This window comes from Eptesicus fuscus, chromosome 22 (genome assembly GCF_027574615.1).
Source record: "Eptesicus fuscus isolate TK198812 chromosome 22, DD_ASM_mEF_20220401, whole genome shotgun sequence".
Taxonomy (NCBI): Eukaryota; Metazoa; Chordata; class Mammalia; order Chiroptera; family Vespertilionidae; genus Eptesicus; species Eptesicus fuscus.
This window is the reverse complement of record NC_072494.1, coordinates 36,505,069-36,647,981: the sequence shown is the minus strand read 5'-3', so window position 1 is coordinate 36,647,981 and position 142,913 is coordinate 36,505,069. Positions and strand designations below refer to the sequence as shown.

The 142,913-nt window shown below is 50.7% G+C and overlaps 2 protein-coding genes across 4 annotated transcripts; both read right to left on the bottom strand.

Moving 5' to 3' along the window:
* Positions 1-57,370: 57,370 nt before the first annotated feature.
* PPP1R15B (protein phosphatase 1 regulatory subunit 15B) lies at positions 57,371-66,441 on the bottom strand. 2 transcript variants are annotated; one of them, XM_008154283.3, is made up of 2 exons: positions 64,034-66,441; positions 57,371-60,307 (listed from the first exon to the last, which is right to left on the bottom strand). In XM_008154283.3, the coding sequence occupies exons 1-2, from the start codon at positions 65,861-65,863 to the stop codon at positions 60,095-60,097; spliced, it is 2,043 nt and encodes a 680-aa protein (XP_008152505.2). In that variant the 5' UTR covers positions 65,864-66,441; the 3' UTR covers positions 57,371-60,094. The 2 variants fall into 2 exon arrangements, with proteins under 2 accessions (XP_008152505.2, XP_027985100.2); XM_028129299.2 differs by having other exon boundaries at positions 60,246-60,307; positions 64,618-66,441.
* Positions 66,442-75,899: 9,458 nt separating this feature from the next.
* Positions 75,900-119,943, bottom strand: PIK3C2B (phosphatidylinositol-4-phosphate 3-kinase catalytic subunit type 2 beta). 2 transcript variants are annotated; one of them, XM_054711554.1, is made up of 33 exons: positions 119,008-119,937; positions 115,125-115,225; positions 114,372-114,526; positions 113,981-114,101; positions 110,403-110,514; positions 110,202-110,281; positions 109,756-109,819; positions 108,215-108,361; positions 107,588-107,621; positions 106,499-106,694; positions 105,142-105,264; positions 101,260-101,427; positions 100,642-100,753; positions 99,414-99,556; positions 98,088-98,145; positions 97,957-98,003; positions 96,254-96,347; positions 96,014-96,108; positions 95,204-95,384; positions 94,148-94,255; positions 93,427-93,519; positions 91,361-91,490; positions 89,206-89,342; positions 88,590-88,759; positions 87,938-88,094; positions 87,245-87,354; positions 85,171-85,372; positions 84,612-84,736; positions 83,012-83,129; positions 81,369-81,450; positions 80,924-81,030; positions 77,329-77,457; positions 75,900-76,354 (listed from the first exon to the last, which is right to left on the bottom strand). In XM_054711554.1, the coding sequence occupies exons 1-33, from the start codon at positions 119,935-119,937 to the stop codon at positions 76,166-76,168; spliced, it is 4,818 nt and encodes a 1,605-aa protein (XP_054567529.1). In that variant the 3' UTR covers positions 75,900-76,165. The 2 variants fall into 2 exon arrangements, with proteins under 2 accessions (XP_054567529.1, XP_008152438.2); XM_008154216.3 differs by having other exon boundaries at positions 97,957-98,145; positions 119,008-119,943.
* Positions 119,944-142,913: the final 22,970 nt, after the last annotated feature.

The following is a 142,913-nucleotide window of genomic DNA, read 5'->3' as shown; positions in this document are numbered from 1 at the left end:
GTGGACGAGATGTGCGTTAGCCCTGGAAGCTCCATGAGGCACGCTGCTGCACGGGGGAACAAGACAAATGCCATACAACCCCGACACGTAGGGCCATCAGACAAGGTGACTGGGGAGCAAAGCCACCTTTCCTGCTGAAATCTGACATTTCTGTGCTAAGACCCCGAGCATCCAAACAACTTCTCTGAAACGATCACCATGGGAGGAGGGCTCGGGGCCTGCCGTTCTGGACTTGGTGAGACCGCCCATCTCGGAAAGGGGCAGAGACACTTTCCCACTGGACTTTCCTCCCCCTGGGCCTCCCAAGGGTTAACCTGTAGACAATGCCCCTGACCCCATCCCCAGCCGGCCAGGAAAGCAGGATGGATGGGACACTTGGTGTGGAGGTGTTTAGCTTGGCCTCAGCCCAGCACTACAGACAGCTCCACTCAATGTATAGACACCCAGGCTGGGCCCCTTGGACCAAGTCCCTCCCTCCTTCCCCACCAGAGAAAGGCCGTAGAGAAGGCCCCGCTGGGTGAGGGGGGAGGCTGTTTTCAGGGCTGGAGAACAGTCTGAAGGAGGCTCCCTCTCAAATGCATCTTTGAAAGGGCAGTAGCAGCTACCCCTTCCCCTGCTCTCTGCCAGAGCAGCACCAGGCATGACCTTGGGAGAAAGCTGACGGACAGGGCATTGTGTCATGTTCTCCTCCCCCTTCTCTGTCTGGGCAGTCAAGGCTGAGCCCCCAGGGGGGCGGGGAAGGGCTATTCTTCGCATGTAACGGGGAAGATGGTACATATATGACATGGGCAGATCAGTACGCTCTTTTTAATCCCCCCCAGCCCAGCCACTGTCCTACCACATCCCCTGTCACTTTGCCTCAACTTTGATAGCCAGCCAATAATTGTGCCAGGTTGCCTTTAAGAGGTGCCTCTAGCCTGGCTGGCATGGCTCGGGGGTTGAGTGTCAACCTATGAACCAGGAGGTCCTGGTTTGATTCCTGGTCAGGGCACATGCCTGGACTGTGGGCTCGATCCCCAGGGTGGGGTGTGTAGGAGGCAGTTGATCAGTGATTCTCTCTCATCATTGATGTTTCTCTCTCTCTCTCTCTCTCTCTCCCTTCTTCTCTGAAATCAATATAAATATATATATATATTTTATTTTTTTTTTTTTAAAGAGATGCCTCTAAGCTGTTCTAGGGCAAAAGCTCCTGCATAGGGGAGGGGCCCAATATAAACCTCTCTAGAGTCAGGAGGAGTTGTGTAAGGAGTATTGCACTCCTTAGATCTGACCCTCCTATGCCCTGGCCCTAACCCTCCTGCCTCCAGTCACTCAACTTTATTCTAAGACTTTACCCTAAGACTTGGATTCCCAACCTCAACCCTGAGCCCCTGAAATAGCTCTCAGTGTTGCCAGAAGCCCCCGTTACCAACACATCTTCCCTGTCTGTAGTGTACCCTGTCATCTTTAGGCTATAGGTCACACAGGAGCCAGCAGCCTGCCTGAACTTCACCCCCAGGCCCATTGCCCTGGAGATGAAGGATGCCTCTGAATTTGGTCTCCCTGCTCTCTGCAAATGACAACTGGGTCATGCCCTGCTCACAAGCTTTCAGTGTCTCCACTGCCTACTGCACAGAGGCTATATTTCTTAGGTCAAAATGCAAGCCCTTACATAATCTAGCCCAAGTTTATCTATCCAATATAATCTCCTACCACCCTACAACTAAAAACATAAATGCCCTGAAAATGTCACAAGACACTGGAATTCAGTGAAAGGAGAGGCCATCAGGCCAGACTCTGGTCAGCTTGCATGCTATTAGGCCATCCACCTCCCGAGATCACCCCACCACAAGCTTGCAAACATAAAGGAATATACTAGACTAGAGACCCGATGCACAAAGATTCATGCAAGAATGGGTCTTCTTTCCCCTGGCTGCCAGCACTGCCTTCACTCCATCCAGAGCCGCCTTTCCACCTTCCCATGCTGCCCAGAGGCCTGGAGCGGCTGGGGTGGTACGGAATGCCTGCGTCATGGCCATGGCAAGCATTCCACTCCGCCCCCAGCCGCTTGGCGCCCGTGTATGCAAATTAACCCACCATCTTTGTTGTGTTAATTTGCATACTCACTCCTGATTGGCTAGTGGGCGTTGCGAAGGTACAGTCCATTTGCATCTTACTCTTTTATTAGTGTAGATGTGCTTTAGCCCTGGAAAGCTGGAAAGTATATGCAAATCCAATGGAGACAGGGAACGCTTTTCTGCACTTGAAAATCTGTCAAAACTCAGGCACCCAGGAACGGAAACAGGCTGGAACAGAACCACAAATGCCGGAAGCAGTCTGTGAGGAGCCCCCTGCTAGTGCTAGACCTGGGTGATAAAGAAAACAGGGTCTGGACAGGGTGGTTTGCTGGGATGGCTTTCATCTCACCTCCCCAGGGCCCTGCAGTCTCCCAAACAACCTCACTAAAAGGAAGAAAGCCTGCAGGCAGGGAGAAAAGAACCGTAAGAAACTGTGGTCTGTCTGGATCCCCAGACTTTTCAGCTTGGACCTTTGGAGGGAAGGGTGTGGAAGAGTTAAGGGGAAAAAAGTCCAACCTCCTCCTCTGCCTTGTGTGATTCTGGCAATCCGATGCTATATATCAGTGGCCAGGCAGGGGAGTGGGAGATGGAACTGAGCTTGGAATGAAGGGACAGAGCCCAGACCAGACTAGTGGACGCCTAGACTAGCCAGCTCCTCCCATCCTGGGCAGCGTCTCAAGCCAGAAAATGAAGAGTCCAGAGCCAGAGCAATACGCGGGAAGGACATCAGGGGAGGAGAGACATAAATCACCCCTGTCCTCAGCTCTACCAAGCAGCCCCCTTCACAGCGCTGCAGTCTCCTCTGGTCCATGTCCTAACTCACCGGGCGAAGCATCCCACTGCAGAAGCATCCTGAATGGGGTCCTTGTAGGCGATGAGACAGAGACCAGAAGATGAATTGGAGCTGAGAGGTAGAGGGCATGTGAGCATGAAGATGAGGGGCGGGGGAAAGAGAACTAATGAGCTCTTGTTGGAGTTGATTTTCAAAGAGCAAACAAAAGCAATGGATGTGGGAGGGCTGATTCCGAGTCTCAGCTGCTGGGGAAGCGCCTGAGTGACTGGGGACCTGGCTGTCTACACTGTGATAACAAAGCAGGCGGAGGTCACACTGGAGAAACGGCTATGCAAGGAATTAGGAAGTGCGGTGCCAGAGTAATTATGTGTGTGTCAGTGAAGAGCATACCCCCTCTCCCCAAAGATGGTGTCAGAGCAGTTCCATCAACTACATTAGCAACCACAAAGGCTCAGAGTGCTTGTCATTCCCTTGGGAACAAGAAGCCATGTCATGATGGGCAATAGAAAGTGCATGCCTAGTCACCCAGGTAAAACATACATGGTGTCAAAACAAGCCAAAGGAAAATCATTTGGACAAAAAAATGAAAAAGGATCGCAAATCAAATTCATAGAAAATGTTCCTTTATTAACTTTTGGTCGAGAGTGTGTTTGTATGTTTTCAGAGAACAGCTCCGAGACATGTGGATTCCTGCGATAGAGGGGAATTGACAGGAGTGCTCCAGCCATGAAGTCAGGGGAGAGACAGTCCAGAGATGGAAGACGCTGACGATGCCTTGCCATACTAGCAGTCAGCAGATGTGCGTCACTGCAGATTGCCCAGGACCAAACCGGAGAGGGTCGGACCTGCAATACCGCCGTTTGTCCACCATCCAGAACTGAAGTATCATTGCTGTTATGAACACATTAACAACTGTTGGACATAGAAACCGGGACTCAAAAGAACTGTTGGCCCAGAAAGAAACTCACTACAGACTGATTCATTTGCCTCTCAGCATAACCATTATTGCTTGTCTCATTTTCAGTTCCTATAAGTGTATTCCTAGTATCACATGAGCTCACTCATCTAGGGGAAAAGATGAACAACATAGACTGAAGAACAAGAACAGCATCCATCAGACTGTCAGACCTCAGAGGGAAAGTAGGGGAGGGTGGGGACAAGGGAGATAGATCAACCAAAGGACTTATGTGCTTGCATATGAGCCTAACCAATGATCACGGACCACAGGGGGAGGGGGGCTTGTGTGTGGGGGGGATTGGGAAGGGAACGGGGGGAGGGGGTTGAGGACAAATATGTGATACCTTAATCAATAAAGTAATTAAAAAAAAAAAAAAAAAGAAAGTGCATGCCTATATCAAGTTCTGGAGGTTTCATACGTCTTATTTGCTTTCATCCAAACAACCCTGTGAGATAAGTATTATTCTCCCCATTTTACAGAGGAAGAAACTGAGGTTCTAAGAGGTTAAGCGTACAGGAGAGAGCATTCACCCTAAGTTCCCAAAGACCTATGTGCCAATCATGACTCTACAACTTTCTCTGAGACCCAACGATGTCACTTTGAACATGGTATTTAACATCTCTGAACCTCAGCTTCAACATCTGTAAAACAGAGAGATACAACTGAGCGCAGGTTGTTGAAAAAATTAAGTAAGGTCATTTATGTAAAGCTCCTAGCTAGTACTAGTAAGTGCACACACTAAATGTTCAGTAAATGTCTGTCCTCTTCCCTGCCCCTCCTTCATTAAGATAATTTACTCATTCATTCCACAGACAGTGGAGTGTCCAGTGTATGAAAAGGAGGAAGGGAATGGGGCTTACGGAAGCCCTGTTACATGCCAGGCACTTTACGGGGTCTTTAGGGTAGGGTAGGTAGAGATTAAGAAGGACAGGGCAGAATCCCTGCCTTCCAGCAGGAATTGACAACATAGCAAGCCAAGTCCATTAAATCACTGAGTGCTATGACATATGATAAGAGCTGTGTGAGACAAGGGCAGACAAAGATTCAGAGCCTTGGGAGTTTAGGAAGGTGAGGGAGGAGGAATGCAAGAAAAGAGATGACTCCTGGGGCCATTAGGGAAGGTTCTGGAATGAGAGCACATGACCCCTGAGCTGTGAGAATGGGCAGGATGTGGAGTGGAAATGAAGGGAGAGGGTCTCTCATTTGGCCTCTCCTAAGGATTCATAGGATGCTAATCAACGCAGGCTTTCTGTCTTCAATGGTGGAGGATCAAAGGTGAATGCAAATTCTTTGCAACTCCTGCCATGGAGAAATAGAATCTCTTTTCCATCTCCTTTGCATCTGGGTGGGTCTGTGACTCAGTTTGACCAATGGAATGTAACAAAAGTGATGTTGTATGACTTCTGTGGCTAGGGCAGAAGAAGCCTTAAATTTTCCACTTGGGTCTTTGGAATACTCTCTCTGAGACACCCCCTCCTCTTGGAACCGACGGCCACACTGAGGGAAGGTCAGGTCACATGGAGCTGCCACATGGAGGTACTCAGGTTGACAGCGCCAGCTGAGCTCCCAGGTGACAGCATCCACCTTGGCCATTGGGCCCAGTCCAGACTTCAGGTAACTGCAAGGGCAGGAGACAACCCAGGCCAGCTCCCGCCTGGGCCCAGGTAGCTCAGAGAACCCGGGGACATAACAGCACATTGTTTTTCTAAGTCACTACGTCTCGGGGTGATCTATTATGCAGCAACGGGTGACCGGAACCCCAAGTCTCTGCATCACTAACTTGGGGTGTTACTAGGGGTGTTGGAGCAAGGATCACACTCAAAACGGATCGGAAAAAAAGGTGCGAAGGGAAGAACTTGTGCACTGGGAGAGACAGGGGAGGGAATCAGTTAAACTCTCCCAATAGCCTCTAGTCCCCACTCCTCCCAACTCTTCCCGACATGATACCAGATCAATATAACTCATCATTCAGTGTACCCCTGGGAAATAACTGGAGGGAAATCAGTAACATAGAAAGATGTTTATAGAAGAGCTATTCATAATAGCAACAAATTGGAAACAACCCAAATTCCCAATATTAAGAGAAGAGCTATACAGTAATGGAGTAACATGACAGAATTATTTACAGCTATTAGAGTGACATGTTTACGGACCATTGTCATACCTGAAGTGTTTATATAAAATAACATCAAACCAAAAAAAAAAAATGCATGACACAGGACAGAAGGCTACACACTAATTGCAATGACATAAAACGATGAATGGAGAAGGGCCATGGAATGAGGCCGAGTGTAGTATTTATTACCCTTTTTTTAACCAGGGTTGATTAAGTACTACTTTCTAGTGAAGCGCCAATTCAACCTCACAAACACTAAACGTGAGGTCATAGCTGCCTGGGGATTGGGAGATAATATTCTGGAAGATGGGCACATGCTCTCTGTCCCCAGGGGATGTGGGTGAAACCCTGGAGGGGGCGGGGCTGGGTTGGGCTGGATGACAGTGATGAGTGAACAGAAGGGTCCATGGCATCTCCACAGCAAGGCAGCTGAGTGTTAGAAAACAAATCCTCACTGTTTGCTGACATAGTGCAAGGGAGAAGGACTCACACAAAAGCTACCCATTATCCCATAATTATTGTCACTCTCGTGCCTGCAATTAACGGCTGTCTGAGAGGCGGCTGCCGGGGTAGCTAAATGTTCACACATTAGAGTCAATCAGCTGGCTGACGCGCCAATTAACAAGCCCACTGCAGAGCACCCAGCACCCAGCACCCAGCAGCCAACGGACAGGACAGGGTAACGCAGATCTTGGGACGCTCCTACTCCAGGAGGGATACGCAAAGCAACCTCCTAAGCCCCAGGGCAGACGCCAGTCTTGCCCCCAATGAGCCAAGCAAGGCATGCAGGTGCTGTGACCCGAGCCGGAGGGGGCCGTGTGCATTCACATGTTGGCCGACAAGGTTCCTGGGAGCCGCCACAGCCCCGCGTGGAGCAGCCCTGGGCCAGAGGGAAGTGATGAAGGGGAAGGCAGGGCCTCAGAGGCGCTGTCGCTCCCTGTTACGGAGGAAAGACACAGAGGGCAGAGAGGACCAGGCGGCCAGCCGTCCCTACTGACTTACGCTGAACTGACCTACACTGGCCTCCGGCTAGTTTTCTTACGCAGCACGCTCAGAAACACAGAAAGAAGGCAGTGTCAGAGATTCAAAGATGATTATTCTGTCCCGAGGAAAAGACTAGAGAGCAAGCAGCTGACAGGAGGCGTCCACAAAGGTGCCCTGTGGTCTGCATGGCACACCCTGTGCATGCCACTGCGCTACACCAGTCAGCAGGCCGTCCCTGCAACCACAGACCTCTGCCAGCAGAGCTCAGGCTGTGGGGCCAGAGGCCCCAGAAGATGTTGTCACCTTAGAGATCACCTGGCCCCGCGGTTCTCAATCCCAGATGCACACTGGCATTACCCAGAGAGCTTCTTTATTTTTCTTAAAATACATTTTTATTGATTTCAGAGAGGAAGGGAGAGAGAGTTAGAAACATCAACATTGATCGGCTGCCTCCTGCACGCCCCCTATTGGGGATCGAGCCCACAACCCGGGCATGTGGCCTTGACCAGAATTGAACGCGGGACCTTTCCGTCCGCAGGCCGCTGCTCTATCCACTGAGCCAAACTGGCTAGGGCTCCAGAGAGCTTCTTTAAAATACTAAACCCTGGGTTCACTACAGATCAGCGGAGTCAGGATCTCTGAGTGAGGGGCGCCAGACACAGACATTTCATTAATGCACCCCAGCGAATGCTGGTGACTCCTCCAATTTCCTTGGTTACAGACAAAGAAGCAGGAGTTTGGAGCAGCCATGCCTTGCCAAAGGTGGCAAAGGCAGCTGGCAGCAGAGCCCCAGCTCCCACCAGCGTGTCTGGTTACAGGGATGCAGCTCTTACACTCAACATTGGCTGAACCGAGCAATGAGGCTCCAGTGGTGCCCCACAGGGGTCTGTTCCCGACCTGCCAAGGTCCAGTCTTCATCTGTGATTTGCATGAAGGCGCAGAAGACAATGCTACCAGACAATGCTACTGACAAAGCCAACGCCTGGAGGATGGCTAGCACACTTAGACAGAGTCAGGATTGAATTCTGAAATAACGATGGCCTCACATCAGCAAATGAAATATGTCATCAATGCAAAACCCGACATTTAACACTTAAAAGGTTCCAGTTGTATATAATCCAAAGGTTTGAGATATGCTCAAGCGCATGTTACTCATAAAACAGGGAAAACACAATCTAGGCTTTCTTAATGTATGAATTTACCCTAATAAAAGAGAAATATGCAAATTGACTGTACCTCCGTGATGCCCACCAGCCAATCAGGGTAAGTATGCAAATTACCCAACAAAGACGTTGGGTTAATTTGCATATGCAGGCGCCTGCTATGTGGGGGAGGGAGGGGGGCGGAGAAGACTGAAGGCTCTGGCCGGAGCGAAGACAGAAGGCAGCGGCCAGAGCGAAGGCCTGGGTCCCAGGTGCCGGAGGAAAACCAGTGCCGGCAGCCAGGGGAAGGAAGGCCTATTGCACGAATCTTTGTGCAATGGGCCTCTAGTTTTTTATAAAAACCTTTCTATCGGCATTCCAAGAAGCAAATGAGGAGAGTGGAGGGTTTGTGATCAAGAGCCAGAAATAGTGTTGTGACCCCAGGAGCCTGGTCAGCAGGACTGATCGCAAGATCTTGGAAGATGGGATTCCCCTCCCCTCAACCTCATGCCTACCCCAAGCGGAATAATGCAGAGCAGTACTTCCCAAATTTTCCTGAGCATGTGAGTCTCCGGGGGACCTGCTCAAACACAGATTCAGATTTGGTAGGTTGGCACCGGTAAGTCCTGAGAGTCTGCCCTTCTAACCAGCTCCTCAGGGCTGTAGACGCTGCTGGCCCACGAAGAGCAAGGATGTAGAGGGTCATGGAGGTTTACCTGTGAAAATGCTCAGGGCACCTGCGGGAAGCAGGAGAAGTAGGGGCGCTGGATTTGGAAGTTAGGAAGGTCCCAACAGCACATGCGCGGCTCACTTGACAGGCGAGTGCAGAGAAGAGTGAAAGAGAAATGGCCCACGGAGCAGGGGATTTTATTTCAGGCCAGCGTGGGTCAAGGGATTTTCCAAATGGAGCTCCAGTGGCAGCGCAGTGTAATAAAAAGGGCCAGACTGCTTCAGCGGGGGGACATGTGTGCTTGGAACCGACATAAAGGCCCGCTCTGGGCTCCCCTAGACACTGGCCTGCCCTCCGAGGCAGACGCATCTTTTATGTAGGAGAGGGGGAAGCTAACCTCACAGCTGTCCAGGGGAAAGCGACCTGAGGATTCCAGTACAACGAGCTCAGTTTAAACACCAGTGATTTGCAAGCATCGCCTGACATCATGGAAACAGACTGTCAAGCAGAGGGCATCAGTCCCGCTGAGGAGACCGCATCTGGAGGACCGTGTTCAGTTCCACACAGCCCATTGTAGGAGGAGATGAGACGTTACCAGGCCCTGGGTGGGCTTAACTGCTCTAAGCTTTGTACATGTTAACTTGTTTAACCCTCTCAACAATCCTATGAGGTAAGCACCACCTTTACTCAGGGTTTACAGATGGCTAAATGGAGGCTTAGAGAGGATAAGGGTTATAACAGAGTACCAGCTGGTGAGGGTGAAGCTGGGCGCAAGCTCAGACCGATGGACCCCAGAGCCTATCTTCTCCCCACTGTGTCTTACTGTCTGGACACTTTCTGACTCTTGAGAGGATGACAAACCAGGGAGCCCAGGAAGGAATGGCCACGATGCCAAACTGGAACCAAAGAGTGGACGGTAGAAAAAGGAAAGTGTAAGACCACCATCGGGGAAGGACGGGAGCTGACGCTGTCCATCGATGGAAGGAGCCGCTGCGCAGAGCAGGCTCCCGGTCGGGGAGGGTGCAGGTGTGCCCACTGGCCATGGGTCGGGGCCGGCAAGGCGGCTGCTATGAGGACGTGGAAGGAATGGAAGGTTGCTTTCAAGGCGAGATGCCAGGTCCCTCCCCTGTCTTGGTCTGTCCACTTAGGAAGCCGCCTCTAATACCGAAGCACAGAATTTAAAGGAGTTACACTTACCGACTTGCCCATCAACTCTGGTGTGTGTGGTAGAGAGGACATGATCAGAGGACAATTACCCAGGACAGCTACCGACTGAGCCAAAGGACTGTGGGAATTATGCAAATGATTTTCCACTGACACCCCCTTCCCAAACCTGTTATGTCATGAGGTTCTTGTGGGAGGGATGAACTCCTCTAAGCTGGCTGAAAATAGCTCGCTCCTTTCAAAGAAATATAGAGTTATCATTAAAAGTATATAAGAGATGTAGTGTTTTCTAACCCAAATTACACTGCGGGCCAGCACCTTGCTGACATTATGAGAGTGCCCCATGAGTGACAAGCCCACATGGCCAAGGAGAAAGGCATAGAAGGATGCGAGCCAATCCACCCTGCAAATCCTTCCGCCAGTGACCGGAGACCGTGGGCCTGGCTCTGAGCTCGGTGGGGAAATACAGCTGACCCTTGAACAACACGGCTTTGACCTGCTCGGGCCAACGTAAGCGCAGATTTGTTTCACCTGACCTTGTTGCTCAAGGTCAGTTCCTCCGTTGGGAATCCACATATGCAGAGGGTAGACTTAGCTATAAGTGGGTTTTCGACGGTGCAGGTGTTCGGAGCATCGGACCCCCACATTGTTCAAGGGTCCGCTGAAATCTGAAATCTCGACCTCCTCTCTTACCCTCTGCGTGTTGCCGCATCCCCGAGCAGAATGCCCAGGGAGGTGGGAAGGCAGGGGTCAAGCGACTGTAAGGTGCTGGTTACTGTGGGGACATACAAATTTATCAGAGAGAAGGACATACGTGTTAAAAGTATTTCAGAACAACTATTTCCAGCTGGCTCTTTCAGCCAATGAAAGGTCACTTTAAATAATATAACTGAGTAAGTCTCAGTGTGGGTGACATGGCTTTGCTTCTGACGACACCAGATTTGGAAGACGCTGGGCCCGATTGGAATTCAATGAAGTCCTTTCTGGGTCTGGACTCTCTAAGTGGCCACGGCCCCTCTGCCTTCAGAACAGATGGCCAGAGGCAGCCCCAGCCCTGCTGACCCACGCTGCCTCCCTCAGACCCTCGGCCTCCTCGGGGTTTCCCTCCTTGGGAGCCCTCTCCGCCTCCGTGTGTCCAGCTCCACCCTGCTCTTCAGATTATTTCTCCCTCCTCTCCCTGCTTTCTTCACCTCTGGGCTCTGCCAGGAGGCAGGTCTGAGGACCTCCCTCTTTATTCCCTCTCGGGACCCATGTGCCTTGGGTACAGCCTCACCCACTGCGCAGTCCTGGAGAGATGGGGAGCTGGTTGGGTCACCACACCCTAACAGGGACACTGTAGCATTGGCCTGAACAGGACAGCAGGATCAACCATGAGCCTTCCCGTCCCCTCTCCTCCCACCCATGAGCTGCTCCCTCCCCTGCTCCCCACCCCTCCCCCCCCAAAAAAAAAGCCACTGGAGCAAACCCTCCTTTCTCTGCTGAGTCCTTTGACCTTAATAGTGAGGGACCAGAAGCACTGGGGAAGAGCTCACCCAACTTCCCCTGCCACCACCCACATTCACACCTACACACACACACACACACACACACACACACACACGCACACTCGGAAAGTGACCGTGACGAAGGATGTCAGGGAAGAGCAGAAACACCAGGGACTGGAATACCAGAGGGTTATTCGGGTTCAATGAAGACACTGGTGTGAACTTCAAAAGGAGCCTGTGGTGGGGTCGCTGCCTTGCTAGGTAATGCCCCTCCTGGAGCATGTGGGCAGGAGGGAGCGACGGACCAGCACTAGAGATGGCTTCTGATCTCCCTCCAGCCCAGCCCAGCCCAGCCCAGCCTCCGAGCCTTCTGTGTGGTCTGAAGGGGCCCCCGACGAGGCCATGAGCAGCTGCGGGGCCTGCCTATATGCACATGAGCAGCGAGCCACCTATGCACACGCTCTCGCTCCTGCAGAGGAGACAGCGTGGACCTGCCACCTGCCTCTCCCAGGAGAGGAGGAGGCCAGCTGGGCGGTCCTGCGCCGCCACCAACAGCTGTGACCATGGAGGGTGTCAGGACAAAGTGGAGCCAGACAGATCCCCGCGTCCTTCCCCTTTCCCCTGGCGCCATCTCCCCGATCTTCCTGGCTAATACGCCTTCATTCAAGCGGAAACATGAGGACACTGGTAAATTCTAATTATGATTGTTCCCCCACCTGAGTCCATCTTCTCAGGCGTGCAGATCCTTCGTCGGGAAAAGGGGTTATCAGAGCCCCTGGGACAAGCCCGAGGGAACAGAGTACAGAGTGCACTGGGGACATCTGTATACAGAGGCAGGGGTAAGGGTCCCCACAAGCAAGGTCTCATCCCCCTTCACAGTGGGATCGCTTCTTATTCGAGCATCAGGCACAACCGCTTGGGCAATCCCAGGTACGGATTCTCCTGTCGGACACTCACCATCACCCCCGCCCCTGTCCACCCAGCCTCAGGTGGGAACATACCCCCCACTAGAGTTCCAGCAGAACCCCACGCCACACCCACCACCCTGGCGGACGCATTACAAAGGCACCGGAGCCTGAAACCAGGAGTCTGGATGAGGTACCTCTGTCTGCTCTCTTGCTATGGCTGGACTTGATGCTCAGATTAACGGGTGCCGAGTAAGTTAACTAGAAGCCTAGAGAGACAAGGACACGGCTAGGCTAGCAGCGCCACCCATCCCCCCACCCCACCCCCATCTCCTCCCAGCGCCACAGGCCACGCGGCTGGGCAGCCTTTTGTGCTGCAGGCCCTGGAAGCTCTGAGAGGAGCTACACCCAAACGGAACAGAGCTGCCTCTCAGCCATAAATGCCCCCTGGCTCGCCCGTTCTTCTGTTTGCAAAGGGCAAAGTCCTTGGTAGGAAGGGAGGGGACTGGCACCATCCACTGAGTGCCCACACGTGGGGGACACCGGGGCCTGAGAGATGGCGCAACGGGCAGAATTCTCCCAGCGCGGGTGAAAACCGAGCCGAGCCTGTGAATTCCTCCACGTGCTCCCGATTCTGATTCCAGGCCTTCCCTTTAAATTCATCCCGCCGCCGATGGAGAGGGTCAGCATCCTGCCTGGTGCTCCAGAGCCACTCGTGCCCCTCCCGCCCAGCCTCTCCTCACCTCCGCTGCCTGGCGCTAAGCTCTCCCCCAGCTGAACTGACCCTGCGGTCAAGTCCGCACTTGGCAGCCTCCTGCTATCATTTCCCTTGTCAACCAGGAGACAGACAATTACAAACTGGCCTCTCTGGGGACCGGCTTAAGGCTTTCCTGGCAGAAAATCTCCCCGAAGCCTGAGGCACGAGGCAGGGCCCCAGGACCCAGACACAGACCTTTCCTCCCTCACAGTAGTACCCAGCCCCTCGGAGCAACCAGAAAAGCCAGACCCACCCGCCCCTTCCCTTCCTGGAACACGGAGGGCCACCCAGACTGCTTGGGGCCCAGCCGCACCGCTCACAGCTCTCCCGGCACCCAGCCTCTCCCCTCCCAGTAACAATAGGCAAGAGGCACCCAGTTCTAGGCTCAGCCCCGGGGCCTCGCTTTTAGATCCCAGTTTCTCCTTCTGTAAAGAGAACCCTTCCATTCCTCCTGCAGCAAGAAAAAACTGGGCAGCCAGGAACCTGAGCCACAGAGACCTTGGGCAGCTCGCGTGACCTCTGACCTGTTACCTCACCGACTGGAGTTGTGAGGATCCAACCAGATAACATTACACACGGAAGGCGAGAGAAGCCTGAGGAGCTTGAGTCTGTATTTTCTCTTAGTGTTCCTCAAACTGGTGGGTGTGAAACCACGCTGAAGGGTCAGACTATCTTTTTAAAAAATATATGTTTTTATTGATTCAGAGAGAGGAAGGGAGAGGGAGAGAGGCATAGAAACATCAATGATGAGAGAGAATCATTGATCACCTGCCTCCTGCATGCCCCCTATTGGGGATCGAGTCCGCAACCTGGGCATGTGCCCTGACCCGGATTCGAACCATGACCTCCTGGTTCATGGGTTAATGCTCAATCACTGAACCACACCAGCCGGGCCAGACTATCTTTGAAAAAGCAACAGCACACACACAAAAAAAAAAATAGACCAGACTAGCCCAGCCAGTGTGGCTTCATGGTTGAGCATCGACCTATGAACCAGGAGGTCATGGTTTGATTCCCAGTCAGGGCACAAGCCTGGGTTTCGGGCTCCATCCCCAGTAGGGGGCATGCAGGAGGCAGCCGACCAGTGATTCTCTCTCATCATTGATGTTTCTATCTCTCTCTCCCTCTCCCTCTCCCTTCCTCTCTGAAATCAATAAAAATATATTTTTTAAAAATAGACCAGACTAGCCTCAATATAACAGGAAACTAGCAGTTTGCTGGATTAGGATGAAAAATTTATTCCTACTGATTTTAGTAAAAAATGTCAGGCCTTACTTTGAACACTTTCTTGCAGATGTTCCCACTGCGATTTTGCCATCAGGACTGGAGGAAGGGAGGGCCCATGTGCCTGAGGGAAGGAAGCTGCTGTGTCAGGGTCCACCTCTTAGTTTCCCATGGGGTGGCTTCCCCAGTCTGGGGCAGGAGCCACAAGATGACCCCAATTTCCTTGCTCAACCCTGGGCAGATTGGGACAGTAAACTCCGTAAGGGTGAGAGCCATGTCTCTGGTTTCTTGAGTTTTCTAACCCTCCCACCCCCATGCCCTGCCATGGGCTGGGCTCAGACCAGGGTGGATCTCCCATGCCAGCTGCTCACGGGCTGGAAAGCATCACCGGGTAGAAAACCAGCCTGGAAGGTGAGGAGGGACCACATTGCCACTATCAGGCACTGTCCCAAACAATGTCCCTGGAAGTCCACGTTAGCCCCTCCATTTTACAGGTGAGGAAGCTAGAGCTCAGAGAGGGGGCGGAGGACCAGGATGGAGAGCTGGGTTCCCACGGCCCCGGCTTCCCCCTCTGGACCACGCTGCCATTGTCACGGCCCAGGAGAGCGCCTGCGCGTCGCCCCATCGCATCTACCAGCGTCCTGCATTGGCCAAGATGACTCACCACACACACACACACACACACACACACACACACACGCACGCACACACGCACACACACACACACGAAACGGCACAGCAGCCTTTCCTACCTGCCTTTCTCAGGCTTTCCCCGTACGGTGAGGGTGAGAAGAGAGGGCTGTGCTGGGGGCATCTGGGGTTTGTCCTCCTCTTGGTCCACCCTGTTCTTCTCTGCCTCTTTTGAGGCTGATTCCCCCCAGTTCACCACCCCCTCCTCCAATACCAGCAACTGGTTACCGGGGAAACCCAGCTGGGAGGCTGCCAGTTACCAAGGCAACCCAGCATGGCTGCCAGGCTGTCTTGTTCAGGAAGGTCAGGGGACCAGCCAGGCAACTGAGCCGCTGCGATTTTGCCATCAGGACTAGCCCCGGTGAGCGGTGGAGATGGGGGTGAGGAGGACCTATGTGCTGCTGTCAGGGGGCCACCTCTTAGTTTCCCAGGAGGCAGACTCCCCCAGCCTGGGGCGTGAGCCACAAGATGACCCTACCCCACCCCCACCCCCAATTTCATTGCTTAGGCCTGGTCCCTCCAACCTTTTCAAGAGTTCCAGTCACCTCGCGTCAAGGAATTTTCTCAGACTGAGCAGCCACTGGCTGTCACTCAGCCTAACCCTGAGCCCCCCTCACCCTCCTCCCTCTCTGAGCACATCTGAGAGTTAGCATGCATGCAACATGTGTGTGTCTTGCATAGCGAGCCTCTCCATGAAATATGTTGGAAATGATAACAAAGAAGCGCTATCACTTTTAGCACTTACCATGTGCCACGCACGATCTAAGTGCCTTGGGTGAAGTCTCTCCATTGAGCCACAAAACAAACTTATTCCCACTTTGCAGGTACAGCAATTAGGCTTTGGGAAGTGAGGGCACTTGTTCAAGGCCACGTAGGTACTAATTAGCAGAGCTAAGATGAAGTATGGACCAGCTTCTGAGATTCCTTGAGCTCTTGGCTCCTGTCCCTCCCCAACCACCTGGCCTGGCTTCAAGAAAATATTTTTAACCTTTATTAAAAGGCTAGAGGCCCGATGCATGAAATTCGTGCACGGGTAGGGTCCTTAGGCCTGGCCAGCGATCAGGGCCGATCGGGACCTTCCTGCTGCCGACCAGGGCCTTCCTTCCAGCTGCTGGCTGGGGCCTCCCTTCCCCGGCTGCCTGCCAAAGACTTCCTTCATTCCGTGCCACCCCCTGGTGGTCAGAGCAGGTCAAAGCAAGCGATTGAACTCCTGAACTCCTGGTCTTCTAGTCGAACTCCCATGGGGACACTTTGTATATTAGCCTTTTATATACGTATATAGATTACTCAGCCAGGCCAGGTGTGAATCAGCAGTTGAGTGTTGACCCAAGAACCAAGAGGTGACTGGTTCAATTCCCAGTCAGGGCATATGCTCAGGTTGGGGGCTCGATCCCCAGTAAGGGGCATGCAGGAGGCAGCCGATCCATGATTCTCTCATCATTGATATTTTTATCTCTCTCCCTCTCCCTTCTTCTCTGAAATCAGTAAAAATATATTTTTTTAAAAAGATTATTTGATGTCAGATGTTTTATTCATATTATTTTATTTCATCCTTGCCTCTATGAAGGAGGCTTTAGTCTGCTCACATGGTAGCTTAGGGAACCAACACCCAAAAAAATTATGCGACTTTTCCAAGCTGATGAGACCCACCCGCAGGTCCCCTCCTTTGGGAACCCTTCCCGGGGAGATCTGTCACTCTCAGTTCTTGCCCACCAACATATGTAACATATGTCCCTATCATACACAGGCAATTGTTTGCTCACACGTCTACTCCCTCACTAGACTGTGAAAATTCCTATTTGCAACCTAGTACCTTCCTGGTACCTAGTGAACATACAGTAAATATTTGCCAAAAGGAAGTGCTGGGGCCAGGATTCCAAGTCCTATTCATCTGACTCTCGGTTCCATGCACTTGTTACCACATTACCCTGTCTCACTCACTCATTCATTCACGCACTCCAGTCGCGGTGATCAAACCATTGCTCTGTGCCCGGCTCTGCATGAAACATCACACGGACAGATGACTAGGACCATCTCTTGCCTTGAAGCAGCCCCGTCTAGTGAAGGGAGGGGCAAGGCTGAGCAGGATGGGAAACAAATGGCCCCACCTCTGACATCAAAGGCTTCTCATGACCATCTCCCCAAACTGCCTCTCACCCAAAGCCTCACGTTACCCAACCAACAGTTATTGAGCACCTACTACTATGTGCTAACACCCTCAAATCGCCCATGGTTGGGGGGAGTGTGGACAGTATGAGAAGACTGAGTGGGAACGAGGAATTACTAGACAGAGGTCCAGAAACTAGTAGTCAGGCACACCGGGGCCACCTGTGTAACTTTAAAGAGCTCTCACTTGGATGTGATAAAGCCATTTCGTGTTGCATTACAGACAGATCCACTTCCTACATGAACTTGTTTGAACCTCAGTGATACAGGCAGGACAGGAATTATTACCCCCATTTCAGAGATTGGAAAACTGAGGCGCAAAGGGGGAAGAACATTGGATTCCAAGGAGGGAACCTGGGTTCTAGACCTTACTTATGATCCTAACAAGTCTAACGACCCCTCCATCAGCACACCATCCCACGCACCATCCCACCTCACCAAAAGCCGGTTTCCCTTCCAGCCATGAACTCTTCAGCTCCCCAGCGGGGCAGCCACCATTTCAGCTGAGGCAAGCAGGCTTGCCTACAGTCTTTGGATGGCCCACTGATGCTGATGAGGACTCGGGAGCCACGCAAAATCAGAAAAATGACCTTACCACCAGAGGCTAGGTGGATTTCAACAGGCAAGTATTAGACTAATTAAAAGCAAATTGGCACCTGCAACCGTAGACTTAGGTTCTCAGGTAATGTCGAGCTAAACCGGGTGGACTTGGTGATGTCAGAGCTCAGGAGGGACCTCCCCTCCCCCATGGAGGGGATTCCTAGGCCCTACAGGAGTAAAGGTCCCTGAATGTTTGTCAGATCAGCATTGACTGCCTGGCCCAATTTCCTGAATTCACACAATAGGGACTAACCTTAACCGAGACTAAAGAAGTGACCTGGGAGAGTTTGACAGTCGCCCTCAAAACCATCTGCCCACACACATTTCCTACGAACCCCTCGGCGCCTGTCTGGCCTTGGTGTCAGAGTGTCACCTTCTGATATACTTGTTCAAATACCCATGTTGATACTAACGACATTTGTGTAATTATTTGCAGTTCAGAAAGCACTTCTATAGGCATTACTCACCTAGCTGTCGACTGGACAGGTGGGTAATGATACCAACCCCATGTTTCACACCAGGAAACAAAGACTTGCTACAAATCATACAGCTGCTCATTTGGACCAGGATTTGAACCCATGTCTTGGAATTCCAGCCAGGCATTCCTTCCACAACCCCAAGGGTGGTGCACCAACTCTCCCTTATTAACGCTCGGACCAGAATCAGTGTACGAGGTCAGCTAATGCTACACTGGAAGGTGCAAAGAGGAGTCCCGGGAGCAGGGTCTCTCAGCCTACTCTCAACTCCTCTTCCCCTCTGCTCCTCGTTTATTCTAATGTTTCCCAAAGTATGTTCTCTCGTCTCTAACTGGTTTTAACAGGTTGCAGACGGGCCTGCCAAAGTCATCTCATGGATGCTCTGGCTTCCAGACCTCCTCAGACCAGAGCTCAGACCTGTGCAAAACCTCTAGGAACCAGGCCCCACTCCTGGCGCAGCAGCCCAGTCTCAGCCTTCTTTCTCCTGACCATCCTGGGGAGGGGGGCCGTGGGGAATGCTCAGTGCCAAGGGCCACAGGGAACCTCCCTAAACGGTCTGTGGGGAGACAGAGAGGAAATGGGCTCAGAGAGACCAGCTGATCCGAACTGGCTGTCACAGTGCGTCTTCACTCTGGTCTGGGCCCACTCTCGTTCGATCTCTCCCAGTCCAGGCCCTGGGCCCCGCCAGCTCCCTCCTCTGAGCCCTAGGACACAGGCCTGGCCTGGTGGGGGCATCTCCATCCCACAGGCCCCGGGATCGGCCCAGGAGCCAGGGCTGGCTGCCTGGCTCACTGACTTCCTCGGTAATTACTTCATTTACTCTGAGCAGCAAGAACCCAACTCAATCCAGGCAGACGGGGTGCAGGTAATTATCGTTCATGCGTCGTGCACCATCACCTTCCTGCACAGAAGGAAAAGAAGCCGACCTGGCAAAATAAAAAAAATTTAAAAAGCCCCCATTGCCCGGTGCCTGTGCAGCCCAGGATTAATTACGCTCCAAGTAACACATGTGTCGCCTTGCCCCTGATTGGAAAACCCAGGGCTTTCATGATTCCTATCTGCAGCCCAGCGCCCCGAGAGGGGAGGAGACGCAGAGCTGCCTGCTTCCTTCCAGTCCACTCGGCCCTGCTGCCCCCACCTGGAGGCGGCTGGAGCCTCAGGCCTGGGTCTGTAGCCCTTCCTCCCGCCTCTCCAGCACAGGACCTGCTCATGTCCTGCCCATGCTAACGTGCGGCTGCAATGAGGCGGAGGCCATGCTCCTCCGGGGGACCTGGAGGCAGGGTTGGGGGGCCTGTGGGGCGGTGGCCTGTGATGCCCCTTGGACATCTGGACCCCAGGCTCAGGCAGAGACCGGCCCACCAGGGCTCCCAGTGGAGCGCACCACCCACACGGCCGGATTGAGGGCGGGGGGCCTACAGGGATGGGGAAGGGCTGCCAAGCCCTGGAGGCTGCAATCCCCTGGACTCTGATTCTGAGCCCATCCCCACCCACCGCTTCCCCATCCTGCACCCTAGGACTGTTCCCTCCATCCTGGCTCTTCCCTGGCTTGCCTGTGGTTACAAAGAGCCCCCCACCCCCCTCACTGCCAGCTCCCCAATCTCGTTCCTTCACCCAGAACCTCACACAAGAAGCCCAAGGCTCTTATCCAGTTGCAGCCTGGTCCCAACATTGTAGACCTGCCCCCTTAGCCCGCCCCCCGCCCCAATGCCCTCACACACCAGGCTCCAGGTCCTTCAGGTGCCCCCCACCTGATCATAGACCCCAGAGATCAGATGCCCCTAGGAGCCCAAGAGCCTCGGGAGATCTTGGACCCAACCCCTGACCATAAAAGACATTCACCTCAGCCCTGCCCACCTGAGCCTGACCCAGGCCTTCCCTCCATCTTCCCTTCCTGCCGGCCATTGGCATAGTCCTTCTGGCAAGAATAGAGGCAGGGTGGGGCTGGCATCTTTGCTCTAGCTAGTTTGGGGGTCCCAGCTGGCCTCCCCAAGCTGGCCCCACGTAGGAGGTGCAATTTAAACACAGCAGCCCCTCCTGGGGGTCCTGGGGGGGGGTGTGCATGGTGGGGGGACACAGAGAGGGCTATAATTAGCATTCTCAGAATCCATGATCCCCAAGTAACGCTGCCAAGAATAAGGAAGGAGAAAGCAGTGGCATCGCACTGCCAGCAGCCCGGACTCCCAGGGCAGGCGGCTGCCAGCCCGGACCAGAGCCCAACCTCCCTCCTCCCACGTCGTCTACATGATGCATCAAAACAGACTCACCGGCTTCTGAGGTGTGAGCCCCTCGCTGAAAGCTTTAACTCTCTGGGCCCCAGAGCACCCCTCCCCCAGCTCTGGCCAGCTGGGGTCCTCCTCCCCCGCCCCTCAGGGCCCCTTCGGAAGAGCGGGGCTCCGGATCTGATCTGGTCTAATCAGTCATCGCTCCAGCTGGCAGGTCCCTGGCGCAGGGCGAGGATGCTGCTGTGGGGACTGCAGGATCCAGCATCTTTCCCAGGCAGAAGCAGCTGGGCATGCTCCGTGGGCTCCCGAGGGGATTTCAGGGCCACGTGACCCTCCCTCCCCAAGCTGTCACTTAGGATCAGGAGTAAATAGTCCCCGGAAAGGTTTAACTCCATCTACACCAGCGACGAGCTGCTAACCACCCATGCTGCCTGCCTGGGAGAGGAGGGGTACGTCCACCCAGCCCTCCTGGCCTCCTTCCACCGGGACAAGGCTGCCCCCCAAAGGGCATCTGGGCCACTCTCCGTGTACGCTGCATTTGTCAGTTCTTCGCCAGAGCGCAGGAAGCCGGAAGGTGCCCAGGGGTCTGGCTCACCAGGCCTGTCCCTGGTGGCCTTCACCTCTGTGGCTGTCCACCCAAGAGGTGGGCACATCTCTGGGTGTCAAGAAGGCTTGGCCAGGGCCCTAGTGCCTTCACACCCCCCTTCCCTACCCCAGCACAATGAATTTAAAGAAAGAACATTCTAGAGCTGGTTGCAGTCCATGACAAGATGCCAGAACTTAGATCCTCAACCCAAGCTGGCCTCCAGGGACCTTGGGCAAAGATGCTGGTTGATCCAGGGGGCACCTGTGTTTTGCACTATGAGGGTCAGAGGCAGAAGGGGGGCTTCAGACAACAGGACTGCAGCCTGGTTTCTGCTGTAAACAAGCCCATACCATTAAGAGATCTATCTATCCCTCTGTCTATCTGTCTGTCTGTCTATCTGTCTATATATCTCTCTATAGCTCCCTCCCTCGGTTTCCTTCTCTTCTTCACATTTTTGTGGATGCCAGAAAAGTAATAGAATCTCTGTGACAATGGAAAAGTGCAATAGAAATATTGAGTTTTATAACCAAATTCGGAAAGATGGAGCGAACATGGAGTGCCCCCCACCTCTACCCCCCGCCCCAGCTTCCCAGCCAGCTCATTGGGCCAGTCCCACCCAGAGACCCGGCAGCTGCAGCCTGGAACAGGTGAGCCCCTGGGTCACTCCTGAATACAGCACATTTCTGGAGGAGGGGCATCTGCAGGACCCACCCACATGGTTATTCTGTTTTGAATGTTTATTAATAGAACAACTTAATTTTTTTAATTAAACCTCTTCACTCAAATACAACTATTTATCCTTCTCTGTGGGTCTTTTTAAATATAATCTGAGTATAAGCATTATTTTTACCAACTGCAGCCTTTATTTAAAAAAAAAACAAAAACAAAAAAAAACTCTACTATGGAAGAATCAGAAATGCAGGCTTCCCTGGAGATTCCGGAGGAGCCCTGTTGGGGGAGAGGGGGTGTTAGGGGATCTGATCCAAACCCCACTCCCAGTCCACAGAGAGCTACTGGAAGGACCGTCCTTCCCCTCCCAGAGCAGCCAGGCTGGAGCCGGAAACCTCGGGTTAGAGCAGCATGCACCTGCTTGCAGCTTCGGTGCAGAGGAGGATCCCGCGGTCCCCCCGCCCCCAACTCCCCCAGCCCAGCTGAGATGCTGAGCTCATCAGCTATGGGAAGGCCACTCGGCTGTAGTGGCAGAGAAGTCCCGGGTGCAGGCCCAGTGCCAGGCGGACCAGTTAAGTCCAACCCACTTGTCCTGGCTCCCCAGGATTTGGCAAGGCCACGGTACCGGCAGGGAAGAGCTGGCTTCCAGGCAGGCAAAGGTGCGGGGCTCTGGGGCAGCTCTGGCCTTGAGGAGCCAATGGAGCAACACAAGTTTGGGGCCAGACACTGCAGCACCCAGGAGGGGGCAGGGAGGGTGCGGGGAGAGACAAGGACCCCAGCCCTCACCCCACAAAACCCTCAGGCAGCCGGGAAAGGCAGGAGACGGACAGATGGGCCTGCTCAGAGGGCTTCCTCTCTGGCAGAGAGAGAGCGAGGGCTGCAGACGAGCCCACAGATCCCCTGAGACGCTTGAGGGGATACATTGACGCTTCTGGGGGATCTGGGTGGCTTTGGGGGCTGAGAGGCCAAAGGGAGGACTGCTGGGGGGGCAGTGCCCCTCGTTCTGGAGAGAAGATGGGGGAGATACAGCAAGAGGGTCTTAGAGTTCCAACCTGGGCAATAAGGTGGAGCAGAGAAAAATAGACTCCCTCGGACAAATGGAAATTCTCTGTTTCAGCAGCAAAGGAGAAGGCATCTGGGCTGGGAAGAGTGTGAGGAGGAGGAGGAGGAGGAAGGCTTCCTAAGAAAATACCTCTGTGGTTCTATTTTCTGCTCGAGAGCCACAGCCCCGATGCCCAGACAAAGTCCACAACTCTCCAAACACTCGGGTCCTCCCTGCCTTTCAGGTCATCGCCACTCCCATCACGGGGTCTTAGAGGCGCTACCTCGACGGGCTAGCTGCCCCTCAGATGTGCCCTGCCCATTCCTCACCCAGGCCACGTCTACATGGGCTCCCTCCCTCCCAGAACCTACCAACGGGGGAGCCAAAAGGGACCTTGGAGGGCCTGCCTGAGTATGAACCCCAGCTCCATCTCTCAGCGGCTGAGGGACTTGGAACAAGTTACTTGACTGCCGAGCCTCCGTGTTCCTGTCTGCACGTGAGCCCTGTAGGGACGCAGAAGCCAGGGCTCTGTCCCCAGGTGGGACACCCCAAGCTGTGAGGACCCCAGAGGCAGCAGGGCCCCGGGAAGTGCTGGCTCTCGCAGGCCAACATCAACACCCCTGTACCGCTCTCTTCTCTCCTCATCTGTCTCCTTCTTTACTGTTCATGGGCGATATGCTTTTCGGAGGGTAGAGCTAGGACGGGCACTAACTACCCGACATGCTGCCCTGCGGCCTCTCCTGTGTCCCATCTGCCCTCTGGAGTCAGCAGAATAGCTCTTGGCACCTCCACTGCACTTCCCGGGGCCCTGCTGCCTCTGGGGTCCTCACAGCTTGGGGTGTCCCACCTGGGGACAGAGCCCTGGCTTCTGCGTCCCTGCCTCCCGCAGCCTCTGTGCAGTGATGAGCAAGCAACTCATGGCTGAGCTAGAGGCACAGATGGAGGGACTGCCTATTCTGGCACCTTCTTGGCGGAAGCGTTCAGACCAGAACAAGGAGGAAGTGACAAGGGCTGGGTGGGGCTCCCTGGGCTGGAGGAGGGTTGGAGCCAGGTGGGCATGGCCAGTGGGGGCACCGCACCCCGGTGGGAGGAGCAGCAGGGGCCCAGATTGGGAGCAAGGGTCAGCAGGGGTGTGGCTCTGTCCCTGCCACATCGCCCTCCCCACCAACTTTGGAGAGAGAGGCGTTACTGGAGGCAGCACTGGCAAGCTCCGCAGCGGGCGGCTTCAGCAGGCCCCGGGGGCGCAGAGCCAGGTGTTGAAGCTTTGAAAGAAGTTTACCAGACCCACCATGGCTGAGATGTGGCCGAGGATGGTGGAGAGGGCTCTACCAGCTCCGGGTCAGCCTGAGGAGCAATCCTGAACCAACCACCCCTTGAAGCCTGAGTCGGGCCAATCACGTGTGCTTTGGCTCCCTCTCCTGGAAGGATGCGGTACACGTACAAGGCTTGCGATGGGCTTTACCCACAGGTTAACCCTTTGCTTTTGCTCTTTTCTCTGCACCAGGCCATCCGGGTAAATGACACCTTCAAACCGCAGGCAACGCTTCAGCAACGACACCAGTTGTAGATACCATGAGAGCCATCTCCCAGGCACCATGAAGGGAAGGACTTACTGACACAATTCTATGTGTCTGACTCTGGGCAAAGGTTAATATTTGTTCATTGAAATTTGACTCATCCGCACTAGAGGGGAAAAAAATAGCTTCCCACGTTGTCTGAATATCTCACTTTTTTTGGTTGTTAATCCTCACCCAAGGATATTTTTTTCCATTGCATTTTAGAGAGAGTAGAAGGGAGTGATGGAAGGGGAGGGAGGCAGGAAGGGAGAGAGGCGGGGGGGGGCGGGGAGGAGAGAGTAAGAGAGAGAGAGAGAGGTGAAAGGCACATAGAATGGTTGCCTCCTGAACATCCCCCCCCCCCACTGGGGCCAGGGATGGAACCTGCAACCCAGGTACCAGGAACCAAATCTGAGACCCTTCGGTGCCCAGGCAACCCTTTCCTGAGCCACACAGGCCAGGGCTATCTCACTTTTATTATTACGTCTTGGGATGCAAGGCTGGGGTCCTCAGAGTGTCTAACTCACCCACCAACCGAGCGTCATAAACCTTTCCAGGGAGTGGATTGTAGATCAGGAGAGTGGGCCATTTATTCTGTCAGTCAGTTAGGGTTTGTCTGAGCCCGGGGCCAGGGATGCTGGGGACAGTGGTGCATTCTGCTAAGAGCACAGCCTGGGAAATCGGGGAGACGTGGGGCTGGACCCCAGCTTGGCTTTTTACAAGCGTCATGGCACTGAACAGGTTTTCCTAAGCTTCAGTTTACTTGCTCAAATAGTTAGAGATGATAGCATCTCCCTGACAACTCTGGAGTGAGGATTAAATGAAATCATACAGTAAGGTCCTCAGCTCTCAGAGTCCCCTGCTGCTCCTGATATGTGGAGTGGCCAACAAGTCTGGGAACAGACAAGAATGCATAATAGATGGCTTGTTGATGTTTGTTACAATCCTATTAATAAAAGGGTAATATGCAAATTGACCGACCAGCAGAACGACTGGAACACCTGGAATGCCCGTAGCTGCTTGCCCCCACTGGCCCCACCCCCAAGAGGGCCCCCCACCCCGATTGGGGGTGGGACCGGCTGGCAAACCGCCTGCAGCCCCTCTCCCCGGCCTCCCCGCCCACGGCCCCTCGCCCCAGCCGGCCTGCCCCTGATGGCCCTCATTGGGGTGGGCTGGCTGGACCCTACCAGTGCACAAATTTGTGCACCGGGCCTCTAGTGTGTAATAAAATAATATCATCTCTGTTTCCAGACTTTCTGACCATGCGTTCGCCCTGCCCTTGGTGAGTTTTCAGTCTAGAACAGTGGTTCTCTAAGCGTGGTCCGTGGACCAGCGGTATCAGCATAACCTGGGAACCTGTTATGAAATGTAAATTCTCAGACTCTCTGAATCAGAAACTCGAGGGGTGGGGCCAAGCTCTCTGTCTGAACAAGCCCTCCGGGAGATTGTGATGCACACTCAAGTCTGTGAACCACTGCTCTGGGGAAAATGACCATGTGCGAACGAGCAATTACAATACAGGTGGGCTTCGTTCCCTAAAGAAGTGACGCAACGAGCAGAGTCTTGAAGGACGGGCAGACACAAGGCGTGCGAGAGAAGGGATTAGCACTCGCAAAGGCCGGCAGGCATGGAAGGGAGGTGAGTGTTGAGGGAACCACAGCCATTGGGTCTGGCAAACGGGGGAGGGTGGGAGGCCAGGCTGGAGAAGGCAGGACCCAGATGATAAAGCCCTTATGGGTGCCTCCGTTTATCCTGGAGCTGGTAGCATGGCAGGTTTTCAATGGAGAATGAAATGACCAAATTTGCATGGCAGAAAAAGAGCATGGCCTGGAGGCAGGAAATACGCTGGAGGCGGCCAGGATGATCCAGGTGAGAGCCCACGTGGGCATGAACTCAGGATGAGGACTGGGGGGGCTGAGAGACACTTGGGAGAGCTGAGAGGCCGGAGGGGAGGGGCTGAAGCCTGTCTCGGAGGGTTCTGCCGTGTGGGACGGCTGACGAACCTGGGGTAGGTGTAGACGGTGGGAAGGCAATGAGTTCAGGACTGGACGTGCTCTGGGCTGGTAGCTGAAGCAGATGGGCAAAAAGGGGAGGAGAGTGTTCCCAGGCAGAGGAACAGCCAATGCAAAGGTCCTGTGGTAGGAATGAACTTGGCGTGATGAGGGAAAGGATGAAAACCACCGTGGCTGGCCAGCGGTGAGAGAGGAAGACGGGGCCAGACCATAACAGGTGCGAAGCCATTTGTGACTGATGAGAAGGGATGGTACGTGTGGGAGTGCTCAGTCAGCAATCCCGAGAGCCAAATGCACACCATCGAAGGCTAAGATGGCATCTTCAAGGAGCCAAGGAGAAACGTCCTAACTGATGCAAGAGGATTTGGGTTCCATTTCCGGGGAAGCTCAGGCTAGGAGAGCCGCGTGATGTCACAATTTCCCAAACAGATCACTCGTCAGATCATCTCTGGGTGCTGATTTTGTTTTAAGAATCTGGTTAACTGTCAAGCTGGTGTAAGTGCTGGCGGGCCTTGGGGTGGAAATGGAAAGGTGACCTCATGGTACAGGGAGATGAGGATTTCAAAGAAGAGAGGGAGGGGAAGGAAAGAAGAGGGGCCCCTTCCCCTGGTTGGGCAGGGGCCCCCTCTGGGCAGCCGTCTTCTCTACCAGCCCTGCAGAGTCTGAGGCCAGGCCAGACGCAGAGGCCCACAGGCCCGAGCATGCCGAGCCTCACCCACGGGAGCCAAGCCAGGACCCAGCCTGGAGGTGGCGAGACCCAGGCCAAGGCGGAGGGAAAGGAGTCCGATCGGGTAGATGTGGACCATCCCGGCCCAGAGGGCTGTTTCCATGGTTACATCGAGGGTGGCACCTTCCGCTGCTGAGAGCATGAGCTATCCCAGGCCACCGAGGGGCTGACCGACCCCCTGGACAAACACAGAGCACGGGACACACGCCTGTCACTGTCAGGTCCGCAAGGGCCCCTCCAGAAGAGCAGGAGTAAGGGAAGCAGCCCGGTGGCCACCCAACCGGCCCGTGTGTGCACCCCACTCAGCCCTCCCCTCCCACCGGCTCACTTCCTGTCTCTCGTGGCAGCCAGTGTACATCTCCTTCCTCAGACCCTTTGTCCTGTGTCTGCAGCAGCCTCTCCTCTGTTAGCCATCTCCCTCCCACCCGCGCAGCCGAGCCCAGGGCCCCACCCACCCCACCCTACCTGAGAAAACTCCCACGACTGACACTGGCTCTCGCAGGCCAACATCAACACCCACAGAAACGCACACCTCACACACACACGCACACACACGCACATGCGCACACACACCCATGCTTATCTGCGGCTCGTTCAGAAGCCGTGACACCTCCTGGCGACAGAGAGGCCCCAGCAAAGCCCTCGGTGAGACACCAGACCCCTGAGCCTTCTCCCCGCTCCAGAGGCACCGGTGACCGGCACAAAGGCAGGCCCGCCGGGGAGACCGGAGCGAGCTCGCCGTACTCACTTGATGAAATACACGGCTCCTTCCCGGGTGGAGTCCATCTCCCAGCCCCTGGGCAAACCTGCGAGGAAGCACAAGCACAGAATCACCCTCTCGCCCCGCTCAGCCCCGCTGCCCGGCCTGCACCCGGAGGGGTGGGCGCTGGGAGAACCAGGAAAAGGCAGACAAGCCGACAGCGTTCAAACCAGCATTTCACCTTTTTTTTTTTTTTTTTTTAATCCTCATTCGAGAATATTTTCCCATTGATTTTTAGAGAGAGTGGAAGAGAAACGGAAAGACAGACCAAAATCGATGTGAGAGAAACACCTTGGCTGGTTCCCTCCTGCATGAGCCCCAACCAGGGCCCGGGCCAGAGAGGAGCCTGCAACCAAGGTACGTGCCCTTGACCGAATCGAACCCAGGACCCTTCTGACCACAGGCTGGCGCTCTATCCACAGAGCCAAACCGGCTAGGGCCATTTCACCCTTTGTGCCCATTATTCTTATCCGTCTGTTTCCAGCCCATATCAATGAGTAGGGACCAAATGAGTCGTCACCTCACAGGATTCGCTCGTTCATTCAGCAAACTTTTATGGAGCATCTACTCTGTGCCAGCCCCCGGGGTACAGCACAGAACACACAGGTGGTGGCCCTGGGAGGGTCCTCAGGATCATCCCACGGACTGTTTGCATCACAGCCACGGACGCTGGAGCCAAGGGTGACGCTGCCCAGGCCTCACCGATAGTGAGCACCCAGGCCGGTGTTATTACTCCAAATTCTGCTGCTCAAGACAAAACCCCGAGGACCTAGGACAGTGGTCGGCAAACCGAGGCTCGCGAGCCACATGCGGCTCTTTGGCCCCTTGAGTGTGGCTCTTCCACAAAATACCACGGCCTGGGCGAGTCTGTTTTGAAGAAGTGGCGTTAGAAGAAGTTTAAGTTTAAAAAAACTGGCTCTCAAAAGAAATTTCAATCGTTGTCCTGTTGATATTTGGCTGTGTTGACGAATGAGTTTGCCGACCATTGACCTAGGAAATCAGTCCCGGGAAAATAGACTTTTAAACAATTTCTAATAACACTTCTAAAAAAAAAATTGTCCATAGGAAATGCTGAGTGAGAATCACAGACCCGCCGAGGGAGCAAGGACTGGATAGCTGAGGAAGCTGACCTTGGCCCAGAGGTGCTTGGTCGGTCCCCTGGAAGGCTCGGCCACCCAGCTCTGAGTGACCTGTCATCCTGCCCGCCCTTCCAAAACAGCCCCCTTGGCGGCGTCCTGTCTCCCCAGCGAACAGGGCTCCTCCACCCCAGACAGAGGTGAAGGAGCCTTTTGAGAAACCCGAGGCAGGATCTGGGGGCTATCATTCATTTTGGGGTGCAAGAGGCCCCTGGCTGACATGTTGGCAAACAGGGGCAGGTTCTCTTGACCACAGTGCCGGAGGTTTTGGTCAGTCCAAATGCCCGAGGTTTTGTAAAATATGCTAATAGGTCTGAATCTCCGCAGCCAAATTGTCAGCTGGGTTCCATAGCGCGGAGAGCCCAGTCATTATTCATTCATTTGACTCACCCGTATTTACCAAGGGTCTATGTCCACAGCCGCTGCTGCCGGTAACGCTGCTGCTTCAGCACGGCAGGGCCGTCAGCAGGCCCACCTCCCCTCCCAGGACTCGGTCCAGAGAAATAACAGCAGCAGCTACCCCCGTAGCGAGCGCTTCCCTCCTCTGAGCTACACATCTCACCACGACCAGCACATTTCCTCCGCACAGCAACGCTACCTCATGGGCATCGTCCTGGACGTTTTTATAGATAAGACACCTGGGGCCCAGAGAGGTTAATCAGCTTGCTTAAGGTCACACAGGAAGTGTCAGAGCCGGAATGTGGGTCTGGTCTGCCGCCTCCAAAGCTCGCATTCTTCCCTCCATGCTGCTCCATAAATGCCACTTGTTCCCTTCTGTCCCTGTGGGAGGACCTTGCCATTCAGAAGGGCGTGGGTTGGCAGCCTCCCCGAGGAGAGGGATCCCCGCTGGGTCAGAATCATAAAAAATCCTGCCACTGTGATGTGCCTGGGAAAGAGGCCAGGGCGGACGATGTCCCCTTGCCTCTTCCAGCAACTTCCCTCCACACTGCCCTCTCTGCCTGGGCAACACCGACAGTGCTTATACTCTGGTCCAGGCGGAGTGCCCGCTGAGACAGCTGCCCTCCCAGCAAGCTTCGGGGGCACCTTAACCCCTTCCCCGCCTTGGACCACCAGTTGGCTACAGCCAAAATGGAAAGAATCGGCTCGCAGGCTTTTATGCATCTTCCAGTCCCACCTAGAGTCCTGATAAGCAGGGCGGGCTCAGAGTGGAAACAGCTGGAGCACAGAAGAAGCCAGCCCTGCCTCGGGGCAGCAGCCTCGCTGTCTGTCAGAAACGCGACAGTGACAACAACCACCGCGGTCACCTGGGCTGATGGTGCCTCTCTGCATGCTTTGTGCCACAGCCTTCTGAGGTTCATCCCCTATCCCCATTCTGCAGACGAAGAAGCCGAGTCCTGGGGAAATTAAACCACTTGCTCACGGCACAGTAATAGAAAGCAGAGTTGAGGTGGGAGCTTAGGTCCCTCGGCCCTTACATCTTACGCATTGAACCCCGATTCCGCTTTACTTATTGTCCTTGAGCCAGGGACTTCCTCTTTGCTCTTCAATTTTCTTTATTCTTATTATTATCATCATTATTATTACTTATTAAATGTATTGGGGTGACATTGGTCAACACGAACATACAGGTTTCAGGTGTGGGTTTCTATGTTACAAGATCTGTATGTTGCACCGTGTGCTCACCATCCAGAGTCAAATCTCCTGTCACCTTATATTAGGACCCCCTTTTCCCCCCCGCCCCAGTTTTCTTACTTTAAAATGAAGGACTTGGACTCCAGGATCCCTGACATCCCCTCCAGCTATAAAACCACGGTGATTCCAGCCTGGAATCTAAAAGAAAGCAGGCTGTGGGCAAGTCAACAGCTTAACCCAGTGTGCCCCACAGTGCCACCGTGCCCCAGGGGGACCGGACGCTCAGAGCCACGTGCCTGCTCTGCGGTCAGGCCAAGGGCTGGAAGGCCCCTGCGCATGGGTCTCTGGTGGTCCGAAGAGGACGACTGGTCGACTGGTTGTTCACTTGGAGTCCCGCAGGCCTTCTGATTCTCCCAGTCTGACCTCTTCACTTTAGACTAAAATCTCTGCCTGTACGTGTCCCCCCTTTCCCACTCGCCTGGCTGTTCCCCGCGGGCTGGGAATGGAGTCTGCTCCATAGTAAGCGACCAGGGTTGGCCCTGCCCCCTTTTCTTCAGGTTCCCCCAAAGTGAAGGAGTTCCCACCAGCCACCTGGGCTTTTTAAATGTAGCTTAATTAACATTTAAAATTCAGTTCCTCAGTCACGCTAATCACAATTCAGCTGCTCAGCAGCCCCTGGCTGGTGGCGCCTATGTTGGCAGCCCCGAGAGAGAACAGCTCCATCGGGCGTCAGGTTCTTGGGTCCAGCTCTGGGGGCCGGGCTCTGCCCAGGTCAGGGGCGCTCAGGATGCAGGGGATTTGCTGACTGCGCAGGAGGCCAGAGAGGAGCAAATCCTTTGTTCTCAGAGGCCTTTCCCAGATACTAATTGTAGAGCAGAGGCTTGGGAAGACCCGGGAGTGAGCCTCAACCCTCCCGCAATGTTCCACTGAGCCCATCCATGGAGAAAGGAAAAGTCGGAAGCAAAGTCCTACCGTCACCTCAAGCTATTGCGTCCTTTTATTGTTTCTTAAAAGCTTACTTTCTTTTTCCATCACCATTTAGCCCCTCTATGCCCTCTTCTATTTTTTATTTTTTAGAAGAGAGAGATGGAAGCATCAATGATGAGAGAGAATCATCGACTGGCTGCCTCCTGCATGCCCCCTACTGGGGATCGAGCCCGCAACCCAGACATGTGCCCTTGACCGGAATCGAACCGGGACCTTTCAGTCCACAGGCTGACGCTCTGTCCACTGAGCCAAACCAGCCAGAGTATGCCCTCTTCTATATCCATCCCTTATCATGGCAATCACCACACTGTTGCCGTGTCCATGAGTTCTCTCTCTTTTTTTTTTCTTTTTTGCTCAAACCCTCCACTCCTCTCAACAGCCTCCTCCCCCCAGAGCTGTATGTCTGCTCTCCATCTATGAATCTGTCTCTATTTTGCTTGGTAATTCAGCTTGTCCATTAGATTCCACTTATGAGTGAAATCATATGGTACTTGTCTTCCTCTGACTGGCTTATTTCACTTAGCATCGTGTTCTCCAGGTCCCTCCATGCTATCGCAAAGGGTAAGATTTTCTTCCTTTTTACGGCCAAGTGGTATTCCACGGTGTACATGTGCCACTGCTTTTTATCCACTCATCTACTGATGGACACCACTGCTTCCTTTTCTGTTGCAAAACAGGGGCAGAGGAGCTTCTTACCTGGGCTGGAGCAGAATCCACTCTGGATGGGTGATTTCGTACCAGGGTGCACCCAACTGGTTGACTTTTCCTCATCACTATAGAAAACCAGTAAGAAAACGTCAGCTCCAAGTTCACATCAACACTGACTGTCCGATCCCAGACACCTGAGATGGACGTCCCCATTCCCTTCATTCATTCATTCATTCACATTCACAGAGCATTTACTGAGCAGGCGCTGAGGGTTCAGAGAGGAATCTGATCCCTGACCCCAAAGAAACAAACATAGAGAGATAGCAGCATAATATAATGTTGTATGTCAATTGCACCTCAATTTTTAACGATCCTATTACATCGTGATGTGATAGGAAGTGTAACCCCTGTTACAGCCGAGCACAGTGCTGTCCCATCACAGAGAAGGAGCACTAACTGGGATGAAGTTAAGAAGATGATCAGCACGAAGGCTTTGCTAGGGAGGTGACATCTGAGGTGATGGTGAAGTCGCATGGGTGGCAGCTCCTCCGTGGATAAGGAAGGAGGAGGCCGGGTGAGCCAGCAGTCCCTGGGTGTCTGTAACACCATGTATTTTCTCATTCACAACATCCCCTCACATTAGGAATTTTCAGATGACGAATGTGAGGTTCAGAGGGGTGAAGTCATTGGCCCAAAGCCACACCGTCCGTCAGTGATGAAGCCAGGATTCAGACCCAGATCCATCCCCCATAAAACCTGAGTTTTTCTAATATCTTCCTCCCAGTAGGGTGGGCTCTCCAAGGGCAGATCCTCTGGGCTCTGGCCCAGGATCCGAGGGCAGATGGCCCGTCGGTATTTCTCGGCCCACACGAGCCAAGTGGCACTGCCTTCTGCCATACCTTCTTGGCCATTCCAGGTATATGGAGCAGAGGACTCTAGACCACCTGTGTCATCCAGGTTATGAGGTGGGAGGTCCTTGGGGCCCAGGACACTCAGTGCTTTTAAGCTATAATTAATACCTTAATGGATATAACAAACTCTGTTAAGAAGGGCTCGCAAAACGTTTAGTGAAGCAAGATAGATAATGAACTGCACATATTTAAAACGTCTGGTTTAATTTAAAGTTTTAACATAGCATATATATACTCATTAAACTACCACAAAAATCAAGAAGTGAATTCCCCCAAATTTTCTTTTTTCCCCGTGGTAATTCCTTTCTACACACACACACACACACACACACACACACACACACACACAGCTTTTGCTAACCTTCCCCTCCCCCCAGCAACGAGTCTGCTTCCTGCTACTACAGGTTAGTTTGCATTTTCTAGAGTTTCTAGAGTATTATGTAAGTGACTCATACAAGCTGGACCCCTTTGTTGCTTTCCTTCTTTTCTTCCTTCCTCCCTCCCATGTGGTAGCCTGAGTGCATAGCTTGTTCCATTTCATTACTGAGTAGAATTCCATCGTAGGCTATACGGCGGTGTGTTCCTCCGCTCGCTTGCTGATAGACATTGTGGTTGTTGTCAGTGTGGGGCCGTTACAAAGGAAGCTCCTAGGAACGTTCAGGTCCAAATCCTTGTGTGGAATACGCTTGCGTTTCTCTTGACTCCACTAATTTTTTCCCTAAGTTTGGACACCCTCCGCAGGAGGAGATTTCCCAGCTCACCCACCCCTCTAGAGGAGAGCAGACAAGGAACAAAGTGACTGCTCTGATACCCTGGAGACTCTGTGCGCCCTCGGGGATGACCTCTGGGCTGGGCTTTGGTCCTGGGAGGCGATGGGAGAGGCGGCTGAGGAAGAGTAAATCCAAGCCAGCGGTGAATTGTAAGTGTGAGGGGACATTCGTTCTCGTACCTCCTCTCCCGCCACCCTGACACTTTCTGGCCCCTGATCCCTCTCCTGCTCTCACCCTGTCAGCTCCCTCCGTTTGCCTGGATACCATGAATAATCATGAGGTCACGGGGTGGGCACAGCCCCACCACACCCTCAACTTCCTCTTCCCCTGGGCCCGCCCCGGTCAGCCCCTGGGCCAGAACAATGCAGTCACCGGCTATCTCCACTCCAGCTTTGGGCTGATGGGGACACTGTGGAATTGGGAGGGTTGATGTCACTGCAAATCCGCAGTCTCCACGCTTAGCTGGGCCCTAGAATCTTCTTCGGGGGCTCCAGCCCGTTGCCATTTGCAGATTGTTGTAAGGCTTTCCCACCAACCTCAAGTCTCACGCCTGCCTCTCCCCGCCCCCCACCCGCCCACCCCTTCTCAATGGATATCTTATCTCTTATTTCACACACACAAATAGAAAGCATGGGCAGAACCTTTCCTAGTGGACCTAACCACCCCATCCCAAACATAGCCATGTCCCCCTCATCCTTTCATACGGTGGAGAAGAGGCTGCCTGCTCCATTAAGGTGAATCCCTCTGCCGAGGGGGTAGCTGCCACCCTCTCCTATCTTTTATAGAACTGTATTCTACTGGGCATCTACACTGAGTGGCCAGATTATGATGATCTCTGAACGCATAATAATCTGGCCACTCAGTGTATATCCTATATGATAAAAGGCTAATATGCAAACTGTACCCTCGAGTTGGACCAGCAGGCAGGCTGGCCAATCGCCCATGTCCCCTCCCCCTGGCCAGGCTGGCCGGACCCCACCCATGCACGAAATCATGCACCAGGCCTCTAATACACACACACACACACACACACACACACACACACACACACACACACACTGAGTGGCCAGATTATTATGCGTTCAGAGATCATGATAACCTGGCCACTCAGTGTATGGTCTATTGAAAATTGGTATCTTCAGCTTCCTTCTCCCTGTCAGGTCCATCCCTTTAGCCCTCACTCCTGTTCGTGTCGTCCACGGTCTGACCCTCGGCCTCCCTCTCAGTGCTGCCTCCTCCTCCAGCTCCTGTCTCATGCTCCCCTTCTTAGTGAGCAAACATTCCCTTTGGAAACCAGTCCCTCTGGTTGTCCCCACTTCCTGGTCTCCCACTCAGCCACCCCTGCAAGCTGGTTCTGTCTCAAGCCCTCCCCTAAAACCACTTTCCTAGTGGTCATTAAAGACGCCGCAGTTCCTAAATCCAGTGGACACGTTTGACTTCTCTATTGACTCTTCCTTTCTTCCTAACATCCCTCTTCCTCACCTTCTGAGGCAGCACCCTTCCCTGGCCCTGGTGGTGTCCACCTCTGTGACCCCTGGTCGTCTTCTCCATCCTCTCTTCCCTCTGTCCTTTCCTTAAACATGGGTGCTGCCTGGGTACCCTCCTGCCTTCTCTCCCACGTACTCCTGGGTGGTTCACTCCCACATGATGAGTCTCAGGACTCTCCAGCCAGGCCCTTCTCTTCAAGCTCTGTCCTATTAGACATCACCTCTTGAATATCCCACAGGGACTTCAAGTTTGGAATTTTCCCACTGAACTTATCTCCCCTAAAATCTGTTCCTCTTCCCATACTCCTGATCTCTGTCAACCTGACGTAAACAATTCTGAGATTTATCTTCAAATCTTCCCTTTTCCCCCGACATTCAGGCAATACATGAGTGCTCTCAATTCCACTCCTCTTTCTCCCACCTCTCCCCCCCCCCTCCCACCTTCCCTTCTGTTCTCACCATCCAAATTCAGTTCCCCATCAGCTGGACTTCTGCAATTGCTTCCTAACTGCTCCCCACCCTCAAGTCATCTTCCGTCCACGCAGCGGCCAGAGGGAGCCTTCTAAAATGCAGCTCTAACTATGCTGATCCTCTGTTTAAAATCTTTGGTTTTGAATAAATTAATTAACCTTAAATAAATAAATAATAATAAAAAAAAATAAAATAAAATAAAATCTTGGGTTTCCCTTCGACTACAGAATCAGATTCAGACCCCTTATCCTACCACATCTTCTGCAACCTCCACTCCATCTCTAGAGACCCCTTCATGTCCTCGATAACCTGTGCCCTGGCACGAATCATGCCCTCCTTCCCATAGGCCTCTGCTTCAAGACCCCTTTCATTCTGTCTCTCTCCTCTCGAAGCAGCTCAAATGTTTCCTCCTTGGAGAACATTCGTTTTTTTCTTCCTTGTATTCCTGGAGCACCATGAAAATCCCTCTAGAATGTATCCTATTATTTCCTAAGTATTTATTTTCATTTTCTTCCTACCCCCTTCAAGAAAAAAAAAACAAACACCTGTATTTTTCCTTTTTTTTTTTTTTTTCTTCCTTATCTCCAATGCCTAGCCCTACGGCAGAAAAGCAGTGGATACTCAATAAAAGTTTGTGAAATAAAAGAAGAAGAGAAGCCCAGCCGGTGTGGCCCAGTGGTTGAGTGTCGACCTATGAACCAGGAGGTCATGTCTTGATTTCCAGTCAGGGCACACGCCCAGGTTTCAGGCTGGATCCCCAGCATGGGGCATGCAGGAGGCAACTGATCAAAGATTCTCTCTCATTATTGATGTGTCCATCTCTCTCTCCCTCTCCCTTCTGCTCTGAAATCAACAAAAATACATTTTTTTAAAAAGAAAGAAGAAGAGAAACTGGAATGCAAATGAGATTGGGAAGAAAGATGAGGAGAGTCAAATTAATCCTTCATCAGAATAACTGAGGAACTTGTGGAAATTCAGATCCCCAGGCTCCACCCCCCAGGTCACTTAGCCCCAGCAGGTAGCGTCAGGTCGGCCTTTTTCATAAATTGCTCAGGTGATTCTTATGGTCAATAAAGTCTCACCCCAGTGACAGTAGAAACTCCAGTTTTAATACTGGGGGGACTTTCTGTTATTTGAGAATCTAACGCAGGATCAAGAACTTCAGTGGAGGTCATTTCTAAGATAATCTAATTGCAACCTCAATTATGATCATAGTGATGATAATTACAGAAGAAAGGCCTACAGCAAACGAGGAAACTGAGAAACACTAGAGGGACATCGCCGGCCACCTGCACAGGCCGGGAAGGGGAATGGCTAACGTCAGCAGATACTGGACGGAGTCCAAGCCCTGATAACCAGTGGCTTTACCTCAGCCGAGTACTCCCCACGTGAGGACCTCGCTTCCCCATCTAAAGACGGAGGGGCCGCATCTGAGGTGCCCTCAGCTCTCCTGCTCTGTGTGGCTCTCCTGAGGAAGGGACAGCTCATCCTGAGTGGGGGGACCGTTCAGGATGCTGTGCCTATAGACTTGCTGTATTCTCGGGAGATTCCTCTCCTGGCAAAGCATGCCTATAGTACGAGCGGCCAAAATAGCGCCAGCGGGGCCACTCTGTTATAATGAGATTATGCCAAAGCCATTTCGGTTTATGGACTTAATATAACAGTGCTAATATATTACTGCGAGCAGCAGAGGCTCCATCTCTGAAGAATGCTGATGTACCGTGGGCATCCCCTCCCTGCTCTGGACCACAGCCCCATAAGAAGCAGGAAGGAGAGGCTGCGGGCCTGGGGACACTGAGCCCTGGGGTGAGGAAATGCCAGGACCTGCGTGGTGGTAGGGGCAGGGTCCCCTGATATTTTTGTCACTTAGCCCAAGTCTTCCCTTAAGAAGGGGGGTGGGGGACAACAAAGAGAGAAAGAACTCAGCCCTGGCCCGTTCAGTGGACTGCACAGAAAACGCTGCAGGCTGGGCCCTGGGTCCAGGCATCCTCCCCTTGGGGTGTGAGACGGGAGGAGGGAGAAGGCCGGCACCTGCCCTGCCTGGCCCTGCCCTTGCAGCCCTCAGGAATGCTGAGTCCGTGCTGGACTTTGATCGCCCAGGAAAAGGCGGGAGACCCATTCAAATGGGCATGTGATAAACTTATTAGTCATGCCCCTTGTTCCAGCCGCTGCTTCCCCCCTGCCCTCGCCAGCCGCCCCCAGCCCTGCCACCGTTCAAGTTCGACAACTTTAAAGAAATAAGGAAATCAACGAGACGGACAACATACTTGATGAAGAAGACTCTCCCACCGGGGTCAACTCCATAGGTCCACCGGCCCAGCAAGTCCAGCCAGTCGGGCTCATCGGCCATCTCCGTGTCTCGCTGCCCCCCTGGCTCTCGAGCCACGGCGCGGGGGGCTGAGCTGGCAGGGGCTCCCCACCCGCAGCCCCCACTCTCTGCTCCTCCGGGAGGCAGGGATGGGGGCGGGGAGGGGCTCTGAAGTAGGTGCAGCCCCAGCTAACGGCGTCCCTCCGGGTCCGTCCGGGCAGCGGCTCCGGCCTCTCCCTGAAGGCAGCTGGCCGCCAGCCGGGCAGCAGGAGCCGGCAAGGTTTAACCCTCGCGGGGCCGAGCGAGCCCCACGCCGCCCAGCCCGAGCCGGCGCCACCTGCCTCCTGCGCGAGCCGACTCCTCTTGGGGCGCCCGTGAACTTGGGGACTGGAGATGGGCGCGGTGAGGGCTCGGACGCTCCGGGCCGGACCGCTCAGCACCGCTCCGGGTCCCGTCCCTCCGGCTCCGCCGCCGGCAGCCTGGCGGCCGAGCAGGGAGCAGGTTGCTGTGTGAGCCGGGAGTGTTCCTCACCGCCCAGCTCCCAACCCACACTTGAACCTGCGGCGGGAGGGGGCGGAGCCAGGGCGCCGCCTCCAAGGTAAGGCACAGCCAGAATGAGCCGCAGCCTGCAGGTCCCCAAGTCCAGATGCTGGGCGCCGGAACCAGTTGGGCTTAAAAGCAACGAACCACGAACTTTGAGGGACATGCCCAGCCGCTAAACGGAAAAGAGAGGACTTGGTCAAGCCTGGTTATACTTGGCGGGAGGTAAGTAGAGGAACAAAGGTCAAGTGCAGGGAAGGGTGGTGGCTTGGGTGTGGGTAGGAAGGGGCCCTGGGAGACTCCTCTTGCTAAGATGCCAGCCTCGTTAGTCAAGCTAGTCCTCACCTTTCTTTCTGAGCACTTCCTCCAAGAAGCCTGCCGTGACTAAGTAGAATCAGGGAACTCAGGAAGACACTCAGAAGCCAACAGCTTTTATGTGCCTTCCCCCAAACTTTCAGCAGAAAAGGAAAAGGAAAGAAAAAGCAGAGGAGGAAGTGTGTTCTGTGCAGGTTGCCAGCATCCGATGCTGGCGTGTCAAAAATGCCGCTGCTGGGGTCCATGCTCCGCCGTCTCGGGTCTGTGTCAAAGTTGGGCTCCCCTGGGCTTCCATGCGGTGCGCACTGTTTCCATCCCTGTGTCAGGTCCAGGGGAATAGACAGGGGGGAGACACCTGTGTCTAGAGGAAGCAATGTGTCCATGGCAGTTTGCAAGCACCTGTTGAGTGGGCATCCTTGCTGTGAGCACTATGAGGGATTTGATCCCTGTTCGGCCCAGGTAACTCCGGCTCGCCCTGCAGTGTCCGCCCAGGGGTCACCTTTCCCAGGAAGCCATTCTTGACTCCACCCCAGACGGATGTGTGTCCATCCTCTGTGCGTCAGGCAGCCTCATTCATAGCCCTATAGTGGCACTTACCACAGCGTGATGCAATCCTTCATGTACTCATCTGGCCCCTTCACTGGGCTGTGCGCTCCTCCGGGCAGGGCCTGCGCCTCACTCATCTGTCTAGCTCCAGCGCCTACCTGGGGGCACCCCATTCCTGTTAAATGAATGACTGATACTGGCATAACTGGGACCTGATTTAGGGTCCTGGTTACATCAGCAACCTCAGGGTGTGTGGGAGTGAGCTTTCTGGAAAAAGAAGCAGCTAACGAACCTTGCCGGTATCCCAGATTCTCAGCCTGGAGGGTATAATTGTGTCTGCATCTGAGCGGTCGTGAAGCTAGAAGACGCCTCAGAGAGCATCTGGTTCAATCCTCTTGTTTAAATACGGGGGGCGGGGGCTGCAGAGCACAGATGGGGAGGTGCCGGTTAAGGTCAAAGTGGTCACAGAGAAGGATCTGCCCACCAGTGTCCCAGGCCAGAGCTCTTGCTTCCAACACTGGAAATGCACACTCCCCATGCACACACAGTTCGACTCCTGTAAGCTGAGTGTGTTCCCTGGGTGCAGAAGAGGCGCGGAAATCATGACCCCCGACTCTTCTCGCCCTTCTCACAGCCCACGGTTTCTAGTAGAAAAAGCAGACCCACCCCCGAGAATCTATATGAGGATCTGTGCCCCTTCGTGCCTGAATTGGGGAGGGGGGCAGGCTAAGGATCAGACTCCTCACCAGTCCCCAGCCTTGTGAAACACCTGTAAGACTATTCCCACTGATAAAGCACAGAGCCACCTGCCCAGCCCCAGTGATATCTGAGGATCTGAATCCAGATTTGCTGCCACAATGCCTCCAGGGAAAATACCAGCAACCAGTGAGTTCCCGGTCCAACCTGAGCAACCAGAAAGGGCAGCTGCTTGGGCTGAATGTGGGTGGAAATAGGGGACAAAATGACATCTATTTGAAAACATGTATTCCGCTGTTGTCTTCTTGGAGGAGTCGGAGCTCCTGTTAATTTAGTCACAAGATTTTTATCTTGTTTATCTCTAGTGTAGACGGAGGTTCCTACGACCATTTACCTAGTCAAGCAAAGGCCAGTGGTTGAGATTGTGAATGTTTTTTACTCATTTGAACTAAGAAAAGAAATCAGGTTTGAAAGTACTTTTCTGTGGCATATTCTTGCCAGTGACTTTCCATTCAAGTTCTTTCTTTGTTTGTTAATCCTTGCCCAAGGATACTTTTCCATTGATTTTTTAAAGAGAGTGAGAGACAGAGAGAAACATAGATGTGAGAGAGACGCATTGATTGGTTGTCTCCTGCATGTGCCCCAACTAGGGCCGGCCTTGCAACCAAGGTATGTGCCCTTGACCAGAATTGAACCTGGGACCCTTTAGTCCGTGGGCTGATGCTCCATTTATTGAGCCAAACCGGCTAAGGCTCCATTTGAGTTCTTGATTATGAACTATTATCAATATTAATACAGCCCTGGCCGGTTTGGCTTGGTGGATAGAGCGTCATTAAGAATCTTAATGAGATTATTCTGGATTATTTGGGTGGGCCCTAAATCTAATGACAAGTGACCTTATAAGAGAAAGGCAGGGGAAGACTTGAAGAAACAGAAGAGGAGGAGGCAGTGTGACCACAGAGACAGAGATTAGAGTGATACAGCGACAAGTCAAGGAATGTTGACAGCACCAGAAGCTGGATGAGGCAAAGAAGGAATTCTACCCTAGAGCCTCCGGAGGGAATATGGCCCTGTCAACCCCTGGATCTCAGACTTCTGGCCTCTAAAATCTTGAGAAAATGTTTTATTGTTTTAGGTCATCCAGCAGCCATGGGAGATTAATACAATACCTACAGGAAAATCATCACTTAATGGGAACTAAAATTAATATCTATTATTTTCACTTGTCTAATATCCAACCTTCCTTCTTTTGTTACTAGCCCCCCCGAGTTTCCTTTGACATCTATCCTTCTGCCACTGTCAGCCCATGTGGATTGGATGGGCTGGCCCCACCCCCACCCCAGCTCCATTGGAGAATGGATACTATGATAGCTGTGGCTAATCTGTCTCTCTATTTCCCTGGACATAATTATTGGTTCAGGAAGGACCACGTGACTCACACCAAACCAATGAGATTCCGTTTTAAAAAGATCCCAGAATTCTTGGGAAGCCTTTTTTCTCTTGGATTTGAAGCTGGCATGTGTCATTGTGATGCTGCTGGGGAGAGCCTACTGAAAATGAAGCCAGTACAGGAAAAAGTGGAGCCAGAAGGTGAAGAGAGACTAGGTCCCCCTTATGTCCCATAAGCCCTAGAACCCAGCTTGCCAGAAAAGGCTCTACCCCTGGAATTTCAACTTGTCGGTGCAAATAAATACCCTTATTCACTTCAGCCAGTTTGAGTTGGGTTTATACTCCTGGCCAATATAAAGGTCATGTTGTCTTGTGACCCTGTTTCTTTGGCATAACCAATGTTTCTTTGGGAAAGCCAATGAGATAAGCACCTGCATTTGTAGTGACTTGAGAATAGGAACTCTTCTCTTTCAAGGAAACCACAATTTTAGATCAAGAAAGAGTCTTAGCCCTGGCTGGTTTGACTCAGTGGGTAGAGCATCAGCCTGTGGACTGAAGGGTCCTGGGTTCGATTTCAGTCAAGGTCACATGCCCAGGGTTGTGGGCTCAATCCCCAGTGGGGGGCATGCAAGAGGCAGCCAATCAATGATTCTCTCTCATCATTGATGTTTCTGTCTCTCTCTACCTCTCCCTTCCTCTCTGAAATCAATAAAAAAAAAAATATTTAAAGAAAAAAAAAAGGAAGGGTCTTAGTTGTCATCTAATCCAAAGCCTACATTTTTCCCTGGAGAATACTGGAGAACTCAGGGGGAGTACCCAGAGTTGTGGCAATTCCATGGGACCACAACTGAGGTCTCCTGAAAACCTGATCAGTAGAAAGCTATATTTCAAGTCATTTGCTTCATCATTTAAATATATTTGGTGAAGAGACTCGCATAGTTACAAGAAGATTTTAACAGATTCCTCTACTCTATAAAAGAATAAACACAACAGTAATTTTTATTGAGTGCTGATGTTTAATAGTTATATTCATCTGCAACTAGGTCACCAGCCACTGGTGGTTTTTTACAGGAATAGGAAGCAAAGGAAGAGAAGGCAAGGGCCATGTCTGCTGGGATTAGATAGATGATGGGTGTAAAGATGCAAGAGCCCAGACAAACACGTTGCTTTTTTAAAGTTGTGCTTCTAGAAGAGCTTGGGAGAAAAGGTTTTTGTTACAAAAACTATTGTACCAGGGTTGGTAACCAGAGGATTGTAGGATGTGGAGGGTTCCCTACAGCCAGTTGAATTGAATGACATTTGTTCCACAGATATTTATTGAGTACCTTCTGTGGGCCAGGTACTCTCTTAGGTATAGGGGATCCAGGAATGAACAAAACAGAAAGTACCTGCTCTCATTGAGTTTACATTTAGTAAGTATAGAAGATGAGTGGATGGAGTACAACTGAAAGAACAGAAGGAGTAGGATGCTGATATAGATTTCATATATTTACATAGGGTGGATGGCAAAGGCCTCACTAAGAAGAATGACTTTTGAACAAAGACTTGAAGGAAGTGAGAGAGCAAACCACGTGGACATTGGGGATGCATGTTCCAGGCAGAGGAAGTAGTAAGTACAAAGGTCCTGAGGCAGGAACACCCTTGGAGAGACAGCAAGGAGGCCAGTGTGGCTGAAGCAGAGTGAAGGAGGGAGAGAATTGTAGGAGATGAGGACCAAGGGGGTTAGCGAGGCAGATCAATCCAGGCCATTGTAAGTAGATTTGCTGTTATTCTGAATGAGATGGAGGATTGAGTGTGGGAGTGACATGATCTCCATGACTTAACTTTTTAAGAGGATTATTCTGGCTGCTGTTTGGAATAGGGTAGAAGCAGATTCCAGCTAGAAAGCTATTGCAATTATTCAAGCAAGACATGATGATGGCTTGTTCATGGTGCTGGGGGGTAGAAGCAGTGAGAAGTGGTCAAATTCCCGGTGTCTCTTGAAAGTATAACTGACAAGATTTGCTGATAGATTGCAATTGGACTGTGAGAGGAAGAGAGGAGTTCAGTTGACTCCAAGGTATCTGACCTAAGCGATTGGTAGGCTAGAGTTGCCATGAACAGAGATGGGTGTAGGCTGCAGGGAGAGCAGGCGTGCCAGGGGAGAATGGGGAAACACAACTTCAATTCTGAGCATGTTAAGTTGGAGATGCCTGTGAGATACCCAAGTAGGATACATAAGACTATCTCAGGAATAGAGATCTACATTTGGTGTTTTTCAGTGATTAGAGTGTCTTAAAGCTGGTTGAGATCACAAAGGAAATGAGTGTAGGTAGGGAGGAGGCGGAGATCAAGGGCTGAGAACTGGGACACTCCAACTTTTAGAGGTCAAGTTAATGAGGAGGAACCTGCACAGGAGGCTGAATAACAAGCAGCTAGTGGAGTAGGAGGAGAACAAGAGACAGTCGTGTCCTGGAAGTGAGCCGTGAGTGTATTCACATCCGCCACAAGGAGAAGGCAGGCGCGAATGGGGCTCGTGCTCTAGAAGGGCTGAGGTTAGGGTGGGTTCTGTCTGAGCAGGAAGCGACTTGCACTCTTGTGTGAAAGGGTGGGGAGACAGCTCAGGCTATTTTTAAGTTGGTCTGAGAAGGGGCCTGGGAAGATGATCATTTTGGCTAATGAGCCCTTGCTCAGTGAAGAGAAGTGCGCCTGAAATGTGCTTCCTTCAGCTTCATCTGGGAGTCTCTGCTCTGGCTTCTCCTGGGAATGGCGCCAGCCCGAGATGGCTGGCTGGCTTTTCCTGCCAAGACTGTGTCAGGGAGCAGAGAGCTGGCACTGGCAACTGCCCGGAGAGGGAGGGGAGGAACGAAATTGTCAGTCATCAGCTCAGGACAAGAGATGCGGGCTGGGTGGAGCCCAGAGGGATAGCCCAGCAGTCAACCTGCTGATATTTCCTCTCTGGATCTCTTCTTGAATCTACAGCTTAGGCAATACTCCTTCTGTACTGACTTTAATGTGTGACCGGCGTTTTTTTCTAGAAAATGGCAGCTGGGGCTCGCGTTGGCACTTCCTGAAACCAACACAGCAAGCACTTTGGTTCAGCTTAGTTCAAGAAACATATAAGGCACCATTAGGCCACTATCTCTATGTTAGAACTGTTCCAGCTGTCAGTTTCTTCCCCTCTCCTCTTTGCCACCCACCAGTCTACTCTTCCGTCTTCTATATCCATCAAACTCCTGGGCTCCTGGTTCAGCAGCTTCCTCTCCGTCCCTTAACTCCCTCATTTTGGGTGACTTCGGTGCTAATGTTAATGAACTATCCATTGTCCTAACCTCACAATACTCACTATCCTCAACTCCAGGCATATTCACCTCCACTTCAATAAGTTGCTCACACTCAAGGCCATACCTTAGATTCTCTCATCATTCAGATTTACTCCAACTTGGAAAACATGAACTCTAATATCCCACTTTCTAATCACAGTTTTGACCTTTCTAACACCCTGATTCCTCTCTTCCCTTTACACCTGTCCCTTGCCTTCCTACAGTTCCTTTAGCCTTTCAGATTTTTTTCCTGCTGTAGCCTGTTTTATTCCTGCACTATTTGGCCCAAACTCATGGCCTCACTTCATACCCTCACTAGTCAGTATCCTTGCTGACTTGTCTTCAGCTTTATGCACACTGTAAAACTCTACTCTGGGCTAATCTGCCCACCTTTTCTGCTCCTATGCCCAGGAAAACATCCCACCAAGCCATTTGGAGAAATTATAAACAAATGGAACAACATCAAACTAAAAATATTTTCACAAGGCCCTAGCTGCTTTGACTCTGTGGATAGAGCATCGGCCTGTGGATTGAAGGGTCCCAGGTTTGATTCCAGTCAAGGGCACATGCCCGGGTTTCAGGCTCCATCCCCAGTAGGGGCATGCAGGAGGCAGCCGATCAATGATTCTCTCTCATCACTAATGTTTCTATCTCTCTCTCCCTCTCCCTTCCTCTCTGAAATCAATAATATATACATATATACATACACACATATATATATAAATTCTTTTGCACAGCAAAGGAAACCATCAACAAAACAAAAAGACAACCTACTGAATAGGAGAAGATATTCATCAACTATACATCTGATAAGGGGTTAATATCCAAAATCTATAAAGAACTCATAAACTCAACACCAAAAAAACAAAAAATCCAGTTAAAAAATAGGTAGAGGACCAGAATAGACAGTTCTCTAAAGAGGACATATAGATATCCAATAGACACATGAAAAAATGCTCAGACACTAATCATCAGAGAAATGCAAATTAAAATCACAATGAGGTATCACCTCACACCTGTCAGAATGGCTACCATCAACAAATCAACAAACAACAAGTGCTGGTGAGGATGTGGAGAAAAGGGAAGCCTCCTGCACTGTTGGTGGGAATGCAGACCGGTGCAGCCGCTAAAGAAAACAGTATGAAGATTCCTCAAAGAATTAAAAATGGAACTGCCTTATGACCCAGTCATTCCACTTAGGGGTATATATCCAAAGAAACTCAAAACACTCACTCGAAAGAATAAATTCACTCCTATGTTCATAGCAGCATTATTTGCAATAGCCAATAATGGAAGTGCTCATCAAGAGACAAGCCCTAGCCGGTTTGGCTCAGCGGATAGAGCATCAACCCATGGACTGAGGGGTCCCGGGTTTGATTCCAGTCAGGGGCATGTACCTTGGCTGCAGGCTCGATCCCCAGCCCTGGTCGGGCACGTGTGGGAGATAGCCAATTGATGTGTCTCTCTCACATCAATGTTTCTCTTTCTGTATCTCTCTCCCTCCCTTCTACTCTCTCTAAAAATCAATGGAAAAATGGAAGAATATCCTCGGTTGAAGATTAACAAAAAAGAAGAAGAAAGAAAGAAAGAGAGAGAGAGAGAGGAGTGGATAACATAGTAGCAGTATATATATAATAAAATATTACTTAGCCATAAAAAAAAGAATGAAATCTTATGAAATATTACTTGGCCATAAAAAAAAAAAAATGCAGTCTCGCCGAAACCGGTTTGGCTCAGTGGATAGAGCGTCGGCCTGCGGACTCAAGGGTCCTAGGTTCGATTCCGGTCAAGGGCATATACCTTGGTTGCGGGCACATGCAGCTGATCGATGTTTCTCTCTCATCGATGTTTCTAACTCTCTATCCCTCTCTCTTCCTCTCTGTAAAAAATCAATAAAATATATATTTTTTTAAAAAATGCAGTCTCAAAAAAAAAAAAAAAGAATGCAGTCTTGCCCTAGCCGGTTTGGCTCTGCGGATAGAGCGTTGGCCTGTAGACTAAAAGGTTCCTGGTTGGACTCCGGTTAAGGGCCTGTATCTTGGTTGCAGGCTCCTCCTGGCCCAGGCCCTGGTCAGGGTGCGTGCAGAAGGCAACCAATTGATGTGTTTCTCTCACATCAATTTTTCTCTCTGTCTTTCCCTCTTTATTCCACTCTCTCTAAAAATCAATAGAAAAATATACTTGTGTGAGGATTTAAAAAAAAAAAAGGAAAAGAATGAAATCTTATCATTTGCAATAGCATAGATGGATCTAGAAGATAATATGCGAAGTAAGTCAGACAGGGTGAGACAAATACCATGTAATTTCACTTATATGTGGAATTTAAAGAACAAAATAAATGAACAAATAAAATAGAAGCAAATTTATAGTTGCAGAGAACAGACTGATGGTTGCCAGAGAAAAGAGGGGTGGGGGGGAGCTGGGTGAAAAAGATGAAGGGATTAAAAGTACATTGGTGACCTGGCCAGAGTGGCTCAATAGTTGAGCATCAACCCATGAACCAGGAGGTCACAGGTTTTGGGCTTGATCCCCAGTAGGGGGTGTGTAGGAGGCAGCTGATTGATGACTCTCTCTTCACTGATGTTTCTATCTCTCTCTCCCTCTTCCTTCCTCTCTCAGGTCAATAAACGTTGGTAGTTACAAGAGTCACAGCATAGGGAATATAGCCAATCCTATCTAATAAAGAGGGAATATGCTAATTGACCCTCACACTGTCGCAAATATGGCAGCACCCACAGCCAATAAGGAGGGGATATGCTAATTGACCGTCCCACCCTCAAAGATGGCGGTGCCCCAGCCAATGAGGGAATGTGCTAATTGACTGCCCTGCCCTCAAAGATGGCAGTGCCCACAGCCAATAGGGAGAGAATATGCTAATTGACTTCCATGCCCTCAAAGATGGTGGCGCCCACAGTCACAAGATGGTGGCGCCCAGTCCCCTCAGCCCCGCTGGCGCGCCTGCCTCCGGAGTCCCCCATTCCCCTCAGTCCCCCAGGGCCGGCCCGAGGCATAGACAAGCCTTGTATGGTGGCTGCCCAGCCAATGCCCGAGGTGCAGGCAAGCCTCAGATGGCAGCTGCCCAGCCGCCCAGGGCCGCCTGAGGCTCAGGTAACCAGGGCCAGCCGAGGCTTGCGCTGCTGGCAGTGGCAGCAGCAGAGGTGTGATGGGGCATCGCCTTCCCCTGATTGCCAGGTCGCCTCCCACCCCTTAGGGCTCCCTGACTGTGAGAGGGGGCAGGCCGGGCTGAGGGACTTCCCTCCAGTGCATGAATTTTCATGCACCGGGCCTCTAGTAATATTATAACTATGTATGGTGCCAGGTGGGTACTTGAACTACCAGGGGAATCACTTTGTAAAGTATATGATTTTCTAACCATTATTTTGTACACCTGGAAGGAATAAAAAATATTTTGGAATGTAAACTTTAATTGAAAAATAAAAATAAATTTCACAGGTCAAAAAAGAAAGCATAGGAAAATTAGAAAACATCTTGAACTAAATTAAAATGAAAACATATAAACATGTTTGAAAAGCAGCTAATGCAGGGATTATAAGGGAATTTATAGCATTGGCTACTTATATCAGAAGAGAAAAGGGGTTTTGAAACAGTGGTCTAAGCTGTACCTTAAGAAATTAGTAAAAGAAAAGCGAATTAAATACAAAAAATATATAGAAGGAAGGGGATGGACTAGAAACCAGTGGACTAGAACACAAAACTCAGCAAAACAAAGTAAAAAATATATATAGAGAGAGGAAAATCAGTGAAACCAAAAGCTGGTTCTCTGAAAAGACCAATGGAATTGATAAACATTTAGCCAGAATGATAAGGGAAAAAAGAGAAAAAACATAAATTACCAATGTCAGGAATGAAAGAGAAGATAGCACCAATCCCATTGACAAGACAAGGATGTCTGCTCTCACCACTTCCATTCAACAATGTACTAAATATCCTTAAAAAAGAATAAAAGGCATACAGAGTGAGAAGAAAGGGGCAAAGTTATTTTTATTCTAAAATGTGATCATCCGTGTAAAAAATCCTAAGGTCACAGGATATAAGATCAATATACAAAAATAATTAGAAATTGAATTGAAAACAATCCAATTTACAATAGCATGTTAAAAATAGGAAATATTTAGGGATAAAGTTAACAAAATCAGTATATTGAAAACTACAAATATTGCTGAGGGAAACTTTAAAAGACCCTAAAAAATGAGAAATATACTAGGTTTACAAATCAGAATACTCAATATTGTTAAGATGTCAACTCATCCTAAATCCATCTGTAAAGTCAATGTAATCCCATTCAATAGCTCAGCAACTTTTTTTTTTTTTTGTAGTATGAATAAGCTAGCTCTAAAATTCAACTATAAATGCAAAGGACCTAGAATAGCCAAAACAATTTTTTTGGAGCGGGGGAGTGATTTCAAGACTTACTATAAAGATACATTAATCAAGTGCAGTGTTTATGTAAGGACAAAGACACAGATCAATAAAATAGAATAGAAGATCCAGAAATAGACTTGAATATACAGGTCAATTGATTTTTAATAAAGGTGTTAAGGTTATGCAATGGGGAAAAGATAGTCTTTTCACCAAGTAAATATCTATGTGCAAACCCATGAATCTCAACCCTTACATTATACCATGTACAAAAGTTAATTCAAAACAGATCATGGACTTAAATGTCAGAGTTAAAACTATAATTCTTCCAGAAGAAAACAGCAAAAATATTTGTGACCTTGCATTAGGGATAGATTTCTGTGATAGGATAGAAAAATCATAGACCATGAAAGAAAATTTTTGAAAAATTGGACTCCTAAAAATTTTTTAAATTTTACTCTTCAAATGACACTATTGTGAAAATGAAAGAAACAAGCCACAGACTAGAGAAAATATTTACAAAACATTCATATGATAAGGGACCTATATCTAGAATATATTAAAAAAAACCACACACATACACACAAACAAATAAATTGGCTTTAAAAAACAGACAATAGATCTAAATACATACTACACCAAAGAAAATATTTGCCATTGCAAATAAACATACAAAAAGATGTTTCATATCATTAAACATCAAGGAAATGCAAATTTACACTAAAATAAGATGTCACTACAAATTCACTAGACTAGCTAAGCTTAAAAAGACTTACAAAATCAAGTGCTGGTAAGCATATGGAACAACGGGGTCTCTCATACGTTGCTGCCAAGTGGGAGTTTTCTTATAAAATCAAACATATACTAACCATATGATTCAATGATCTCACTCCTAAATGTATCCAAAAGGAATGAAAATGCATGTCCACGGAAATACTTGTATGCAAATGTCCATAGCAGCTTTATTCATAATAACCACACACTGTAAACTAACCAACTGTTCACCAACTAGTGAGTGAATAAAGTGCAGTGGAACACTGCTCAGCAATAAAAAGGAATGGACTATTGATACACTCAACAGCGCAGATGAATTCCAAAAGCATTGCACTGGATTAACGAAGCCAGGCACCATGGTATGTAGAATACCATTTTTATGAAATTCTGGAAAAGGTAAAATAGTGATAAAAATGGCTGCGCAGAAATGGAGGTTGGTTGAATACAGAAGAGCATGAGGAAACGTTTTGGGGTGATGCAAATGCTCTGTATTTTGATTGTGGCAGTATTTACATGTTAGTCAAAACTCACTGATGCATTGTATTGTATGTAAATTATATCTCACTAAGCTGATAAAAAATGTTCCTAACTATCTAGGAAAACTGGATGTGAGTGCGACCCTGCCTAATGAAGAAGTGCTTTGCATAACATTGGTCAACTCCCCTACCCTCACGCTCTCACTTGAAAGATCCGTAATGAAGACAGACATCAACTGATTTAAAACCTTCGGTTTAAAGTCATCCCTAGTAATAACAGCTTCTCACAAATATCTCAAGTACTATAAATAAACATAATATACACATTGAATATAGGCCTTTTCACACATTTAATTGCTTATTTGAAACACAAATTAATAAATTACTTAATTGTTGTGTGCGTGACGGGGGAGAGCCTATCCATTAGGAGGAAGCTATGAAAACTGTCCCTGGAGTTAAAGAAAAGTATACTATGCACCTAAGACATTCTGGTCCCTGTGCTGAGAACCCTTCCACCAAAGATGAGCTGCAATCTACAGGGAAAAAAGGAAGTGTGATAAAAAGGTTAATATTGAAAACAAGACCATGAACTATGAAGACAGAGATGGAGTCATCATCAGGGAAGTCTTTAGAGGGAAGATGCATACGATTAAGGAAGGTAAATATTCCCAACAGACCCGAGGGAGTCTATGCCGTGGGTGGGGGAGGGGGGGGAGGGGTATAAGGAGGGACACCGGTCCTAATGTAACTTATCATCCACGTGAAACAACCTGGGAAGTTAATTGCCAAGAACATGCACCTGATTCAACACTTGAACTTCCCAGCAGGACTTCTCTTCTGCAGTGCAATACTCCTCTGAGAAAGGGCCACCTCTTAGGCCAAGAAAGCTGGGAGTGTAGGCAGGTTGTCCTGGGGAAGGGAATCTGTTCAAAGGCGGATGTCTAGAAAATATGGCCATCGGTAGTAAGAATAAACAAAAATAGCCCTAACCGGTTTGGCTCAGTGGATAGAGCGTTGGCTTGCGGACTGAAGGGTCCCAGGTTCGATTCCGGTCAATGGCATGTACCTGGGTTGCGGGCACATCCCCAATAGGAGGTGTGCAGGAGACAGCTGATCGATGTTTCTCTCTCATCAATGTTTCTAACTCTCTTTCCTCTCCCTTCCTATCTGTAAAAAATCAATAAAAAATATATTTTTTTAAAAAGAATAAACAAAAATAAAAAAAAACTCCTCTGTAGATTCCTGAAGGTACAAAAAATAATAATAAAAGAAAGAAAGAAAAGAAAACTCTTATCCTCCTCCCCAGTCAAATCAAGCTGAAACACCCCTAGCGGTTTTGCCCAGTGGTTAAGTATCGGCCTGAGGACTGAAGGGTTCTGGGTTCAATTCCAGGTCAGGGCACATGTCTGGGTTGCAGGCTTGATCCCCTGTAGGGGCATGCAAGAGGCAGCTGATCAATGATTCTCTCTCATCATTAATGTTTCTAACTCTCTCACCCTCTCCCTTCCTCTCCAAAATCAATAAAAATATAATTTTTAAAAATCAAGCTGAAATAAAAGAAAGGAAAAGTACTGCCTGGCCAGAGAGGCTTCGCTGGTTGAACATCACCTGTGCCCCAAAAGGTTGCCAGTTCAATTCCCTGTCAGGGCACATACCTGGGTTGTGGGACCAAGGCAACTGGTCCTCCTTCTCCCCTCTCCCCTCTCCCCTTTCACCTCATGCCCTCAGGTGAGGATTTAAAAAAAAAAAGGAAGGAAAGGAAAGTACACAGTAATGCAGTTGAAAGGTGCCTCTGCAGGCACAGGAAAAGTGTATGCAAATGCACAGTGACCTGCCATTCTGAAACGGATCCCTTGGAGCCAATACCAACCTACCGGGGAGCAGCCCTGGATACCCAGCTGTCCTTGGCTGCTAGTTCTAAGAGGGCAACAGGCAACACCAGCACGAACCCCAGCCCAATAGTTCTTGAGGCTTTTCCTCCTGCAGGCCAGCCACAGAGGAGGTTTTCTTATTTCTGGTTATTCTTACTACCGATGGCCATATTTTCTAGACATCCACCTTTGAACAGATTCCCTTCCCCAGGACAACCTGCCTGCACTCCCAGCTTTCTTGGCCTAAGAGGTGGCCATTTCTTAGAGGAATATTGCACTGCAGAAGAGAAGTCCTGCTGGGAAGTTCAAGTGTTGAATCAGATAACAGTGACTCTCCATGCCCTGAGCAATGCGGCAATGCGGCACCCATCTCTCCTCTCCTTGAGAAGAACTACCCTGATGCCCAGGGATGCAATAGAAAGCTGGATGCTGAACAAACAATTCCGTAAAAATAAAGCCCTAACTGGGAAAATTCCAATACACAAAATCCAGCAAATATCCCTACCTCAGACCTCCGGTCTCCTAAATCATCACTATGTTCATTTTATTCACTTGTTTGAGTTCAAATACAAATACAAATCTTGGTTCTCCCATAAGGAACAGCCCCCAATTCTGTGGGTTACCACAAGCTGGGAAGTTTTCCAGCTTCTTTATACCGAGAGAGGACTTCCACCCTAGCAACCGCCATTAGGTTAGTGATAACGGGGATTCACCAGGCACGCCAAGATGGCAACACCATCTAGTGGAATCAACAGAGCATCTCCAGCAACGCCAATCTTCCCTCTGGTGCAGTGGGAAGAATACTCCTGTATTCCAATACAGAATATTAATTCCAGAAAAGAAGTGTCTCAGCTGATTTGATCACATATTAAATCCATAAATTAACATGCACCTTATTAATGACATTCAAATTAATTGATGTGGTATCCCTAGCCAAAATGAAATTTGTAATTACATTCTACAAATTTAGAGCTTATTACCACTTCTCTCTAAGGACCTTTCAGTTCTGTGATTCTACATCATCTATGGTTGTGGAACATTGGTTTCTAATCAGACATGACTGTGCTGATGAAATCTCGGTAAAGGCTAGATGAAAGGTGACTTAAAAAGTTAGTGACTTGTTCTACAAGCAGGGCTCTGGGCTCAGAGTAGGTAAGACAGACAACAAGGTCCCTGCTCTCGGGGAGTTTACAGACTATTTGAGGGTAGCGGCAGACAAGAAACAAGTAAAAATGTTAACAAAATGCGGTCAGAGTGACTATAATTTTAAGAGGTAAAATAAAAGGGAAAAGAGGGGTTGAGGGTTGGGGTGGTCAGATGTCTCTTGGAGGAGATATTTGAGATCCAAAGAGGAGCTAGTCTTCTCATGATGAAGTTTTTTTAAAAACAACCATTCCAGAACATACATCCAGATGAGCCTTTTTCAACTTTTTTGGGACTCCTCTCTCGTTTTTGCATTCAGAGCCAATGTATGAACTCTATTAAGAAAGCAGGCTTGCCCTGGAGGTATGGCTCCCGTACACTGAAAGATCTGAGTTTGCTTCCAGTCAAGGCACATACATAGGTTGTGGATTCGATCCCTAATGAGGGCATGTACGGGAAGGCAACCTATTGACGTTTCTCTCTCTCTCTCCCTCCCCCTCTCTTTAAAATCAAGAAACATGTCCTTAGGTGAGGATTTAAAAGAAAAGAAAAAAAAGCAGGCTTAACTCAAAGAAGCATAATCCTTACTTTGACCCTGAACATCTTTGGAATATTTCTGAAAGTTGCTCCAGTCTCAGTGTATATATTAACCTAATGTTCTGGTCAGGGAATGTGCAATAAGCTCTGAAGAGAGCTCCAAGGTCCTTTCTTTTTGATGGAGAGTATCTCTCATGAACACATACCTTGGCAATTGTGCTGTGCTTCTCTTATGAAGGTCCTCATCCTCTCCTAGGTAAGACTCTACAAAACAGTAATGACAAGAAGAAAAAAAAATCAGCAAAGGCAGGATGAAACCAAGAAAAGGATAGTACAGCGAGCTGATGTACTTCAGTGGTTGAGGGTCGACCTACGAACCAGGAGATCAGATTCTATTCCTGATCTGGGCACATGCCCAGGTTGTGGGCTTGATCCCCAATGTGGGGCTTGCAGGAGGCAGCTGATCAATGATTCTCTCTCATTGATATTTCTATCTCCCTCTCCTTTCCTCTCTGAAATCAATAAAACAAATATATGTATATTTTAAAAGGATAGTAATGAGATCAAGGGAAGAATAACCTGGAAAGTAGTTCCAAAACCTCTTCCCTTATAGTTCAGCTTTCTAGACCTTCTGTTCTCATTGTATCTCTAGGGTACCCTCCCAATGGGTCCAGCCACCCACTTTCCATAAACTGCTTCCCCTCTTTCCCTGCTGAGGTGAGGAAGTCTGCCAAAGGTAAAACACGGATGTAATGCAAATTACATAGTAATACATACCCCATCGTGTTCAGTCCACGTATAAAATGATTTCTCTTTAAATTCCCTATGTTTAGCCAAAACCGGTTTGGCTCAGTGGATAGAGCGTTGGCCTGTGGACTGAAAGGTCCCAGGTTCGATTCCGGTCGAGGGCATGTACATTGGTTGCGGGCACATCCCCGGTAGGGGATGTGCAGGAGGCAGCTGGTCGATGTTTCTCTCTCATCGATGTTTCTAGCTCTCTATCCCTCTCCCTTCCTCTCTGTAAAAAATCAATATAATATATATATATATATATATATATATATATATATTAAATTCCCTATGTTTAACCTATCACTAAAACGTATTAATTGAAAGCTTGCTTGATAAATCCTCAAAGCAGGATTAAGAGATCTACTTATCCTATTTATTACACCTATTGTTATAGATTTTGATATCATGCTGCCTCTGTATTTTGAAGTCATAACTGACCCACACACACTTAGTCTCGCTGGAGCAAATTCAAGGAGAAAAAGGCTGTTTTGTATTGATTACAGAGCATTCAACCAAGTCCATAAGTAAAGAATCCTAATTTCTGATGTAGAAAAATTCCAAACAGCTGACATTTGTGTCATAATCAGTTAAGTGAAGAAATATCAGCCTGGCCTACGTGGCTCAGTGGTTGAGCCTCAACCTATTAACTAAGAGGTCAAGGTTTGATTCCTGGTCAGGGCATATGCCCAGGTTGTAGGCTTGAACCCCAGTAGAGGGTGTGCAGGAGGCAGTTAATCAATGAATCATTGATGTTTCTCTCTACCTCTCCCTTCCTCTCTGAAATCAACTTTATTTTTAAATTATATGTATAATTTTTTTTTAAATCAAAACCTCTTTACACACATAAAAAGAAATTAAGGCATTAGCGGGTTTGGCTCAGTGGATAGAGTGTCAGCCTGCAGAATGAAGGGTCCCGAGTTCAATTCTGGTAAAGGGCACATGCTTGGGTTGCGGGTTCAAGCCTCAGTAGGGGGCATGCAGGAGGCACCCCATCAGTGATTCTCTCTCATCATTGATGCTTCTCTCTCTCTTCTCCCTTCCTCTCTGAAATCAATAAAAAAAAAATATATATATATATATATATATATATATATATATATATATATATAGAGAGAGAGAGAGAGAGAGAGAGAGAGAGAGAGAGAGATATGAGATCTCTCACCTTAAAAGGTACTCTGGGGGCAGCATACTTACTTTTAGACAGTACCAAGAATGCCTTTATATTATCTCTACTAGAGGCCCAGTGCACGAAATTTGTGCATGGGTTAGGTCCCTAGTGGCTGCCACCACCAGCCAGGACCTCCCTTCCCCCAGCCGCCTGCCACTGCCGCCGTTGGCAGGGGCCACCCTATTAGGCTTTTATTATATAGGACAGTGATGGGCAACCTTTTGAGCTTGGTGTGTCAAACTTCGCCAAAAAACTGAGCATAACTCGGGTAGTGTGTCACTTTGAGGAAAAGACATTATTTCGCAAATGTTTCATCAGAAATTGCTACGCGTCAGTGCTGACATGCGTGTCATAGGTTCGCCATCACTGATATAGGATATTAGGTATTTTTATAAGTGACACAACTTCTTTGAGAAAAAATTAAGTATTTCCATTATTTTTAAAACGTACTAGTACATAAGAGGACCCAAAGAAGTCTCTAAATGAGACCACTAAATTCTATGTGTAACTATGGACATTTCTTGGGTCAACAATTAAATATTCTGTTAAAGTAGAAAAACCCACAGCACAATGTCTATAGGATATCAGGATAGTCATAGCAATAAATCTGGCTTGATGTGAATATGGCTATTTTCATATATCTCCCTGGAAAGAGACAAAAATGCTTAAATCCCCAAGATGGTAATAAAAATGTCAATTCAATTGGTGGTAAGTACTAATTATCTGCAACTAAATGTTAGTTTCCTTCCTTCCAGTTCAGAAATATACGTTTAATAATTTTCTTCATTAACTAAGATCCATATGCCTTAATCCATTAAGAGGCTTGCTGTAACCCAAATGTGTATCTTTTTTTCAGGGTAAAAGTTTTTTGTTTTGTTTTTCTGATGTTACCATCACATTCAGTATCATACATGGGAGAATATCATGATTTACAAAACCATAGTTATCAACAATGCACAAAATAGAAAAACGGATTTCCCTGCTGCTTAGGAGAAACACTATGCTAAGCCCCGCATATGAATCTTCCTGCTTCTTTTAATTTTACTGTTTTCTTTGCACAGAAGCAGATGGTTGGAGCCAATTTTTTATTCTAATCCCCAGTCTCTAAGTGGGGCCTTTCATACTCGAAGAACCAAATTCTCCTTTCTACTACTAAAACGTGGTTTCCAGTTATATCTACCCATTATCATGCCTGCCCTTCAGTGAACTGAGGTGCAGTTTACATACCACAGCCATTTTAAACCACAGAAATTTGTCCAGCCCCTCTAAGCTTCTACAAAAACACCTCATTTAAACCTGAAAATCCTGCTCAGTAATTCCAAAGCCAATGTAAAGTACTATGAAGCATAAAATATAAAGTTGAACCAAAATATCACTTAAAATTTAATAATTGCAAATGTATTTATTACAATTTACAGATTAAATTATATACACAAATAGAATTTTACTATAAAATCCCAACAAACTGGTTACATTTTACTCATTGGATCTGTAGAAGCCAATTCAGAAGTCTTCTAGCCCCCTAAATTCACCTTCCTTAAATTATAAAAAAATAAAATCTGATAGTTTTGATTTCAAGTTAAAGATGAAGAGGTGCTGTTATTACACTCAAAAAGGGAAATGTTACCTGTCTGTATAAAGCCTTTCACATGCTACATTGATACTTAAAGCACCATTGCAAGACTTTAAATGCAATGTTCGATTAAAATTTCCAAGGATTTTTGTTTTAAGATGGTGGTCTAACTTTGTTCCAGCTAGGATTGGAATAAAACTAACAAGAATTGTTCTCCTTCAATCCAACTTAAACATGATCCCTTCTGTCCTTCTCAACACCCTCTGATCACTTCTTTCAAAGGAGGGTAGTAAAAGGGAGACTTGTTATCCAAGCTGTTACTCATTTGGTAGTGAGGTTGAGGTTGGAATTCCAAGAGAACAATTTCCCGCAACCCAGTTAATGTAAAATATCCTTCTTTCCAAATCAGCAGAGGTGCTAGATTTCAGAAACACAAAACACAACCTAAATCTCTGACATAAAGTAGCATACTTCATTCCGGTTTTAAAGAATGCACATGCATTTTCAACAAGCTTTTTTCAAGGCAAATAATGCCTTCTTTCCACCCGATACAGCTGGTGCCTGGAGCCAACCTACTGTCACGGTGCTCCGCAGTCCCTATGACTACCTAAAGCGGGGAGCACGCAACACCTTGACTCAGGGCTCTGCAAAAATCTGACCTTATGCTGCTGCACTCTCAATGTGTTTACGTGAATATATATATTAACGCTAGAGGCAGCTCTTGGAGCAAACCAGATAGAAATAAAATAATGACCAGGTAGATTATTAACTGAGGTAGTAACCCTGCAAGCACTTCTAATGCAAAACCATCCCTACACTGAAACAAGTTCACAATTAAGAGGTCATCTATTCTACTCACGGTTTCCATGACGAGAGGCACGTGGAGTAAAAACTGACCATTAAGGAGTTCGTTAACACGCCCTCAGCCTAACAGATGCACACCAGGTAGAGCTACCTAACTTAACCAAGCACAACCAGTCACTGCAAAAGCTTGGATTCAAAAGCCAATTTTGGGCTACAGATATTAAGACTTCCTGGTTGTTAAATCTAGAGTTCTTTCCTTTCCTGAAAGTATAGCCCCTGCTTCTCTCCTTACTCCTTCTCTCCTTATTAAAATAGAACACAGTAAACTTGGATACTGACTGAAGTCTCCATTTTACATTTCAAACTGGAAAATTCAGAACTGCCCATTCCCAAGTTTACAGTGTCACCCTGACAGATTTTAAAAGTGACAGAGTGCTGAGGCCTGACATTAATAACACTGCTTCTGTTGAGAGCATATACAACAAAACCAAGTTGCTCTGATGTCTCTTATCTTCTTCCTAGGAGAATTCTAGGCTTTTAATTTAAAATAATATAAATGTCTATGATGTAATTATTACTTTCTGGTCTCTTTTACATTTCCATCTGTTAAAAGATACAAAGAACCATTTACCTAGAAATTACAATTAACATATACAGGACCCTCTCCAAAAAAGTTTGCACAGAAATTAAATATATTAGATGTTAAAATTTGGCAGAAAGATGCAGCTTTCCTAAAGTAACAGAGTACAAACATGTTGATTTTATGGCAATCATTGGAAATATCTTAGGTAGAACTTAACCTAGAAAAACCTACCACATTTTCAGCCCAAGTCATTCTTACAAAGAAAAAAAAAAAATGACACAAGATAATGTACCTTAAATTGGTAGCATGCACAAGATTATTTTCTTAGCCTTAAGGTAGAAAGGCCAAGTCACTGAAATGAGATAATGCAGAGAAAACATAAAAGCCCATTAATTTCAGAATGTTGGAGGGAAAAGCCCTGGCTGGTGTGGCTCAGATGGCTGGAGTGTCATCCCAAAAGGTGTTGAGTTTGATTCCCAGTCAGGGCACATCCCTAATCCAGGTTGGGGCGAGTATGGGAGGCAACTTATCGATGTTTGTTTCTCTCTCTCTCCCCTCCCCTCCCTTCCTCTCTCTGCAATCAATGGAGAAAAAATAAAATAAACGGGCAGGTGTGGGGTGAAGGGGGATCAGTGGGGGGAAAAAGAAGGACAACTGTAATACTTTCAACAATAAAGATAAACTGAAAGAAAGAAAAAGAATGTTGGAGGGAAAAAGTAAAAAGAGCCCAGTTTCTAGACAGATAATTTAAATTAAAATATAAAATGGGCTTTGAACCCTATATTGTTTCCCAAGAAAATAAGTTTTGGAAGTGCAAAGTTACACCTTAAGAGGTTCCTTTTTCACCCCAAGAAGCAAACACCATCCAAAAACACATCTGACTAAATAAACAAGGGAAGATTAGAAATCACACCATCTCATCCTTCATTACCAGGGCTTGGCTTCAAACCTAGACATTTCTGAGTGGGATATGTTGCAAAACAATATTAAACAAGGTTGCTGGATCCAAGTTACATATCCTCTAAAAAAAACAGTCAAAGGACAGCTGCCAATTTTTGTTTTAAAAGAAACCTCTGAAGTAAGAGTTACTTAGTGTATGCTAGGGCTGGCGGCTATTACATCATCTGAACATGGCTAGAAAGCATCAAGTCCCTTGAAGCACGTTTCCTGGAGTCTATGAAACATTCTTTCTCTGTGCTCAAATGTCAAGCAATATCCAATAGCGTCTTCTGTTTCTTGAATTCGTTTCTGGAACCTGCATCCATCCCGTGCAAATTCTTCCCATGGTCCTCTGCGATCCTCATCACCACTTATATAATACTCAGTAACTTCTTCAAGGAAGGTTACCTATGAAGACAAAAACTTACTTTAATCACTCTCTAAGATCGTATAATCATCAATGAGGTAATTAACCTTTTATGCTACTAACTCTTTAAGAATATCAAGTATCTTACAAGAATATTTGGTCTCAACTATAAAAGGAAGTAAAAAAAAAAAAAAAGGCTAGAAGGCATCTGAATAAAAAACAATGGGCAGCCCAGGCCGGTTTGACTCAGTGGATAGAGTATCCGCCTTCGGACTGAAGGGTTCTGGGTTTGATTCCAGGTCAGGGCACATGCCTGGGTTGCAGGCTTGATCCCCAGTAGGGGCATGCAGGAGGCAGCTGATCAATGATTCTCTCTCATCATTAATGTTTCTATCTCTCTCTCCCTCTCCCTTCCTCTCAGAAATCAATAAAAATATATTTAAAAAACAACAACAAACCAATGGGTACCTTGTCATCTACCCTACCCCCTTGTGGTTTTTGATGTTAATAAAATGAATCCAGATGGGGAATTGCGATTTTCCTGATGCTATTAATCTTTACTTATTAAATCCTTAGTGATACTCAGTTCTGTGAAACCCTTCTTCAAAAATGACAAATGTCTCCAAACAAAAGATTTCGCAAATATATACCTGGAAGTCTCTGCTATTATTTTAACACAAAAGCTTTAACAAAATCTTTACTTATTTCTATTCTTCCTTTTTAAAAGAAATTTTACTTGTCAGTGCTTTCCAATTTTTGAATCATGAACATGTGGTGTTATTCTTATTACTTTTGTAATCAGAATACAGAAGAGGAATTTACTTAATAAGCAAAGTATAACAACATTAACATCTCTTTAAGGTTATCTATATATATAAAAGCCTAAGCGACCATTTGACTGTTAGCTATGATGCGCACTGGACCACCAGGGGGAAGATGCTCAAAGCAAAGGCATAGAAACATGGAACAGACTGATGAATCTCAGGGGGAACGGGGGGGGGGGGGGGGGAGATGATGGGAAGAGATTAACCAAAGATCTTACATGCATACTAGAGGCCCGGTGCACAGATTCCTGCATTGGTGGGGTCCCTCGGCCTGGCCTGCAGGGATCGGGCTGAAACCAGCAGTCGACATCCCCCGAGGGGTCCAGGATTGCGAGAGGGCGCAGGCAGGCCAGGCCGAGGGGCCCCACCAGTGCAGTGGCCTCTAGTGATACTATAAAAGATTTTGTTACTAAGTTAAAAATCCTTGTATTCCTCTTTATCATGCTATCACTATATACAGGGTGTCCCAAAAACTTGTATACACACTTTAACAGCTGCTAACTCAATTTTCACTCCTTTTCAGGTTCAAATGATTTGAAATAAAGGGTGAAACCCGACTAAGCTCTGAACAAAGAAAATTTATCCACTAGACATTTTTATGGGGATACCTAAGAGATAAAGCTTACGGTACAAAACTAGCAACAGTTGACAAATTGAGACACACAAATACCGAACAAAACGATTCTTGATGTTTGTGATTCCATTGCTTCGCGTTATGAGTAGTGCCTGGACCAGGTCATCAGTTTGAAAACAGGCATTGACAAAAAAAAGTATTCATTTCTGTAGATTCTTTTACATTTTGAAAATGAACTGTATGTTAACAAACACTGACGTTATAATCATTCAAAGTGTGTATACATTTTTTGGGACACCCTATATACATAAAATTGTGCATACTGTCATACACATGATCACATGTAATGAGTCACAGTCCCTGTTAATCCCTACTTAATTTCCAGTAAGTTTCTTTGTAAGATATCAAATCCCAGAAGTAAATAGGTACTTGCTTTTAAAGTATGCTCAATAGTTTCATCAGCTAACCCCACTGCGGCCTGCTACTTTCATTCCCTTTACATCAGGCCAATAAATGCCCCCCGAGGACAATTAGGAGGTATGGTATGTAAACCCTTACAGGTATTGCATTCTAGTGTAACTCACTGTCACTAAGATAAATAATAGCAACATTTACATAGTGTTCACCATATACGAGGCTCTTTTCAAAGCACTCTACAATTTTTATCTCATTTAATCCTCACATCAACCCTATAGGGTACTGTTATACAGATAAGGAAACAGACAAAACAGAAGTTAACTGACTTGTTCAAATCACACAGCTTCTGTGTGGTATAAATAGGATTCAAACCCCGAGTCTGGCTCCACAATCTGTACCATGTTATGCATTTTAAACTCCTAGATCTAAGTAAGAGCTTCATTTTAAGCACTGAGCACTACTGATTATTCCTATATCTAAAGAATGGCAAGTAGGCAAAGGCTGTCAAATAATTTAACCATATTTTAGGCATAATCTTTGATAAATGTTGCTTCTAGTTCAGTCAACAGTCTCAAACCTACTTGACTCATTCCATTTTTACTCAATGAGCAGGCTCAAATGAGACATGCAACTGGCCTGACATCCCTGAACAATAAGAGCTACCATTGAAAGGCAAGACAATGAATTGAGTTTTGTTTACTCATCTCGTTTGAATCATGCAATAACTCATACGGTATTATAATTATTCCCATAAGATAAATGAGTTATTCAAAGCCATGAGAGGTCAAGTTACTTCCCAGGTTTGGCTGTATTCCCAAATCTCTTGGCCCTAACCACTCATAAGTCGGGAACACAGGTCTCCAGGTGGCAAGTGGTCATTCCATTGCCTGGCTATTTCTTACATAATTCACTAAGTAAGTCACTGAGTCAGGGGTCCCTTTAAAAGATAGAGAAAAGCTGTATTATGATGATACAGAAGTGTAAACTAAAATTTCCATTTTTAACATGATTTACTTTGCATCTACAGGTAAGACATTAACACATTTTAAAGGTATTTTCTACCCCCAAAATAGTTTCAAAGTATTAAACTAGACATTTAGAGTCAATGGCTGAGGGTACTCTCACTGGAAACTCCCAGATGCTGCAGAATGTGAGGTCAATAATTCATCCACTTCTTTCTCTTTCCAAATAAAGGTACAGGTAACTAAAGAAACTTTTCCTCTACAATAAAAGATATCCTGTGTGTTTGGAGAGGATTTCTCTCCAATTAATAACTTTAGCTGAAAGATAAAATGCTCCATAAAGTTTTACAACTAGACTGGGAATAGGAAGCAACTACTTAAGGTAAACCAAGTAAGTGACCATCATTGCTTTACATAATTATTAACCTGTAGCTAGCTAATGACAACTAGTATTGCATTCTTAAAGGCAACACTATTTCCTGTTGTTTTTTTTAACAGAATTAAAATCATGTACATGTCACAATTTTTAATACTAAAATTATTTCCTTTCATGGCAAAAAAAACACACAAAAATCACAGATTAATCTGACTTGCTCCTTGGTTCCATCATCCCTCCGGGTTCGAATGGAAAGGAATGAAGACAGCATGACATACCACATTTAACAACATTTTAAAGTTCTGTGGCTCTACTAGGGCCTTTCCAATCTCTGGGAAAATTAAATCATGTATACACAGGATTTAACTTTTCAGTTCCTTAAAAAAGAGTGAAAAGTTGAAGCCTGTAGGGATATGGCTCCGAGTTGCCAACGAAAATGGCACTTTCCTGCTAACATCTGTACACTGGCATCTCCTATTGGGACAGGAACAACATTCTACTCTTCAAGCATATGCACTGTACGACTATCCCTCCAGGAAAGTCATGCTGCTGTGTTTAACCATATCACAGCGGTCTGTACATATTATCAAACAAGTTAAAAGAAACAAACAAACCTTTTTTCTCTTGCTATGCGTGTGTCCTCCAGAAAGAACCCCACCCGGTACCAAGTCTGGACACTCACTGTCTCGGCTCTCTAACAGCTGCACCTTACAGGAAAGGAAGGTGTGACACTCAGAAATGGTCACAATGGGCTCAGGTGGCCTCTCTGAGTCATGCGAGCCTTTCCAATTTTTCCCTGCTGTTTGAAAAGGAGCCTTAAAATTTAAAAGGTTGTAGGGGTCGTCCGAATTACAGAAAGAGTTCCACAGTTTGAGACTCTCTGCTTCGTCTGCACTAGATTCCCAGTCATCTTCCGCCCCAGAGTTAAGGTCAGGAGACTCAGGAAGGCTTCCCGTCTGGAGAGAATTCCCTGGATCGGACTTGTCCGACAAGTCCTTCTGGGAGCCAGAAGGGTCTCCAGGAGCAGCTGCGGCAGCAGTCTGAATCGCTGCTGTGAAGTTCTGGGGATTGTAAGGATCTACACTGTGGAAGGAGTTCCAAAGCTGAAGCCCTTCAGAGTCTTGCTCCAGGTCTGATTCTGAGAGTGAGCTGTCACTGTCAAAGCCATCATCCTCATCGTCCTCATCCCAACCCTCACCTTCTGAATCAGAGCTCGTTTCCAGGTCACTGGACGCACCTCCCAAAATGTAGTCTATCAGTTTGTTGCTACAGGCCGGCCTGGCGGAAACGGGAAGGTCGTCTTCTCTGTCTGAGAAGTCAACCACACTGATCTGGTCCTGCTCAGGCTCCCTTTCCATCGGGACCACCTCACAGGACACACAGCCTTCCGATGGGTCCCGTCCGTCCACAGCAAGAGGAACCTCTCCAGTCAATCCTTTTTCTTCCTCCGTGGGCTCCGGGGCCGGTCCGGGAAGGGCTCCAGCAGGAGGAACACACGGTGTCGGACCACCTCCGCGGGGCCTCGGGTCCATCCGGAGCAGGCTGTGTTCCTCCTCCAGGCTGTGGTAGCCATGATCTTGGTCAGGCGTGGGTAACGCTTGCCCCTTGCTAGGCTGCTGGAGGAATTCCAGCCGTTTCATGCGAATATGGTGAATTTCCGGCAGGCCTTCTCTCGAAAGCGGTGGACATCCCTGCCAGGAGGAGCAGGGGACCTCTGCGTTCAGCGGCTGGGGAGGAGCGTGGTCGTCCGGCAGACAGCTGCTCGCGGGGCTTAGCGTCTGGAAATCAACCAGCTCGCCACTTCCGAAGAAGCCCTGACAGCCAAGTTCCACCGGGGAAAGGCAGTCCAGATAAGAGGGGTTCAGCAAATAGGAGACGGTGTTGAAACTGCTTACGCGATGAGTGTTTTTCAGCCCGGAGGGCGCATGGCCAAGGTCCTGGTCCGATAACAGCCGGGCTTTCAGGCTGCCCTGCAACAGCTCCACGCTCCACAGCTGCTGCTCCAGCAGAGAGGCGTGGGCCGCGGGGCCCAAGGCTCTGCCCGTGGCTTTCAGGTCGGGAGACGCGCACTCCCAGTGGATCCCCTCCTCTAGCAGGTCCAGAAGATCGGCAGCCGAGTCCACCGAGGGGTCCAGCCGGAGCGAACTCAGAGATTTCGGCCCCGCGGGGGCGGCCGGCTCCTCCCGGGCCCGCAGGACGCTGTAGCCCGCGGCGAAGTCGAGCCAGCGGGCCGGAACCATGCCGCCGAGGAGCTGGCTCCAAATCAGCAGCTTCTGAAGCAGGACGGGGAGCGGCGCGAAGAGCTGGGAAAGCAGCTTCACCCAGAAGCGAGGCCGAGCCTCGGGCCGGGGGGAGGACGCCGGTTTGGGGTCCCCGGGGTGCTCCGCGGCAGCGCCGGGTGGCGAGCGCCGAGCGAAGAAGGGCAGGTCCGCTCCGGGCTCCATCGCCTCTGCTCCCGGCAGTGTCTCAAGCGAGGTGCGCGGCCCGGCGGCTGGGTCGGACGGGATCCTGGGAGGCCTACACGGCCCCGACCTCGCCTGGTGGCGGAGTCGGCGTCCCAGACCGGTCCCCGGGGCAGCAGGAGAGCCACAGAGGGCAGCGGCCTCGGCCGCGGGCAGCAGACGGCAGTCCGGAGAGGCCGGCGCAGCAGGCGGCGGCGGCGGCGGCGGCGACACCCATCCCGGCGGGAAGGAGGCGTCCTAGTCCGCTCGAGGCACCATGCAGAGGCCTCTCGCGGCGGCAGCACGACTTCCCACACGTCGCAGCGAGTCCCCGGAAGGGCTGGGCGGCCCAGCAGACGGGTGCGGGGACGAACCCAGCTCAAAATGGCCGCAGGAGGGCCGGCGTCGAGGCGGGACACCCCAGGCCACCCGGCGGGAACGTGCGGCGGCCGATACGCCGACCCCCTCGCCGCGGAACGTCACTCGCAGAGCCCAGCGGGCGGGCCCTTCCGCCTTCCTCCCGGCGGCGGCTGATTGGCCAGGCCCGGGTCCCCGTCGGCTTCCTGACTCTCCCGACCCGGCCGCTCGCCGGAGGTTGCATCAGCCGGGCCCGGGCTCTGCGCGTGCGCACTCGCTTCCACCGCGGTCTCCTAGGAGACCGCCCCTCCTCCGCCCTCTGGCGAAAGGGAGCGTTTCCAAATAACCCGCGGGTTCCCCGGGGCCCTTTTAAGGGCCTAATGCAGGCACACGTGTGCACACTTACCCTAAGACTTGCCTATGTCGGGGTTCAGGGTTGTTCAGTACTAACTAGATCATCACCTGAGATCTGAGTTTAGTAAGAGTTGGGCAGTGCTGTGACAATACATCTCTTAACAGTGTGAAGACACGAATAACCTAGAGTGAATAACAGGAGCGGAAAATGGCAAGTGAAAAGTTGAATCATTCTCGGGCATGCATTCCTGCCCCCTCAATTTCAGTGTTTCTGAATCACTCGTTAGCTTTGCCTGATTTAAGGTTTGAATCCAGATTTAAGGTTTCTCAGCGCCCAACCTCCATACGTTCCCCACGAAAATGTGAATTCTTTTTTCTCAAGTAGGTCCCTAGTAGACTTGCCCTTTTCAGTGGGGCAAACTGAAGTCACAGAGGAGGAAAAAACAGCCTCAGAACTGTTTATCTCTTTAATGCTTCCCGGCAGGCAACACATTCAAACCATATCCGTATCCTGAGCCCGCAGAACCGAGGATACAACATCCAAGGGAGAAAGCAGAGAACATTGTCCTTTGAAAAATATTTTGTCATAATTTTAGCTGCTATATTTTATTCTTTTGTGAGTTTGGTCTTAGTTCATTTCCTTATCCCTGCCAAAACGTTTTAATTGACACCCCTAAAGTCAGGTATCTATTACAGAGGGAGGGTAGCAGTTATGACCACTTGGGACAGCGGAAAGCTTTTAGAAGCCAGGGGAAGCCAGCAGCTCCTCATGTTTCACTGGGACACCAACAGCTACTTCTTTCTAGAAAACCAAGAGGTCCTCAATTACCCCTTATTATATTATACACTAGAGGCCAGATGCACGAAATTCATGCAAGAGTAGGCCTTCCTTCCTTCCCCCGGCTACCGGCACCAGCTTCCCTCGCAACCCAGGCTTCCTCCAGAAGGACATCCAGAAGGACATCCGGTCTAATTAGCATATTACACTTTTATTATTATAGATTATCTCTGGAAATATCTCACTTTCAATCCTCAGAACTTCAGAACAATGGGTTAGTACTAGGAATCAGCTTAATAATAGAAAAGAGAAATCCAAATATGCACATTAACAACTCAGAAGCCTCAGTTTCTCCTTTTGTAAAGTAAGGCTAATAATTCCTCTTTCAGTGGGTTGGTGAGAAAATGAAATTCTTACTACAGAGCCTCGTCTAGATAGAGTAGGGGGACAAACATTAATTAATGTGTTATTTACCAGCTAATAACTGGTTCCCAATGCCTACAGAATAAAGACTATACAGATGCCTCCTACGACACTTTTCCAGGCTTCTCTCCAGTAACTTCCCTACATGCATGTAATGTTCTAGGAACGCTGGATTTGCTTCATGCCTTTACTCGTGCTCTGTCTCAGCCAAGAATCCCCTCCCCTATTCTATGCCTCCTTCTATTTCAAGGTCAAACTCAAATGTCAGCTCCTTGAAATCTTGGCTAACTTCCCCAGTCAGAATCATACTAGACTCTTTTAAAGCACGCAATTCACTACATTAGATACTGCCTACCTGTCAATGTTCTTCTCTCCTGCTGGGCTCAGTTCCTTAAAGGCTATGTCCCAATACCCTAGCACAGTGGTTCCCAAAGTATGGTCTGGGCACCCCTGGGGATCTCATTTTAAGATGCTTTCAGAGGGTTCTCAAGATCAATAATATTTTCATAATAATACCAAGCTATTATTTTAACTCTCATTCGCATGAGTGTGCAGTGAACATGTATCTTCTAGGGCAACTATGTCAAACTCAAAGGCTAACATGGGCCAAATAAATGAGGCATGCAGCCCGCCGGCCGTGAGTTTGACTTGCTTGTTCTAGGGGATATATGATATATGATCTGGCAACGGATTGAGTGCAAAAGCAGACAGGAGGTTCCAGCTGTCTTCTACTACGTCGGATATTAAAGATATTTGAAGGGAGGGGGGCAATGTAAAATAATGTCGCTCTTCTTGCTAAACATTTTTTATTTTGAAAAATAATATTTTCATGAAAAATGTTATTTATGTTAGTATGCAATGGGTATATTCTTTTTAAATAAATATTTTTCAATTCCTCCATTTTGAATTCTAAAACAGTAACTATCAATAGATATAATGCACATAAACAAAAATTCCTTGGGGTCCCCAATTATTTTAGAGTGTAAAGGGGTTTTAAGACCAAAAAGTCTAGGAACTACTGACCTAGCATGTTGAATGGCACATAATAAGTGACCAATATCCCTATATACCACAGTTTCTGTTTTGATCCCTGGTCAGGAAACATACAAAAATCAATTCATGAATGCACAAATAAGTGGAACAACAAATCGGTTTCTCTCTCTCTTTCTCACCCTCTCTCTTTTTCTCTCCTTTCCTCTCCCTCTCTCTCTCTCTAAAAAAAATCAATAAATAAAAAATTTAAAAAGAAACTAAAAAGAAATAAATAAGGGATCATATGCTAGTGGCCCACGTTGGGCCCAGTTGCAAGTGTCCCTCCCACGTCCCACGTGGGGTTCAGGGTTCAGGCTCTGGAGGAGGCCGCACACAAATGAAAGAGACAAGATAAGGAATACTAATTTGGTAATTGGGGGCCAGGTGGAAGCCAAGGAGAGGACTCCACTTTTTTCTGGCCTTGCGATGCCTTTTATTCAGGTTTGGGATCCACCCATAGCCCTTAGGCAGGCAATTTCCAGTAACAGCTCCTTGATAGCCATCAGCAAGGATTTACATGAGACTAAAAGGTGGAAGTTGCTTCAGCTCCCTTTGTCTCAACTAGACAGTGGGTGCATGGCTCTGACCTTTGCCAGAGCCTCAAGGTTGACCAGCCTTCCGGACTCCTTGTCCACCTCTTTCTGCTAGTGAAGGCAATGGGCAGCTTCCAACAATCATTAAATGTTGGGTAGAAGACTAGTAATGCTTTAACCCTTTGCACTCACTTGATTTTTTCTTGATTCCTTTATTCTACTCGGGATTTAATTTTTTAAATACCCCAGATTTTACAAAGCTTGGCAGTAGAATAAAAAACTGGAGTTTCTTTTCATACAAACTTATTTATTTGGATTTTTTTTATATTTCAAATTATTGATACATTCAATAACCGTCACACTCGACATCCGAGTGCAAAAGGTTAAAACAATAGCATCTTTCTTATGACCAAGCATCTCGCATTCCACTCTCAACTTTATCACTAACACTACATAATCCTGAAAATAATTCCTTTAAAACTTCCTTGAATAGACTTCTCCATCCTCATCTAGTCATTGGATACATAATTTTCTTTTCTTTTTTTAAAGGGGAAAACGCAATCAGAAAGTATTGGAAGGCTGTAGGAATATGTGACTGCCTTGTCAGTCTTGACAGGTAAATGAGGTGTGAACCAGGGGCCTCCAGCCTGCTATCAACTAGAGGCAGAGGCAGGGCAGCTCTGTACACAGAGATAACATGCCGCCGTGGCTGTGTACATGCTGGTGAGATAAGAAGTCCTTGACCTGGCAAGCTGACTGGCACTTTAGCAGAAGATCATTTAAACCTCAGTTAAATATGTTTATTTTTAAAGATTTTGCTGCACCTGAGGTAAAGGGTGTATAGCTTTTGACTTCATTTTTTCAGAGTAAATAACATCTCCAAAATCTTTTTTCCAGGCATTCCACACTCTGGACACCATCTTCTATCTTTCTAACTCACTGACCTGGTATTACTATTCAGTGACTTATAAACCCCCAAAACCTCGAAACCATTGCCATTACTACTTCCCTCCTTACTGAGCATAAATTCCATGATCCAGCATTAAAACTAGCCCCTTGCAAAGGCCCTTCATTCTCTCGCCATTCTCCTATTCCAACATTCTTTTCTGGCCAAGTTCCAGCCTTAGTTAAACCCAACTATGCACTTATTCTGAGCCTACACTCTTGCAGCTAATCAGTGCCGGAGAAAAGCACTCAGCTATGCTGACTGACACACTTCATATTTGTGATCACAAATTTCATCAGTGCCAGGCACTCCTACAGATATTCATATCCATAGTAGCTTTGTTGCTCCTACATTGAGACTGTTTCATGTTTCTTTATTCATATTTCCAGCATACTTGTAATCACACTCTCAATTTATGATCACACCTCTTACTTCATTGAGAAAATAAATACAATTGGACTAAATAACCTCACCTTTCCATCACCAAATTCACTAATCTACCTGCATCTGCACCCACACACTCTGCCTTCAATTTCATTACAAGCAAAGAAGCCTCCTGGACCCTATCCCTTCATATCTATTCATGGAATTCTGGCCTCCTGTATCTTTCTTTCCTATCTACACTAATAAAAGAGAAATATGTAAATTGATAGTACCTTGGTGACACCCACCAGCCAATCAGGAGTGAGTATGCAAATTAACCCAACAAAGCAGGCAGGTTAATTTGCATACACAGGCGCCTAGCAGCCAGGGGTCGGATGCAGGCATTCCGCACCACCCCAGCTGCTCAGGGCCTCTGGGCAGCATGGGAAGGCAGAAAGGCGGCTCCAGCCGGAGCCAAGACAGTGCCAGCAGCCAGGTGAAGGAAGGCCCATTCTTGCACGAATCTTCATGCATTGGGCCTCTAGTAATATATAATTTTATCTCCCAAGCTACTAGAGCACTCATAGTAACATAGGTTAATATCATCTATTTTAAAAATAAAAAAACTCTCACTCTTTTGAGATACTTGCCCTCCAAGTTTTTGTACCACTACAGCAAAATTTCTCAAGTTATCCATGCTGATGGTCTCCATTTTTCTCATCACTTATTCTCTTTAACCTACTCCAATGTGGCTTCCATTGCCTCCACTCATTCAAACAGATCTTAACAAAGTCACCAAGAACATTTTTTTAAAATATATTTTTATTGAATTCAGAGAGGAAGGTAGAGGGAGAAAGAGATAGAAATATCAATGTTGAGAGAGAATCACTGATTGGCTGACTCCTGCATGCCCCCACTGGGGATCAAGCCCACAACCTGGTCATGTGCCCTTGACCGGAATTGAACCTGGGACTCTTCAGTCAGCAGGCTGATGCTCTATCCACTGAGCCAAACTGGCTAGGGCTCACCAAGAACATTTTGCCAAATAATTCTGTCAGGGGTTGAATTTTATTCCCCTAAAAGATGTTGAGGTCCTAATCCCCTAATTACAGTACCTTGAATGTGACCTTTATTTGGAAACTAGAGGCCCAGCACACGGAATTCGTGCACTTGGCAGGGTCCCTCAGCCCAGCCTGTACCCTCTGCATTGAGCGTCTGCCCCCTGGTGGTCAGTGCGCATCACAGCGACTGGTCATTTTGTCATTCGGTCGATTTGCATATTATCCTTTTATTATATAGGATAAGGTCTTTGCAAGTTAAAATGAGGTCACTAAGGTGGGCCCTAGCCCAGTATGCCTATATCCTTATACAAAGGGAAAATTTGGACATAAACAGGCATGCACACACAGGGAGAACACCATTTGAACATGAAGGCAGAGATTGGGGTGGTGCACCTGCAAACCAGGAATGCCAAAGATCACCAGTCGGCCACAGTCTGTGGTACTTGGTTATGGCAGTCCTAGAATATTGACGATACTTACTTTTAGGCTCCCATGACACCCGTCTCCTGGTTTTCCTACAATTTCTGTGGCTCCTCCTCCTCCTCTAAATGGCCTGCATCAGAGCACAATCCACCCATGTCTCCTTCTAGCCTCTCTAATCTAGGTGATCTCATCCGGTTCCATGGCATCAAATGCCACCTAAGTGCCAATGGGTATATTCTGGGTGGTGCGTACACGGTGCAATATACAGATCTTGTAACATAGAAACCGACACCTGAAACCTACATGTTCATGTTGACCAATGCCACCCCAATCAATTTGTTTTGTTTTGTTTTTTAAAATACATTTTATTGATTCTTTACAGAGAGGAAGGGAGAGAGATAGAGAGTTAGAAATACCGATGAGAGAGAAACATCAATCAGCTGCCTCCTGCACGCCCCCCACTGGGGATGTGCCCGCAACCAAGGCACATGCCCCTGACCGGAATCGAACCCGGGACCCCTCAGTCCGCAGTCCGACGCTCCATCCACTGAGCCAAACCGGTTTCGGCACCCCAATCAATTTGATAAATAAAAATAAATAAAGCTCCAGACTGACTTCTCCCTTTTCCACGCTGTCCCTGAGACACTGTGCCCGTGTCTGCCTCCCTAGCAGGACTGAGCTGGAGAGCGGGACCCACACCTTTGTCACCTGAGTAGCCCGAGCCTGCTGCCTCGCCTGACCCGGAGAAGGCCGCCACCTCACACAAGTCCCAGTGGCCACAATGACCTCGCAGCTTAAAACGCTGCCTCACTTTTAACCTTTCGAAATGAGTCTTTGTTGGGTTACTTCGTTTTTGCCACTTCTCCTTGAACTCGGAGAACCCGGCCTCGTGGGCTGCTTTTCTCGCCTCCCCAGACAACCCCGTTCCCCAACTCTCTCGTTTCCACTCCCTCGGGGTGGTTCGGATTTCTACCCCATTTGGCCAAGAAATTTCCTTTAACTGGGACTCTTGCCAGATTCCAGTTCTGGCTTTGACAATGTCCCCTGGGGCTTGTCCGGCACAGCAGTGACACCTCCACGCCACTCAGAAACCCTGTTTACCACCGAAAACCCCTCGGAAGCTTCACAGATTTCCCAGCATGAAATACGACTCCCACTGGAGAGTTGTGAAAACTCCTGGGCAAGATGCGTTGAACAAAGATCACAAGATGCGTCATCCCCCACTGGGGGGCAAGGAGGAGTTAAACTCTGAGCTACTGCTCTGCTCTCACGACTTAACTCAGAGGTCCCGTTTCCTCTCTCCTGAAATGAGGCTGGTGAAGTATCACTGGGCAGTGAACTTCTTAAATGTAGAGGGCTGTCTTAATTTACCTTGTAGCCTCCGCCTGGTACCTGGTACAGGAGGACCCGGGCGCAACTCAAGGCCTGTATGCCTTGTGAATGGAGGCCTGCTACATGAACTAGGCAGCGCTGGCAAGCACAGCAGATGTCTGGTGACAGAATTAACGAATGAGCCATATCTACTTTCCAGGATAGTTGTAATGAGAAATGACATCCTATGTATTAAGACACTCTGAAAACTAACATATCATACCAATGTCAGGGATTGTATTTAACTTGGCCTAGGACAGTGGTCAGCAAACTCATTAGTCAACAGAGCCAAATATCAAAGTACAACGATTGAAATTTCTTTTGAGAGCCAAATTTTTTAAACTTAAACTTCTTCTAACGCCACTTCTTCAAAATAGACTCGCCCAGGCCGTGGTATTTTGTGGAAGAGCCACACTCAAGGGGCCAAAGAGCCGCATGTGGCTCGCGAGCCGCAGTTTGCTGACCACTGGCCTAGGAGGAGCAGCACAAGATTTGGAGTCCAATAAACTTGCATTCAAATTCCAGATCCAAGACTGACTGGCTTGGTCCTTCGGCAAATTCCTTAATCCCAACGAGCCTCTGTTTCTTCATCTGTAAAATGGGGATAACACTACTCCCCTGTTGTATCGAGTTGTGCGGCTACATTTAGCTGACACGTGTAAAACATCAGTGCAGTGCAACAGCGTGTATGAAAGTTGCCATTTGTAAACCATTGGTACTGTTTTCCTCTTGTATACCAGATGTTTACATCTAAACATTTTACCATCTAAACATTTCAACATCAACCAATCTTGAAAATGATCGTTTTGCTTTCCTCAAGTGTCATTTATTAGAAAATACAAATCGAGAGAAAGTAGGAGATACAAGGACATCTGGAAAGTGGGTACAATACACAGACCTCTTTAAATCAGGGCACAGAAGGTCAAAACAAAATGAGCTACGGGCCAAAAGCCAGTAACGCATGTATGGTCCACTCATCTGGAGAAGTCCACTCCTGCTCCCCACTTCCCGAGCCCCTCCCCACAGCAGCCAGCTCGATCCTTGGCGTTTTTAATTTAAAAGTTTAAACTTCCTGCTGCCCCATGGCTTCAATGGATGGAGCTTCTTTCTCCAGTTACGGAATGAGTCACCAAAAGGGGGAATTTCTGATCCTTGGAGCTGGGGAGGAAGCTGAGGAGGGACAGACAGTTCACCGAGTATCCCCCATGAATTCCGCTCCCCAATCACAAGGCACGTCCAGCCAATTCCAGTTTAAAACATTCATATTAAACTCAAAGTCTCTCCCTCTTTTTTTCAAGGAAGATAACCCTTTAGGGTAAAGCACAAGAGTGAATTTCAAATCCAAGTGGTAGGAAATGAGGAGCATGGAGAGATGGGAGACCCAGCCCCTCCCTCCCAGCTCTAGGGCCGCAATCGCCGTCCAGGGCAGCCTCTGAGAGCAGAGAAAAACCACTGGAAAAAAACAAAGTTTTGATGGGGCCCCCACGCCCCTTTCCTTCAGATAGGGCATCCCTTTGGCTCCAGGCTAAATAGGTTTATGGCCCCACAGGATGAGGGAAATTCTTATAAAAACTGTGACGGAAGTGGAGTTTGAGAGAAGCAGCATGAAGGAGTGGTGGGTTATGGGCAAGGCCTCCCAGGACGACCCAGCAGGCAGCCACACTGGGGTCTGCAGCCCAGAGGCCCCTGCCCAGGGCACAGATGCCCTCGGGTGAGACAAAAACCAAGGGCCGAGGCAGCATTTCACCCACAGAGAAGAGTGAAGGGAGAGAGCTTTGGGGAAGCGGCCCCAGCGTAGTCACAGGGGCCTGATGGCCCCCACAGGGGCAGAGAGTGGAGGGGTAGAAGACATAGTCAGGGCAAGACCCAGCCAAGTAGGGGAAGACCAGAGGGAAAACTCCTCCCCTAAAAGAGGACGGGTCCCCGAATACAGGTCCTTTGCGGAACCCCATCAAGAAAGACCCTTCCCTACACACACAGGGATCAATCACATCGCTCTCCTTTGGAGGCAAAATCAGAAAGGCCGGGCAGCACAGGCCTCAGTGGGCACCCCCAGCCCTCCCTGCCCCTCCCCGGCTGCCCTTAGGGATGGGGCTCTAAACGAGGACCCACTGGGCCCCACCCCAAATGATTCCTATAGAGAGAGAAACAAAAAAACAAACACCAAGTTAGGGGCAAGTCCAATAAGAACCTTAGTCATATAAAAAGTCCCAGTGGGCTTCCTCTCTCTACTTCGGGGGTATAGGCAAGTCCCTTCTCACAAGGCTTCCTGTCCAGTGAGGACAACGTTACTATTTCATTTTTTAAAAATAAAAATAAAGATATCCACCCAGCCTCCCTAAAACGCTACTTCATCATACAACCCACCCCCACACCCTCCCCACCCCAAACCAGGCATTGCTCCCTTGACACAAGGTAAACTTAAAACTTTGCTGCAACCTCACAGCCTCCACGGGACTGCTCATCACAACCCACTCAAACTCCTTCTGCAGCGGAGGGGACGGCAGCGCCCCGCCTCCCGCCACAGAGGCCCCTTCCCCTGGACGGCAGCGAGGCCTGCTACAGGCCCTGCCTCTCCCCAAGGAGAGGACCGGTCACCCAGGAGGAGTCCTCTCCCGCGGCTCCACCACCAGCCCGGGGCCCAGGCCGGGGCCCTTGCTGGGCTCATGAGGCCTCGTGACTCCGAGATCCCAGTGCGAACCAGCCGGTCTTCTCCTGGGCCAGGTCCAGCTCCCGCAGGCGGATGTGCACCTCGCCGAGGAGAACGTTCTCCCAGAATCCTTGCTCGCTCAGCACACTCAGCTGGAGCTCCCGCTGCTGCAGGTCTCCCTTGGGGATCCCGTCATACACCAGCTGCACACACAGAGATGGGGGCGAGGGACGTGGTGAGAGAGGGAACGTGGCAGAGGGAGATGCTTCAGTCTGCGGCCACTTGGTCCACTGAGGCTAACACCACTGCATCGCCCCAACCAGAGTCCAAGGGAATAGAAGGCACACCGAACCCAAGGGAAGCTTTCAAGAACTTTGCTCTCCGCTCAGAGTTCAAGCAGCTTGAGGGGCTTTTTAATTAGAGCCACTGCTCAATATCAGCAAAGGATTGGCCGGCTCCTTCTCTGTCGAGAGCGCCTGGGAAGGCACATGGGCATTTCTTTAATTATTGTCAGCTGAATCCAGTGGCGCCGGCAAAGCCACGTCCTGGAAACACACTTTGCCAAAAGGCAGGAGTGTTGTCAGCTTGACCTTCAGCCCAGGTGCCAGGGGGTGGGTTTTGTTATTTAAATCCAGCCAAGCACCAGGAATGAATAGGACTCAGGCCCACCCAAGAATGCACATAATCTACTTTGTCTTGACTTTTAGTAAAACTTCCTGTTTTTTGCTGTATAAAATAAACACGCTGTACTGGCTCGGGGTCACTGTCCCTGTCCCTGTCAGAGGTCAGTGGTCCCACCCGGCCCCAGCTTTTTCCTTCTATCTCTGTGTCTGTCTCTTTCATTTTCTCAATCCCCAGCCGCCCCTACTCAGGAACCAGACCGCTCTCTAGCCACGCTAGACGCAGAGAAGAGAGAAATTTTTACACTTCTCCCCACAGGACAGGGTCCAGGCCACACCCCAGCTGTGGAAGCCCAACCCTGAGGGTTGGAGAACGTTCCGTGTAAAGGGCAAGATAGGAAACCTGGCTTCCCAGGTCATCACGTCTGGGCTAGGTCCCAACTACTCAACCCTGCCGCTGCAACAGGGGAGCAGCCACAGACGATACCTAAAGGGAGAGGTGTGGTCACCTTCCAACACAACTTCATTTACAACCTCCCCACCGCTTCACCACACACCATTTCATTGTAGGTGGGGTTGCAGGTTTTCCGGGCCACTTTGGTTTTCTTCTTAGTGGTTTTCTGAGGGTCAGGAAGGAGGTAAATCTTCACATAGGGGTCAGGGTCATTCCCGTCCTGGAGCAGTTGCTACAAAGAGAATGAAAACCAAAAAAAGATCAAGATTCTTGCATCTGCCTCGTTATCACCAGTCCTGTGATCACGCCCTAATCCAGACTCTCAGCTCCCACACCTGGCTTCTTGCAATGCATAGTAATTTATTTGGCTGCTTCCCGGCTCACTCCATTCTGATAAAAATATCTACCATAGGCCCTGGCCGGTGCGGCTCAACTGGTCCTCCCAGGCACCGAAAGGTTGCTGGTTCGATTCCCGGTCAGGGCACATGCTTGGGTTGCAGCAGCCAATCTATGTTTCACTCTCACATCAATGTTTCTCTCTCCCTCTCCCTCCCTCTCTTTCTAAAAATCAATCAAAAATCCTTTTAAAAAATCTACCATGGCTCTACCTGGTTTGGCTCAGCCTGCAAACTGAAGGGTCCCAGGTTCGATTCTGGTCAAGGGCACATGACCAGGTTGCGGGCTCAATCCCCAGTAGGGGGCGTGCAGGAGGCAGCCAATCAATGATTCTCTCTCATCACTGATGTTTCTCTCTCTCTCTCCCTCTCCCTTCCTCTCGGAAATCAATAAAAATATATATTTAAAAAATCTACCATGTTAGGTGTCCTACTAAAATATCATTCAGATTTCCTATTATATCCAGTTTATACTTTTTATACAAATGCTCAGGGTGTGCCATACTTGGTCTGTTTTGAATGAACCATCATATCCCCAGATATCTCCCTGCCTAGCCCAGTGTTTCTGTCTATTTTGTTATTTGATCCAAGCAATCCCCTAAGACAGTGGTCGGCAAACTCATTAGTCAACAGAGCGGCAAACCGCGGCTCGCGAACCGCATGTGGCTCGCGAGCCGAAGTTTGCCGACCACTGCCCTAAGAGGTGGAGAAATGAGTCAGATTAAGTTCCTTGCTCAGGGTCAACCAACTAGTGATTCACCCAGCCTGGTCCTTTTAAATCTTAAGTGAGATCTCATGTTTGTGGGCCCTGAGAAGAAAGATTGATTTGATGAAACCCAAAAGGAATTTTTCTGCTGAGATGGACTCCCCATTGTCACCCAAATTTTAAGAGTAATGAGAGCCGAAACCGGTTTGGCTCAGTGGATAGAGCGTCGGTCTGCGGACTGAAGGATCCCAGGTTCGATTCCACTCAAGGGCATGTACCTTGGTTGCGGGCACATCCCCAGTAGGGGGTGTGCAGGAGGCAGCTGGTCGATGTTTCTCTCTCATCGATGTTTCTGGCTCTCTATCCCTCTCCCTTCCTCTCTGTAAAAAATCAATAAAATATATTTAAAAAAAAAAAAGAGTAATGAGAGCCTAAAGGCCATTTGCTGACAGGGGCTTCTCACTACTCTGTATTCCAGGAAGAACCTGAGCTGAACTCTCCGCTGCCAGCACTATGCCCTACCTATTTCCACCCGCTGAGTCAACTACTCTAAGGGAGTTCCTGATTAAGTCTTTTGACCAATGTACTAAGTCCAATCAGAAGTGCTTCATAATAACCAAGCAGAACTGAATAAATGGGAAATCTCATTTGCATGAAATTGGCAACTTGGGCAGGAACTTTCTATATGAAAGATAGTCCCCACCCCTGCCGGTGTGGCTCAGTTGGTTGGGCTTTGTCCCGTGCACTGAAAGGTTGCTCCTTTGATTCCTGGTCAGGGTTTTGGGCTCAGTCCTGGGTAGGGGGCATGCAGGAGGCAGCCCATTAATGTTCCATTGATGTTTCTCTCTCTCTCCTTCCTCTCTATCTAAAAATCAATAAAAATCTTTTAAAAAAAAAAAAGCCTCCCTTTTCACAGTGAAGCAAAAAAAAGTTATTTTTAATTTTAGAGAGGGAGGAAGGAGGAGAGAAAAATATCAAATTGAGATAGACACATTAATGGGCTGCCTCCTGTACAAATCCACAATCTAGTTATGTGTTCTGACCAGGAATCGAACCCCTTCCTGTGCATGGGATGATGCTCCAACCAACTGGGCCACACCTGCCAGGGCTTGGTGGAAGACAAGTTAGCTTGCTAACGGAACCTGTGTCTCCCTGGTGACAGCTCCTTTTGCTCAAATGAATGCTTTTGCAGTCTTTATTACTCTCTAAAATTAATTTTGGTTTACATGCCTCAGCTCAAAACCCTCTCAAGGTTCCCATCTCACTCAAGGTAAAAGCCAGAGTCCTGACTATGCCCTCTAGTCAGCTGTGCTCTCCCCAGTCGCATCAGCCCCTTTCATCCCCCTTGCAGTTCCCCACGCACCTCAGGCAGGGTCCTGGCTTTTGGATTTAACTGGACCCTCTGTCGGAAACAGTCCTGTCAGATATGTATATGCATGCCCCCTCCTCACCCCCTTCCATCTTTGCTCAAATACCTCCTCATCAATGAGGGCTTCCCTGACCACTCCCCGCAAAACTGCCACTACCCTCACTCATCCCACCCCTGTGTTACTTATCTGCTTATTTCTCGCCAGAGCACTTGCCACATATTTGTCTGTCTGCTTCCTCCTACTGGAATGTAAGTTTCCTTGGGGCAAGGATTTTGTTTTGTTTACCCTGTACCCAGGGCTACTGTAGCAGTGCCTGATTCCTGATTCATAGTAAGCACCAGATGAACATTTGTTGTATGGATGGATGGATGAATGATGGATGGATGAATGATGTTGTAAGAGTGAAACCCAGGTTTGTCTGATTCCAAAGTTCAAGTTTCATCTGCCACAGACCAATGCCCCAACCCAGTGGTCGGCAAACTCATTAGTCAACAGAGCCAAATATCAACAGTACAACGATTGAAATTTCTTTTGAGAGCCAAATTTTTTAAACTTAAACTTCTTCTAACGCCACTTCTTCAGAATAGACTCGCCCGGGCCGTGGTATTTTGTGGAAGAGCCACACTCAAGGGGCCAAAGAGCCGCATGTGGCTTACGAGCCGCAGTTTGCCGACCAAGGCCCCAACTTACAAAAGTCCAGCGTAGTGCAAGTATTCAATAAAAGTTCCCTTCCCCCTCCACTCACAATGTTCTTAGAATCATACCAAAAATTTTAGTAATTATATTCCGCCTTGATTATGCTCCAAGGTGGTCATGTGGCTGCCTTATCTCTACAGTCAAGTAAAAAACTCCTTGGGGCTCTCTCTTATTATTATCACCATAATTACCATAATAATACCAAGCATTATGCTAAGTATTCTAGATGCATTATCTCATTTAATGCATTATCTCATTTAATAACAACGCTTTGAGGTAAAGACTAATATTATCTTCATTTTAACGAGGCTCAGAGTACTTAGGCCACTTGCCAAATACCACAGACGGTAAGACCCTGTGTCTAGTGTTGCTTGGTCATACTCTAAGTCTAGCCCACTAGCAGGCCCACTGGTGAGTACCCAGCAACCCTGAGGTTACTCTCATGAAACAGGGGCAGAGCAGGCCTGGCCAATCAGAAAAGCACCAGGAGCAAGATAAAAAAAATCAAACGAGGACGACGAGTGCACTTACCAAGCCCCGAATATGCATCACCATGATGAAGAGTTTATTGTTTTTGTAGGAGATGGACAGCTTCACCTCCCCTCCCACCTTCTCCACGGGCTGGGCCCAAGAGCCCTCTGTAGGGACAAAGGACACAGAGAAAGGTCACGAGGCCAGCCATGTCCCCATCTGGTTCCAGGCAGGTATTTCCATGATAGGATTCTGAGATCCCTGGGGGACTGCCAAGTGGCATCTGCGGACACGATTTAGAGTTGGGTTGGGATGGGTCCGTCCAATTTGTGTGATCCCCCACTGAACAGCCAGTCCCTGGGAAACCAGGTTCTCAGTCTAGCCAGAAAGCAAAGGAACCGAGACCAGGCAAGAAAAGAGAACTGGGAAGAGGTGGGGCGGGAGAAGTGACCCGTGGGAACGGTTCAGAGGGACTGGCGGAGATGTCAGAGAGAAGGCGCTGTACCTGAGGACTTGGGGGCCAGGCTGGTGCCCGCAGCCTTCTCATCCCGCGGCAGAGGGTGGAAGAAGGTGTATACCAAATCACACTGGAATGGAATCAGAAAACAGGGGTGCTTCTTCAACAAGACAAGGGCCCAATAAGAAAAGAGAAGGGACTGCTCCAGATGAAAAGAGACTTATTAAACATAACCACCACGTATAACAGGCAGTTCCTGCTTGGGTCACGGTGTGGTTGACAGACGGACGTGAGCAGAGCAAGAACGATGAGCCGGCTGCAGAAGGTCACCAGGACGGACAGCCCCAGGTGCCTAACAATGGACAATCAGTTGTCCGGTGAGACCTTCCTCGAGGGTGACCTTTCCGCCGCTCACATATCGCTGGCCCTGCGCTTTGGACTCCCTCACCTTTCCTCCCTGGAGATAACACCTAGGCCTCAGTTGTCTTTCAGCTCCAGGCCCAGAAAAGCAGCAAACCCAGCCACGCTGACGTAAGGACCAGCTGCATTAGATAATGACCCCCTGCCCTGGCGCCGGCCAATCCGTGGAGACCACAACCCTGAGAGGACACACCTGGAAAAGCACTGAAAATTCTATTGAGGTCTTCCCCTGGGGATTCCCCTAAAATCTCCACCCTTAAACCCTTAGGATGGAAGGCTCAAAGCGCTTTCCCTCCAGGGAGCACGCCCTGCCTCCCCTTTCCTCCTTCCCCTCCTGGCCCCGGGCACCTGACCAGTAGCGTCCTCACTCCCAAGCTCCAGGGCCCTGCCTTTATCTCTGGAACTTGTGTGCCAAGCCCATTTCTTCTAGGAATTACTTTTTCTACCCCTGTAATTTACCCAATAAATGTTCTCTTGTGGTCTGGGTCTTGCTCTGAATTCTTTCCTAGCCAGAACCCACTCAGATCCCTCTAAAACGTATAAGGTCGGTGTCATGCTACCTTGTAATGTGCTGCAAGTTTCACTGCGAGAACTGTTACCAAGCCTGGGATGTTTCTCAGGACCAGGAAGTGAACCAGCAGAAACCACCAGAGAGGCTGGAGCAGGCGGAGGACCTGCCGAAGGCCTCCTCTGAACTTTCCTCATTATAACTCTAAGACCTCTACCCCGGGGCAGGGATGCTCGGCCATATTTGAACATGCGACGCATGTACAACCTGGAATGTCCCCACCTAGGCATGCAAGGATGACGTCTGCCTTGATGTTTGTGCATGATTTCCCCCAACGCTCTTGGATTAGATGCCTTGCTCCCGGACACACTGCTCTGGGGACAACCTCCGTGGGTCCTTGCTTGCTGGCTCCCAATGACGCCCCTTCTCATAAAATCATCTCGGAGTGGTCGTTGGCTGGCAACTACAGAGCTGCGGCCCAGGAACAGCTACACACCCCGCCTGCTCAAAAACCTTCTTTTCCTGGGGAACCCGTTCCTTCCTTGGGCGAGCATCTGACTGCGTGCGTGGCTGCATGCTGTCACTGGTTACTGTGCCTGACCCTGCGGATGAGCCGCGACCTCGCCCCTCCTCCTCTGCAGAGCCAGGCAGACCAGAAGAGCCAGTGTCCTCCTGACTGCCTTTGGGCTCCGCACCTTCCGCAGTCTCCCCCACACCCCTCAGCAGCGCCCCAACAGCCGGGACCAGAGGCCACGCCACCCACCTCGGCCACCTCTGGGGTGGCGCGGATCAAGTGCCAGATGTAGCCGTTCAGCTCCTCCCTCCGCCGCTCGGCCCCCGCCTCTCCCCTCGGGCGGCCAATCAGGAAGCGAGTCGGGAAGCTAGGGCGGGGCGTGGGTAAGTAAGATGGGGAAACAGGCTTCTGTCACATTTCGTTTGCATTTTCAGTCACCTGACCCACATTTCTTACCAGCCTCCCTTCCCAGGGACCCCACCCCCACCCCGACCCCCACCCACTCCAGCTCCCCATGTCTGTGCCCAGGGCACACCCGCACAGTGTCAAGAACCCCAGACAAGAAAGTCACACTGTTGGGGAGAGTCCTATGGGTCCCCAGAAGCGCCTCGGAGGCTTTGGAGCTCCCAGTGTACCCCATCAAGGTAAAAATCATTAAAAAAAAAAAAATTGGTGGTGAAAGACACTTAACAAAATGTACCATCTTAACCATTTGCAACTATAATGTTCAGGGGCATGAAGTACACACACACACACAAACACACACACACACGAGTGCAACAATCACTAACGTCTATCTCCAGAACTCTTCACCTTGCAAAACTGAAATTCTACCCATTAAACAACTCTCCATGTTCCCCCTCCCCACCAGACCTGGGAAACCACCATTCTACGTTTTGTCTCGATGAATTTTACTATCCCAAGTACTTAATGTAAGTGGAATGTCACATAGTATTTGTGTTTCTGTGACTGGTGTTCAGTTAGCATAATGTCCTCAAGGTTCATCCACATTGTAGCACAGGGATGGGGAACCTTTCTACTGTCAAGGGCCATTTGGATATGTATAACATTATTCAAGGGCCATACAACATTATCAACTTAAAAATTAGCCTGCTGTATTTGGTCAAACTTTTAATTAGCTCACCCCTCATGCCTTGGCAGGGCCGGACCAAATGATTTTGAGGGCCTGCATGGCCTGCAGGCTGGACCCTCCCCACCCCTGTGCATGTGCCAGAATTTCCTTCTTTTTGAGGCTTCATATATTCCACTGACACCAGCTTTTATGTATCTATTTGAAAAATACGTTTACTCTTTAAAAGATTTGAAGCCTTGCCCTGACCAGTGTGGCTCAGTTGGTTGGAATGCTGTTCCATACCCCGAAGGGTCATGGGTTCAATTCCCAGTCAGGGCACATACCCAGGTTGCGGGTTTGATCCTGGGTAAGTGCATATGTTTGACCCCTGGTCAGGGTGCATATGGGAGGCAACCGATCGATGTTTCTCTCTCTCCCTCCCTCCCTCTCTCCTTCCCTCTGTCTCTAAAATCAATAAAACCAAACAAAAAAAACATATCCTCAGGTGAGAAGTTAAAAAAAGATTAGAAACCTTGAAACCTCTTCAGATTTAGTAAACCCCCTACCTTTAGACCCAGTTTGCTCACCTTCCAGGAGGTGGACCCCGGCTTATTTTCAAGGCTGGAGAACTTGGCCAGCCAGCAGGGGGAGCACTTGTTATCAAACTCCTACTGGTGATCTCGACTCAAAGAGTTTCTAGCTCCTGCAGTCCCACCCATCCCCCATCCATTCTCCCTCCCCAGTGTCCCTCTGGCTGATAGTAAAAGGGATAGCTACCTGGGCAAGAGAGAAGACGGGAAGAGCAGCCGCAGCTTATTGTGTAACTCCTGGAACTCCTCAAACGTCCGCTGGATGTAAGTGGCCTCATGAGAATTCTCTCGCATCACCTTTACCACATAAATCTGCAAAGGTTCAAGTCTTAGAGAACACCTGCCACAGCCTCCACACCCAAGGAAGCGGGGAGGTAAGGAGCCGAGATGTGTGTGTGTGTGTGTGTGTGTGTGTTGGGGGGATAACTTTCCAGAAGGAAGAAGGCAAAAGTATCTCCAATGGAGACGAAGAGGATATATACCTATGTACATATGCAGGAACTTGAAAGCAAGCATTTCCTGCACATGTTCCCAAGACCCTTGTCTCAGAGGGAGTGAACCATCCAATCCGGCTCCCTGATTCCAGGCCGGCCACGTGAGCAAGGGAGAGGGCCGTGGTCTGTGCCTGCTCCCAGCCCAGGATGCTCGGTGACTCCAGTGCCCACGGTGTGGATGTGGAGAGACAGAGCCCAGTCAGCTGGGGACACTGGGGAGCGAGAGAGGATCGGACTGGAGAAGACGCTTACGTAGGTCTTGTTGGGGTGGAAGACCTTCTCCTGGCGGCAGAGAAAGACGTCGCTGAGGCGGCCAGAGCGCTGCAGAGTGTGCGTGCGGGGGGCAAAGGAAAGGGTCAACTGGTCGTCTGAGCCCGTGAACTTCATCTGGGCCAGGTTATGGATGAAAAAATTGAGCTTGGTGGCGACGCTGCCCAAGCTGGACTCAATCAACCTGTTGGTGCAAGAAGATGAGACGTTGGTGTCACCACGGACCCAACGTCCCCTCTGCCTGGACAGAGTTCTCTCAGGGAATATCCCCTGACACCTGAGACTAACATTTGGCTCACACCAGTCATTTTCCCGGTGTGATATCCTCACAGAGCACATGACTGGCTCACGGTTAACTACCTGCAATTTATTCATGCGAGCCCGGGGGCCTTATCCCCCCCTGCTGCCCTCCTAAGCCAAAGACAGGTAACCCAAGGTAGGAAGGAATTAGGGATTCCACCTGGGGTCACCATGTAAATATCTAAATATTGTTGTCAAACTGAATTTCAAGGTTCAGTACCAAGCACTGCTCAATCTAGAGATTTCAATTCAGAAGGAAAGGGTCTAAAACGAAAGAAACAAATAAAAGGAAAGTGTAGAGAGCGCCTGGGAAGGCACGTGGGCATTTCTTTAATTATTGTCAGCTGAACCCAGTGGCGTTGGTAAAGCCACGTCCTGGAAACATGCTTTGCCAAAAGGCAGGAGTGTTGTCAGCTTGACCTTCAGCCCAGGTGCCAGGGGGTGGGTTTCGTTATCTAAATCCAGCCAAGCACCAGGAATGAATAGGACTCAGGCCCACCCAAGAATGCACATAATCTCCTTTGTCTCGACTTTTAGTAAAACTTCCTGTTTTTTGCTGTATAAAATAAACACACTGTATTGGCTCTGGGTCCCTGTCTCTCCATCAGAGGGCAGTGTTCCCACCCAGCTCCAGCTTTTTCCTTCCATCTCTGTGTCTGTCTCTTTCTTTCATTTTCTCAATCCCCAGCCGCCCCTACTCAGGAACCAGACCACTCTCTAGCCACGCTGGACACAGAAAAGAGAAATATCCACAGGAAAGGTTCTGTGTTACACCAATAGAAAAAGTGTAGTTTGCAAAGTTCCAAAAAAAGGAGTGCATAATTAGCCTGGCCGGTGTGGGTCAGTGGTTGAGCATTGACCTATGAACTAGGAGGTCAAGGTTCAATTCCCAGGCAGGGCACAAGCCTGGGTTTTGAGCTCGATCCCCCTGGGCATGCAGGAGGCAGCTGATCAATGATTCTCTCTCATCATTGATGTTTCTATCTCTCCTTTTCCCTCTCTGAAATCAATTAAAAAAAATTTTTTTTAAAGAGTCCATCCATAATTAAATGAAAATATTATCTACACAGATAAAACTGTAGATATTTGTAGATACTTCCCTGCTTTCATATATAGTGTGCTTAAAAACATTGTCAAATAGGGGAAAATAAAACCATGAAATTCATGTTTTGATAAGGGAGAAGGAAGGTTTTGATCCAGAGGGCTAAAAATTCATACTTGCCCTGTAAACAAATTCTTTGAGTAAGACCTGGTGAGGGTGCAAGTACGAGCAGATTGCAATACCTCTGTAAACAGAGGTCAGCCCTAACTGGTTTGGCTCAGTGGATAGAGCATCGGCCTGCGGACTGAAAGGTCCCAGGTTTGATTCCAGTCAAGGGCATGTACCTTGGTTGCAGGCACATCCCCAGTAGGAGGTGTGCAGGAGGCAGCTGATCGATGTTTCTCTCTCATCCATGTTCCTACCTCTCTATCCCTCTCCCTTCCTCTATAAAAAAATCAATAAAATATATTTTTAAGAATAATAAAAATAAATAAACAGAGGTCAGCACCAAAGTGCAGACGGGCAATAGTCTGAGAGATGTGAAGCAATTTACCCAAGTCAGAGGCAAAGCTGGGACAGCAGACCCACGTTGTCCACTAGGCTCTGCCACCTGAGCTAAGCCTTTCCCATTTCCCTAGCCCCGCTCCTCCCAAGCAGGCAGCCTGGAAATTAATTACTCAGTGTGGGCAGCACATTTTGTATGCAGGGCATTACCTAGTAAAGTAGGTAGTGGCATTGGCCTCTGTGTCCTGAGGCCTCAGGGCATCATACACATACTTGAGGTCCTCCAGGTCTGAGAGCTCAGGGATCCCACAGGACAACATCTAGAAGGAGAGGAAAGGAGGAGAGAGGGGGCCTCTATCAACCAGGAAGTCTTGCTTCTTCCAGACCAAAAGGCAAGCCTTTCCATAGCCAGGATCTTCTTCTCACCCTTCTAGGCGGGTCCTAGAGGGTGTGGACAGAGGCTGTGGGTAGTGGCTGGAGGGCCACAAGAATGGATGGGCTGCCCTGGCCGGGTAACTCAGTTGGTTAGAAAGCTGTCCTGATACTCCAGGGTGTAGGTTTGCTCCGTGGTCAGGGCACATACAAAATCAACCAATGAATGCATAAATGGGTGAAACAACCAATGGATGTTTCTCTCTCTCTCTTTCTCAAATCAATAAAATTTTAAAAATATGTTAAAAGAAAAAAAAAAAAAAAAGATCGGACTGGCTGGAGCAGGAAGTCAGACACCTGCACAGACACCATTGCCCCGGGTGGTCTGGGCCCTGCCTGCCTTTATCTAGAGCTCAGAAAAGTAGATCTCCAAGAATCCTTTGAAGCGAGAGAGGGTAGTCTTAAGGAGAGAAGGAAGGTTTTGGGGGGATAACCTTGAGGAGGGGTTCAGGAAGGGATGGAGCTCCTCACCAGGCCCAGAAGGTTGAGGAAGAGGTGGGTGTGCTTTCGAATGAAGTTGTAGGCTTGGCAGCAAAGGTCAACAAAGTCATGGAAGCGGCTGGAAGGCTTGTCGCCCCCGTTGATGACATACGCCATATCCGAGGTGAAGACAAAGGGGGCACGGTCCCTGGGCCAAGGGGAACATACAGGGAGAAGGTCAACATGGAGGAGGAAGCCCACCTCGGGGGTATAGTGGGGGTGGTTCCCCTCCCCCCTCATCACCTATGCAAACCTGGGCAGATGGGGCTTGCTCTGTTTCCTTTTTCTACCTTAATCCTAAAACGTCCCCGAGACATCCTTCATAGGTTTCTTGTCGGCGAGCTAGCAGGATTTCTTCCTGGATATCTAACTGTGTTCCCTTTGCTGCAGTTTGGGCTCAGTTCCCTTTGCTCAGCCCTCAACAGGGAGAGAACGGCTGGTCCCCGCCTTCTGCAAGGCCCTGACCTCTTTCTCAGTCTTCTCTCCTCCAAAGCTGCTCCGTCCAAAGACCCCCCTCTGCAGTGCAGCTCCTGCAGTCATGGGCTTATGTCCTGGCTCAGAACCATTACTGCTGACCCCCCCACACACACACACCCCGTACACACACAGCCCTGTTTTCAGGACACCACTTAGGACCACTTACCTCTTGATGTTGCCAAACATCTGGGCGTGGCCCAGGAAGCGGCCAAAATCTATGTGGAACATGTGGCCGGTCGTCTTCAGCATGATGTTGTCATTGTGTCGGTCACAGATGCCCAAGACGTACGTGGCCACGCAGCAGCCGGCACAGGAATAGATGAAGTTCTCCACGGCCTGGGAGGAGGGAAGGGAGAGGGAGGGGGGGATACCAAGCTGCCTTGGAAGGGATCCAGGGGGCACAGCCCGACTGAATCCGCATTTGCCCAACTAACTCTTGTTCTACAAAGAACTGAACCCTTTGGAGGGCACAACAGAAGAACTGAACAGGACCCAGGATGAGGAGAGAGACAGGCAGGTTCTCAAAAGTTGGCCCCCTCCTCCATCATTCAATCTGCCACGGGAACGCGATGAAGGTTTCCCAGTTGAACACCAGGAGGTTTTCTGTCAGCTTACCCATCATCTGACCCGCACCCAGACATCTGCATGTACCAGTCAACCACAGAAAGCGTATTTTCTTTCCTCCCCTCTTCTCTGAGCATGTGCAGTTCTCGTGGTAACAGAACAATGTGCCAGAGCCGGGCACACCCCACCCCAGCCTCGTCTGCCACTCCCAGTCCTACCTTCTCGTACTCGTCCTCCCCAGGGTTGTGCTTCTGCAGCCAGTCGGCCAGAGGCCGGTCCTTGAAGGAGCCGGTCACCCCGTGCTCCACCTGGATCTTGCGCAGGGTCTCAGCATTAGGGATCATCTCCACCATCCCTGTGGGGGAGGCACGGGTCACTCTCCAGAGCAGAGAGAAGGGACTGTCGGGGCAGAACTACGAGCGCTTGGCCGGCTGCTTCTCTGTAAGTTACACGGTAGGGCATTTGGACCAAGTCTGATAATAAGGGGAGCAGATCAAGGCAGACAGGACGCCACTCTCAGGTCTCACATTCCACATTGTGACTCTGGTCTCTCCAATTCTTAGCGGCTGCTCCTTTTTGTTTTTTATTTTTACTCTGGAAATTTTCAAATACATATAAGAATAAAGAAATGGATCATGTATTCACACAGAACCACTACCCAGTTTCAAAAGTTATCAACAGCCCTAGCCAGTTTGGCTCAGTGGATAGAGCATCGGCCTGCGGACTGAAGGGTCCCAGGTTCGATTCCGGTCAAGGGAACATGCTCAGGTTGTGGGCTGGATCTCCCAGTGGGGGGCGTGCAGGAGGCAGCCAATCAATGATTCTCTCTCATCATTGATGTTTCTATTTCTCTTTCCCTCTCCCTTCCTCTCTAAAATCAATAAAAAATATATTTAAAAAAAAGAATATTTATAAAAAATTATCAGCACTTTGCTAATCTTGTTTAATCTATTTCACTCATCCAACACTGCTGCTTCTTACCCCGGGCTGGAGAATTTTTAAAAAATATTTTTATTGATCTTTAGAGAAAGGAAGGAAGAGGGGGAGAGAAAGAGAAACATCTATGTGAGAATGAACCATTGATCAGATGCCTCCTGCATGCTCCCTAACTGGAGATCAAGCCCACAACCCAGGCATGTGCCCTGACCCCTGACCTGGAATCAAACCAGTAACCTTTGGGTGAATGGGATGATGCCCAACCAACTGAGCCACACTGGTCAGGGCATGGCCAGAGTATTTTATTTATTTTTTATTTTTAAAATATATTTTATTGATTTTTTACAGAGAGGAAGAGAGAGGGATAGAGTTAGAAACATCGATGAGAGAGAAACATCGATCAGCTGCCTCCTGCACACTCCCTACTGGGGATGTGCCCGCAACCAAGGTACATGCCCTTGACCGGAATCGAACCTGGGACCCTTGAGTCTGCAGGCTGACGCTTTATCCACTGAGCCAAACTGGTTAGGGCTGGCCAAATCCCAGACATGTTGTTTCACACTTAAATTTTCATTTTATTTTTTTGATTTCAGAGAGAAAGGGAGAGGGAGAGAGAGAGAGAAACATCAATGATGAGAGAATCATTGATTGGCTGCCTCCTGTACGCCCCCTACTGGGGATCAAGCCCACAACCCCAGGCATGTGCCCTTGACCAGAATTGAACCTGGGACCCTTCAGTCTACAGGCCAATGTTCTATCCACTGAGCCAAACCAGCTAGGGCCACTCTTAAATGTTTAAAGTACGACTAACAGCCGAAACCGGTTTGGCTCAGTGGATAGAGCGACAGCCTGCGGACTGAAGGGTCCCAGGTTTGATTCCGGTCAAGGGCATGTACCTTGATTGCGGGCACATCCCCAGTGGGGGGTGTGCAGGAGGCAGCTGATCCATGTTTCTCTCTCATCGATGTTTCTAGCTCTCTATCCTTCTCCCTTCCTCTCTGTAAAAAATCAATAAAACATATTAAAAAATAAAAATAAAAAAAATAAAGTACGACTAACAAAGATAAAACCACCATGCCATTATCTCATCCAAAAATCAACAATCATGCTTTAATCTCATCTAATCTAATCTCGCCTGACCCAATCCATGTACATATTTTTCCCACTTGTCTCAAAAATCTCTTTTTACAGTTGGTTTGGTTGAATCAGGATCCGGAGTCTATAGAGTACGTTTGGTTGCTCTGTTTGTTTTGTAAGTCTCTATCCCCCGCCTTCTTTTCTATGCCACTCCACAGCTTCTGATGAAATCATCTTGCCCTCTCCATGTTTCCTGAGGGGCACACAGTTGGTGTCGGGAATAGGAAAAAGGACAGTAAGCAAAGGGCACCCCCGACCCTACCCTCCACCTGTTCACAGCCCCGCCCACTGCCAACTGACCTCTCCCCCTTCCGGTGGAGAAGCAGCGGAAAATCACCATGCGCATGTCCAGCCCCTCCTGGACCCAGATCTTGTTCATGATGCGGATCATCTGCAGGGTGAGCATGTCCTGACGAAGGTCATCCCCACACTGGAGGGAGGGAGGGAGAGAGTGATGACCAGAGCCACCTCCACCGCCTCCCGTGGTTCCCAGGTCTCCCAGGAGGATCCAGCCACTGTGACAGGGAGGGCCTGCCCACTCAGCTCATACCAAGTCAAACCACCAGAGATGGGCAGGTGTTGTGCCGGCTCTTCCCCAACCCCACATTCCCATCGAACTGAAGTCAGGTTCTCCTCCTTCATGCAGCCCTCCTGAGCATCAAGCCTTTGTAAAACTTGAATGTTTATACCTTGGATTCAGAACTTACACACAAACATTCTATCTATCTATCTATCTATCTATCATCTATCTATCTATCTATCTGGAAAAGTAGGTTTATAGTTGTTTGTAAGGAAAATAATAGAATCCTACCTAATAATAGACAAATATGCAAATTGACCGTACCTTCGCTATGCCCGCAATTGGCCAGGAGGCGCGGGGGGCGGGACTTGGGGTGGCCGGGGTGGCCGATTGGGCCAGCGGGACGCTGAGCTCCCGTCGCCAGCAGCACAGAAGGGGCCTCTGGGGCAGCGAGCTCATGTCCCACTGCGGACCATCAAAAGCGGGGGAGCTGGGTGCCTGTCCGCTCAGGCACCAGGCCTTTCAGAAGCCTTCACCACGCGGGAGGCACTGGGCCTCTAGTAATAAATAATAATACAAGAATAAACTGTTTTGTGTACTCACAACTGAAGGCGTACTTTGCCCACCCCTACGTGTGTGTGTGTGTGTACATATATATATATATATTACCAAATCATATATGTACATTTCATCTCCTCCACTAGATTACATGCCTTGAAACTATCATTCACTTCTCCAAAGCATGGATGTATCACCGACGGGAGGCTTCTGAAAGGCCTGGTGCACCAGCGGACAGGCACCCAGCTCCCCCCCCTACACGTGCATGATTCAATCATGCACTGGGCCTCTAGTAATAAATAATAATACAAGAATAAACTGTTTTGTGTACTCACAACTGTAAGCGTACTTTTGCCCACCCCTACGTGTGTGTGTGTGTGTGTGTGTGTATATATATATATATATATATATTACCAAATCATATATGTACATTTCATCTCCTCCACTAGATTACATGCCTTGAAACTATCATTCACTTCTCCAAAGCATGGATGTATCAGTTAGAGGGCCTATGGTTCAACTAGTCCAGTGATGGGCAACCTTTTGAGCTTGGTGTGTCAAACTTCGCCAAAAAACTGAGCATAACTGAGCAAAGTGACACACATAACTCAGGTAGTGTGTCACTTTGAGGAAAAAACATTATTTCGCAAATGTTTCATCCTCAGGAGCAGCAAATGTTTCATCCTCGGCATGCGGCCGCCTCAGCGGCTGCATGTCATCAGAAATGGCTACGTGTATCAGTGCTGACACGTGTGTCATAGGTTCGCCATCATTGAACTAGTCCAACCGGCACCGAACATATTAATCTCTTTTCGATATCACTGCCACGTAGCCATTCATGCTTGACTATCCCCAGGGACAAGCAGATCACTGCCTTCTCCATCCATTGTGGGGTCACTCTGCCTCCTAGAAAGGGCTTCTGAATACTGAGCTGTCACTTGTCTCCCAACATGTCCCACCCCCTGGGGCCATGCAGAATCAGTCTATTTCCCTTTCACCTGATGGTCTTTTATATATTAAATTACAGCATGGGGGGGGGGGCGGGGGATGGGAGTGGGCTGGAAGAGGTTAATGGGGAGGAAAAGGAGGACCTATGTAATACTTTCAACAATATACTTAAAAAAAATAAATAAATAAGACCAATTTAAAAAATAACTAAGTAAAATAAAATCATAGCATGGAGTAGCAGAAAGAGAACTGGCCTGGGGCGGCTTCTGCCACCCGTGGGCTCCCTCCTCCCCTCCCCTCTACCACCTCCCTCCCACCAGGCCGGAGGGAAAGTCCTCACCTTGAAGATGACTCTGATGTTCTCCCCCAGCGGATCCACATTCTGGAAGGAGAGCTTGAGGGGGACGGCATTGGAGTTGAAGTAGGAACAGTCCTGCCACAGCAGAGGGTAGTGACGAGGTCAGGGTGGTCCCCACCCAGGAAGGAAAACGGCCTGTCTACTTGGGTCCAGCTGCTTCCAGTCCACCTGCTCATGGTTTCTTCCCGATTTCCTCAGGATCCCCATCCCTTCCTTCCTGACTGCCCAAACCTATTCAGCTTGTTCTGAGCTCAGCTCGAGCCCCTGATCTCTCATCGCTTTAGTTCATTCTGCACACAACTTACTAGTGTGACTTCTGGTTAGTCATGTGTCCCCTCTGTACCTCAGTTTACTGCTCTGTGAAATGGGCTCCCAACAGGAGCGACTTCATGAGAGTCGTGAGGATGAAATGTGATGACCAGCCTGAAGCACTCGGAGCAGTGCCAGGAGCAGACAATGTTCATAAATAACAGATGACAGCTTCCCCAGCCGGCTTCAACCCAACATCACGGGACACTTACCCAGCCCCACCCCGATCCTCCACCCGGCACAGCTGTTGGGCAAAAGTCCCTATGCGTTAGGGTTGGGGAGAGACCCCAAATGTGCCTTTCTTCCTCACTTTTCTCAATGACCAGGTCTGCAAGGACCTCACCTCCACTGAGCCCTCCCCACTCTGAGAGCCCCAAACCCACTGGTCACTCACCCTGGGCACGATGCCCTTTACCAGAAGACTGGGGCTGAGGGGCAGGCGGCAGGAGCCATTGAGGGCAAAGAACTGTTTTACCTCTTCCAGGCCCGTGCGGAGGATCCCCTGAGAGGGACAGGAGGAGGGGTGAGGGGAGGGGCCCATAAGCTCCACTCAGAACCAAGCCTCTCCCCAGGGCAGGCACCCAGCAGGAACTGGTATGAAACAGCCCCCTGAGAAACAGGGACAACCTCGGGGAGACCGTGGAGAAGGAAGACCACCCTCCATACCCAGCCTGGGAAGCGGCTGCATGATGACAGAGCAGCCCACAGCAGGCCCCAGGGCACCCAGAGGCCAGGCTGCGGGTCAAGGGGGAGAGGCTGCTCAGACTGTGGCCAAGAAAAGCTAACAATGTGGCCCGGCTGATGTATCTCAGTGGTTGAGCATTGACCTATGAATCAGGAGGTCATGGTTCAATTCCCGGTCGGGGCGCCCAGCTGATAGATAATTCTCTCTCATCATTGATATTTTCTCTCTCTCTCTCTCTCTCTCCCTTCCTCTCTGAAATCAATAAAAAGAAATTTATATATAAAGAAAAGCTAACAATTTGGACTTTATAATCTCTCCGTTGTCTAATGTTAGCAGCAGGCACGCAGCTGGCCTAATACAGCACGTTTGTGCAAACAGATAAAGGTGTCCTCTCTGAGTGGCAGCAGCCTTGAGCCGTGGCTCGCAGCCCAGTGAACAAAGTCTGACTGGATCCCAGCCCTCACCTGCCCCCTCTGCCTGGGTGCCCTTGTGCAGCGAACAACTTACACACCTGTGCTTAGCCTTTAAGGCAAAGCGTTCAATAAAAATTGCGATACTTTGCAGGCCAAACAAAGCATATGCGTGGGCTTTATCCAGCTCGGGACTGTCAGTGTGTGACCTGTACCTTAGGGAGAGTCACGTCCTTCGTCCCCTAAATCAGAGGTCAGGTGCCATCCTGCTGGGTAGGAGGCCTGAGAAGCTCACGACTGGCTGCAGAAGGCCCGGACCAACCGGAAATGGTAGAAGCAGCCTCGCCCCACTCACCTGCCGTGCAGATGGCGTGGCCTCCCGGACCTGCTGGGCCAGCTTGGCCAGGGTGTTGACGAGCCAGCACTGGCGGTTAAACTCCTCCCTCAGCCCCTTGCCGCAGCAGCACAACAAGGCTGCCAGCAGGTACTGGTAACGGATGCTGAACTGGGAGTCCTTGAGGCCGTCCTTCAGCAACCTGCAGGCAAAGGAGTGGGGGTCAGGCCATCAAAGGATCACAGGCAAAGCGGGGGAGTCAGACCCCACTCCAGTTCTGGAAAACCCACCCCAAACTTGGGAGGGAAAATAGCTCTGCATGCACAGCTCACACGGAATTGCCACCGTAGCCCAGCCTAGGCCCACTCGGCCTTAAAGTAGAGCTCACGGTCCCTCACATCTGCTTCTCCTTTCTTTCTTTCTTTTTTTTTTTTTTTTTAAATATTTTTATTGATTTCAGAGAGGGAAGGAGAGGGAGAAAAAAATCATTGATTGGCTGCCTCCTGTACACCCCACACTGGGGATTCAGCCCAAAACCTGGGCATGTGCCCTGACCAGGAATCAAACCGTGACCTCCTGGTTCATGGGTCAAGAATCAACCATTGAGCCACACCGGCCAGGCTGCTTCTGCTTTCTTTTTGCCGTGTGTGCGTGGGAGGAGGGCCAGGGAAGGTCCTCCCTGTGCTTCATGGCCGTGGACCGAGACCCCCTGAGCCTAAGGGCCCGAAGCAACATGAGGAACCCAGGAGGCTCGGCTGCCCCCCTGCGCCTGGGAGTGGAACATCCCGCGGAAAAGACCCGCGTCTCTGCCCCTTCTGCAGGCGGCTTTACCAGAAGAAGTAGTGAGTCACTCTCAAGTCAGAGACGGCCCGTTTCAGCAGGAAGCGCACCAAGGGGCTGTCCAGGTAGCACTCGTACTTCAGGGCCTGTTTGGGAGGGAGGACGAGGCTACAGGGACTGCCAGTCACCTACACCGACCACCATCTCCACCGGGTCCTAAGGGGCAGCATGCAGACCACATGGGGGCTCGGGGGTGGGGCCCCAGAACCGGAGGGCAGGCATTCCACCCACCTGCACCAGCTGGGGCAGGTAGTCGAGCAGCTCGGCATCCGACAGCGAGCCGATCCACTGCACCGCCATGCGCCGCACCTCCTGGTCCGGGAAGCTGTGAGACAGAGCCCAGCGCCTGACCACCAAGCCGCAGGCTCCGAGGCACCGCAGCGGGCCCGCACGTTCTCATCTGAGCTTCAGAGGTGCGGGCGGAGACAAGGCAATGTCCCCCGCCCCCCACCCCCCGACTCCGCCAAAGCCCTTAAAAGAATCCTTAGCGCCTTCTCTGGATAGAAACCTCAAGAATGGTCCTGCCCCCGGTCAGAGCCGGACTCAAGGCCATGGATGAACAGAAGGGATGTCATGCTCCTTCCTGGTATGACTTAAAGAAAACAGACACAGTCCTCAATCCCACTCCCAGGGACCTTTTCCTGACTCCACTGTGCCAGAAATCCCCATCATCAAAGAGCCCTCATGAGGGTTAACCTTTTGCACTCAGATGTCGAGACTAAAATTACTCTTTGAATGTATCAATAATTTGAAATATAAAAAAAATCCAAATAAATAAGTTTGTATGAAAAGAAACTCCAGTTTTTTATTCTACTGCTGCGCTTTGTAAAATCTGGGGTATTTAAAAAATTAAATCCCGAGTAGAATAAAGGAATCGAGAAAAAAGCAAGTGAGTGCAAAGGGTTAAAGAATTACTGTATCTTTAAAAAAAATTTTTTTTTCCATTGGTGTCAGAGAGGAAGGGAGAGGGAGAGAGAGGGAGAAACATCAATGATGAGAGAGAATCATTGATCGGCTGCCTCATGCCCCCACACTGGGATTCGAGCCTACAACCCTGGCATGTGCCCTGACCGGGAATCGAACTGCGACCTCCTGATTCATAGGCCAACACTCAACCACTGAGCCGTGCCAGCCGGGAACTACTGTGTCTTGGTACCATCTGTTAGTGCGGATCTTCCAGGTGAATGACAGACAGTCATGGAATTTCCTATGAGCCTGTACACCTTGGCAGAATTAGTTTAGCAGACCAAAGCCTTTGCCTCAAAAAGTCCTGAGGGCAAGACAGGATGGAGCGATTTCCGAAAAGGTGAGAAAGAAGCCAAGATAACTGGGTACCCTCTGAGAGAGGCAGCCCAGCGGTCTGAGACTGGGAACCTTGTGGCCCCAGAGAACCCTTCAGAGGGAAGAGGGAAGAGGGGACTGTTAAAGTGGAACTAAATGCAAAGGTCTGGGCTGCACGGGTGTGTGCACTTGACCAAACTCAGCAATTGCGCAGGTGAGGCTGGTACATTCCCTTACGTGTAAATTCTGCCTCAAAAGAAATAAACAAACATTGAGCGGGTCAGTGATCTTCATGCCAAGGGATTTAGGAGGGTGTTATGATGCCTGCAATTTACATCAAAATGTAAACCTTAAGATGGACTGATGGATGGATGGATATACATACAATATAGCAGATAGAAAAAATGCTAGTGGTTAGAATCCAGGTGGTGGGTAGATGGATGTTCACTGTAAAATGTCCATTTTTTGTTATATGTTTGAGAAATGTTCTTACCATAACATTGGGAGGAAATGAGGCAAAGACAAAGCGGAAAAGGAGAATGGGGAAGCCCTGAATTTCAACCCCATGTTACCAATTTCTCCAGGGCCGGCTCAGGGCAGAGGGGGGCAGTGCCACGCCCTGGCTTTACCGGGGCGGTGGGTTTACAACTCACGTGGCATGCAGGAGCCCCAGGGCATCCTGGTGGTTCATGTGGGTCCACTGCTTCAGGAGGGCATAGATGTCGGGCAGGCAAGCCCACTCCCAGCTGGGGGCGCTGGCCAGCACCAGGGGAAGCGAGCTCACCTCCGAGTGGCAATAATACCGCTTCTCCCACAGGCGCTTCTTGTCAGCATCAGCGAGCCTGGGGGTGCGGGCAGCAGGGGGAGGTGAGAGAGAACAGTCAGCGGAGGGTAGGGTCCTTGCTCTCCAAGGAAATGCTACGCACCCTCCAACTCTGTGCTTCCCCAGTTCTGCGGCCCATGACAGTCACCCGAGGAGCTTTGTACAACCCTCCTGCCCGGGCCACGGCCCTTACCAACGAACTCGGAATGTCTGGGGAAGTGACATTGGTATTTTTAAACGATGCTAGGTGACTGCAATGTGTAAGGGAACCAGGGCCCAAGTCTCCTCTTTGCTGCTGACTCTGGACATCTCAGACCCGAGGCTGAATGCAGGGCCAAAGGCAGGGAATGTGAATGCGCTCCTCCTCCTAAGGATGCCCTGTGGGGCGCCACTCCCAAGTAGAGCCGCCAGAGGGCGGTGGTCCCCACATGGCAGGGTTTGGCAGCTCAGAGGCACCCTGGGGCTTTCTGGGGCCAGCTGGAGGTTTTACGGGACCTACAGCTAATTAGGTCTTGCCTGAGATCAGGTGTCTAATGGGAGAAAGGAGCTGGGGGACTAATGAAGCCAGGGGTCCAGCAGAGGAGTGGGGGAGGGGAGGTCTGCAGCCACTCAGCTACTCTGGCTGCACTGGGGGCGGGGCGGGGGGGGGGGGGTGGGGGACAGGAAGGAGAGAGATGATCTGGTCTCTGTCTGTTTTCCCTCCCACAACATGCACAGGGCAGTGCAGGAGCCCGAGAGGTGCAGAGAGGGCAGGCACCCCACCAGCTCCTCCGGGTCCTGACTCCTCCCCCTTCTCCGATCCTGGTGAGAGAAGTGGCCCCAGGATGAGATCAGCTTGGACCCGCTTCCCCCTGAGAGCTGCCAGTTTGCCTTGACACCTGATCCTTTTTGGAAAGTGACAGGGCCAGACCGTGGGTACAGCAGGGACAGGAGGTGGGGGCAGGGGGGCAGTCACCGTACGCAGTAGACAGCTTATCTGCAGTGTGGGGCAGAGCGCTGGTCCTCGTGGCAAGCCGAGTCCGGGCCGACTTCCCAGCGTGGGGATGGGCATTTCCATGCTCCTGACCCTGACCCTGACCGCTCCACTTTGCCTAGAGTCCAAAAGGCCTGGGGCTGCCCTCAGCAGAGCCCTCTCCCCACCACTTCCTGCCCAGGTGGTAATGCCCACCCTATCCCTCCTCTACTCCCAAAGCAGGACAAGGACAGGGAGCTGGGAGGCGAGAGGTCAGACAGGATGTGACAGACTTGGGGGGGCCTGCGGCACGGTGGGGGTGCCCTGGGCCTCACCAGTACAGGGACTCCTTCTGCATGATGTTTTTAAGCGCGCGCTGGTCTTCCTCCCGAAGGCTGCCAAACTCATAGCAGGGGCTGAACTTGTCTCCAGAGGGGCTGGTGAACTTGATGTCAAAGGCCGAGGTGGGGAAGTCGATCTGGGGGGTGGCAGCAGCGAAGCAAGGAGAGAGGAGAGAGAGGCAGGTGAGAGGGGGTGCCTCCTCGGGTCTCCAGCTCCTCTCTCACACACCGGTGTCCTGCCCCCCTCCCTCCCTCGCTCGCTCACCCTCAGGTTCTTTGTTTATAAAATAACCCTGTTCAACCTGGTGCTCTCTCAAGTCCCTTTCAGCAAAATAAAAGAAGGAAATGAAGAGAGAAATAAAAATGGGCAGGTGAGGAAAGGCTGGGCTGGGCTGCATCTAGGGGAGGGACCAGCCTCAGCCCAGAACTCAGAAGTGTCACCAGGATGAGCCACTAGGAGCCTCGAAGCCCAGGGTGGGAGCCTTAGTGTGGCCCTGGAGGGCACTGTCTGACCAGAGTCAGACACATCGGAGGGGAGGGCCTGACCCACTCTCAAGCCTGGGATCCTGGGATCCTGGGTCCCTGCTCTATGGGGCCAGATGAGTGTCCTCCTAAACGGATGCTGGAGCTGAGTGAGTCAGTTCTCAATAGAGTTCTATGTTACCTCATTCAGCAAATGTTTACTGAACCCTGCTATGTGCCAGGCACTGTCCTATGCCCTGGGCATGGAGGAGTAAATAAGACAGACAAAAACGCCTGCCTCCTGAAGCTTCCATTCCCTACCATTCTATCTCGTTCATGCCCACTTTGGTATCGCATGACCAGAGGGGGAGCCGGAAACTAGTAACCAGACCTGGGTCCTGACCAGCTCTTCCTGTCCCCATGAGTTTGTGGGCTTCCCTCAGGCCCCAAGAGGGGACAGCTAAGGCTTCATCACACTTAGGGTTTAATACAAGAGACTCCGAGGAGTTGAGCGTGGGTGGGAGGGTCTCAGACCCTGCCTTCCGGCTCCTTGAAATCAACATTAACCTCCAGGAGATGGGACCTAGATTCCATAGAACTCACCCTCCCACCCCGAGTCCAACCACATCCATCCAGTTGCTCAGCCACATCACCATCCCACGCCCAAAGTTCCAGCACTTTCTCCTCCATCCCCGCCCACACTCGAGGGAGAACTTGGAGCTGACTCTGGTGTGAGGCTGCGGGTGGGGCTGGCTCTCACCTGCAGGATGACGCTGTCGGGCTGGTGGAAATTAGGTGTGCTCCAGCGGGCACTGGCGTTTTCCTGCGTTGCTGGCCATAAGCCCAGGAGCTTCCGGCCACAGGTCAGGACACTGAGGAGGATGGAAGTGGGGATGAGCCCACAATCCCAGTGGCTAAGGACATGGTTCTCCTCCGGCTCTCCCTTCCAAAGATCGGCCTTTTCGGCTTGAGGCCACTACCCAAATCCTCTCTTTCTCCCCCTGGACCTCAGCCTTTCCTTCCTCCAAGTCCCAGGAGAGTGCCCCCTCCCCGGAGGCCTTTCTGAGCTAACCACACCCTGGGGTACGGGTGACCTGGGGGCAGAGCACTGAACTAGATGACCTTTAAGGTCCTTCAAGGACAAGGCATGGGAGCCAAGCATTGCATTTCCATGCCCCTCCCCAAAAGTCCTGTGCCACCAGTCCCGCCCAGTGGCTGGTCACTCGTCCTGTGCCTCGGTCCCTCCCACCAGGACTGGGACCCTCTGGACTCTGCCCGTGAGCCCCTCGTGGCCAACACCCCCGACAGGCAATGGCCCCCTCCCTACTCCCCTCCTTCCCTCCCAAGGCCAAGAAGCCACTCCCTGGGGCTCACATACTGCCTGAAGTTGAAGAGAGGGGTAGTGACCCAGCCCAGGGCCTCAGGCACCCGCCGCTGCTTCACGGCCTCGGAGGAGCTCCCGGGTGGGGGGGTGGGCAGAGCGTAGAGCGTGGCGCACAGCAGCGTCTCCCGGGGCAGCCGGTTCACCTGCACTGGGAAGCAGATCCTAGGAGAACAGGGGGCGACATGAGGAGGTGGTGCCGGGGCTTCTGGGGACAGGCAGCCCAGGAAGTCCGTGAGGCGGAGAACGCGGCCTCCCTCTCAGGGCATGGGGCATGGGGAGGCCTTGTGTCCCCGGGGTTAGGAGGAGGGGATGGGGAGAAGGCAACAGGTGACAGGTGGAGGACCGTGGGGGAGGGGGGCTGTGGGGGAGGGTGGGGGAGCCTCCTGCAGGAGCAGGACAGTCCGGACGGGAGGCTAACCTGCACTGGGTGCTCCCAGGAGCACATACGGTGTCTCTGCAGCCTCTCAGAAAGGTGAGGCAAGCGTCCCCTAATGTGGGGGCCACCCACGGGGACCAGACAAAACGCGCTAGGCCAGAGCCACCTGAGTCCAGGTGACTGCGTGTCCCGCACTGTAAGCCACACGCCTTCCCGTGTGAGCATTTCTGCAGAGGACCCCAGGAAGCTGCTCCTGGGACAGTCCTTTTCCATTTAGCAAGCCCAGCCCTCCCCACGCCCGGCTGTGAGAGCAACCTGCCCGCCGTCCACCCTCCCCCACAGTCCTCCACCTGTCACCTGTCATCTTCTCCGTCCCCTCCCTTCTCCTGGCCCCGACCCCTTCTCCTGGCCCCGACCCCTTCTCCTGGCCCCGTCCCCTTCTCCTCGCCCCGTCCCCTTCTCCTGGCCCCGACCCCTTCTCCTCGCCCCGACCCCTTCTCCTGGCCCCGACCCCTTCTCCTCGCCCCGACCCCTTCTCCTGGCCCCGACCCCTTCTCCTCGCCCCGACCCCTTCTCCTGGCCCCGTCCCCTTCTCCTCGCCCCGTCCCCTTCTCCTCGCCCCGACCCCTTCTCCTCGCCCCGACCCCTTCTCCTGGCCCCGACCCCTTCTCCTCGCCCTGGGAACACAAGATGGTTTGTTCTCCTCCCCAAGCATTTTCAAAGCCAAAGGGATAAAGAGAAGGGGCTTCTCAGAGTGGGGGTGAGGGGAGGGCGGGCAAAAGAGCTGAGACAGGCAAGCCCTCGCCACCACCGCCCAGGCCCAGATGTTCTCTCCCAGGCCCCTCGGCCTGAATCACCGGCCACTCCCTTGGAGTCCAGGATAAGGAGCAGGGTGGGGTGAGGGAGAGCTGTGGAAAGACAGGGAGGGCCTTTACGTTACCTTTCTGGAAAGCTGTCCCTGGGCCAAAGCCCACACTGTCACGCCCTTCTGGCTGGCCCAGGGCCCATCGGCTTCTACGCCAGAGGGCACAAAGGCAGAGCGGCCACCCCCACGGTCAGCAGTTTCCTGATAAAGCGGCTTCCCTCCACACTGCCCCTGTCCCCCAGGGGACTCTCCTCTCCACCCAAGTGAGGCGCTCCCTCCCTCCCACCAGAGACTGGCAGAGCCCCGCTCTGTCCCAGCTGTCTGGTGGGGGGGAGGGGGCACAGCTATAATTAGGGCCCCTCCAGCAGCCATAGGCCATGCCAGGCTGGGCTTGGCTGGGGTGGCAGAGCACGGCTGCTGGCCTATTTTGAGAATTAGCTGATCCCTGGACTAGTGCAGTGGGAGAGAGAATCAGCTGACCCCCCAGCAAAGAGCAGAGGGAGCTGGGCCTGGTCCCTTTCTTTTCACCCAAGAAGAGGCATCCAGCCTCCTGTCAAAGGAAAAACGGAGCGAGGAAACTTTTTAGCTGAAACCATAACCCCTCGAACCAGCCAAGCACCCGCCCTCCCCTCAGTCCTTGAGTGCATCCAGTATTCCAGCAGGGGTCAGTCCGGATGATCAGTAGGACTTGAAGCCACAAAGTTCTGAACCTGCAGCTCTGAACCTCCTCCCTGCAACCCATTCCTCAACATCACACCCTTATAAAAGGGCCGCCTCCTCCAGGAAGGGCTCCTGGGATGTGCTGTTCCAGTTTTAGTCCAGCCACTCACAACCTACGGCAACGACTCAGACCTCTGCACCTCCTTTTCTCATCAGTGAGGAGGAGCGCACAGCTTCACCCGTGCAATGTGTGTGCATGGTCTGTGTGCTTTCTGCGCTGCGACACCCTGGCTACTGCTCCGAGAAGCGGGCTCTAAGGTATTCCCATGCACACGTATCCCCGTGGATCACAATCACCGCCTCAGTCACTTGGCACGGGACCTGAGAGGGCTCCCCCAGCTAAGACGAAGGAGAAGAAAGCATTTATCATGCGCTAGGTATTGCGCCAAGGACTTCACAGGCCGTGTCCCATAATCCTCTCGGGTGGGTCTTATTACCATGACCATTTAGGGTGAGTGACCTGCCTAAGGCTGCACGTACAGTAAGGATGGGAGGACGACGAAACTCAAAGCCTGCGTTCTGAACCTTTCACTGACTGCAGCGTCTTCTCCCAGTGCCTCGGTCTTCACCATGAAGGTGCCAAGAGGTCTCCCGGGGCGTCTGGGTGGGCAGTGCTGAGATGACACCCTCCACGAGGCTCCAGGAGGGCACCAGCCCTTTGGGGTTCCAGGCAGGAATCTCAGACAGGGAGCAAAACGAGACCCGGGGAGTAGGCGGGCGAAGGCAGGACCGGCTGAGGGAGGGCAGGCTGCTACCTCTGTGCCTCTGATACTCTGGGAAAAGGGTCTCAGGGCCATGTTGTAGGCCTGCCTGGCCTGGAGCACTGTACGGCACCCCTCCCTGGACAGCGGAAGTAACTAGGCCGGAGAATGAGTGCCGAGGGGATGCTGAAAGTCACGAGCCACTAACGCGGCCATCCTCGGCCGCCAAGGCGGCTCTCTTGCCCCTCTGGCGGCTATTTGCCGAGCGGACTTTGTTCACACCTTTGTTGCTCTAAGAATTACAGTGCGACGACAGGAGAGAGGGCCTGCCTCCCCGGCTGCCCATCTAGAACGTGACCCCGCCTCCCAGCATGGCCACAGACTATCTGCTTCCTTGGCCTTCTTTCTCATCAGCGAGTAAGACCTGCCCAGGGACCTTGCTCAGTCTCTCCGCCGTGCACTGCAAAGACTGAAGCAGTAGTTCTGCTCTGCAAGTAAACACTCAGCTGCAGGCAGTTTGGGGAAGTGAACCTGGCAGCAAACGAGGGGTGTCTGTCCATCCGGGAGGGCAGAGTGCAGCCCAGGAGAGGCCGGGCAGGCAAACACCTGCCACCACTCGAGGCGTCCTCGCCTCCACTTCCTTCCTGCTTTGCCCAGCTGACGCCTACCTTCCCCGCAGCAAATCATTGTTGATAAATGCTGATGAATACTATTCTGGGCTTCCAGTTTCGTATTTATAACTTACCTATCCATGTCAGTGCCAAAACTGCCAACAAGTTAAACAAACGTCCCCACTTTACGTCTTGAGAAACTGAGGCACAGAGAGGCCGAAACAAAGGTAAAACACAACCTATTCTCTGTGGCTTCAAGTCCATTGCGCTTTCCTCTAGTCTACAACCTCCCTTTCTCACCTGTAAGTCCCCTCTACTCGGTGGCAACTAGGGGAAGAAAAGTCAGTGAAACCTTTTAAGGGAGACAAGATCAAAACAATGAATTATCATTGAAACTACCACCTAACTAACGTTGTATATGACCCTTCATGGTTCACCAAGAGCCTGCAGGGTACTTCTCTTTGGAGTCTCCTATCAGCTTGAGGGGTGAAGTTATGCATGACCGCACTTAGGAGTTAGGGAAGTGGAGACTCAAGAGGTCGAATGACTGTTTGGTTAGTCAGTGACACGCCTGGTGCACTGCAGAGCCTGGGGCGGGCTTACCGCTGGTCCCAGATGATGAGGTGAAAGAGGTACTTGGAGAAGTGAGCCCTTCGGGTCTGCAGGGGGCTGCACAGCTCCTTGCCACCATGGCTGAGGGAGCAGGAGAGGTAGAAGTCTTCATAGCTACAGGGAAAGGGAGCAGGTCAGGGCTCTCAGCTCCAAACCCCATCTCAGTCCCCCACCCACGCCAAACTCCATTTCCCTCCGTGAAACTCCTCTGGGTCTCTGGGGACTGTGAGGTGGGGTCAGGGGACGGGACAGCCAAGTCGGATTTGCAGAAGTGTGCGGGGAGACGCAGCTCCATCTGGATCCCTCTGCCCAGCTTCAGGCTCCATGTTGGGCCATGGCTTTCCTTCCTGCTTCATGGGGAACCAGCCACGCAGCCCCTCCTTCCAGGCCGCTCCTGCCGGTCAGGGTCTGGGGTGCGAGTGTGCACATGCGCAGGTGAGAAGGGTGGGGGATGGAAGCGACATCTGCCCACTTGAATGCCAGCACATGGGGGTCCCTGTGGCTCATGACAGGTGCCTGACAGAGGAGGTCAGAGAAGGCCCCGGTTTCCCAGGCCGCCTCCTTTGTTCTCTGTCAGTCGCCTAAAGGAATACATTAAGTGAGGAACAAAGAGAGAAGGGGAGGGAGGGGCAGGAAGGAGGGGAGGAGCCTGGATGCCTATTCCCCCAGGCCTTGGATGCTGGGGACCCTGCTGAGGAGCTGAGGATTTACCAACCGAAGGCACCTCTCTACACCCCCCTCTCCCCCCCATGCAGTCCAGACAAAGGGTCATTGCCCGCTCCCCGCCCCGCCCCTTGTGCATCTGCAGGGGAGCGCAGTCATTGGCCCAGGGGCATGCACTGGCTCTGGGAAGCGGCCATCTGTCACCAAGTCTCCATCAGCTGGCCTTGGATGGGAGGGGGCAGGGATGCCGATGCAGCCAGCCCTGAGCCAGCACTGAGAGGCCACGGCAGATCTGCCCCACGCTCCATTTCCTAGGAGACCTCCTCCAGGATGTCCCAGCCCGTGTCCCCTCAGGCACGTGGTGCTCCCTCTCAGCCACCGCGCACCATGACGCCACAGACCAGTGGTCGGCAAACTCATTAGTCAACAGAGCCAAATATCAACAGTACAAGGATTGAAATTTCTTTTGAGAGCCGAAAACCGACTTCTGCGCTTGGGCCACGAAGTTTCAAACTACCCGCACGTGGTATTTTGTGGAAGAGCCACACTCAAGGGGCCAAAGAGCCGCATGTGCTCGCGAGCCGCAGTTGGCCGACCACGGCCCTAGACTATCAACGTAGGGCAGTGGGAGAAGCCATCGGAAAGCCAAACTCTGCTCCTCCCTCCAGGCCATCAGCCGGCTCACCTGGCAGCCCAGGTGATGGGGATGCGGTGGGCGGCGTAGACCGTGAAGGCCAGCGGCCCGGAGAAGAGGCAGGCCTCCTGCACCAGGTCGTGCTTGTGGCTGCCCTGCACCGCCGGCTGGAAGTCTGCGTTGAACGTGTTGCAGTACAGCTCCACCAGGTCCAGGATGGCCGCGGTCAGGGCCTCCATGGCCTTCTCTGAAAGGAAGGGGCCAGAGGAGAGGGGGTGAGGCCCGCGCCAGCCCCGCGGCTGCCCCTGTGCTGGCTGCGATGGAAAACCCCAGGAAACAGTCCCCAAATGCCCGCTGCTTTTCTAACAGCTGTGACCCCGTCGGCGGTGAAATGAGAAGAAAGCAGGAACATGCCATAAGCTTCTCTGAAAATGACAGGCAGTGAATGTAGACATCCTCCTTACTTTACATATGGCTACTTATTTAATGTTAAACGTCCTTTTAGGGAATCGCGGGAATCATAACCGTCAGTTACACATAAAAAGTCATTGCTCGGCAAAACGGAAGATGGCAATTTCTATGTTGGTCCTCGAAATAATACTTTTGGGGACATTTTATTGGTCCATAAAACCCCAAAGACTGGGAATCACTGACCAAAAATCCCAAAATACGGGCTTTGTAGGGCAAAGTTCTGATTGAAAGGCTCAAGGGGGAATCCTCGTGAAAAATTCTTTACCTCCTTCTCCCCAGGCTCATCCTAATGCGGAAACAGGGGTCATGGGACACTCGGAGAATAATCACAACTTTCCCAAGGGAGAGTTGCCCTTTGGAGCCCGGGGTAACTGCATTACCGCCCCCACCCTCACCCTTACACCACCTCATCACCATCTCCCAGGGAGACCTCAGGAACAACTGGTAAAAACGATGAGGACACATTTGTGGAAAGAAACATTGGTGATCTCCAGCTGTGTGCATGCGTCATGTAGGAACGAACACACACACACACACACACACACACACACACACACAGGCAGACCTGGACCCTGCAGTTGCGGGGGCGTGGAGGGGAGGGAAAGGAATCGGGGAGAGTTTGCAGTGTTTACCTGCCCTTCCTGGACACAGACAGAGCAGCTCCCTTACCTCGGTTTTCCCTGGCAGCCAAGACAGTGGGGTCCTGTTGGGGAAAAGGAGAGGGAGGGGCTTCAGGGCCACAGCCTTTGCCGGCACAGCGGGCAGAGGGCTTTTCACAGCTGGCTCATCTGGACCCCACGGGACTGAAGTTTGAGGAGGAGAGTTTCGCCGGGGAAGACAAGGTAATGGTCTGTCCCGGATCCATGTAATGGACAGAGTGAGCCAGACCAGGGATAAAGTCATCGTGTCCACCCAGATGCGACACTCTAACCCTCGGGCCACGGCACTGCTGGCCCGGTGCCTGCCAGGCTGTGGAGCCCGGAGCCCCCGGCTCGGGGAAGTTTGGGTTTGCACCCTCATCGCGTGCAAACTGCCAGGCAATGCCTCGGTGGTGGTAAGGAAAGCCCGTATTGGTCTGGGCTCCCGCAATCAGTCCCAGGGGGCAGACCCAAGGCCACCCTCAACCTCCGTAAGAGGGGACACATTTGGTACCCATGTCCCGGAACTCTCCTGGTTAAACTATTCAAACATAAAAGATGGAGAGAAGAGCCTTTTAGTAGCTAGACAGCGAATTGCCCAGTTGCCGATGACCATTCCTCTCCTCCTCCCCCATGCTCGCGCTCGGGGGCCCATTACCTTCTGAATCTTAGGCTGCACGCGGGAGGGGCAGGGGGGCAGCTGGTTGAGAGCACTGGTGATCTCGGGCGTCTCCACGGCCGCCAGGGCGTTGCAGATGGCCTTGACGGACTGGACCACCCTGTCAGCCTTCAGCGGGAAGTCCCCCTGTGAGGGGAGGCACCGTGAGGCTGCCAGGCTCCGGCTGGGAGGAGTGTGGGCTCATGACCCGCAGGAGTAATAGCGGAATCCGTGCTTTATTTTCAAACACCCAACATCGGCGAATAATCGCTCCTACTGGTGAAACGAGCCATGTTCCCCAGTTCTCTCAGCCACGTCCCTGAGCCGCCTCTTACTCCCAGCTACAGCCTCCCTGTACCATACACACACACACACACACACACACACACACACACACACACACACACACACACACACGGGGTCTCCCTCAGAGGCTTCCCTAGGGAACAGAAAGAGGCCAACGAGACCACACGGAGGCACCACTTGCCCAGGGTCTTATTTCTCATCTGACCCCCTAGAATTTCTAGACAGACCTCATCTCAGTATCACAGAGTGCCACACCCTCTCGCTCCCCTCCCCTCCCCCCCCCTCTGCCCTGCACTTCGGCTCCTGCAGTTTTCTCATTTGGAATTCCTTCCTGTCCTGCCCTGATTACTGTGCACATTCAAATCACGGACCAGCTGAAATCCAGCCTCTCCCAGAGCCTTCCCTGGCCAGTCCCCTCTCTATTCCTCTCCAAAGCCCTTGATGAACTCATCACCATCCCATTCTGCCTACTGATAGTTTTGTGTTACTACTGCAGAGCAGCATCCTAGGGCCGGACCAGGGCAGAAAAAGGGGCTCAGAGAACTACCCCCTCATCACAGGGAACGACCACGCAGAGGCTGCCGGAGAAGGGGTGCTGGCATGGGGGAGCGGTCTGAACGGGGTACAATGCTGAACTCCCCACGAGGGACGAGTCCATGACCACTGCTGACCGAATCATGAGACAAGGACTGTTTTGAAGATCCCTATCTGATTTTCGTTAGCTTCATGACATTTGGGACAAATGTTTATGATCATGGTTTTGAGGCTTCAAAACCCCTGTGAACCCTGGTAAAGAGAGCCCTGGCCCCTCCCTGCCTCCGGGACCCTCCACCTCCTCACGGTTTTCCTCCTGTGACACCAGAGCCTCAGAACTTCTCCAATCAGAGGTTCCTGGGCATTCCTTCCTCCGGGACACGCTCCGATGCACATTCAAGGGCAGCGGCTGGGTGCCCACGCCACATCCCTTAGCTTTGGAGACGCCCCACTCCAGGGGCAGGGATCAGGACACGGTTCCTGACCCACTTCTACAAGGAGCAGACCCCCTCTCCACACACACACACGCCAGCCACCCAACAGCTGGCAGGCTTGGTTTGCCCGTGAGCCAAGGGAAGCTCTCCTAACAAACTTGCAGTGTCTACGCCAGATCCCTTCTAGGGCTGGCTGGTCCCAGGAGGGCTGGGGGAGAGGTGGGGCGGAGCTCTGGGCACCAGGGCCACCCCAGGATTTGTACTCACGTCAGCCAGCAGGAAGGCATCCGCCTCGTTGTGGTAAGTGTCAAACAGAAGACTCAGGGCCTGCCTAGGAAGTTGGGGGCAGGGAAAAGTCATGGGAGAAGTCAGGACCGCACCCCCCTCGCCCCTGCCATGTGCCGGGCAACCCATCCTCTCCCTCCTTTTCCACAGCTCGCGAATCTGACTCTGGTTTACAGGAATTCCCACCCCTTCCATGTGTCCCATGAAGACTCAAGGACGGCGAGTCCTCTGTACTTTGCCACCGCTCACCCGGAGCAAGACGGCAAAGTACGAGAGGGCAGAGATGTAACAGCTGGAGTGGGGGTCGTCCCCCTAAGGCTCTTGGGTCTGCAAGAAGCCCTGGCCCTGGCAGAAAGGCAGGCAAGGGTATCTGCTGGGCTCCCTCAGAGGTCCTGCTGGGCCCAAACCCAAGAGGGCACCACTCTCACCTGCTGATGGTCTGCTTGACTGGCCTCTCTTGCAGGTGGACGAGGTAGTTCAAAGTGGAGGGGCTCTGGTCATCATTCACCTGCGTAACAAGTGCCCAATTCAGGGAGGGGTGGTGCCTCCACCCCAACCCCGTCCTCCTACCCCACTCCCACCAAATGTGCTCCGGATCACCCCCTGCTCCCCCGCCGCCCCACACGGACCGTCCGGGCCAGGTCGCTGCGTATGGATTTCTGCTCCATCAGCTGTAGCCGGATGTCAATGTCAAACTTGCGGCAGTACTGAATGTACTCATGGCTGCCCAGGGCCTGCTTGCTGGTGGGACAGAGGGACAGACCATTAGCATCCCGGGAACTCAGTGGGGAGGGCGATATAGACCTGAGCCTCGGGGAGAGAGAAACAGGAGGGCGGGAGGCGACCCAGAGCTAGTACTGGTGCTGCGCCCCCTACCGTGGCTCCTGGAAATGTCATGGCAGAGGCTGGGGCACGAACGGAGGTCTGTCTAATGGAAAGCCACCTACTGCACTGGACCCTTAGTCTGTACGAACACTGATTTCCCAGGTACTTATTACCTGTACTGTTACCAGGGGTTCATTCCAGGCAGGAACTTCTGGTGCGGGGGGAACCGAGGGACTTCTCGGAGGGCAGTGTTTAAACCCCACGCTCTTGGCTTCGGTATACGAGGAGGGTGGAAGTCAGCCAGTGCCCAGGCTTGGGTGTGGAGCTCAGTGAGTGACACTGTCCCCTACTGAGGTCCTAGGTCTCCCACACCCTACTGTTACCAGTCGGGGTGCTGAGGTCAACCGAGCAAATACAGCAAGACTCCAGGTCCGTATGAACCAGGAAGTCGCGTTTCAATTCCCGGTCAGGGCACATGCCCAGGTTGCAGGCTTGATCCTGAGGGGCATGCTGGAGGCAGCCAATCAATGATTCTCTTTCATCATTGATGTTCCTCTCTCTCTCTCCCTCTCCCTTCCTTGCTGAAATAAATACAAATATATACTAGAGGCCCGATGCATGAAATTCATGCAAGAGTAGGCCTTCCTTCCCCCGGCTGCTGGCACCGGCTTCCCTCTGGTACCCGGGACCAGGGCTTCCCTCACAGCCCTGGCTTTGTCTGGAAGGACATCCGGTCTAATTAGCATATTATGCTTTAAATAATATATAATATATATGTATATATATATTATACATAATATATATATATTTTTTATTTTTTTTAAAGATTCCAGGTCTATTATCCTTGTGCTCATCCAAGGCTTGCTTCTGCCCTGACCTGGTAACTCAGCTAGTTAGCATGTCCCAATACGCCAAGGTTGTGAGTTCGATCTCCGGTCAGGGCATGTATAAGAAGCAATCAATGAATGCATAAGTAAGTGGAACAACAAATCAATGTTTCTCTCTTTCTCTCTCAAATCAATAAAGTCTGCTCTCCCCTTCCCCTGTGGCTCCTGCCTGCAGGCCATTCCCACCGCTCAAGTGACAGCCCACGAGGCCTCTTCCTCCCTCCCAAATCACACCTCAGTCAAAAGGAAACCCAGAGAGAGGTCAGGGCGTCCCACCTACGGGGGCACTGCGCCCGGGCTGGGCCCCAGCCGCTGAGGAACAGAAGCCGGAAAGGGACTTCCTTCCTCGGCAGAGCTGGCGTCTAGGCCAGCGACGGAGGGGAGAGGACAGGCGTGAAGGGGAGGGGTGCGTGCAGAGCCCGGAGTGCCCCGGCCGGAGGCCACCAGGGTGCAGTTAGGACTTAAGGGGGTTCTCCACGTCCTGAGGGGCCAAGCCTCTGGAGTAGGCCCTAAGCTGCTAAGTCTGAGCTGCTGCTAAGCCTGAGCTGCAGCCAGAAGCTGGGACCGGGCCCCGGGGCAGGTCTGGGGGCAGTGCCTGGAAGGAAGGAAGAGTGTGGTGTGGTGGGGGAGGAGGCAGGAAACCCAGCCCTCCCCAGGGACTGTCTCAGGGCTCTTATCTACGAGCAGCCTGCATCCTGGACTCGACAGTCCCCCCTGGCAGCAGCCCCCTCCCACCAGGAACAGTGGGAAACCACAGGGCCTCCCTTGGCAGCTTTCTGGAACCCCGAGAGGGAACTTTCCACCCCACCAAGGCAGCTGTCCTTGCTCAGGGTGGTGGGAGGGAAGAGAAGAGGCTGGACAGGGGAGGGGGGCTCCTGGATATTTTCCCACTGATTTTTAGAGAGAGTAGAAGAGAGGGGGAGAGACAGGGAGAGAGAAACATCGATGTCAGAGAGACACATCGATGGGTTGCCTCCTGCAACCATGGTACATGCCTTTGTCCGGAATCGAACTTGGGACCCTTTGGTCCTCAGGCTGATGCTCTATCCACTGAGCCAAACCGGGCAGGGCCAATCCTCACGACATTTTATAGAAGAAATTGAGGGTCAGGGTTTTACAACTAGTAAGTGCAAGTCAGAACCTAAACCGGCCATACAGACGTGACTTACTGTGCCCTGTTCCCTTAGACCAGTGATGGGCAACCTTTTGAGCTTGGTGTGTCAAACTTCGCCAAAAAACTGAGCATAACTCGGGTAGTGTGTCACTTGGAGGCAAAAACTAACTCCAAGACTCGAGTCGCAAATGTTTCATCCTCGGGAGCAGCAAATGTTTCATCCTCGGCATGCGGCCGCGTGTCATCAGAAATGGCTACGCGTGTCAGTGCTGACACACGTGTCATAGGTTCGCCATCACTGCCTTAGACAGTGGCAGGCTGCCGGGGGCGCTCTCTCCCGGGAGACCCCGAGTCTAGGACCCCTCTCATTCCTCCAGGGGAAATCGAGGACACAGGGAAACATCCAGCGTTCCCTGCAGGTGTGCTGCCTGGGGTCTTACCCCTTTGCTTTCCCAGTGGAGGGCACAGAGGCCAGAAAGGGCCCACGGCATCCCTCAGGTTAAGGAAAGCAGCTGGGAACTGCTCTAGCCATAGACCCTTTGCACCCGCACCTGGATATGAGCGAGTGATGGCACTTGTAGGCGCTCCTAAGACCCACCGTATAGGCCCCTCCTGTCCCCACTCCCAAGGCCTTTCATGAGCATGAGGCAGCTGGAAGCTTGGGGGGCAGAGCAGATCTGTTTCCTTATCTGCTGCCATCTGGCTGACCCCAGGCCTGCCACCCAGCTGCACCACCAAGGGGTGCAATCCCCCACCCCAGCCAGAATCCCGAGCCCGGGCAGTGGGCAGGGGATCGCTGCTGCTGGCCCACATCTGACTATCCAGGGAAGCTGCTTGCCGCCAGGGGCACTGACGGAGAGGGGCAGGCAGACCACCTCTGGTGCGAGGGCTGCCCACAGCACATGCCAGCGGGGAAGGCTTGCGGGCAGGGGAAGGGGCAAGTCAGCAACTGTGATCCCCCCCTAGGTTCCCCTGGGCACTTCTGCCCCGTCCTCCTCTGCCCCTCGCTCTAAGGGCACCTCACAAAATCTAGGGCAGGAGGGAACCCCACACAGCCCCTCCAGCGCCCCTCCCACCTCTCTCCACATGCAGACGTCTGCGAGCAGTGTGACCTAGACTTTGCCTAATTCCCGCTCCAAGCTCTTCCCACAGATTTGGCTCAGGAAGCCGCCAACCCCGCTGGAAGAGGGAGCTCCCGGGAAAGTGCGACGTGGCCGAGAATGCGCCTGGAGAGCGGGAGTCCTGCCTGCCTGTGGGGCTGCAGGCAGCTGCCAGCCCCGGGCCTGGAGCCCAGCACCTCCCAGAGGAAGCCCCTGACCATCCTGCCGCCCACAGGCAGGTGCCGCATCCCCCCCTGCTCCCCCCTCCCCGCCTCACTCACTTCTGCAGGAACTCCTCCAGCCCACAGGGCTTCAGCACAAAGTCGCCCACATCCACACCCCGCAGTTCGTCCTGGGTGTAGCACAGGGTCTGGTAGATGAGCAAGTCCACAGTGGAGGAACCTGGGGGGGCGGGGGGCAGGGCAGCGATGATGGGGTGCTAGGGCAGGTGGGGCTCAGCACCCACCCTGATCCCCCATTCCCAGCTAAGCATGATCCAGCACCATCACCAACCAGATAAAGCAGTTTGGGGCTGGAGGAAGTGACCCTGGACCTAAAAAGCTGGCCCCAGAGCCAGCCTCCCAAAGCTGCTCTGGGCCACACCGTGGGGAGGGAACTGAAGCCCAAGGATCGCACCCCCAGGGAGGCCCCCTCGCCTCCCCTCTCACTTACAGTTGCAGGTAAAAGTGAGTGGCTCCTGCAGGCTGTCACACAACACCGTCACCTTCAGGTTGACCTCATCCCCAAGGTGCTCGGGGCTCGGGGTGACAGCGCTCCAGACGTACCCAGTGAGGAAGTAGTCTTGGACATCGGAGCCAGATCGGAGGCTGTGCAGGGAGAGAGGGAGAAGGACCCTCGCTCTGCCTTCAGAAGAGAGCAGTCGAGAGGAGGCCTGATGGGACCCTCCCGCCCTGCGGCCAGGCCCCCCTCCACCCCAGTCAGCCCGGCCCTCCAGGTCTGCGGCCCAGGAAGAAGGCGGGGGTGGGGGGGGGGGGGGCGCGGAGAGCAGCTCTGGGACCCAAGTTCTCGACACATTTGCTGTGGCTGCAAGACGCTTCCCAAGCGGAGCTGAACTGGGGATCGCTCTAAGGTGACATGCTGAGTGCCACTGGACGGTTTTCTGATCCACTTCCTTTATCTTTTAGCTCCAGAAAACGCTCTTATCTCCATCGGGGGCACCTGCTCCTACAGCCTGGAGCGATTGGGGTCATTGGACTGTCCAATCAAGGGTTTGTAAAATTCTGTCAAACCTGTGAACCATCTAAGGTGCCTCCATGTCAAAGAGCCCACAGACGCCCTTGCTAGGAAGCATTCCATCGCTCTGAACTGAGATTTATGAATTGTGGTTCTTCTTTCTTCCTAGAAGAAGGTGGCCTCCTCCCCAGCCCCCACAACCCTCCACAACCCCTGTTCTTTAACTCTTACACATCCAGCATGTGGCAAAAGGCAGCAACTTCCTCATCTCTCTCCTCTGACACCTCAAACAACTCATGGCCATTGGCGACGGCGTGCGGCCGGGAGCCCACCTTCAAGAGAAGAGCAGCGACTCAGTGCCTTTTCCCTCGAGGCACCCCCTTCCCACCGCTCCCAGATCTAACCTATTCAGCTCTGAAGACTCCCCAGGCATTCAACACCCAGCGAAAGGGGCACGAGAAAATACGGGCAATGCTGGAGTACATGTATCTGCCATCCTACGAGACCAAGAGCCACGCTGAAGAAGAGAGCTTGGCCTAGCTGGTGTGGCTCAGTGGTTGGGCACTGACCTGTGAACCGGGAGGTCACGGTTCAATTCATAGTCAAGGCACATGCCCAGGTTGTGGGTTCAATCCCTAGTGGGAAGCGTACAGGAGGCACTGCCCACTAATCGGCGATTCTCTCTCATCATTGATGTTTCTATCTCTCTCTCTCCCCCTTCCTTCCTCTCTGAAATCAATAAAGATATATTTAAAAAAAACACAACAAGAATCAGCCCTAACCGGTTTGGCTCAGTGGATAAAGCGTCGGCCTGCAGACTGAAGGGTCCCAGGTTCGATTCCGGTCAAAGGCATATACCTTGGTTGCGGGCACATAACCCAGTAGGGGGTGTGCAGGAGGCAGCTGATCGAAGTTTCTCTCTCATTGATGTTTCTAACTCTCTATCCCTCTCCCTTCCTCTCTGTAAAAAAAAAATCAATAAAATATATTTCAATAAAAAATAAATAAAAAATAAACTGGCCACCTTAAAAAAAAAGGTATCCTTTTATAAACAACAACAATCAATCAATGATTCTCTCTCATCACTGATGTTTCTATCTCCCTCTCCCTTCCTCTCTGAAATCAATAAAAACATATGTTTGAAAAAGAGAGAGAGAACTTGAAGCTCTGACCAAGTCCGGAAGCCTGGGCAGAATGAGCAAGAGGATGGCCCACTCTCTTTCCTAAGAGGGCGGTTTCTAACAAGCTCAATGCAGCAGGCTGGGCCGGGGGAGTGGGCTGCCCACACAGTCCTCAGGGAGGCTGGGCCTTGGGCCAAAGCCTCAACATCCACAGCAAGTCCCAGGGACCCGAAGCAGAGAGAGACCGAGAGCCCGTGGCTGGGGACAAGGACAGACACGTGGCCTCTGGGTCAACACGATGAGGAAGAAAGTCCAAGCAGCGTTCCGGTTGGGAGAGGGCCTGGGAGAAAGCTGAGCTCCTCCCGGCTCCCGAGTCTTCTGGTTCTGACCAGCCGCAACATCAGGGAACCTGCCTGAGCCCCGCTTCCTGTCCAAGGCGTGCGTGGAGGTGGGAATTTTCTCAGGCAAGGCCTCCCACCGACTCCTGTAGTCACAGCGCTGCTTTCGCTCACCCACGAGGAGTCCCCCGAGGCCTGCCGCCCAGCCCAGAGCAGAAGGAAGTAGGGGAGCTGGTGCATGACGGGTTTCTGCCTGACAGGCCTGCCCACAGCCCCCCGGCGAGGCCACCCCAAGGGAATGGAGCTGCAGCTGGGATGCAGCGCCCGCCCTTGGTGCCAACACCTGCTTCCGGGAAGCCCACGGCCTGGTCTGCACGCACAGCCATGCCTCACCTCGCCCCCTCCCTCCGGCTAGTCTCATGTCCTCCGGCCCCTCGGGCAGACGGCAGCACTGACCCCGCATCTGAATATCCAGAGTTTCCTCAGCGTGACCCCCACCTGTTAGCCTTGCTCCTCTGGGTGAGCAGGGGGGTTGCAGGGTGGGGAGGGCAGCAGTGGGGGCAGCTGGCATGTGAGGCCCTGGCTCTGCCAAGTTCATGCCTGTGTCCCAGTCAAAACAATAGTACCACTGTCAGCAGGGAACCCACAAAAGCAAGAGGGAGAAAGCGACAGAGCAACAGAACGAGGCAGAGAAACAGCAACAGAGAGACAGAGAAATGAGAGAGAGAGAGAGAGAGAGAGAGAGAGAGAGAGAAGGGGACGGCGACGGGGAGAGAACAGAGTCGCTACTGAGGCCATGTCCATGCCCTTTCAGTGCCATTCTCTGGCTCCGTAAGAAAACAAAGCCACTTACGTTCACCCTGCTGGCAGGCCCTGGCGGCATCACCCGGTGCTGGCTGGGGGCGTCTGCCAGGCAGAGGCTGGCAGCGGGGGTACGAAGCTGGCATTTGGAGCCAACCATTTCCAGAGCTGGCTCCACAGGCCTGGGACCAGGAGAGTCCCTCTGGCTGGAAGCCCGGCGAAGGCGGGGTGGTGGTACAGGCCGAGCGCCCGAGGGGTCCCCCCGCCCCGTGGGATGGGTCCCTGCACCGAGTTGAGGTGGCGAACACCAAGGCCGCATTTCCCCACTAAGAATGGGCAAATGGGATGGAGGGGGGCCTCGCTTCCTCACGGCTCGGACCAGCCCCCTCTCAGAACTCTGAGGACCAGCAGGGGCCTGGACGGGGCGAGGGAGCCGGGGGGAGCAGGACAGGGAGCGACAGCGGTGACCACCTACCAGGGTGGCCGGACCAGGCGAGCAGGCCCCGCTCGGGGAGAGGAACTCGGAACTGGGAACAGGATTGCGTGTCCCTATAAATAGCGGAGCAACCCCACCTCCCCGAGCAGGGCCTTTAAAAAGCCCGGAGCTCCGGCAGCGACTCGTCCCGGGAGCTGATGCTACGTCGGCGGCTCTCCCGGCACCAGCACGGGGAGGAGGGAGCGCGTGGCTGATCCCGAGCTGGGCAGAGGCCCTGTGGCCAGGGCCCAGGTGGGAAAGCCCCAGCGTCCCTCAGACAATGTGTGAGGAGGAAACAGGGGCGGGATGAGGTGAGCGCTCTTCCCGCAGGAGGCGTCGCCCGCCGGCGGGGTGCCTCCTGACCCCCGGGGAGAAGCCCGGAGCAGCCTTCCGGTCCCACCCACGGGGGTGCTGCTGCTGGCACGTCTCTCGACCAGAAGATCCTCGAAGCTCTCCTGGGCCCACCTGTGGCTTTGCTATTTCGTATTATGTTTGGATAAAAGTAAAATGATCATGGTCAGACCACATATTTTTTTCTAAACATTTTCAATGTGAACAGAGATCACTGGTGGCGATGGTCGCAGAATAATGTGAATGTATGTCATGCCACTGCACTGTATCCTTAACGTTAGTTAAGACAGTACATGGCATGTTATGTATATTTCACCTAATAAAAGAGAGACAGAGAGAGAAAGGCAGGGAGAAAGAGAACAGGGAGGTAGACACAGAAAAAGAGAGACAGACAGAAGAGAAAATGAAAGAGAAAAAGAGACAGAGAAAGAAGGAAAGAGAGTCAGAGGGAAGAGGGAGATAGAGAAAGAGACAAACAAGAGAAAGAGACCGTGGGAGAGACAGAGAGACACACACAGAGAGAAGGAGACACACACACACACACACAGAGCGAGAACAAGCCAGCTTTGGAATGAGAGGGACCAGAGCTGGGTGCCTGCTTAGACCATCAGGCAGGGTCCGGTGTTCCGTGAGCACAAACGATGGTTAATAGGAGGCTTGAGCCTCATCACCACGCAGAACAAAGAGCAGAAGCTTCTCGCTCCAGTCCACAAGGCCACCGGGACCAACAACGAGTCCCGTGACCCCGGCTCTGTCCTCACATCACACAGAGGCACACAGTAGGCACTGGGATTCCGAAATGCCTGCTCCCAGGAGGTTCACAAAGCTCAGCCCCGGGAAGGAGCCATGCCTGCAGGTGGCCCGTTCCTCTCCCCGCCAGGACCCAGGGGCCCAATGACAGAAGCAGAGGGCGGAGAGGACTAAAGGCATGAGGATGTAGCCGATCTGGAAAGCCAAGGAAAAAGGGGGGCTCTTCTGTTTCTGAGCGACACGAGGAAAGGACGACAAAAGGCACACAGGGTCCTCACCGAGGCAGCAGAAATCCGGTGGTTCTTGCCAGGCGTCGCATTTTTCCGGTTGGCACAGCGAGAGACATAGGTGCGGGGGGGCACCTGCGGGGGCATGGTCTTACTCCGGGCCACGGGTTTTCCGGGGATGTCCTTGCCAAAGTCCAAGGGCCCCCGGCCCTCCTTCCAGCCCCTGGTGGCATCCCGCACCATCTCTGCATCGTAGGTTGACTTCAAGTTGAGCCGTGTGATCGCATCATTGATGCCATCGTAGTCCACAGACCCCAGTAGGCGCCCAGTCCCCCCACTTCTTGGCTCCTCTTCTTCTAAGATCTGACGCCCCAGCAATTTGCCTGGAGGCTGCTCGACCAAAGAAAAAGTGTTGATGTCATTGGGCGGGGAGATCTTGGAGGAAGACGGGGCCCTCTTCCTGGGAGGCAGGGGAGGGGTGTCCCAGATAGAGACTCGAGGAGGCAGAGGAGGTGGGGACAGTTTCTTAGAAGAGCCATCTATATCCCCCGGTCTTGGCGACAAAGAGAGTCCCCCATCTGAACCATCAAATATGTAAAGATAGTCTCCAGCCAGGGAGCCTTTGGGCCAGGGATCTGGGCCAGGCTGGGAGCCCGGGGAGGTAGAGTGGTTGGGCAGCCCTTCCTGTGGGGAGAGTGAGTTGTAATTGAGGGTAGGATCCGAGCCAGAGAGACCGCGTAAGAGCTTGAGGTCCTTCTGCCTTCCTGCCGGCTTGCTGTAGAAGTCCAGGGCGGGCTCCTCCCACGCGATGAGAGAGGGGTCTGTGGTCTGCTTGGTTCTGTTCTCCTCCTTGTCATGCCGGAGCCGGGACAGAGCATCATACTCCATCTGCAGGGCTTCGGCCATGGCCAGCTCTTTGCGGCTGATGCCCACGGACTCCAGGGACTCCCAGTGTTCCCCATTGCCCGGAGTCGACGACATGGCGAGGATGGGGACAGAGGAGACAAGGAAGGCTTCTACTTCCTGCCAAGGTCAGGTCTGCAGGGTTGCAGCATGGTGTCTGGGCACCTGCAGGCGAGGGGTAAAAATATCAATCATTCAGTCACAAAAAGAGATGCATTCATAATCTGACTCAGGTGACATCTACCTGTTTCTTAATTGCCTACAACAGAAAGACGGAGGGGGAAAAAGAGATACCAAGACAACTTTATCCATCTATGACTGCCATTCACCCTTCCATTCATCTATCCATGCCTCCAGCTCCGGCCCCTAACTCCCATCCTCATCTCTCTCACACGTACCCAGAGGATAGAAGGAGGCTTCAACCAGTTGGAGAAGACAGCAATAAGGGCTCTTCCATCCGTGTAGAGGGGACAGCTCTCAGGTGCTGCTGCTGGGAAGGCGAAATGGTACAACCACCTAGAACACAGGCAACTTCCTGAAAAGATAACCATCCACCGAGCACATGACTCAGCTACCAAAGTTACTTACGTAAGTAAATGAAAGCACACGTCCACACTGAGATTCCTATGTGAATATTCATAGCAGCTTTATGGCTAATATCTAAAAACCAGTAACAACCCAAATGCCCACCAACAGCTGAATGGATTAAAAAAACGTGATGTGTCCACAGAATTGACATTACTCAGCAACAAAAAGGAATGAATTATTGACACATGCAGTATCACGGACAAATCTCATAATAACCACACTGAGGACAACAAGCCAGACAACAGAGGATGAGTATGTAGGATTCCACTCAGATGAAATTCTGAAAATGAATGTACAGTGACAGAAAGCAGATCAGTGGGTTCCCTGGGAAGGGGTGGGAAGGAGCAGAGGGAATTCTGGGGGGTGGTGACTAGGCTCACTATCTAGACCGTGTAATGGTTTCACATATGTCAAGACGTCTCAAATTGTATGTTTCAAGTATGGTACAGTTTATTGTATGTCAGTTATACCTCAATAAAGCTATAAATGAAAAGCACAGCCTGGCCGGCGTGGCTCGGTGGTTGGGCGTCGACCTATGAAACAAGGAGGTCACGGTTCGATTCCCGGTCAGGACACATGCCCAGGTTGCAGGCTCAGTCCCCAGTGTGGGGCGTGCAGGAAGCAGCCGGTCAATGATTTTATCGCACCATTGATGTTTTCATCTCTCTCTCCCCCTCTCCCTTCCTCTCTGAAATCAATAAAAATGTATATATCCTTTAAAAAGTACTATAGAGCGTTATGAAACACATCTATGATTACTCAGATTGCACAAGGATCCTCCCCAAATACACCAATATGAGCACCTAAACAAAGCTTTCCAAAGGGTCAGGCCCAGGGGCTTGATGGGATATAGTGCCAAAATATTGATCCCTCCTAGGCCCTCAGGAAACCAGGCAGAAAGGCAGGACCCCCGGCCAGCTGCCTCCAGCTGCAAGCAGCCCCCACAGTTACCCCAGGGTTGGCATCCTTTCGTCCAGAAGCCAGGACATGAAGAAGACACTGAGCAAATGGTTGCCCGGCCCAGTAGTTCTCACCCCGGCTGCACATTAGAGACGCTGGGGGAACTTTCTAAAAGTGCGGTCCTGACACCCATGTTCTCCCGAGACATTCTCATGTAATTGGCCTGCACTAGGGCAGTGGTGTTTTTTTTAAAATATATTTTATTGATTTCAGAGAGGAAGGGAGAGGGAGAGAGAGATAGAAACATCAATGATGAGAAAGAATCATCGATTGGCTGCCTCCTGCACACCCCACACTGGGGACTGAGCCTGCAACCCAGGCATGCGCCCTGACCGGGAGTCGAACTGTGACCTCCTTGGTTCATAGGTTGACGCTCAACCACTGAGCCACGCCGGCCGGCCAGCCAGGCAGTGGTGCTTTTAAAAATTCCCCAGGCGATTCTAGTCTATAGTTGGAGCTGAGAATCACGGGTCTATGTGTGCACAGTAAATCCTCAACGTTATTTATAGGTTCTTGGAAACTGCAACTTTCAACAAACTAACATATAATGAAACCAATGTCACCACGGGGGCTAATTGATATAAAAAAAGAGTGGAGTTCCTAGGGCACATTTCTGGTCACAAACACATCACCAAACTTCAAAATAAAGACCCAAAACATTTCTACTATTAAACATTGAAATAAATGTAAGCTATCCATACATTTAAGAAAGACAAATGGAAACAGTGAGCTAATTATTTTCCAACTCAATTATTCCAGTTCAGGGTCATGGGTGACTGGAGCCTCTCCCAGTCGTTCAGGGCGAAAGGCCACCCACACCCACACCCACACCCACACCCACACCCACACCCACTCAGAGTGGAACAGTGCAGACACACCAGTTCATCTAACGGTCACATCCGTGGGATGTGGGCGGAAGCTGGCGTACTCAAGAAACCCACGCAGACACGGGGAGAACATGCAAACGCCACACAGATGGTGACTCCGGCCAGGAATCAATTTTATTTTTTCATCACTGTCATAACAAAACACTGTTACTCAAGAACCCGCTGTATGTGTGCTACGGGTGAGCTTGTGGGAAGTAAGTGTGAAGTAGCTACATCGGACCTTTAGCACCAGCAGCTAAGAAGTTCACAACTGCATGAAGTTATCAAAAATTGTACGTTCTATTGTACTGCTTTATCCAGCAGATAATAAGTACATGAAGCATGTTCTTCCTCTGGATTAGAAAGTGGAAAACATCAACAGGAAGAAGGGCTCAGTTAGATTCTTGGGTGGCAAGTTCCATCAGATCCAAAAATGAGTTAGCAAATAAACAACAAAAAAAGAAAGCAAAATGAGTTAGGACAAGGGTAACCCTTAACCCGAGGTCCCCCACGCCGCCCCAGGACCCCTCGCATCGGCCAGGCACAGGCACAGAACCCGGGAGGGCCAGGGCTGGCTCAGCGGATTTTAGAAAGTCGTTTCCCAAAGACGAATTAGCCCAAGCCCAGCCTCAGGCACACAGAGCGTTCTGCTCACTTCTCTGCCTGTTGGGTTTCTCCACCCTTCAACAGCTTCTTACAGGTTATTCTTTTATAACTTTGTTTTCATTGATTTTTAGAGAGAGAGGAGGTAGAGGGAGAAAGAGGCGAGAGAGAAACTGGCCGCTTCTCACATGCACCCCAACCAATCGAGCCTGAAACCCGGGCATGTTCCCTGGGCCAAGAATCGAACCAGTGACCCTTCAGTGTATGGGATGATGCCCAACCAACTGAGCCACACCAGCCAGGGCCTTATAGATTACTTTTTAATCTAAAGAGGGTAAGAGACAGTCTTTCTATTGGAAATTCGAAGGAATGAGATGACCAGCTGCAGATACCAGCACTTAGCTGCCCAGAGCTGGAAAACTGGTTCCAGGAAAAGGAGGTCTCGTGCTTTGGAGCGGAGACACCAGATGAACATCAGTCAGACTGCGTTTACGCCTTCCAATCCTGACGGTGGGTTTGCAGCTCTGAGCTGGGACAAGCAGAATGCTAGGAGTTGCCGGCCCTGGCCGGGTAGTTCAGTTGGTTAGAGCAGCATCCTGATACGCCAAGATTGTGGGTTCGATCTCCAGTCAGGGCACATACAAGAATCTACCAATGTGCCTGGCCGGCGTGGCTCAGTGGTTGAGCGTCAACCCATGAACCAGGAGATCATGGTTCAATTCCCGGTCAGGGCACGATCCCCACTGTGGGACGTGCAGGAGGCAGCCAATCCATGATTCTCTCTCATCATTGATGTTTCTATCTCTCACCCCCTCTCCCTTCCTCTCTGAAATCAATAAATAAAATTTTAAAAATTTAAAGAATCAATCGGTGAATGCATAAATAAGTGGAACAGCAAATCTATGTTTCTCTCTCTGTCTCTCTCTCTCTCAAAATCAAAGAATAATAATAATAATAATAATAATAATAATAATAATAAAGAATAGTTGCCTTAGCCAGGTACCTTTGTGAAGAAAACTGAGACCATTGGAAAGAATCTCCTCGCCTTTCTCCCACTAAACATCCACACTTGCATCAGCCTCACTCCCCCCCGCCCCCCCCCCCCCCTCCCCGGTCTCAGGGGAAGCTGAGGGACAACCCGCTTGTGCTCCCATCCCCCCCTCCACTGGATCTCCATCAGGATGATGCTCCACCCTCTCCTGTATCATCTCTTCTCCTCAACTGGGTCTCTCTTCAGCATGTAAGCATGTCCAACCAAGCTTCTTGCTAGCTTTAAATGGGGAAAAAAAGAAAACAAAACCTCCAGCTGATACATTTCTGTGTTCTTCCTTCCCTTCTCAACCAATTTGCCAATTCTTCCCTCTTTTACTCCTTTTTTTAAAAAAAAAGAAAAAAAAATCTTCACCAACGATATTTTTTCTATTGATTTTTAGAGAATGGGAGGAAGGGAGATGGGGGGAGAGAGAAACATCAATGTGAGAGAGACACATTGATTGGTTGCCTCCCACATGTCCAGATATGTGCCCTTGACTGGGAATTGAACCCGCGACCCTTTGGGGGTGTGGGCTGACACTCTAACCACTGAGCATACCAGCCAGAACTCATGAACTCCTTTTTTTTTTTTTTTTTCAAACTAAAGATATGATAGATGATAAGCTCTAACCTTGGTACATAAATTGTTTGTTACCAAACAGTACGGTAATTTTACAGTGACCACAAAGGGTTATTTGCTTCTCCTTGTTGCAATGACCATGCAAAGATAATAGTAAGCAAAAACTTTTGTTATTAATACTGACCACAAAAGACAAGCGATTTGTTTATAAGGCACAATGTTAACATACAACGTTCCTTTAGAAATCATTTTTCACTTTGCTCAGAATTTTCAATCACAAAATCTGTGACCAAAAACGAGTTACAACAAAAAGACAGATACAGAGACAGTAAAGCATCAAACAGACTGTCAAATTACAGGGGGAAAGTTAGGGAGAGGTGGGGGAGATAAGAGATCAATCAAAGGACTTATATGCATGCATATAAGCATAACCAACGGATGCAAAACTCTGGGGGGTGAGGGCATATATGGGAGTGGGGTGGGGGGTGGCAATGGTAAGATATGTACACATATAATACCTTAATAAAAAAAAATTGGAAGAAAAAAAAAAAAAAACGAGTTACAAATCCCGAATAACCCCCAAAGCATACATCTAATCTCAAGTGGACACCAAAATCTCCATTTTCTTTTTCTCAAATTTTAATACTTTAAAAGCCCACAATTTGAGCATTTCCAGTCTTTTCTAAGACTCACCTTCCCAGCTTCAGATAAACCACTTAGGGAACTTGCAGAGCAGGGAAGGATGCTAACCCCCTGCTGCTGCTGCTGCTGCTGGAGGTTTTGACACCCACCTTCCAAGTGACTGACAGGCAGCTTTCCAGCCTGCCCCGCCTCGCAGCAATGCAAAACCATCGTGCCTCTTCCTCTGCACTGAGAGGTCTGCGTGCTTTAGAAAGTTTCCAGTGAACTTCTGTGCTTTCAAGCAACAAGTCAACTAGCATGAACAATTTACTAATAGTTAGTATTTTCTCTACCCACGAGCTATTAAATTCTCCAGAGCTCTCCCCACTGATGTCTTCTCCAGAAAATCCCTCTCATTCCACACTCCCTGCAGCCCCACCCTTTGCCATATGGCTAATAACCCCTCTTCCCTTTCTTCACCCCCACCCCTCCCAATACCAGTGTCAAGCTGTGCCCTCTCCCTCCCATTTGAATGCCAAGATTATTCTGAAATCTAATCAAGTAGAACTCAAGTTAAAAAATAGCAAGATGAACCAAAGATCACCATCAGTACTCCACCATTCCCTTCTCTTTGTAACCTGCGATGCAATCAAAATGCCCAAACTACACCAGCCATTTCTTTATTTTAAATTTTTATCGATTAAAATATTACATATGTCTCCTTTTTCCCCCATTGGCTTCTCCTCGGCCACTCCCCACCATCCCCCAGCCCAAGCCCTCACCCCCCTGGTATCTGTGTCCATTGGTTATGCTTATATGCATGCATACAAGTCCTTTGGTTGATCTCTACGCCACCCCATCGCCCACCCCCCGCCTTCCCTCTGAGGTTTGACGGTCTGCTCGGTGCTTCTCTGTCTCAGGATCTATTTCTGTTCATCAGGTTATGTTGTTCATTATATTCCATAAGTGAGATCATGTGATATTTATTTATCTTTCTCTGACTGGCTTATTTCACTTAGCGTAATACTCTCCAGTTCCAGCCATGCTGTTGCAAATGGTAGGAGTTCCTTCTTTTTTACAGCAGCATAGTACTTCATTGTGTAGATGTACCACAGTTTTTTAATCCACTCATCTGCTGATGGGCACTTAGGCTGTTTCCAAATCTTCGCTATTGTAAATTGTGCTGCTATGAACATAGGGGTGCATATATCCTTTCTGATTGGTGTTTTTGATTTCTTGGGATATATTCCTAGAAGTGGGATTACTAGATCAAATGGGAGTTCCATTTTTAATTTTTTTGAGGAAACTCCATACTGTTCTCCACAGTGGCTGCACCAGTCTGCATTCCCACCAGCAGTGCATGCACGAGGGTTCCTTTTTCTCTGCATCCTCGCCAGCACCTGTCATTTGTTGATTTGTTGATAATAGCCATTCTGACAGGTGTGAGATGGTACCTCATTGTCATTTTGATTTGCATCTCTCAGATGATTAGTGACTTTGAGCACGTTTTCATATGTCTCTTGGCCTTCTGTATGTCCTCTTTCAAAAAGTGTCTATTTAGGTTCTTTGCCCATTTTTTGATTGTATTGTTTATCTTCCTTTTGTTAAGTTGTATGAGTTTCCTTATACACCTGCCATTTCTAACAGAATTTGGGCATGACCAACTTGTACCCCACCAGACCGCAGCACAATCCAATCATCCCCACCCCAACTTGCTTCATCCAAGCATTTGCCAAAGGCACTTCAAACTTGAACATTTCCCACAGTTCCAGCATCACACTAAGAATTCCTCCGACCAAAGCACAGGCAGGCAGGCAGGCAGGCAGGTAGGTGGGTGGGTGGGTAGGTGAGAGGATCACTGGGCTCCATCTGCAAGTTCCATCTACAAGGCATCACTGCGTTGCGACATCAACATTAAAATGTTCTACAGCTTAAGAATCTTCTGGAAGCAAGGGTCGTAGCAGAGAACTAGCATGACAGGAGGCTCAATATAGAACCCGCATGTGAAAACCTCCACCCAGAAAAAGGAGGGGTGGCTGCTGGCATTCATGTGCCTAGCGGTTGGTGCTCCAAGATCAAGATTCAAATAAACGCATCTGCTGGTGGCCCGGATGCATCTGATTTGGGCTTGAAGGTTGCCCCAGTCGGAAGCTCATCTGAAAACCTGAAAGGATGGGCTCCTGAATACAGCGCTTCCTGAGCGAGCCCTGGAAACATGCTGTGTCAAGCTGTGCCCTCTCCCTCCCATTTGACTCTGGGAATTCAATCTGCAGCCCTCAATTTAGGGGAGCTCTCTCCTTCAGGGTCTCCCCTGCTGCTCTGCTACCACTCGCACTGGCCAGGGGCTCCACGCTTCCTGGTGTCATCTGGTCGCTGGAAGCAATGTTTTACGTGAATGGATAACCTCGAGAGTTACAGGGAGGAGGAGGGGCAGAGTGAGCCCCAGGAGAGGCTAGCACCGAACCCACAGGCAAAGTCCAAAGGGGAGCACTGCCACCACCCTGGGCCGAGCCCTCAGCCCCGTGAAGCTAAGTTCAATTTCCACAAGACCAGGCTCCTCCCCAGGCAAGTTCACACCTCTTGGTCAGGCCACCTCTCAGTGCTCAGTGGGACGATTCTTCCGCCGCCACCTGGAAAAGTCCCCCCCCCCCCGCACCCTCCCCCCCCCCCGGCTGTGTGCTTGGCCTCAGGGGTAGCCACCATCCTCAGCAGTGACCAGCAGATAGGGGCAGGGGGAGTCCCCTTTTCCTCTAGAGGTGGTGGGGGTCCCACAGTCCCCTGAGAGAGCTCATGTACTCTTCAACTCACTGTCACCTGGCTTCGGCCCTCAATACTCCACAGCAACAATGCCCAGGCCAACCAGTTCTGTAGGCGTTTCCATCTGCCTGGATTTGCGACTGTATTGGGCTCAAAGACCATTCCCTTCTTCCTTAAACCCTCCACTCCCTGGCTTCCATGACACTGTGAGGCACTGCTGTTGTTCCCCACAACCTTCTTTGTCTTCCTCTTCCTCTGCGCCCCTCTGAAATGTTGGTGTTGCCTCAGGATTCCGCTCTCAGCCCACTGTTCATGCACTGCCCTCTGCTTGGGCAACCTCATCTGCTCTCTCTCCTCCTCACACACTCACGTGTAGATGACACCAAATGTGCAGCTCCCCTCCGGTCTATACGCCCACCTGGACCTCACACCCAAATGTCCCAAACTGAGCTATCGCCTTCCCTCCCCCACACCTTCTCCTCCCTCTGGTTCCCCACGTGGTGCACGGCCCCACCCAGTCACCATGCTAGAAACCCTACAGTCATCCTGGCTTTCTCCTCCCTTTCACCCCATATTCAGTCATCGAGGTCTACCAACTTTTCCTTTTCAATACTTCCCAAATCTAGCCCCTCCTATCCTAACCGCTGCTGACCTAATTAAATCCTTATCTTCTCTCACCGGGGCTGTTACTAATCTTTCCCTCTTTAAGGCTTTCTCCACGGAGCAGCCGGAGGGCCCTTTCTAGAGAGTAATTCTGATCATCAGAGGTGAACTCCCAGGTTGACCCCCTTCAAGGGCTCTCTGATTCCTTACAAGGTCTATGTCATGGCCAGCGCCTCCCTCTCATCTCCAACCACTCATTACCAAGCATTTGATACTTCCCTGATTTTGCTTCTACGCCTGGAATGTCCTTCCCAACACTGCCCGACTCCAACTCCCTCTTCTCAGCCTTGGCTCAGTCATCATGTTCTTCAGAAAGCCTTCTCTGAACCCCCAAAATGAACCAAGGGCCCCTTCTTTATGCTCCCAATGGCAACTGTACGTCTCTCCAACATAGTTATAAAATATTTTATTCAAAATTGAAGGTGTATGGATCTGTCACCCCCACTAAACTCCTCAGGTTCCAAATTCACTTCATTTCCACTGCGAAAAACGTGAGAAGAAAAAACTTGAACTGGGATATAAGGGCCGAGTATTTTGGTGGCAAGAATTGCAGACATGGAGATGGGTGGTCAGAAATGCAGGTGGGGTCCTTCAAACACAGGACTGGGTTTCAACTAATTAAGCCAGGTTTGGCATCCATACAGGCAGGCGGGCTGGTGGACAAGAATGCCACACGAAGTGACTTCTAGCTCTGGGAGTCTTTAAATCCCTTCAAGCACATTTCTCAGAGGGCTCCAACCCAGGCTATGGCCCCAGAAGGAAAGAGAAGAAAGGTCTGAGAAAAATCCCACAGGCCCAGTTCCCGAGGCTCTTCCCAGACTGGAATTCACATGAGGAAAGCCGAGCTACCCCTATGGAACCACCATCCATTCCCTGGCTCCTGGCCAGCACAGCACCAGACTGTCAGCTCACGCCAGGGGGCCACGCTGAGAGCTGCTCCTTGCAAAAGGCTCAGGGCTGGGCTCACTCAGATGCCGAGGGATCCACAGTGAGGAGGCAGGATGGACAAGCAGCAGCCCCCCCAGGACCAGGAGAGCCACCCCCAAGGTGGAGGGAAGGTCCAGAGCCGAGCAGCAGCCACGCACAGGGGAAGTCAGAGGGAAAGAGGAACGGCAGAGCAACCAGTCCCAACAACCGGCAGCTGGAGCGAGCACGCAAGGGTCTAACTGCATGTTCCAGGAGGGCGGGCAGTGCAGAGTATTTTGGGAATCAGTCTCGAGTTTCCTGCCGCCCCCTTCCCTAATTCAGTTCCCACTCTGCCAGCCTCCGCTGGGCTGACAACTTAGAAACTGCTCTCCTCCCTTAGTCCCCAAGGGCTACTAGGGATTCTGTAAAACACACACACAAATATCCATGTAGGTCCCAGGAAAGAGGTGGGTGGGTAAGGGCCTGGGTCTCTGCTACTCCGCAGCCCATCCACGAAGAGATGGTTGGGCCAGCACTGCTGTGCCACACCCCCCTGGGAGCACCCACGCGCTGGGTTCTAAATGAATGACAACAACAACAACAAAAAGTGAAGGGCGCCCCCGGAGCTGTGCACCCTGGTGGCCCTGTCTGTGTCCTCTTCTCAGTATCCATCTCCCAGAGAGCAGAGGGAAATCATATGAAAGGTGAGTTTAGCCAGTTTCCTTTCACCACCTGCACGCACGGCTTGCTAACATTCGCCCACATGCACACGCTCTTTCTCTGTTACCCGTTGGAAAGAAAGGTGCAGGCACTTCACCCCTAAATAATTCAGCCCGAATCACTTAAGAACTAGGACATTCTCCTGTATCAACACAATGCGACCCACAAAATGGAACACTGACACAATAACATTATTTAATGTATGGTCCACGTGCAAACGGTCTCAACTGTCACTTGGGAAGTTTTTCAAACGTGCAAATTCCTGGTCCCTCTCCTGGAGGGTCTGACTCAGTAGAGTGAGCCCGGGACTCGGAATGCTGCTAAGCCCCTCAGGAGATTCAATTGTGCGGCCAGGTTTGACCCACTAACTAAGGTTTCAGAACTCCCAGGAAGACCAGGGGGGACTGTGGAAAGGAACCCCCAAAAGCACTGGTCAGCTGGGGAAGGAAGTGGATATGCTTAGGGCCAAGCAGGTCAGCGCCAGGGTCTACGCCGCACCAGGCACCAAACTCAGTCCACACAGCTGCCAATAGATGGCTGAAGGCTGGCGGGGGAGGAAATGGGGTCAGGGCTGAGCCGCACAATGGTTCAGAGTCAAAGGGTGGAGGGAAAGGAGAGGCACTCCCTCCTGTGAGCTGGCTCTGCTCCGTCCCCGAGCCAGAGAGGGAGGGCCCAGGGGCCGGCACTGACATCCACCCGCTGTGGGTGCACAGGGCCTCCTGCTGTCTTGCTGGAAGGAACCCTGTCAGCTGCTCTGCTTTGGATGGCCCAATGGGTCTGGGTCCCCTTCTCTCTGTTTTCTGAGCCACAGAATTGGATCCCAATGGGCGTTGAGTACCGGCTACATGCCCGGCACCAAGCTATACCTATAAGTATTCAGATGACCGTGGCCTAATTCCAGAGGGCTTATGATCTAGCAGAGGTGAAGGACATATCCATAAATATATCGATTCCCCCCTCCTGGGGCACAAAGCAGGGAGGAAAACTTGACTCATCTTCACTGGGCAGGGAGAATGGAGAGCTGGCAACAAGGTGATGAAAGGCACAGAGGGTTTCAAGCCCCCAGCCACGGCATCCACCTTTTGGCATCCACCTTTTAGCACTTCTTACGAAGGAAGAAGACAGTTTTAGGACTGCCTGGGGAGCATTTCCTCTCAAGGACAGAACCCATCAAGGGGGTTGGAGGCCAGAAGGATGTAATCCTTTTGGCTCCCAGAGTTTTGTCTTCAGAGAGAACCCCTGCCCCTATCTAAGATCCACACTTACCCATACTCAAAATCCCACTGGCTTTGCAGCCAGGGGCCCACCCCTCAGCCCTCACACCTGCGGCCCTGCTCCACCTCTCCCTCCCACCGCCCCAGCTCTCACAGGGAAGCTCGGCATACGCTGTGCCAGGAATCCAGTTCCTCCAGCAGGAAGGTGTACCGGGAAGGTCTGCCCTGGCTGGTGTGCTCAGCTGGTAGGAGCGTCATCCCGTATACTGAAAGGTCATGGGTTCCATCCCCAGTCAGGGCACATACCGAGATCGTAGGTTCGATCCCCGGCCCCAGTTGGGCACATGCGGGAGGCAACTGATCCATATTTCTATCTCCCATTGATGCTTGTCTCAATTTCTCTCTCTCCCTTCCCTTCTCTCTAAAAATCAATGCTTTTTTTTTTTTTTTTTTTTTTAATAAAAGGTCAGGTAGGCCAGCTCCCTGGCTCAAACAGATATGCATCTGATCCCTGCTTCCATATCGAAAACCCACAGGTTTTATACAGCCTCTCTGATGTCAGGCCCGTCACCGAATCACACGCACTAACTAGGTCTTCCTCTTTTCTAACCCACATCCCCTCTGCGTGACTCTCAACTTAGTTCCAAATGTGTGGAGACAGAATAACCGCCTGTGTTTTCTTCTCACTCATACGGCCCCTCTCTAGTATCTTCTTAGCCAGATTGAAGTGGCCTCACATGGCTCAGTCTTTCCTACTGGAACTTTCCTTCCATCTCTCCCGTCCCTAGGCCTACCCTGGACTTCCCACCAATTTGAAGCCAAAGTGGATACAAGAGTTAGTAGAGGGCTCTCTGCATCTTAGGCAAGCAGAGCGCCAGGGGCTAGGAGGCTGTGTGACATGGTTAGATGGAGCTCGGTTTGCACTGAGAGCCCCGGAGTCCCCGATCCCGGATCCCGGCTCAGAAACCATTCACGCACACATAGAATCCCTGGAGATCATAGCTCCCACCACACACCCTGCAGACGTGGGGTCTGAGTATGAAGAAAGTCAGGGGGAAGAGGTGAGGCAGCTCGTGGCTCCTCTCCAAACGTTCCTGCCTCGAGCTGACGGTTTCGGTGGCAGGGCCAGGGACCAGGAGCTGGCGGCCAGCTGAATGGAACCTTTTGCGAAGAGGAGAGAAAGGTCTTGGCAGCGTGCGGATCTCTAACCCAGGAACCATCCCGTGAGCCAGAGCGGCCACAGCTCCTCTGTCTGGTCCACTTCCTGCTCTCTCCCGGCCGCCGCCGCCGCCACCTGGCCTTCACCACCCCAGCCCCACGAACCAGCCCTTCTAGTTCAGATCGGCGGGGTTCCCTCCAAAGAGCGCGGTGGGTGGGAATGTAGACTGGTGCAGCCAGTAGGGAAAAACAGTATGGAAGTTCCTAAAAATACTAAGAATAGAACTACTGCCCTTCGATGGTTTGGCTCGGTGGATAGATCGTCCGCCCGTGGACTGAAGAGTTCCCAGTTCAATTCCAGTCAAGGGCACATGCCTCAGTTGCAGGCTGGATCCCTGGCCCTGGTCCGGATGTGTGCGGGAGGCAACTAATCGAGGTGTCTCTCTCACATCAATGTTCCTCTCTCTCTGTCTCTCCCCCGCCCTTCTACTCTCTCTAAAAATCAATGGAAAAAATATGCTCTGGTGAGGATTAACAAACAAACAAATGAAAACGATCAAACAGAACTACCAGCCGAAACCGGTTTGGCTCAGTGGATAGAGCGTCGGCCTGCGGACTCAAGGGTCCCAGGTTCGATTCCGGTCAAGGGCATGTACCTTGGTTGTGGGCACATCCCCAGTAGGGAGTGTGCAAGAGGCAGCTGATCGATGTTTCTAACTCTCTATCCCTCTCTCTTCCTCTCTGTAAAAAATCAATAATATATATATATATATAATAAATATATATATATATTAAAAAAAAGAACTACCATGTGATCCAGCAATTCCTGTTCTGGACATTTATCTGAAAAAAATCCAAAACAGTAATTTATAAAGATATATACACCCTTATTTGATTGCAGCATTATTTCCAATAGCTAAGATACGGAAACAATAAGTGTCCTTCAACAGATGAATGAATAAAGATGCGGTACAAATGCACAATGAAATATCACTCGGCCGTAAGAAAAGATGGGCAGCCCATGAGGACACAGAGAGGAGACGGCCATTTACATGCCCGAAAGGCCTCAGAAGAAACCAACCCTGCCGACATCCTGATCTTGGAGTTCCAATTCCAAGACCGCACGGGGCTCCTAACACTGGCCCTTGCTGGTGTCCGGAGCTCCGATGAGCCACTGGCCCTGCTCTAGTAACAGGTCTGCCGAGAACACAGGCGCTCGGCCCACCTGACCGCTCTTCATTCCGCCCTGTATTCCAACACAAGCTGGACACGAGGCAGTCCTTGCTGAGACTCGATCAACTCCTAACACACAATCATGTTAAAGCTTCACCAGGGATCGCGTCGTCCGAGGAGGTGGCCCTTGCAGAATAACCCCTTGAAGGCACAGCTGCTGGCACCAGAGCACAAGCCCACAGACTCCTCGATCCTCGCATTCCATCCCCGCGTACTGCAAATGTTAGATGTTAACTTCCCGTGCCCACCACTGTGAACAAAGCACGCGTCTCTCCACTTTGTTCTTCATTCCATCTCAGAGATTTCTCCACTTTGCTCTCTCCCACCTCTTTAATCTACTACCAATGGATTCCATGTGACCCTACTTATGTGGCTTTTTTTTTTTTTTTAATTCTAAATGCATAAAAAGAATTGCGAAACTGCCCTGGCTGGTGTGGCTGAGTTGGTTGGGAATTGTCCCATGCACCAAGGGGTTGCCGGTTCAATTCCCAGCCTGGGGTGCAAGTTATGGGCTCGATCCCCATCATTGATGTTTCTCTCTCTCTCCCTCTCCCTTCCTCTCTGAAATAAATAAATAAAAATATATATATATACATATATGTATATATATATACACACACACATATATATACTGATTTATTATGTATATATAATGAATTAATAAATATAAAAAGAAAAGGATAAAACATAGGATTCCACTCATATATGGAATATGAAACAAAAAAGTAAGAAATGAACTAACAAAACAAACAAAAAACTCATAGACACAGACAACAGAATGTTACTTACCAAAGAGAAGGGGTGTGGGGAGGGCGAAATGGGTAAAGCGGGTCAAATACATGGCAATGGAAGGAGACTATACTTTTGGTGGTGAGCACAAAATAGAGTACACTGGTACAAATTACACCCGAAATGTATGTTTTAACCAATGTTACCTCAATAAAAAATAACATTTAAAATTTTTTAAGAAGAAAAGGAATTGCTTCCAGCTTCCTCAGCCTTCCCGAGAAAGGCAGTGGGACAGGCACGCGAGGTAAGAGGAACTCCCTGACGAATCCTGGGCCCCAGCTGAGGGGACCCTGAAGGAGCTTCACAGACAGCTTTCCCACCAGCACCACCCACATCAGAAAGAGAACCCCGACATTTCCCAAAGAACACCTAGGAAACCCTAGCCTCTCGGGAGGTTCTGGGAGCCCCCGGCGGTGGAAGCCCCTCTGGGGGGAGGACGTCAGAACACGGGTGCGGGAGGGATGGGGACACAGCAGCCTCTCTAGCCTTGGCCTCTCCATCTGCCCTCCCTTCCTCAGGGCCTCAGCTGTGCTTCACGGGGCCATGTGCTTCCTGCAAACGCGAGCTGAACCTGCAGACCCGCTTACCCAGCCCGTGCCCTGTGGAAACCAGTTCTCCGGGATTCCTTCTGGGGGCCGGGAAAACACCCTGGAGGAGACCAGCCCTTTAGGCAGAATCCAGCAAGTAGGTCACAGCTGCTCCCATCCAGCTGAGCACCCAAGCCAGGACAGAACACGCTCAGCCTGGAGGACTCCCGGGGGAGGAGAGGTAAGAAGCAGCGCAGAGCCCTGCCTGCTTTGGCTCAGTGGACAGAGCATCGGCCTGCGGACTGAAGGGTCCCAGGTTCGGTTCCAGTCAAGGGCACATGCCCGGGCTGCGTGCTCGATCCCCAGTATGGGGCATGCAGGAGGCAGCCGATCAATGACTCTCTCTCATTATTGGTGTTTCTCTCTCTCTCTCTCTCTCTCTCTCTCTCTCTCTCTCTCTCCCTCCCTCCCTCCCTTACCCTCTTCCTCCCTCTCTGAAATCAATAAAAATATATTTAAAAAAAATAAAAGAAGAGGAGGCAGCAGCGCAGATCCACCTCACACTCAGGTTCAGTCCTGACACCCCATGTCCTCATGTGCTGGGCGGGGCTAACCCATCAGACTCTGCAAGGAGCAAGGAGGCACTTTAAACATGCCCCCCCCCTAGCCCCCCATGCAAGGAGGCAGGATGTATCTCAGGGTAACTGCAAAGGCATGAGAGCTCTGGCCACGGTGCTCACTCAGAGCATCATCCTGATACACCAAGGTTGTGGGTTCAATCCCCGATTCAACCAATGAATGCATAAATAAGTGGAACAACAAATGGAACTCTCTTTCTCTCCCCTTCCTCTCTCTCTAAAAATCAATAGTTTAGGGGGGAAAGGCACTGCACTAGCCAGAATGCACCACATAACGCCAGTGAGACCATCCTCCAGCACATCCTCGCTGGGGATCAGTGCTCTGATTTGTCGGAAATATCGCCAGTTCATTCAATGACAACAATCCTATGGATGTTTTCTGGTAGCACCTTTCTTAGACATCCGGACGGCTGTCTCTCTTCTCCATGACAGGATCCTCCTGTCTCTCAGAGATGCGGAGAGTGAGGGCCACTAAGGGTCACCAACTTTGCCCTTAGTTGGGTATCACACTGGAAAAGGGCTCAGACAGCTGACACTCAGAAATAATAACCTTGTCCCCTGCCCTGCACTCTCTCAACAAGCGCACACTGGGCACAGGTGTGCCAAAGTCCTAGGACCAGAAGGACCCAGGAAATGAGTCCCCAGAACAATCCTACACACAGAGAAGGTGGGGCCAGCAGCTCGGTGTGATGGTGGTGTCCATGGGGAGGGTGGGGCGCCTGCCTATCAGCCCAGGTTGGGGGCCAGTGGGCTGGGACACGCTGTGTGGGAGGTGAGCTGCTGGCAGTGGGCAGCCACCTGCTTGGCTTGCAGGAGAAGTGAAAGGAAATTGAGCAAAAAAAGCCAACCAGCCATGTGAACCTCCAAGAAGCTGAAGACCTGCTCCCACACCATGCCCAGGGCAAGCTCCTTCCCTCCCCCTGGGCAAGGAAGCTCTGCCCACTGTCCCTCCGCCTCCAGTTCCTAAGCCAGCTATCTAGACATGTGGTCTGATAACAGAGAATATCTTCCATTAGCGCTAACTCCCCAAATCAAGAAAAGCCCTGATAGGGACCCAAAGCCATGGTCACCACACAAACATGCACGCAACCACCACCACCCCCACCCCCAAACACACACACACCCTCCAGCTCCCTCCCTCCCTTCCTCATCAGCTGCCTGAGGACAGGAAGCTAGCCTGAGACCATCAGGTCTCCATCCTATAGTGTCCCTGGCAACAAAGTCTGAAAATAGTAGATGGAAGGTGGCACCCAGAAGAGAAAGGAAACAGGCCTTCAGCTCCAGGGCAGCTCTGGGCCCTCCCCCTCCCAAGCAGGCCCTTCCCTGCCCACATTCCAGCAACTGAGGGCAGGCCGGGCGGAGAGCGCCAGGGAGCGAGGATGCCAGGGAGGAGGCCCCAGACAGAGAGCCCAGGAGGCCCTTGCCCAAGGCCCTTCGTAAGTCAGGGCTGATGTACCCACAGAGCAGGATGGGAAAGAAAAGCGATGCATCTTTCAGCTGAGGAAAAACCCATACCCACAAAACACCCCCCAACACGTGACACTAACTTACACAGGGGTGTTAGAGAGAGGGGCCTCCGTTAGTCCCTCCCAGGGGCATCTGCATGTGAAAAGCAGGGGGTCAGGGGAAGACTGCCCCTTCTGACAGGGGTAATGGACATTTCCAGAGGCGCTGGGAGGAATGATTCCTGAAGGTAGGCTGGTGGATCCCGGTGCAGGCTGTGCCTCTCCATGGCCTCCTCCCCTGGTCTCGGCCCCTGAAGCCCAGGAATCTCTTGCCTCTCCCCAGAACACAAGCCCCCTCCCCCCCATCGCTGCCCATCAGGCAGCTTGTCCTTCTAAAAGTCACTGGCCTCTCCACTCCTTGGCCTTGGCTGTGGGTAGCCAGCCTGACCCAGGCAGCCACCAGGCCTTCCTCCGGAGCCACACAGTTCCACTCCACTCTTCCTGGCGGCCGGCCGAAGGATATCCTGCTCAGGGCAGCCAAGGACACTGAGCCCAGGGCGAGACCGGGGATTCGATTTTACCAAAGTCAAAGGAGAAACCCCACTGGGGAAGCAGGGCCTCACAGGGACCCCCCAGATGGCCTCTTAGTGTCCAGAATCCCCAAACTGCAGGGGAGGGAATTACCTAGATGGAGGACTGGGAAGGGGGCGGCAGGCAGTGGTCCCGATGCAGGTCCAGTGCTACCCGCCCAGCTCGTCTGCACGTTCAGCCTGGTGCAGACTCCCGTGTCCTTTTTCCCAGGCCACCTGACTCGGGGCCTCAGGAAAGCCATGGGGGCAGCTGGAGGTACCTTCCTCGCCCTCCTGCTTCCTCTCTCCTGTTTCCACCCCAACTCAAGATCCTCAGAAGCCTCCCCTGGCCGACCCTTTCAAACCCTCCTTACTTCTCTTCCTCCCCGTGTCTCCTTCACACTCTGATGCTGTGCGTGTGACATGACTGATTAAAATGCAGGCCTGGTGTGTCGGGAGCCCCAGAATAACCTTCCTGCCCTAAATGGCAAAGAAACCATATTTGCATCTCTTTGCATGAAGGGCTCAAGAAGATGTCTTTTCTAAGTAGGAAGTGATCTAGGGGGTGGGGGCGTAGAGCCCAGACTCATGTCAGTTGGTCTTACTGTTGCTCTGTACATGCCTGTAGATGCCTTTCTCTCATCTTCTGTGTCCCACTTGGCACAGGAATGTCCCAGGAGAGACAGAGGTCCCCCTAAGAGAGAGCCCCAAGTCTATACCTGGCAAAGTAGGCACTCAGCAGACAGGTGAACCAGCTGCCCACCTTGGCACGGTGTCGCACACTCACACTCCACCGGCGCCATCTTCATGGGGCCCTCACTCATGTGACCCTCACTCAGGGTTTACCTGGGTGGCAACAGTCAAGGGCCATTCTCAACAGGTATTAGCCTACGCGCTGGGCAGCTGGCCATGTAGCCCAAGGTGTGACTGCAGCCGTAGGCATATGTGGGAGCTGACCATCCACAGGCACCTTGCCGAAATACCGTGACCAGTAACATAATCACCATTAACATCAGTCCAGCCCTAACCGGCTTGGTTCAGTGGATAGAGCGTCAGCCTACGGACTGAAGGGACCCAGGTTCGATTCCAGCCAAGGGCACATGCCTGGGTTGCGGGCTTGATCCCCAGTGGGGGGCGTGCAGGAGGCGACCCATCAATGATTCTCTCTCATCATTGATGTTTCTATCTCTCTCTCCTTCTCCCTTCCTCTCTGAAATCAATAAAGAAATATATTTAAAAAAAAAAAAACAAAAAAAAAACCACACATCAGTCCAATTAGTCCCTCCAGCGCTTGTCCACTATCAGTGACGGAAGTGTTGGGTGAAAGGGAAAGAGGACCAGGAGGCAGGGAGAGGGGCGAGAGGGGCGGGAGGCTCAGTGAGTATGAGCATCACAGAAATGAAGGAAGGAAGCAGACCTATTGTTTGCCTCTGGAATGTTGTGCCAAGTACTGTCTTGTTTAATCCTCACAACAATCCTTAAGTGTGGATATTATTAGCCTTACTTTATGAACGAGAAAACTAGAAAACAGGAAAGGGACTGAGTAAATTGTTCAGGGTCACACAACTAGCAGATGATAAAATCAAGAGTTCAACTGATATTTGTTGGAGGTCACGATTCAGTATTTTTTTTCCATCCTGCCAAAAAACCCAGACGTATCACATTTTATCAAATGTTCAAGCTGATATCAAAGATTATCCTGGTACACCCCCACTTCCTCCCCCCACACCACAAAACACTTCTTTACCCGCCCCAGCCACTCAGAAAACAAGCAAATAAACAAACACGGGGGGAAAATCCCAGTCCAGTTTTGCAGATAAGAGAACAATGACCAGAGGGGAGAGATCACTGAGTCACACAGCTGCTCAGTGGCAGCAGTGGGTCTAGAAGCAGGTCTCAGACTCTCACTCCAGTGCTCTTTCCACACTGAGCCACGACCAGTCTGTCGTACCCTTTCTCAAAATCCTCCAGAGAGCCAGATCCCCCAGCCTTCCGGTGTCAATCTCTCTCGAATCGGTCCACTCCTTTCCAAGCTTCTGATTACTTTGATTAAGTGAAATATTAGGCACCAGAAGGTTAGTATTCCTTTTTCTCACCTGAATGATTAAAACAGCCTCCTTAAAAAAAAAACACATCTGAAATCAAAACTTGGTTGGCTCAGTGGATAGAGCATTGGCCTTCGGACTGAAGGGTCCTGGGTTTGATTCCGGTCAAGGGCACATGCCCAGGTTATGAGCTCAGTACCCAGTGGGGGACATAAGGGAGACAGCTGATCAATGATTCTCTCTCATCATTGATGCTTCTGTCTCTCTCTCCCTCTCCCCTCCTCTCTGAAATCAATAAATATAAATATATATTAAAAACAAAACAAAAAAACACTTAAATTTTTTTAAGTCATTGGATAAGATTAACAGCAGGTTACATGCAACAAAAGAAAAGATCAGTGAACTTGAAGACAACTCAATAAAAACCACCCAAACTGAAGAATTGAGACAAAAACATTTGGGGATGGGGTGGGACTAACAAAGCCTCAGCTATATCTGAAACAATATCAAGCACTCTAAAATCCACATAGTTGGTATCTTAGAAGAAAGGGGAGAAAATCGGGTGGGAAAAAGTTTTTGGCCAACTTTTTTCTAAATTTTATCAAAAACAGAAACCCACAAAATCCAGAAACATCAATGAACTCCAATAAAAATAAATACAAAGATAATCACACCTATGCTCATCAGAATTAAACTTCTGGAAAACAAAGATAAAGATCTAAAAAACAACTACAATCTTTTTAAAAAAATCCTCACCTGAGGATATTTCTTCTATAGAAGGGAGGAAGAGCGGGGAGAGAGAGAGAGACAGACATAGACAGACAGACAGACATAGACAGACAGACATAGCCTCCTGCACCTGCCCCAACTGTTATGTGGGCAGACACTCTGCAGGCCAATGCTCCAACCACTGGGCAACGTAATATGTTAATTAGACCGGACATCCTTCCAGACGAAGCTGGGGCTGCAAGGGAAGTCAGGGCCCCAGGTGCCTGCCGGCGGCCAGAGGGAAGCCCAGGTCCCGGGTGCCGGAGGGAAGCCGGTGCCGGCAGCTGGGGGAAGGAAGGCCTACTCTTGCATGAATTTCATGCATCGGGCCTCTAGTTAATCATAAGAAAATGACCTCTTATTTATCTTGTCTTCCCCATGCTGCTCAGTGCAGTGTTTTACACAAGGTACAGAGCTGCTGAAGACTGTGCTCTGAGCGTGGTCTGACCAACCCAGAGAACAGGTAACACCTTTGCGTTGCATGAGCAGAGATTCTGGGGCTGAATGAGAAGACAAAGTTGCAATTAATTTTCCAGGTGGATATCCCATAGCATTTATTAGACTCTCAGAGTTTAGAGGCCCCAAAATATTAAGCACGCTGGTCCTAGCTTCTATACTTCTATGAAATGCTATCCAAGATGACACCAAACTTGGGGCAGCCATATGCCAAGTGACTCATATGAGCTTACAGGATTACCCCGAACCACAGAGAAACTCACCCATTCACTTGCATTCTTTATTTTATTATTATTTTTTTAAATCCTCACTAAGAATTTTTTTTTTAAATTAATTTAGAGAGAGGAAGGGAGAAACATTGATCAGTTCCTTCCAGTACATATGCCCCCCAACCAGGCATTGAACCCACAACCTGGGTATGTGTACAGGATAACGCTCCAACCAACTGAGCCACACGAGCCAGGGCGTTCACCTGCACTTTTTAGAGCACAGCGTGGTTACCTCAGGGTCAGGGACCACACTGAATTCAAGTTTGTATCCCTAGGGTTTAGCACAAACCTGCTATTGGAGGATGATAAAAGAACTGTAACCACCACCATGTACTGAACCCTTGCTATGTATCAGGCACTGTTCTAGGCAGTTCATTCATGAACTCATTTTATTTATAAACAGCCTTGTTTTCTCCTGTTACTATTATTTTCCCCACCTTCCATATGAGAAAATGAAAGCACAGATAAATTAAATAACTTTCTCCAGGTCAAACAACTAGTTTGTGGGAAAACCAGAATTTGAACCCAAGAAATCTGACCCCAGAGCCATCCTCTTAACCATAGGCTGAATTTATACGCCTGTCAATTGAATGAATGAATGAATGAATGAATGAGAGAATGAAAGAGCAGAGATACTGAACATTTTTTTCGTGGTTTTTTTTTTTTTTTTCTCTCAACACAGTATTTGTTTAATCCTCACAACAAACCTGTCAAGTTAGTTTTTTGCTTTGGTCTCATTTATCCTCACCTGACGACTTGCTTAGAGAGAGGAAGGGAGGGAGGGAGGGAGAAGGAGAGAGAAAGAAACATCAATTGGTTGCACCCTGCATGTGCCCCAACCCGGGGATCGAATCTCCAACCCAGGTATGTGCCCTGACCAGAAATCAAACCAGCAATCTGTTAACTGAGCCACTGCTTACGATATTTTTGTTGGACCAACAATTAACCACCAGTTAATGAACTCAGCCTGTTATCCATAGAGTTATCACTAGAGTCTTTCTCAAACGTTCGCGAGTTCAGTCAGAGTCTATGCACACGTGATTTCTTGACCTACCAGTAGAGAATCATTGTCAGTAAAATACACAAGGCTGGCTTAATTTATTCCTAGTGAATTAAGTTCTTCCAGAACCTAAACTCTAAGAAGACAGGGATTTTGTCTGTCTACTTCGCTACTGCACACTTAGGAGAGCACCCGGAATATCGTGAACATTCAATGCACAACCCGTGAATGAAAAATGAATAAATAAAACAGCTCTGGCCAGATTAAACTACTTTCAACTCACCTCTTTCACCACTCACTTCACCCACACCCCAATTCCTAGTCACTGTTCGCTAACATTTAATTTCTTCCAGGAAGTCTCATCAACCCAAATTGCCCACACTCCCCCCACCACAGCCTTTACTTGTCCCCCCCACTCAACAATAACTTCTGGAAGGCTATCCATCCTAGGCATTGAAAGTACCTGGAGTCCTTATGAACTCATGAGGAACTCATGAATAAATGAGTTATTTTTATATACTTGTTTTACTGATTTCAGAGAGGAAGGGCGAGGAAGAGAGCGATAGGAACATCAATAATGAAAGGGAATCATTGATTGGCTGCCTCCTGTACACCCCCCCTCCCCCACTCGGAACTGAGCCCGAAAC

Bases quoted from the DNA above. Each gene is read 5' to 3' on its own strand.
- PPP1R15B (XM_008154283.3), bottom strand. From the start codon at position 65,863: ATGGAGCCCGGAGCGGACCTGCCCTTCTTCGCTCGGCGCTCGCCACCC. The intron at 60,308-64,033 runs GTTTGTTTGTTT...TTGTCTTCATAG, and splicing joins CGCATAGCAAGAGAAAAAAG to GTAACCTTCCTTGAAGAAGT.
- PIK3C2B (XM_008154216.3), bottom strand. From the start codon at position 119,937: ATGTCGTCGACTCCGGGCAATGGGGAACACTGGGAGTCCCTGGAGTCC. The intron at 96,348-97,956 runs GTGAGTTGTAAA...TCTGTCTCACAG, and splicing joins CTGGGGCTCCTGCATGCCAC to CTTCCCGGACCAGGAGGTGC. The intron at 89,343-91,360 runs GTCAGTTGGCAG...CCTCCCCCACAG, and splicing joins CTCCACCGGAAGGGGGAGAG to GGATGGTGGAGATGATCCCT.